Source organism: Ammodytes marinus, assembly GCF_949987685.1.
Source record: "Ammodytes marinus genome assembly, chromosome: 8".
NCBI lineage: Eukaryota > Metazoa > Chordata > Actinopteri > Uranoscopiformes > Ammodytidae > Ammodytes > Ammodytes marinus.
In genome coordinates this window covers 18838240-18962784 of record NC_137212.1, presented here as the reverse complement: position 1 = coordinate 18962784, position 124545 = coordinate 18838240, and the positions used below count along the sequence as shown (strand labels likewise).

The following is a 124545-nucleotide window of genomic DNA, read 5'->3' as shown; positions in this document are numbered from 1 at the left end:
AATGGAAACAGACACGTTGTGTAAGGTTAAGTACAGTATTTGATTGATTAAGAATGTAGGCTAGTCTATTTTATTAATTAGGCTATTCCAGCTGCGTTATGACGGGGACGGCATGTTTTTTTCACCTCTTAACCAGGCCCCCAGGATGCTGCCTTCTCCGAGCAGCCAGCATGGACATGTGGCCAACCCATTGGTATTGCATGGTAAGGGGTGGAGCTTATTTTCATGCGGCCCGTAGGCAGATGTCCCTGTCCACACAGTACAAGCGGCGAACAAGATTGTGTCTCTGCACATTTTTTCTGGATATCAATCATAGGCTCATACTTATCTTTAGACCATATACTATTAAAATGTAAGTTTTCTCATTTCAAAACGCCACCTCAAGCGTTTTATTAGCCCAACGGCTTTTAACGGCTTTCAGTTTGTTTTCGCCAGGCTAGATGCTACAGAACGAGACACCCGCCTCCAGTCCGCTACGCTTGCCGCCCTCTTTCTTGATAGGTCCATAATGCCGCTACGTCCATGCTACGTAATGCTTTGGGCCGCATGGAATTTCCGGATTGTACTTCCTTGTTGCTTCTCTGCGCCTATGAGCAGCTTTCATAGGAATGAATGGGCGCCATGTTTCAATACGGTGTCCATTTCTTTATATGTCCATGCTCTTAACCAAGACAATACCATGCATGGACATGGGCAATACTGAGGTTTAGGCTATTTTGTTGTGCTGTATCTGGTTTATCACAGTTTATGTTATATAATGGATCGGTTTTCAAATGTTTTTTGTTTGTAATATGCAGTTGTGTTGCCATTATCTTGCAATAGAATCTGTGTAGGCCTATAATCCGTGTATCTTCCGTTCAATCCATATCCGTTTGGAAATTAAAACACGAAAAACAGAAAATTTAAAAAATTTGCATTTTTATGCCAATATTTTGGATTTAAACCTAATGCTAGGGAATCTAAAAATGTAGGCTAAATGAGGAAGTCTGCTAACTGAGGTAACACTCACACACACACCCGTGCTCGTCCACAGAGGCAGGTTGTCTGTGTGCTGCTGCTCAGTTCGTAGGACAGCTTGTGGTCAAAAAACAATAAACAAATTTGAAAGTGTGGGGGACATGTCCTCCATGTCCCCAGTGGAATTTAGACTAGGGATGGGACGATCCACTTTTTTTAGTTCCGATCCGATTCCGATACCTGGGGTTTGGATATCGGCCGATACCGATACTGACCGATACGATATCATAATTGTTATACATTTTTTCGTTGGTGGTGATGTTATGTATTAGGCTAGGAAGGCTTAAGCAATTCTAATTTAAAAGAGCAATAAATATACACAAATGCATATAGGTTTATCTTAAAGGCAGAAATCCTTCTCAATGATCACTTCTGTCCCACTAGAATATGTGGTGGTCTGTTTGTCTAAACAGTCTTTCTCTCTCTGGCTGTATTTTACATAGTAGAATTTGTCACAAGCCTCTCCACTTCCTTGACTTGGATTAGCTTTGGTTAGCTCACTGGCTAACAAACTGATATGTACTGTATGTCAAATTTTAAAGTAATGTCCTCTCTCCCTCCACCGAACGTCGGCGCATGTTCGCTCTTATATAGTAAAAGAAAAAAAAAAAAAAAAAAAAAAATTATATAAAAAAAAAAAAAAAAAAAAATCGGATTTCAATATCGGAGCTGTCAGTCCGATATCCGATACGCAGATTTCGGCCATATCGGACCCGATACCGATACTGGATCGGATCGGCCCCATCCCTAATTTAGACCCCAAATATATCCTAGCTTCTCAAACATTGGAAGCTGAACATGTTTTGAGGCGGCTGTCAGCTGAGCCGGATGAGCCGTGTGGAACACAGTTCGGAGTGTTAACCATGGACGAACATACTACCATAGCCTATACTGATTTAAAAAAGATATAGAAAATATAGAAACAGTGGAGGAGATTAAGATTGTTTCCAGCAATTATTTTCTTCATGAATGTGTGGCAGTTCCATGCGCAACAGGGATGTCACTCGTGTCCGTTTTACGCATGGTGCTTTAATGGAAGGATATGTGGGGGTCTGTATCTCTGGCGATGCCACAGCGATCACAGGGACTTTCACTTGTGTCATTAAATTTACAAATATGACTGTATTTCATATCAAAGACACAGCGATGACTGTATTAAATATCAAACTGATAAAAACGATCCGACTACAGGCTATAGTGTATCACCTATAAAGTATTTTCATATTGACGGACATCGCATCCATTCGCATCCATGCAAGTCAGATAGATGACTAAAAAGTACTTGTTCATATAGTTTGAACACTTTGTGAATCAGAGTGAATGGTATTCTGCTAAAATATCAAATACCTACTTTAAATATACGTGATATACACTATATACAGTTGGATCATTTTAACAGTTTGTTATTAAATACAGTCATCGCTGTGTCCGTTTGATATGAAATACAGTCAGATTTATTAGCTAAATGACACAAGTGAGAGCTGAAACATCCCTACGGTAGAGCTAAGAAGGCTCTGAGGGCGCTCCAGACCAACCTTACCAACATGACGTACGAAAGAGATTCGTAGCAAAGAACGTTTCGGGAAACAGGCGAAATGTTAAAGGCCTACTTCACCGGTTTGAATATGAAGGTGTATTGAATTCTGAGATCCTATGTAGTATAAATGTGCAAAAAAAAAAAAAATCGGTTCATCCTAGCCTGAGAAAAGGCAGACAGAGTGTTTTTTTTAACCCTATATTTCTCTTTCTCGTGACATCACAGAAAGAGAAATATACGGTTAAAAAAAACGTACTTTGTAAATATTACTGTGATGTCACAGTAAAAGACATCACAGTAATATTTACAAAGTAAGTTTTTTTTTAACCCTATATTTCTCTTTCTGTGATGTCACGAGAAAGAGAAATATAGGGTTAAAAAAACACTCTTTCTGCCTTTTCTCAGGCTAGGATGAACCGATTTCAATTTTTTTCGCACATTTATACTACATAGGATCTCAGAATTCAATACACCTTCATATTCAAACCGGTGAAGTAGGCCTTTAAGTAGGAACTCTACGTAGGGGTTACGAATGACGTAGCGTTAAAGGTCTCATATTATACACTTTTCTGTCAATATTATATGGTCTTAGAGGTCCCTAATACGTTTTTCTTTAGTTGTTTGCTGAAAAAAAACTTTCAGATCATTTATTGTAGTATGCCTCTATACCCTGATTTTCAGCTAATCTCACGATGGCCTATTTTTGAAACCGAGCTGCAGCTCCCCTTGTAAATATACAATCTATGAGCTCCCCCCGCCCCTGTCTGGAAGCGAAGTCATTGGCGTCTGCCCATAGGTCCATAGCTTGCCGTGCCTGTACTGCATGTTACCAAGGTTAGGTTTACCCTGAGAAGAACCATGTCTAGTGCTAGTTTCGCAGGAGCTCACCCGCACTTTGAACAGTTTGACATGACCGATCCTTGTCTACATGAAAGACTATGTTCATACAGATGCACTGACAGCCACAAGCTAATGGAAACGGCATGTTCACAATAAAAATGCAGCAAAAGATGGAGGCTACTGCGAAGCTAGCTCGGAAGCTCTATTACCTTCCAATGCTTTGTCTTGCTAAAAACGAGGCATTTTCAGACTGCTGTGTGGAATATAAACAGCTTGTTATGAGCAATTATCAATGCTTTTCCCGACGCTAGCTCGGAAGCTAACCGCTAAAAATATCACTAAAATCAGTGAAAAAATGAGCTTCAAAGTTACACTTCGACTCTATTACCTTCCTATGCTTTGTCTTGCTAAAAACGAGGCATTTTCAGACTGCTGTGGGGAATATAAACAGCTTGTTATGAGCAAAAGCTGGTCCCAAAGCTAATAGCTATACACCAGTCAGGCAAAAATACCAATAAAAACTATTCTTTTAGTTTCACCGTTCAAAAAAAGCACAAGTAGCTTCCTATCTGTTGTGTTATTAAAAACGAGGCATTAATAGACTGCTGTGGTTAAGATAAATTAGTGGGGTATGAGCAAAAGCATTCTGTGTATGTAACATTCAGCATGCTTTGCTGTACTACGGGCATCTTGTCGCTTAGCGGGGAAAACAACATGGCTGTCGCTCGGAAAATTTTCCATCGGATCTCGGGGCCGTGGACCAATAAGAAATGGGGGGGGTGGGGTTATTATAGACTACTGCACGGTGAAAGTTTCTGGTTACTAATGTGGGGGGAAAGCATGGACATATAAAGAAAATATGGGGAAGTGGCTGTGCCGACTGTGACGTTACAGTCGACGAGAATTCTGACTGGAGTATATTGGAGAGGTTTTCAGAAAGGGGGAGGGTGAGGAAATTTTTTTTTTTTTTAACTTTGGCAGTCCCTAGGCACACCGTGGACCCATAGTTATGTTCACTTCCAACACATTTAAAAAGTGCGTTTTGCATAATATGTGACCTTTAAGAAGGCTCTAAGAAGGCTTCTGGAAACCGGCCCCAGAACATTAGCTGCATGAGCTGACTAAATACTACTACCACTAAATACTTACTACCAAATTCACAAGTATACCATGAAGTGAACATTTTATTTGAATTTTTTCTGAACGCATCTTTAGAAATGTTGGTAATGTATTTTTTTTTACTGCAGCGTTAACAGAGCCAGGCTATTGTTTCTACCTGCTTCCAGTCTATATGCTACGCATAAAATGAAACCCTCCTGGCTCAAGAACCATACCTAACGCACACACAAGACAATGATAATGATCTTCTAATTTAATTTCCAAGCATATTGTTAACCTGTTAGAGCAGGGGTGTCCAAACTTTTTTCACTGAGGGCCACATACAGAAAAATCTACGAAGGGCCGGGCCACTTTGCAAAAATAACACATTTATCAGGACATGTAGCTGCTCTGATGTTTAGTTTTATAGTGTTTTGGTAAATTGTAATCCTTCTTCACGGCAACACTTTACATTCCCCCTCTTCAAGATTCAAGATTCAAGGATTTTATTGTCATTGTAGCACAACGAAATTCAGTTTGGCACTCTCCAGCAACAATATCTAAAAATGACAAAACAAGACAATTGACAAATAAAACGATGACACAACAACAAAGACCAAATGACAAAAATGGTTTAAAAATAAATATATAAATAGTGATATGTAGATTTAAAAATTTAAAAATTATCCCTATACATATTGTGCCATATATGCAATTCATATGAAGATAAAAAAAAAATTATAATGATTAAAAATGTAGATGTGCGTGTTGTTCTTAATGCTTTGTTAGGGGGGTTGGGGAGGGGAGGGGGTGATGGAGGCTACAGCTCTTGGAAAAAAACTGTTCCTCATCCTGGTGGTGCGGGCCCCCAGTGTGCGGTACCTCTTCCCCGATGGTAGGGGAACAAACAAGGTGTGTCCTGGGTGGGTTATATCAGAACTTATTGACCTTGCCTTCCTCTTCAGTCGGTCACCCCACACAGAGTCCAGGTCTGGTAGCTCAGCTCCGATGATCTTTCTGGCCGACTTAACCACCCTGGCCAAGTCCCTCTTGCTCTCCGCTGTGCAGCCTGAATGCCACACACAGCAGCCCTGGCAGAGAATGCTCTCAATTGTACTCCTGTAAAAGTTAATGAGCAGGTGTGTGGCTAAACCAGCCTGTTTTAGCCTCCTTAGGAAGAAGAGCCTCTTCTGGGCCCTCTTCACGAGACTGGATATGTGAGTAGCCCATGTTAGGTCCTTAGTGATGTATGTCCCCAGGAATTTCACAGAGTCCACCCTCTCCACCTCTTCTCCATTTATGGTAATTGGGGTCTGCATGGTCCTCTTGTTAAATGCCATTGATACATCCAGTGTTTTCTGCTTTTGCGTCCAATGTCCAGCTGGGTGAAGATAGTAGCCAGCCGAGATCCCGCCCCTCCAAGGGGGGTCCGGGGGTATGCCCCCCCGGGAGATTTTTTAAAGTTTTTAAAGTGAAATGCATGAATCTGGTGCACTTTGAGAGGGAAATTAAGAGGCTAAAGCTGAAGAATTTTGTATGAAAAAAAATGGAGACACTGTGCCAGATGAATTAGAAGCTATTGGAGAAGGACACATGGATTTTCCATAAAATATTATCTCTGGGATGGGCTTGGTGCTCTTTTTCTTTTATGGGACATATTTCTCTGTAATATAATGAGTGCATTTAAATTACTTAAAAATTAAAAGGGCCATATTACATTATATTATATTTTTTAAATGTGCCACAGGCCAATCAATCAGTTTTGACAACCCTGTACTAGTGGGTTAACTAAAAAATGCAAAAAAAATATATATATTTTTTTTTTCTCAAAGGGCCATATTACATTATATCTTTAAAATCGGCCGCGGGCCAATAAAAAGCGGGCCGCGGGCCGTAGTTTGGACACCCCTGTGTTAGAGCAATCCCAACTTTGCCATAATAGAACCAAAAAGGTTCTGCCAACACCAAGAAACTAGAGAGAAGCATCAAGAAACTGGGAGATTTCACATGAGTGGGGTAACAAAGTGGGCCTGGGGTGGGTTTTTGAATGCACTCTCAACCTCTGGAAGCAAGACATTATGGAGCACTTACCCCGAGGCAAACAACTCATAATAAAATTTTCCAGGCACCTTGGGTGACCTGCAAGGATGTGCCCATTGCCTAATGTGCATTTGTGTATACATGTGTGTTCAGGTTTAACCAACATCGATTATACAATATGTCTATATAAGCAAATTGGGCCTCCTAGCAATATTTTGCCATAAAACTACACGTTATATTTTAATCACCATTATCTCTAAAACAGCATGTTTTATTTGCGTAACATGCATGCAATTATGCAAGTACCTGAAATTATACACGTGAGTGCACATTAAGGTGGACATATTTCATTGCTCATTTAATCTATTAAACAAGTAACTCACATCTCACGGCTGTCTCTACTTTGCCACCATCTTTGTATGTGTCCTCTGAGCTGCCAGCCCAAACCAACAATGGCACAATTTTAATTATGGACGGAGGGTAACCCGAGTCCTTAGTTGATCAATTGTGACACAGTGGATCTCTTTACTTTACGATTGCTGAATAATGAGCTCTGGATAATGTTTTCCCTGCCACAGAATATTGAGTGGTTTTGGGGGACAGAGGGTGCAGCTGTCATCTCTTCTGCAGCTCGCTGCAGCAAAGAGAGACACTGAGCCTTAAGCATTGTGCAAATTAACCCAGGTATACAGAGGCAGACACAGGAGCCAAAAAGTTGACTGAAACCTCGGGTGCAAAGATGTAATCCCTTAAAATCCTTCATCTACTCATACAGTCCAGTGGATTTCTCGTCAGTGTCAATACTTCAGTTTCATTACAATGTTTTTCATTAAAAGTGTTTCAATGATAATGTTTCCTTTTCCAGTTTAGGTTTTGTTTTCGGTGCCAAATTTTATTTTTCTATGCCAAAGGTTACTGCTATGGTCCTGGCTCCGTATAAACCTGGATCCCAAAATATTTAGTTCTGAAGTGCTGTTGTCTTTAAAAACAAATTACCTCTCAGTCCGGAGGGGGGATGAGATTAAAGGAGCATGACATCTGATTTCATCACTTAATGAGCTTTACTGTCGTCAAAAGACTGCAGTCGCTGCAGAGTTCGGGTCACCGGCCACTTTATTAGGTAAACCAGTTAAATTTCTTGTTAACACATATAACTTATCAGCCAATCACATGGCAGCAACTCAGTGCATTTAGACCTGTAGACCTGGACAGGACAACTTGTTGAAGTTCTAACCGAGCAGAGCGGGTCGGAGCGGAGCGGTTCGGTCCGGGTAGTTTGGCTATTCATTTGCCAAAAGTTGGTTAGGGTACGGTTTAAGCGCACCTAACTGCTCTGAGCCGCTCCTAATTTCGGTACTCCTCCGTTGGGGTACCAGCCGCCTGAAAGGGTGCCGAAAAGGCGGAGCTACACATGCCGTCCGTTTATTGGTCGAAAAAATAATTTCCGCCGTGTGTAGTCACCTCGGCAAGAGTGAAGAGAGTCTTGTGTTTTGGCGAAAATGTGAGCACAGCACTGTTGATTGTGTGGTGTTTTTCCTCGTCATTAAATTAATCAGTTGGTTACACTGTGTCTCACTGCTACGATGTCACGTAGCTGCCGGAGCCAGCACTGTTCGCTCACTGTCTGTATTAGTTGCACCGAGCCGTCTCTGTGCGTTTACGCTCACAATAACACGGGTGGAATAAATAAAGAAGCGGCTGGTTTGACCAAGCAAATACGAGAGACCGCTGGCTTGACCACAGATGTTCCACAGCGCGATAGTTTGACTGATATTCTGGCGGCGGGTATCGCAGTCCAGCCTAAACCCCGCCCTACCAGTAAGGGTAGGGTTCGCGGTGGAAACACTACGAGATTCGTAAAAGTGAGCTGTCCCGCTTTGAGCCGCTTCGACCCGACCCGCTCTACTCGGTGGAAACGAGGCATTAGTGACTTTGAACGTGACATGGTTGATGGTGCCAGAAAGGCTGGTCTGAGTATTTCAGAAACTGCCGATGTACTCTGTTAAAGGAATTCTTATATAAAAAAATTAAAAAAAGTGTTTTCAATAAAGAGAATCTGAGTCAGGCATCTTCAAAAGGCAGGTTGAGTTTTTACTTGCAAACAGCTACAAGGGTTCGATCAACATACGTCACACAAGTGTGGCACAGATGATTGAGACAAAGAACATGAACATTGTACAGAGATGATATGTAGTACAGAAGGTGTGTGCGAACACAAGAAGTTGTTTAAGAGACTTATGCAAAAAAAAGTTGAAAAAAATATTGATGTATGATGATTTAATAGCACTTTTTGTGAGCGTGGAGATTTTTGGCTCGAAGGTGGTGAGAGGGTAGTAAATTCGAAGGGGGCACAAGGGATAATCAAAAGAGTCATAACAATTCAAATACTGACCCTTTGTTGACTCAGATAAATTTTGAAAGCAGGAGATTGACACCAGAGCCCAGCAGAGCTGGTGCAGACAATGATACGCACCCTTTAATCCATGGGAGGAAGAAAGTTATGAGTCTCTAAGAATGAATAAAACGGGTAATAAAATTGGGGAATGAGGGAGTGATGAGGCTTTCCTTCCTTTCTTCTTCTCTCCCACCTTATCCAAAGCCCATCCACCCACTCCTCCTCCTCCCTCTCAAGACATGTCACTGACCGTCTGACTTATTCAGTCTAGTCGAGTGTAGCTTCCAATTATGCTGCTCTTTCATTTTACTTCTCCATCGTCTTTCCTTCAACCCTTGTCTCTTTCTACCTCTCTACTCCACCCTCCCTCCCCCCATCCACAAGTGTCAGTCTCAATCGCTCTCTGTCGTATCACACAGGCAGTGAAGCATGAGGAAGAGGTATTCAGTGATGAAAACAGCAGGAGAGTGCAGGCTGTCTGGGAAATTCTATATTCCGACATGTTGTAATAGAAAACTAAACTCACAGAGAATTTAAGAATTTAATTACATTTATAATAAGACAAAACAACAGAGGACAGAGTGTAAAGCTTCAGACCTACACGGTCAGTCCCCGATGGGACTGACAATATGTGATGGTCTAACAGAGCATAAAACAGTTCTAAAAAAGCACTTTAACTTTAAGAAAAAAGGCTTGTCCCTTTTTTCGTTAGTTAGTGTAGCACTGGTGAATCAACAAAAACGGATGACATTTTCTTCAGAAGCAGCTGTGAGAGCACAGATATGCTAATGTTGCCGTATATCATCTGGTTTAACCAGACACATGAACAAAGCAGATGCTGGCCATTCTTCAGGCTGTTCACCTAAAATTTCCTGAGTAACAGGTAACATTCAAACTACCCATAAAAAAACCCTCTCATTCATTATCTTGATCTCTCTCTTCCGGCGTCTCTATATGACACCTGTTCATTTGAAAGCTAATTCTCTTTGATTTTATGGAGGCGGCGTGATGATAAAGGGCTGGGATAATGCACTGAATCACGCTGCCGCCCTGATCTTTCCCTGTGTCTCTAATTAAGTTCTTGGTGCTGCAGCACTGATGTTAATTCACAGGTGTCTCCTGCCTGCCCGTCACCATGACAACCTCAAAGTATTCCGTCTAATCCGCAACAGACACACATTTATTTATTTTTCAGTACTAATCAGACCTGATTAATCTGGACAACAAACGATGTTCGCTGTGGCATGGGCAAGCTGATTTATCCTCCGCAGGAAATTGAGGCTGTGTGGTAAAAGTCAGATCTTAAAGCTCCCAAAATGCACTTTTTCGATGTTTTTGAAACATCACCAAAGTATCAAAAAAAGAAAACTCTCCTTTTCTCACTCTCCCCCTTTCTGAAACCTTCCACCCCTCCCCCAAATATACTGCAGTCAGAAATCTCCCTGTTTTTGACGTCAAAAACGGGAAAAGCCACCTCCCCCCACATTAGTAAACAGAAACTTCCACCGTGCAGTAGTCTATGATAACCCCACCCCCCTATTTCTTATTGGTCCACGGCCTCGAGATCCTCTGGAAAACTATTCCTTCACCTCCATCTTGTTTCCCCCGCTAAGCGACAAGATGCCTGAAGTACAGCAAAGCATGCTGAATGTTGCATAAACCAACACAGAATGCTTTTGCTCATAATCCACTACTTTATCTTAACCACAGCAGTCTATTAATGCCTCGTTTTAACACAACGGATAGGAAGCTACTTGTGCTTTTTTTCAAACGGTGAAACTAAAAGAAATGTTTTTATTGGTAGTTTTGCCTGACTGGTGTAGCTATTAGCTTTGGGACAAGCATCTGCTCATAATAACCCATTTAGATTCCCCACAGCAGTCTGGCAATGCCTCGTTTTTAGCAAGACAAAGCATTGGAAGGTAATAGAGTAGAAGTCTAACGTAAAAGCTATTTTTTTCACTGATTTTAGTGATATTTTTTACCGTTAGCCCCCGAGTAGCTTCGCAGTAGCCTCCATCTTTTGCTGCATTTTTATTGTGAACATGCCGTTTCCATTAGCTTGTGGCTGTCAGTTCATCTGTATGAACATAGTCTTTCATGTAGACAAGGATCGGTCATGTCAAACTGTTCAAAGTGCGGCTGAGCTCCTGCGTTACTAGCACTAGACATGGTTCTTCTCATGGGTAAACCTAACCGTGGTAACAGTACAGGCACGGCAAGCTATGGACTTATGGACAGACGCCAATGGCTTCGCTTCCGGACAGGGGCGGGGGGAGCTCATAGATTGTATATAAAACGAGGGGAGCTGCAGCTCGGTTTCAAAAATAGGCCATCGTGAGATTAGCGGAAAATCAGGGTATAGAGGCATACTACAATAAATGATCTGAACGTTTTTTTCAGCAAACAACTAAAGAAAAACGTATTAGGGACCTCTAAGACCATATAATATTGACAGAAAAGTGTATATTATGAGACCTTTAAAAGTGCACTCAGGATAGTAAACAAACCGTAAAGGCTTGTTCATGTAAGAGCACTATGCCCCTTTGCCGGCCAACATCCCTCAGTGTTTTCTTAGGCCGTGGAGCACGGATCTGAATAAATGCATGCATTAATGCTCAGCCTCAGGACTGGCAGGTCTTTAAATGGCTAAACAAACTTCACCTTGTTACATCAACTCTCTCACTACCATGGGAATTCAGTGTTGATTCACTACACATCGTAAGTTAAACTCGACAACAAACCATGTCTCTCTTTCATCACTCAGTGTGTCTTTATTAGCCTTTTTAATCTCTCTGAGAAAATGTTCAGTCATTCTTTGAAGGTAACAAAAAATGCCTGCCACTTGACCTTGTTTTTTTTTTTTTTTTTTATGTTGTACACATAGCCTATGTCAAGGTAACGATAAGCATTTTAAATAACCTTAACATACAGGCCAGCTATTTTCTCGCAGTTTCAGGCTTATGACAGAAATTCATTGGAGCTTTCCAAACTATTTTATGACAGTAAACTGAATATTTTTTTGGGGGATTAAAAATATATATATTATTATTATTTAAAAAAATGTTAGGCCTATAGTAAAATTAATGAATACCTAAAGAAGATAAACAGATTTATATCTTATAATTGGAATTCTTTTTCCAGCTTTTGTTTGAGAAAGCTGTTTCTGCATCAGCTGACCTCACAAGGCTTATTATACACACATTGTGTGCTTCAACTAGCTCTAAATGCTAAGAAAATGTATTTTCTGCAACACTGGCTACCTATTGTTTCCTTTGAAAAAAATATCAATCCCCCCTTCATTTCGCCCTCAATGTGGCAGATGTCCCCTGGGATGCTATGGTAACTGACATGGAGGGGTTTGACGGCATTGTTGGCTTTGGTTCTCAGTCAGCCGTAGCAAAGAATAGCACTAAAAAGTGTCTCCTTTGATCACAACAGTTGAACCGTGGCTTTGGTAGCTTAGGGCCGGCCATCTCACTGGTTAGTGACACTGTGAGCGCTGACAGGGGTCGCTGGAGGCCAGGCGGACAAAGGAGCATCCGCTAATCATTAGTGGAGCTGGCTGCCAGGTGATAATACAGCATGAATACTCCTCATGTATACCCTGCCTGATATCAGGTGTCTTTCATTTTCTTCCAGAGATCAAAATAAACCAGCTAACACTGCCAATAATCACGTAAATGGCAAGCATGCAACTGAAAAGTTGGTGTTGTCCTATGTTCCCCGTTTTTCCCAAAAGGTGTCCTATGTTCCCTGGTCGCAATACATAACGGTGAACATAGCAAAGAAATAATAACAGATTAAGAAAAAAAAGGGTCCTATGTTCCCCAGGTCTTATGTTTCCCGGTCACATACAAAGCGGGGAACATAGGACCCTTTTTGGGAAAAGCTTGGAACATGTTCCCCAGTCACATTCAAAGCGGGGAACATAGGACCCGGGTAACATGCTCCCGATTAAACTTTGATTTTGTACCGTTTAGGAAACACAGGCTTTTCCGGCCTGCCTGACGTAAATCCATTTGTCTGAGTTCCCGGAAAAATTCGGACCCTTGCAAATGCATTAATAATAATATGTGAAAAATAGCATTGTTTTCTCATGTGCTGTTACAGGTCATTTATAATAATCAGAGGAAAATTTTGACTGTTTCATTAACAATTAAAAGTTTCTTTTAGAGGTTCAATTAAAGGAGCTGCCCACTTCATCCATTCCTCGGAAGGGTGAACTTTCAAGGTGATCAGTGCAGTAATGTATTGATGATTAGAATAATTAAACGCTTATTGTAAAAGCTGAAAGTGTAGCACAGTTTCAAGTAAAATAATCACACCAGTCGAAGCAATAGAAGTTTCTCACAGTGGACTTTTACTGTAAAAAAAAGCCCAGGTTTAACCAATGAGATTAATTATGGTTTTGGTCTGTTTATCTGAAGCCATTATTAATGTTTATTAGTTACACCTGTGTGCAGCAAGTGCAAATGCTCACAATTCAACAGGTCTTTACAACTGCTACAACTGCTGTTTTAAATTGTAACGCTGCTGCATGAGTGGGGGTGCAAGTGTTTTTTTCCAGTTCCCCCCTATACCTCCCCTGACTTATGGAATAACAAACCTAAATAAATTAAATATCATTCAGTATTTGTGACCCAACACACACATGGCAAACATTGTGAGAGCAACATCGCATCAATATTCATCTTTTGTTGGAGGGTTAACGCTGAATTGAAAAACATTCAGCAGTAACATACATTCACCGGCCACTTTATTAGGTACAGCGGTTCATTTTCTTGTTAAAACATATAACTAATCAGCCAATCACATGTCAGCAACTCAATGCATTTAGGCATGTAGACCTGGACGTGACAACTTGTTGAGGTTGAAACCGAGCATCAGAATGGGTAAGAAAGGGGTTTTAAGTGACTTTGAACATGGCAATGTTGAGGGTGCCAGGAGGGCTGGTATGAGTATTTCAGAAACTGCTGATCTACTGGGATTTTCACTCTAAACCATCTCTAGGGTTTACAGAGAATGGTCCGAAAATTAAAAAGTTTCCAGGAAGCGGCATTTGTGTGGACGTAAAATGCCTTGTTGAAGTCAGAGGTCATTGGAGGATGGGCATACTGGTTCGAGATGATAGAAAGGCAAAAGTAACTCAAATAACCCCTCGTTACAACCAGGGTAGAATACCATCTCTGAGTGCAAAACACGACTAACCTTGAAGCAGATGGGCTACAGCAACAGAAGACCCCACCGGGTGCCACTCCTGTCAGCTAAAAACAGGAAAATGAGGCTACAATTTTCACAGGATCACCAATATTGGACAATAGAAGATTAAAAATCATGCCTGGTCTGATGAGTCTCGATTTCAGTTGCGACATTCAGATGGCAGGTTCAGAATTTGGCGTAAACAACATGAAAGTATGGATCCATCCTGCCGTGCACCATCAACCATGCCATGTTCAAAGTTACCTAAACCCCCTTTCTTCCCCATTCTGATGCTCGGTTTGACTTCAGTACATTGTCTTGACCACGTCTAAATGCCTAAATACATGCTGATTATTTTTTTGTTTTTATAAGCCATTGAACAGGTGTACCTAATAAAGTGGCCGGTGAGTGTATATCACAATTTAAACAGCAATACTCAACCCTCCACTAGACACAAACACACACACTCGTCTCATTCCTTCACTCAGAGAACACTCTGTTCTATGGTTGCCATAGTAATCCCGAAGCCAATAACAGCCTTAAACCTTTCCTCCCTGAAGTGAAGAAAGCCAGGGATGAAAATTGCCCCAATCAAATGTGCACAGCAGAGTATTGGTTTTCATTGCTGCCGACACACACCCAGAACCTGTAACCGTTCCCAGACCCAGCTGCCTCCCATTGTGTTTCACCCCATCCTTCACCCAACTCAGGAGACAGCATTAAAAATCAATTTACAACCTGAGAGAGGCAGCCAGCAGAGGGTTGAAATGAAAAATGGCAGATGAGGGATACTGGAAAACATTTTCTTGCAGCCGCTTCGAGTGAGTGTGAGCAGTCACATCGTCTCATGTGCAGCTGGCACAGGAAACCTAATAGTATTTATTTGTGTGTGTGTGTGTGTGTGTGTGTGTGTGTGTGTGTGTGTGTGTGTGTGTGTGTGTGTGTGTGTGTGTGTGTGTGTGTGTGTGTGTGTGTGTGTGTGTGTGTGTGTGTGTGTGTGTGTGTGTGTGTGTGTGTGTGTGTGTGTGAGGAAATAGGAAGAGTGTCTGTACAGCACGAGACTTTGGCTTATGTGGGATCCTGAATAATAAATGGTGGAAAAATGCAGTCCTAGGTAAGGTGACTCAGTCGTTGGAGGGGACAAAAAGTGCTTTCACTTCTTATAAACGAGCAGTCACAACTAAACAAGCTGTCATGAGTGCATGTGTGAGTGTGCTGTGCTGAGGGCTCTGTCGATCTATTGGGTTGACCAATTTGGAGATCATCGCATCATTTGACCACAAGACATTCGAACAATGAATGTATTCATTGGTGAGTGTAGGGTTTACAGCACCCGTCTATGTCATATGATGACACATGCAGTTACTATGTTGATAGGTTTTTTTATGCATTGAGTCCCAGGGATCCATTTATGGTCATGAGTCGGCCTCCAATAAAATGTGTCTTTTTTGACAAATTGTAGTGTCAAACTTGTCTTTGATGTTACTGTATATATTTGTAATTATGTGTTTAAAATGTATTTGAAACGCAGTAAATAAACATGCAGTTGAGGGTATCATTAGGGTTTAAGTTGGATGTCTTTACACTTTCACAACACGATCATAATGTTTCCACAACTCAATGATATTCCCTGGGTATTTAGAGAAACTTCCCTTTTTACAATGTTTGCTTTATTTAATCTGTTTACTGACCACTAGCATGCTAAGCTAATCAGCATCAGCAAATGTTAAAAATGCCAACAATTTTCTCCATACTAATAAGAAAACACACTCCATGAAGCTCAGTTTCTCACAACTCTTAACTCCATGAAAAGAATCAGCTGCTCAATGCTCCACCATTTTTTACCAGCTAGTTGCTAACATAGTGCACCTTTACAGTTATATATTTTTTTACAGACAAATAAAAAGCCTACAGAGCAATATGAATCTTGACATTGGCAGCATTTATTACCAGTGTTTCCCTGGTGTGTAACTGCTCCCGTATCCTTCCGTCTCCCACGCACTTCCTCTCCAAACAAGCAGCTCCGAGACTGAATTGTCCCTGAGGCTGATGGTGATCAGAGACAGCATGGCCCGGATGGGATGTTTCATATCTATGTTTGCATGTGCTGTTCATGCTTAGACAGCGGTTGAGAAGGACTGCAAGCCTGAATAACTATGATGTTTTTCTTACGGAGCATAAATGTAGAGAACTCCATAAGCCACACATCAAAGCAGGGAGCTATGCTATCTCCTTATTCCAAACCTTGATTGACAATGCTTTCGCACAAACTAAAAACTCTCTAGTTGTTGTGATTAGCCTAGAATGGTTGGATTGGGATGGAGGATGTGGCCATAGACATCTGAATAACAACAAAAGACGCTTGACCAGAAATTGTGGAGTCTGGGACAGAACCAAAACATATGAGCCGGGGTTCCATCAGAGTGCTTGCTCCTCATGCAAAGAGGGGGGGGGGGGGAGGAGGGATAGAATGAATGTAATTTGACACGTGAATAGTAGAACCGATGTACAACCTTATATTGAATGAATTGGTGCCTTGAGTTGATCGAGCAAGAATGTATGCTGCAAAGACACTTAGCATCTTCTGAAATTTCTACTCCTATTTCACTCTCCCAGGACTCCGTCAGATGCTGCATGGAAGGGGCAGTGTGATACGCAAACAAATTTACAAACCTAGAGACTAGTTTTTGGTATCAGGTTTAGTTATCAGTAAGGACTGGAGTTCAGCAGGGGGAATTTAAGTTGCAAAATGTAAAAGGTTACCTCTGACATAGTTCCTTAGAACCTAAGTTTAGGAACAAATACAGATGGTTATTGATTTAAAAAAATGTTTTTAGTAGTTGCAATACAATCACTTCATTTGCTCTCAATGAATGAATTTGCACCCTCTGTGGATGCCAGGAAGTCAGTCTTTGTTTGTCTAATAATTTTCTTGTTATAATTTCTCTTGCGATCACTTATCGTTTCTCTTTTATTGTGTGCTACCACAATTTTTTTTTCATGTTTAATAATGTGTGTCTGTATGCAGTTTCAAAATAAAAAAAATTCCAATTCCCTGCACAGTGTCTTGTTTTCCAGGGTAGTGATGCTTGCCAGTGGCAATCATCTGATGAGCTTCTCAGTGGCATTATACAAAAACATTGATTGATTGATTGATTTATATTTATTTCGTCCATGGATGTCTTCCAACAAAACTCATTTCAACATTCTCACATGTACAATCCATAAAACCATAAATCACTTGTTTATGTTATTTTTATTTCTCTTAATTAAAAAGGATAACATAATATTTTTTAAATAAAAAAACTAATGTCATATTGGAATTAATATCTCATCTAATTTTACATTGGATGTATTGGTCCCAGTAATATCATCCCAATATTTCCCGATTAGGATCATTCTTTTTTGTCGTATTTGTTAAACAGTTTCCAATAAAAGGGCCGAGGCCAATTGCTTTTGGCCTCAAACCATGTATTACCTATTGGTAAGCAGCCCAGACATTAATTTCAGAACCTCTCAGTCAGTGTAAACCACCAGTTATTATTTTATATTCTTGCTGGTGAGTTCCAGCTTAACTGAAAAAATATGTCACATTAGTGCACCAATGAATTGTAAGTCAATGACAACAGTAAGATAAATGTTTTATAACTTTAATTTAAGTATTTCACACCAGTCAATACAACATGAAACCGGAGAACAGCTGTCAGTGGTTGTAGCATCACAGCAAAAAGGCATGTATCTGCACAGGCCAGACACACAACAGCAACAGCCCATGGAAACAAGATTAAATCGTTGGTCTAAATCAAAAACAAATGAAAGATGTGAGTATCCAGTAAAATCTGGCTTTCCAGTTTCAGTTTTTTCAATGAGAACCTGTCAATACAGGAAGACTTTAAAGATTATTCAGCATATTTACAGTACTTAAAAATGGTACTTTAGTAATTTAAAATTGCTGTAAATGAAATACAACATCCAGCTGACAACCCTCACTCTCAGACTCTCACACACACAGGCCCTGACATTTTCAATTGCTTATCTGGAGTCAGGTCGCGGGTCAACAGCTCTAGCTGAAAAAAATCTAAATGATGTTACTATTTTCAAAATTGTGCAATCACTGCCAAAACTATATATATAAAAATATATAGAGTATATACTGTATACACACACACAAACACACACTTATCTCAGAAAGAAAGTGAAAAGCCACAATTTATTTTATATCGTGATATTACCTGCCATGGAGCTAAGAGCATAACAACATTTGAGTAACACTGTTTCTTTCAGGGAATAATTCATATTTCTTCAGATATGTTTCCTGATAAATTAGTTTGTTTTATCCAGGCACAACTTTTCACAATTATAGAATTGCAGAATATAAATCTGTGTCAAGGCCACAGTTGTCTGAATACATAACAGCCTGAACATCAGATGTGAGTTAGATGACTGTCTATTGTTTTTCTCTGTGTGTTTCAATTCTAATGAGAGATAAGCCACACAAAAACACTCAAAGCAATTAGTTATATAAAAAAAATAGGACGATCAAATCACCCAGATTTTGGGTGAACAATTATAAACATTTGTATCGTCAGCGTCTCCTCATCTAGAATCAGAGCACAAGGCCACCCATAACTAGACAATACGAAACCACTGAAATTTAGTACACTACTGAAGTACGTTAGTCTGACTCATGCGAGACGAAAACCTCCAGAAAGGGTTACAACAGGGTACAATTTAGGATGTTGGAGTAGAAGATATAATGACTCTACGAGGAGGCCATGTATGTTTGCACACAAGTATGTAACGGATTACAGCAGATCACTGACTTAAACACCATTACAACCAGCTGTGGCAATGTATTTTATAGAGCATAACAATAGTCATGCTACTAGTGAGCTACAAACACCATGGGTGGGAGTAATCCTCACAGAATTAAACTAAAGCTTTGGGGAAGTGTGTGAGACACCTCAGTAATGTGCCCCACTCTGATGTCTCTGACTCCTTTTTCTGTTTGTAGATGCTCTCCTCTCGCTGAGCACTCGAGGCTGCAATCACATGCAATTTCTTCTAATTCCTCAGATGGACAGCAGTGTACGCAGAAAGAAGAGAGGGGCTGCTGTTCATGTCAAAAAACTTAACATTGTCCCTTCCTCCATTGTGCTTCATTAAGGGTTAATCAAACAGTAATTCAAATGCCTCCCGTCAGTGTTTCTGACTTGCCAGTGCATAATTGGCATTTCATTGAGAATTGTAGAAACTAGTACATATGTTGTTATATACAGTAAAATCCAGCACATGTTTAGGGTCATCTCAAACCATTCAAGTGTATTTTACAAAATACTACATGTAGTACATAGAAAATTAACAACTTTGGACAAAATGTAATGCTAATCAAAACACCAACACTGTTTCTGTTTCTCTCATCCCTCTCTCTTTGTCTCTCTTACACGCACAAGCACACATGTAGTAAGGCTTTGGGGTTTAGTAAAACTTCACGCATATCATGCAATCAACAGTAGCCTATTTCACTTAATAAATATCCATGCAATGCAACTTGTACTCTGCATTGTGACACCAGTGCTCTGCTCTTCTCATACAAAACATGTGATTCAGTTACATGTAACAAGTACTGTATTCCCCCCTCCCCTCCAATACTGTGACTGGGGCACAAGCCTCGTTGCATAAATTGACAATGGTTAAATTCTGATAAATCAGACAGACGGGTTTTTTAAATTGGACTTTTAATAACCTTGGTTTCTTTTTTCTTTTCTTTTGTCCCACTGCTCTCAAAATAACCCGAAGATTGGCTAAATCAGTAGTTAGATGCTTTGTCGCTGCCACATTGTAGAATGCTTTCCTCCAAGACCTTTGTTTCCTGAGGGAATTATGCCTAAAGCAGAGTGGAAAGAAATTAGAAATCTCCAGAAGACCTTTCATGTTTCATGAGTCACCAACAAAAAGTCGTCTGTGCTCCTGTGTTCTTGGTATCGAGAACCTATACACAGAGGTATTCCCAGCAGCTCTGAATGAGAGGTTGTTGGTGAAGCTATTTGGCAAAAGACTGGTACCTAGTTACACAAGATGTAATAAAAAAGTTGCCCACACTAGATGAGGCATGTGTGACAGACTGCTGATTTTCTCTTAAATATCCTGCAAAAAGTTTGTCCATGTAGGTCCACATTCTCTAACTCAGTGAGATAGTTTTTATGGAGTTAAAGTGAAAAGAGACTTCAAAAACTAAGATACCTCCCACTGGATACATTTCTGTCTACTACAGGCTACATGAGTTTTAAAAGCACATATTCATAAAATAAGCAAAATAATCTGAGGGCACTAAACTGTTCCTACCTGTTTCCAATCAAGATGTTTCTAGTTTTAAAATTAATGTCTAAATGTTGCACCATAACACTTTTTAACTTTTAACTTTACTCTAAATAAGTAGCTACGGTGAGTGTTAGTGAAACTGGGCTCAGATTTTTTTGTGTACACATGCTGAAATTCACATCTTTATGCTGGTTACACACTAACCTTATAATTGACATCTGGTGGCTGTAACGCACCAACAAACATAGCAATGCTCTAACAGGGCAGCCACTAGCAGGTAAATGCTGAAATAAACTATTTAAAAAAATTTAAAAAGCAGTTTTGTGAAGAAATACACTTGTTCAATGTGTTATACCTCAAAGATTCAAACAATGCATTTTGGTAAAAAAACAAAACAAAAAAAATACTGGATTTAAACATTAAACTTTTGTTTGTTTACATGGAAACTCCACTGAGCAAATTTAATTTCAATGTCACTTTACCTTTACTAAACTACAGACAATTGTGCAGCACATCCACGTTACTGGGGTTTTAGTTTCTATGAATAACAACTTAATTACACTAACATGATCCGATTATGTAACCAAAGGACAGTGTTTTCTTGCATTGCTCACCCCATCATTATTCTATTATATTTTTGATGTGTATGTTAATGTGGCTATTGTGGCTGGTCTGTTTGTCCCCCGCCCTCCCCTGTAGGAAGTGGTCCATGGCAAGTGGGATCAAAGGGTCATTTGCACATGGATGTAGTGCTGCTTCAAAGCTCGCACTTATTGACAAAAGCATCTTTGTGCTGCTTTGTGCTGCTTTCACACACACAGGGAAGCAGATGTCCAATCACATCCTTTGCTGCTGTGGATTTGTATCACGTTACAATAATAAAAATGTAAAAAACATACACATGATGAACACAATGCAGGCAAGGACATAGAGACCGGTTGATACACAGCTGTTGTCCAACCTTTGGACCAGACCTGACTGTTGAAGTTGGCTCGGCCATACATCCAGAAAAAAAAAACTTTCATCTGTCAAATTAATCTGTTGCATTCAAGCCTGGCTTGGTTTAATGAGCATTCATTTGGGAGATGGCTCCAGTCAAGCCTTAACCACCATAAATCCTTTATCAGTTCACCTGAATCAAGAAATTCATTTTCTGAGCTTAATGTTTTTTTTTAAAGATCTCAGAAGAAAGCCTTTCTTTCCTTAATGGAAACCCATCCTTTCTCCTCCTCCTCCTCCTCCTCCTCTTCCCTTCATCCTTATGTTCTGTAATCATCTATTGGAATAGAAAGAGGCATTTGTACGGAAACAAGTGCAAACATCTAATTTAAGTTATGATAAGAATCCTTGTTCTTTTTGCCTCATTTGACCACCAGCTCCTTTGGCTTTTAAAGCCCTGGGATCAGCTTTGTTAGAGGAATCTCTCGCTGCCCCAGCAGTGTGTCCCTTTTGAGGCTGGTGCCTTTGTTCACCACCTTGATCTTCATCGACAGCTTCTTGGCCTGCACTGAACTTATCGCATCAAAGAAGAAGTCCTCGTTGAAGACCGGGTTGCGGCTGTTCTTGATGATGTTGCTCCTTTGCTTCTGCACCTTGCCCGGGTTCAGGTAGACCGATACGCAGCAGTTGATGCTCTTGATATCAAAGTGCTTGTCGTAAAGACTCTCGGCTGCCAGGACTCGAATGAGCAGACGGGAGGTGCCAGAGTCATAGTTAGCGCTGATCCTCACCGTTCCGCCATTGTGCAGGTTGATGGTGTGCTCCCGATGGAGCCCGTGGTCCGACGCTCCGGCACCGCAGTAGAAGGAGGGCACGTGGAGCCGCCGCTGGACATTGGGGCTGGGCTCAGCCGAGCTGCACTCGTCGGTGGAGAGGGAGCTGTGACGAGCGAACGTCCGCTTGGCCTTCACCACTTTGGCCTGCGTCTCGTGGGTGAAGATCTTGAGCAGGGAGGCAGAGCGGGTGAGTAGGGGAGAGCTGAAGGGAGAGGACTCGGCAGAGGAGCAAGTGTCACTTTCCCCACCACTGAAGTATCGATAGGGATTCATGTGAGAAGTGTTGCAGTCAGCTGGATTCAGGTGGTTTCCCGTGTCGCTGCCTTTTCCCTGGGTCTTCCTCTGAGTGTTTGGTGAGGTCATGGGACTGGTATGCTCGCAATGGAACAGCGACTCTTTGCGGCGAGTGTGGGGGCTTTCCTTCAACGTTGCAAACCCATAGGGCGTGTGAGTCTTGGGAACGTAAGGCAGGGACATTGCTGTCTGTGACTGGGGGTCTGCATTGGTGTCTCCGGCCACGATGTCATCAGCACTCTCGATCTGTATGATGTGACGGTTCGCTGCTCTCAGCAAGTTCTTGGTGTCTCCTGCGATCTTTGCGACCAGGCGAGGACTTCTCGGGCTGCTGATCTTCTTCCCACAGCCGATTGTTTGCTCTGAAATCAAGGGTTGCAATCCTCCTTCTTTGGGCTTTACATTAGGAATCTCCAGGTCCGGAGGGGTGCTGACCAGCTTCGGAGGAATGAAAAAGTCTGGGATCTTGTCGGGGGTGAGGACGTTGCTGTACGACGGGCCGCCTTTCTTGTCTCCGTTCTCCCCCTGTCGCAGCACGCCAGCCTCCACTGACCCGCGGATCTTATCCAGAACCCACATGATCCCACCAGACTGTGTGGGCGTGTGGAGATGATGCAGTCAGGTGTGTCTGCAATTAATAACACACAGGGGGAGATGTAAAATGATTAGAGGATGGTTCCTCCACAGGGAACAGAGATAAAAATAACACCTTGGTGTTAGAGCTCTGATTAGCAGTTTAAGTGTTTAAAGGATTATGACTAAAAAAGAAAAAATATTGCAGTTACAGCATATTGAATCCTAGCTTAACTTTGGGGTTGACTGACGCTATAGAAGAAGATCTCTCACAAAGATACTAATGCTTTCTTTGAAAAACTGCAGGTCATTTCAAATGTTTATGATTATAAAAAGGGGAAGTAATAGCCAGCATGTCTCAATAGGCAGTAAAGTGAAGTCCCTGAACAGACAATAATAATATAAAAGTAACCAGGATTCAACTATATTACAATATTTATAACAAATAAAAGTCATACTTGTTTTTAAACAGCAGAGAGGCTTCACTGATTGGTAGTGTAAATGTACAGTCATATACAAACACGTTAACAACAGGAAAGATACTGAATATCAATCTTGATATTTTGAAATAAAATTTTAAGTTGCATGTCTTATTTTACAAATTATGTCACTACATGTGACATGAAATGTGTGCCCTCTCTCCTCTTCTGCGATGAGTACAACCCGTATTTGTGCATTTAAAAATACTGATTTAATTATTTCCTTCATGGTTTTAGCAAGACACATGAGGTCGAGATGTAAAAAAATAAATAAAAATGTATACGGATTCAGCGGATATGAATGTTCATATCAAGATCAATATATCCTAACAAAAGATTGTCAACAAAAAAGAGTTGAAGAAAAATATTCTATGAAAGTTGCAAACGAATATGCAGTTCAACAGGTGCTAGAAGGCTTTCATTTGCGCACGGTCTATTCCCCCCACAACATCCAACATCTAATGTCTTAATGTTGTGAAGCTCAAGGGGAAAACATCAGCAGAGATGTATCAATAATATACTTACAGTACTGTAGGAAAGGACTCGCTGCTCTTTGTCCACTTGCTCTGTCGGTTTTCTCCTCGGGTAAACCTGCGCGCTTTGCGGCGCTGCGCTCCGGAGCTCCTGCCATGCGCTTTATAGACGGCACACTGCTGCAGCTGACCAATAAGATAAAACTGTGCGTTTCCCAGTAGAACACACTTGAAACCACACTGGTTATACATCACAACCCACCGGTAATATCATTATGGGTGTGATGTCTAACCAGGAAAAAAAACTGTAGGCTAAGTGTACTTTTTCTAATAAGCAGACTTTCAACCGAGGACACAACATCAAAAAAGTCGGAGACGTGACACTAAGCTGTTTTTTTTTTTTTTTTTTTTTTTTTTTTTACACCAGCAGAAAGCACAGGTTATTCATGCACCTGTCTTTTTGTGTGGGTTCATTCGATGTACAGCAACTTTCTAAAATATGTTTGTTTACTTTTTCTGAGCTCTTTTTTTTCTCTGTCCCTCTGAGTTTAAACCTCTTCTATATCAATTATGTGGTTTAAACTGACTGACTCTTTCCCGGGAACCTTTGCTATGGCAACAAATACATCTGTCTGTCTAAAATAAGAAAGGCCAGACTGACTTGATTGATCTGCAGGACAAAAGGCACATTATTTGTCCAGATTGCCTGGTTTTAATTCAAGTTCAGTGTAAGCCGTGGGGAGCAGCTACTGCTTATTGGAGATCAGTTGGATGGAGACAATAATGGCGCTGCATTGACTCAATAGGAAATTATTTATACATTTAGCAGTTAGTAGGCTACAGACGCTTTACAAACAGTCGAATAAAATACATTTTATGTGGAAAGATGCATCAGCTCTTCCTGTCTCTACCTCACTCGGATGGAAAATGATATGAGCTTGATTGTTCTGGATCAAGTTGCCTTTCTTGTCACCGCTAATTGGGAGCTGGCAGACTAAAGCAGGCAGGCAGAGCTTTATGGTAAATGAGCTGTTGGATTTAACTTGCATTTATGTATGGATACATGATGCATTATGTTACACTAATACTTTCTGTTTGTTTGACGCCTCTCTGGACCTTTCAAGACAATCGACAAAGGTGAATATCCATATAATATTTGCCCACGCATATGCAAATATATCCATGACTGTTTATACATGTGTATGTTATGTATAAGCATGTGAAACCGGATCCAGAGAGTAGGATAAACATGATACATGACGTCTTCCAACCAGTGGATGGAAGTGAACCTGGACATCCTGGTTCAACCTATAGCGTCGAGGACACGCTTCAGGACAGCCTCAGCCTGGTATGTCGACCATGTCAGCTATTCCACCTCAGAGTGGAGATAATTACACGTCTTGCCGTTGCCATTGTCTGATGTAATCAACCTGTGGAAAGAGCCACTTACCATATAGATTGCAGAGACACATTGGAACCCTCGCCCAGTCCTTTGTCTGCCATCTAAAGCCAGCACAGCTCACTCTGCACCCTAAAATCGCAACCTGTGACACTTGTCAAGCAAAAATATGTTTTAAAAGGTTTCAGTGCTGTAAAGATCTGAACCCGTAGTAGTTCTGTAATTGAGACTGCTCCGAACATGTCATTAGGGGTGATGACAATACTTTTATTATTGATTATTCCAAAAGTTTGTTTTGTGTCCAACATGGAAAAATCCATGATACAGAACAAAGTAAAACACACAGATGTGCACGGTGACTCTCTTTATCAGCACTTTAAAATCTCCTTATATGTCCCCATTTCTGAAATAAACTTTAATTTAACCTCAAAATAAGTTGTAAAGCGTGAATGTTTGAGCTCTCTTGCTAGTTGTTGGCCCATGACCATCCTCTAATCAATTAATCAATGTTTCGAGACTGCAGTTTGCTTCAGAAATTGAAGTGATTAGACAAGATGAATACTAACAGCTACGACATATAAACAGTAGATATAAAGTAGGTGTGAAAGTTATTATTTTTAATGAAAACTATTTCTGCTGCATAACATTTTGAATGTCATACCGCTCCGTGCTCACACTCTTAACAGATTCCCTTTTACAAAATAATGAGGCTGGTGCACAACCGAAAATCCACAGCGTTGAGACGAGGACAGATTACAGGCTGAGAAAAGCGTAATGCTTTTTTTCTGCTCTCATTTAGTGGGCCAGAACCTTTTTTTCTGCTCTCATTTAGTGGGCCAGAACCTGTATCTCTGTCTGTCGAACACTGAAACCCTTACCAACCCAAAAGTACAGAGTTGCACTACAGTGTGTTTCCTGACAGTTAGGTGTACCTACACATTGCCAGTGCTGTACAATTGTGTATGGGCAGTTGAAGTAGTCACTCCGATCCAGGACTGACGTCTTTCCTGCTGACGTCCAATTGACTTCCTGGTAGACGAGAGGAAAAAGGATTCGTGGCCAGGGACGTACAAACAAAGGCCTTCAGGCTGCACTAAAGCTCTGCGGGAAGTCCAGTGCGCCCCCAGGTTTGCTCACTTTTTTCCCCTTACAGTGTGTGTGTATGTGTCCGTCTGCATTGACTCACTGCAGTCATTATAGGTTGGCACGTCACAGGGTCCATTTTTACCCCTCTCTTATTGTTGCTATCCCTGCTTTCACCTTCCTGCCAAGCTGCTTCTGCTCAACGTCTGTTGCCTTGGAGACATCTCATATCCTGACATATGAATCACCCCCCCCCCCCCTCCCCCAACACACACACACACACACACATAAACCCACTCTTCCATATTTCACTGACCAACTCTCTCTTCTGGTCCTCTAATGGTCTCACATGTCTTCACCTCTCAATCTGTCGCAGTTCACCCGCTCTGCTCTTTCCACGGGACATCCTGTGCAGGTCATCAAAGGGCTCTGACGCAGTCCCTGTCATTGGGAGCTTGGAGATGCCAAACTGCCAGCTGGAGAAAAGAAAGATGGAGTTACGTGAGCAGTAACATCTTTCTCTTTATCCGGGTTCATACCCTGCAGTTTAAGCACAGTTGTTAGCCTGTGTTATCCACAGAACATAGGATGAAAGAAAACCACAGAGAGAGAGTGAGAGAGAGAGAGAAGCAATGGTGCAAATGCCAGGACCATTTGAGTGTTTTGGTCCGCTGAACAGGCATTTGGATTGGACACATGCAGGGGCAAAAGGTCATAGCGGTTGCCACGGGAGACAAATGTGATGGACTGCAATAAAGATACATATCTTTTGTTGGGAGGGGAGAGTGATGGGATGACAGAGGAGTTTAAGGGATTATCGGTTAAAAAAAAGCATTTATCGCAGAGAGGAAAGATAACATAGGCTACAGAGCTGGCCTTCTACACCAGCACACAGCATATTGATGTCCATACTGAAACTTCCTTCATGGCTTTTGACAGATTGATTATCTTCATCTTTCAAGTGCCAGATTGCAGGCAGCCACCGTTGGGTTAGCTTTATAGGAAGAGACAAGGAAGTGGACATTATAATAAACTATACACCTAAAGCTCATGTGCAAGAGATGCATGTCAGGGCAGTGTAGTGACAGAGCCACAGTGGGAGGTGACAAAAGGGGACACGACCAGAGGAAGCTATGGCACTTTGACATCAAGGTGAAATATATGGCCCATTATTACACTCTGTATATTTAAGGAATTGACAGCGCCCACAACTGGGTAACAGGCAGGGAAGCATTGAGGGCTTGTTTCTTGATGGCACAATCATGGAAATTTGAGCCGACAAAATAAGGGGAAACACACTTTAATAGTATATATTGGAAAAAAGTGGGCACTTGTTACAGACACACAGTCCAAAGGTTACAAGACACAAGATGTTGCTGCCCCCTAGAGGCCTGAAACAGTGATACCGTTTGGTGCAAGTATTCAGATAAGGGGAACACCAGGAAATCTTTTTAAGTATCCACCAGCCAGATCATGAGGGGGATTGTAGTGTATATATTTCTCATCACACTTGCTACTCACCAGTTACAGAGCAACAAATCATTTATACACCAAACAGAGAGCTGCACTTTGAACTAAAATGCATGGTTTTATCTATTAGGGCAGTGGAAAACCATACTAAAGGGTACTCCACTACAATTAGTTAATATAAGTTTAAATATAAGAGACTTTGTCTCCACTTTACGAAGTTATTGGAACCCGGTGTTTATTTGTTCAGGCAATAATGTCTAAGCTCAGGATCAGTTTTAGTGGTTAACGCATCTGTTAGAAAAGGCACAGTGACAGGAACCTTTATTACTTTCTTTTAAGCTGTGATGCCCGACAGCTTGGATTAACCAAAAACTACTAAAAAACAACATTCCTTTCTCTCTTGTGTGAGAAGACGCACAGAGATTTCCGACATTTCAGACAGAAAGCCTTCAGTGTCAAAAACTATTTTAAATGCTGTTGGATTAAAATCTGAGTACACAATTTATTTGTTTTTATTTGTTTCTACCCCCTTGAAACACAAGAAGACGCAACAAAATCATTGATGCAAACCTTATGCATTTTTACATTATAAACTAATTAAAGTAGGACCAATTGCATCTATAGAGTAGTTGTTAAATATTCAAAGTTCCCCCCCCTTCAAAAAGGCACAAAAAATAATCAGGAGGGTTAGCAACAATAAATATGTAATTATCAAGATTTAATCAATTAAAAGCAAACTGATATGAGGCAATTACATCAGGAACATACGTATGTGTTGGAAATCTTCTGTAGCATTAGATATAAAAAAAAATTGATGATTTAAAGTTTCTAATGTATGATTTGTGATTTAATAACATTTCATCGCATTTAGCTGATGCTCCTATCTTAAGCCACTTAAATTATCCAAACGAGTACAAGCCACCAAATCCTTCCTGTAAGGTCATACAAATCAAATAAGCAGAACTGCATCATTTATTTTATTGTTTGTTTCTAATTGTCGGTCATTTATGTTTGCTTATATAGTCTAGTTAAAATGTGCTGGGGTCATTCAAGCTACCTTCAGTTAGAACCTACTTCACAATGTGATCAGTCAATATAAAAAAAACATAATCAGTGGAGTCAGGAGACAATCAGATTAATTTTCTTTTTTAGAAATTGCACTCCTGTGTTTCCATATTTGAACACCAAATAATTCAGTCTCAGTGTGTCAATTAAGACCAATACAGTCAAATGTTTTATGTTTACCAAGACCATAACACACTGTCTGTCTGTTCATCAAGAGGGGTGCATGATTATCTGTAGCAAATTACATGGCAATCCATACAATAGTTGTCGAGATACTTCACCTAAAACCACATGCCACATCTGGATCACCAGAGTCAGTCGAATTCTTCTTCTGGACACAATGAATGTGTGAAACAAATGTATTGCCAACTCAACCAGTAGTAGATAGATTTCAGGCTGGACCAACGTTGTGGACCGGCAGACAGACAGCCATCCATAGGGCCACAAGATAATGGTGTGATCAGTAGGACAACCTCAAGATGGAAATATGGTCAAAAGAGCAAACTCTAGGCACGTAGAGGAATGGCATATTGTGGAGTATTAATAATCAGAGAATACTTGAATCTTAATCTCCTGAACCAATAAAAGGCTTTTCACATGATTCCTGCTCTTTCGGATGAGTGCATGAAGTTTGCGCTTTGTACATTCATCTTTTTTCTATATGTCTATAAAATAAATTGGCACAGAGAGAGGATTTGATTTCATGCCAAGCAGAGCCTAATTAACTTAAGTTAAATAGACAGACCTCACAGAACACACACAAATGTCTTACTGCATCTCCCAAGACTATATTCCGACAGAACATCAGACAAGGAAAAAGAAACCATGTAAATTAAGAAAATGTATTTCCAAATCCCACTTGTATTAGATGAGAGCATGGAAAGCTTCAGGGAAACCTTCTAATTCTCTACCAGCCTTTCTAGCCGGGTGACTCCTGTGTACACATGCACTTTCCTCCCAATGTAGTTCAAACATTAAGTGAAAGTGTAAAAAAAGGATGAGAGTCTTACCTCTCAGAGCTAGCCCTGAGTTTCTTTCTTTCAGTCATTCACTCACTACATTTCAGTGTCTAGAAGAGAGCACATGAGGGAGAAACCAAAGACCTTTACAACCCACAAACTCGACCATTTAAACACCAAAATTCAATAAAAATAAAACAATATCTAATAAAGATCTTTATTTCAGACTTTAAATAGATTTACAAACCATAAAAAAAAGAAATATAAACAAGAAAAAAAAAAAAAAACATCAAGTGATCGTCAAATATCCACATGTGCATATCAAGGTAGATTGTAAACAGTTCTCTGAAGCCGAAAAAGTGAGACTCCCCGGGGTCAGGTTGAACTCAGTGTTGTAAAAGGTTTTGTTGGTTGGATGTTAGTCATTTTTTTTTCTTCCTTTTTCCTGAGGTTCTTTCTGTAATTGACTGCTGGGTTTCGTCCCTCAGTGATGTTTCCACCAATCAGAGCTCAGAGAACTGAGGGGTGACGAGTGGGGAGGAAAGAGGATTAATAAAATAACAGTAGTTTGACAAAATTAAATCCCATTCACCCAAAAACATCAAAAGGGGGGGGGGGAGGGGTAGGATCATTCATGGACAACAGTCTATTAGTTTCTATAGGCTATGAGTACTGATAAGTCATTTCTGAGCATTCAGGGCTTAATGAAAAGGCTTGAATCGTTCCTGTGTGGTGTGCTCTGTCAGTATGGTCCTCCATTACTTTCCCGCTTTTTGATATGTGGGTATGAGAAGTTAGTTTGTACATTTACTCGTTCCTCCATGAACAATTCTGGGTTTCTAACAATCAGGTCGATATTCCTTAGCACTTAATACATATAAGATAGAAAACATTGCAGCTCACACCACAATTTATAAATCAAAGATTACATCAAAACAGTAAAAGAAGCCCCCCCCACCCAAAAAAAAAACAAGGAAAAAAAAACAGACAACCCTTAGCCCAATTCACAATGCAACAGTTTCAGATGAAAATTTAGTAGAGGACCTTTGTCCTTGGACACAATCGACCCTTATAGCAGATCCTAAATCCAATCACATTATTACAGCATGCTGGTGAAGAACCACCGTCTCCTTTTCATGCGCAAAAAGGTCAACCCTATACCCATGCCTTCCCCTTTCTGCACTTCTTCTCCACATCTTATAAACAATCAACAAATATTAACACACACGCGCGCGCGCACACACACACAACGGAAACATGGTTACAGCAATGTTTAAAGTTTCATCGAAAATACTGCTGGATGGTGATAATAGGTATCGAGTGTGCAACAGAGCACTCCTGGCAGTTTGGAGAGAAAAAAAATCTTGTCAGTCTACACACTCATCAGGTCTCTGAATCATTGTTTCAGGTGAGTCAAGATGGCTGCGGCCCAGTTGAGCGTTTCAGAAGGGGGAGGGAAGGAGGGGAGGCCTGCACACACAGTCACCAATAGGGGGCGAGCTCAGATGGCAGCTAGTGTGCAAGATCACTCTACTTGTGCTACTCTTGAGTTAGAATAACACACCACCAAACATAAAGACAGATATGACTACACAGGTCCATCCCTAACCGAGGACACAGTCAGTCTGAACCACTCACAGGGTCCAGGTCAGACTGCTGAAAGGCTCAGATCTACTGCCACGTTTAAAGCACTGCATATTAAGTAGGTTCAAGCACTGACTGCATAGGTGTTTTTTTGTTTGTTTAAATACAGTACATTGGATATCAAGAGGAGCAGCAGGCTCAGCTAGCTGTTTCTTAATGCATCCAGGCCACTAGTAGCACATGCTTGCAGGATAAAGGCTGCGTGGCAGTCGGTAGAGGACGTTTGTGGGATTCTGATCTACATTCCATGCTTTAGTTCAGCTGTTGGATCTCACCTTTCTCACTCACACCCCGGACAAAATCGGACAGGGGCCGCTATTAATAAGTTGAAACTTGTTCCATCAGGAGGACGCCGTTTGCACTGCATGCCCCCCCTCTCCCTATATCCCATATCATTCTTGGTAATATCGGGGAGCAAGGGAAGGCACAAGGGAGTGTGAACAAAGTTTTGAAACGGATAAACTTCCCTGTTTAGAGCAGCACAAGCCCTGAGGCTCAAAAGAAGAAAGAAAGAAAAAAGTTCAGGTCACACACATGGCTCAGCGGCTGGATGTGACTCAGCTGTACGCCAGTTTATTTTTTCTTTGCAAATTGCCCTCTGCTGGTTTGACTCTGATCTGACCTGTGACGTTCCATTCCAACCCAGCTGATGGTGATGTCCGGAGAAGGCGTCGCCATTCCTCGGACAGATTTTCTACAGGAAACTTGGCCATCAGATAGGATTTGTTCCAATCAAGGCCTGAGGAAGAAACAGATCTCGGAGCTAATGTGGACATTTTAAACCAGTTCTCAGTACTGTTACTGTAAGTTGTGCTGTTTATCATGTGTGTAACCCCTTACTCAAACAACATACGAAAAAGTAACAGAAACATGTTTGAAACCAAAAAAACAACAACTCTTTAGCTTTCTTTTTCTTCGATGCATCAGGTTTAGTGTGCATAATGTGACTGCACATGACAGAAGGTTGAGCGGGTGGTGATGAAGGGGTTTGGTGGGATTAAGGAAGAGGGGTGTGGGGGGGAGTGGGGTAATTAAAGTTCAATCCTTGACAAGACAGGGAGGGTGTGTGAGGACAAGGTGAGGGCAGTGACTGGTCAGGGGCATCACAGGAAGCCAGGGTCAGGTCAGGAGTCTTCGGTGCCCGAGTCGTCGTCGTCATAGCAACAGTCCTCGTTGTCCTCCTCGTCATCATCGTCCAGCTCTTCTTCATCGTCATAGTAATCATCGTAGAGCAGGTTAGAGCCGTCGTCAGTGGGGGGGACTTGGGTGCGGACGCAGTACTCGTCTAATGTGATGGGAACCTTGACACCGTCCCGCTCTGCCTCAGCTTTGGTAGACAGCACCTGCTTCCTGGGGAGGACAGAGACAGAGAGAAAATCAAGCTAGGCCACACAGCTTGTTCAGTACTGGTACCCCATGTACCCGCTTCTCTAGCATGGAACATATGTGCGTTTCTCCCTCTCCATTGGGTACCTGATGATCTCGATGTACTCTCGGTCCTTGCCCTTGCTGTCCCTCCACTTGCGGTACATGACGGACGCGTCCACGTTGGCCGGGGAGGAGGTGTTGGGCTCGTTCAGCAGAGAGATCACGCTGAGCAGGATGGTCCTGAGAGAGACATGAGACAAAGTGTGGAAAAGAGATTGAAATACAGGATTGAAATACAGGACAGAGGGACACAGGGTGAGGTGGGGAACGGTAGGGAAGGGAAGGTGGAGGTAAGACGAGACAAGGGACATTGAGAGGTCGGGACAAAGGGGTTTACGCAGAAAGAAAGAAAGAAAGAAAGAAAGAAAGAAAGAAAGAAAGAAAGAAAGAAAGAAAGAAAGAAAGAAAGAAAGAAAGAAAGAAAGAAAGAAAGAAAGAAAGAAAGAAAGAAAGAAAGAAAGAAAGAAAGAAAGGAAGAAAGAAAGAAAGAAAGAAAGAAAGAAAGAAAGAGGGATGAATGGGGCCTGCTAAACCCCTGAACATCCATTTCTATCGGTTGATTTCAGCTCTTAGCTATACAAAATATGGGACTGTTGTTGTGTTAGCTCAGGGGCAACATGAGGGTCAATTACTGAGGACCCACTTATATCCAGCTAGGGGCTAAGCTAAGCTTAGCTTAAAGCTAAGGAGAGAAAAAGAGAAAAAGAAAGCAGCAGGTGTTCCATAAATTAAATCTGTCAAGTTAATAGAAAAAATATATTATTTTATGTATATGAATAAAATAAAGTATGATAATTACTAAAGTAAGTGTGACTTTTTTATTATGTTGGGATGTTTATCGCATTTATATGGCAGCAAGTTAGTAAATAGTTGAGAGAAGTTCTCAAAAAACTTTTCAGCTGCTTCAGTGAACAATAACTAATAATGCTTGGACTAACCCATGAGGAAGGAAACTACAGAAATCATTTGCATGTTGACCATGTTGAAGAAAATGCATCAATCAAAATGCTGGAAATGATCGTCTCATTTTAATACCATGCTGATCTTTGACAAGAAATGCAGTATTGTGGACAGAGACACGATAAAAAGAAAAAAAAATCCATTTGACAATGGAGGGCAAAACAATGGTGAACAGTTTTTTTTGTCTCCTTAACAAAAACAAGCGAGAATGGAAACGATGTCACGTACCTGACGTTCTGTGTAGGGTTCCACCTTTCTGAAGGCAACTCCCCGCTCTGTGGGTCGTCTATTGGTGGGTGCAGGATTGAGATGCATACATCACCGTTCTAGGTAAAAAAAAAAAAAAAAGAGAATACACCAACATGTTAGGAGAAAAATTGAAGATCGAAATACTAGGATTGGACACAGTTGCGTTTTTCAATGTCTGAATATTTCAACATCCTTCAAACTCAGTCTTATGACTAATAAAACATATTTATATAACACTAGCTTAACTGGTCTATTATCAGAGGCGACTTCTGCGTGTTGTGTCCAAGCATTGATACTGCTCACTCTTACCTCATAAATGTTGGGGTGCCACATTTTGGTGAGGAAGCGGAAAGCAGGTGGACAGTACGGGTAGTCGACGGGGAACTTGATCCGAGCCTGACGGCAAGAGGAGACTCATGTTAGTAATGCAAAAGGCAGGCAGCTTCTAAAGAGAGACAAGTCAAGACTGCGTCCCTCCAGACTTTTACTGCCTGGGAGAACCAGCCTTAGCGACTCAAATGTACTAGGAAAGTAAAAGGGTGATTCCTTGGGCTATAGTTAGGACGCTGCACGTCATTTTAGCACATTAATAGTGTTGTTTGCTTAGAGAGAACCTAGCCAACATACATAACACAACTACTCTGCGGGTGGAAATTAATTCGGAATGCAAGTCTGTACAATGACACACCATGTGGCTCCTCGATGACAATCGATTGTGCTTCAACAGTGACAGAGAAACCTATATATAGTAGCTGTAGAGTCATGGCAAACCATACTGATGTGGCTGAGCATGGAGGAGCTATGGTGACAGTGTAATGTAATATGTAGTGGAGGCAGGGAGGGAGGGAGGCTTGCAGTGCATTCAGCTGCTGAGTGTGTGGGGCTTACAGAGACACCGTTGGATGGGTGAGGGGGTGGTGGTGCTGGTATAAAGACATTGTGAGGGTTTTTTCTTCTCCAGCTGTCACTGCAACCACAGACAATCCACTACTCACGCCGTGTTCTGCTCTTATATGTTCTCACGCTGAAACCCCCTCCCAGACAGACACACAATAAACCCTGCTAAGTGTGGAGGGCCCCTCCTCTCGTTCCATAAGGCGTGCCATGGGAGGGACGGGGGACACCGACTACACTGATTACACACACACACACACACACACACACACAAAACCTTCTGCTGATCCCTCCCTCCCCTCAAGTCATACACAAATACACACACATTTGCTGATTCGGCTTGGTCAGCTGCTTGTCCAATGAGCAGGAGGCTGGGGGATCTGCTGCATGTGAGCATGGAGGTGGTGCAGTGGTATTGGGAGGGAGGAAGCGGGGGATTTTACTTGGAATAAAGGGGGTTGTGCTGCTCTGTGTATAATACTTGTGCTTGAGTCTCTAAACTGTGTGTCAGTGTGTCCTGAACTACCGTTCATTTACAGAGCAATCAACATTTGTTACCTAAAAACTAGAGTGGAAAGGAAACATTGACACAGTCCGGAGAGAATGCTGGTTGTAGAAAAAAATAAAAATATCCCAGGGTTCGACTGACCCAGCCAGAAAGCTGGCGGCCTTTCAGAGTGCAGGGTTCAAGCCGACATTTCACACGTTACAAGCTGGCAACAGTGCAACACAAAGCAGCCAGTTAAAGGAGCTGAGGATGTGTTTGTGTGTGTGTGGGGGGAATTGGGGGGCAAAAAATAAAAAGTCTTATCTTGTATTTGTGGAAAAGCTCACCCTCCCTTCCTCCTCATTGTGTCCAACTGACTGTCAAATGTCTGTGTCAGTTTACAATACAGAGCCTGTTTTTTATTGACCCCAATACGATGAGCGGACAGCTACAGCGTTGGCCAGTGAGGGTGCTTTGAATAAACCCCCCTTATCAGCAGTCATCAAGCATTTGTTTCAGAAAACTTCCATTGGTCAGAGTTGTTTATGTTTCTGCGTATTTCAGATTGGATCTGTCTAACAAAACAGACTGTTAATGAGGTTTAAACTTGCAAACACCACCAATGTTGCCTCCCTTTGGCAAAGAACTGTCAATCCATCCAGTGTCCTCTGAACTTTTTCCACCTGTGCAAAGTAAACCAGAACAGTCCATCTTTGGTGAAACAAAGGGAAATGATACAGGCTACTCAGCATTGCTGCTTTCATTACAAAGGCTCTTTAAGCTCTTTACATATTTGAATAACAAAATGTTCCTATATCTCACTTTGTAGCCTCTTGCTGGGAGACCTAGCTAATAGCTAGCTATGCATCAATAATACTTTCCATAAAAAGGCTTTCTCCATCACAATCTTGTGGGCGCTGAAGCAAGTCATGAGTAAAGCAGGAAGTTGGGGAAATGCATTAAAGGTGAAGTAAGAGGTTTATTTATGTTAATATAAGTGTTAAATCACTCTTTATTAATACAGTGATCACTTACATAATGTGTGCGTTTCATAAAGCCAATCTCTCAGTCAGCTGCTTTGCATGTAATCGGCAAATAAACATATTGGAGTATCCCGAAATTTTTATCCAATCAGAAGAGAGAACGCTACAAACCGATACTCGTCTCAGTCATACATACTATATACACTCCACTCCCAATGTCTGTTTTGATGGTTTTTAATCATGTTTTATCACACTTATGGATCCGAGATGATGCTAGATAACTCACTGCTTGAAGACCGCAATGCATTAATGTGGAGACGTAGGGACAAGCGAGGGGACTGCTAACTGCAGTAACTGACAGGAAGTTAGCTAAAATAACCATTCCGCTTACAGCACCTTTAAGGACAAGTAGGAGCAGATCCCTATAAGAAGGTAATAGCATGATTTCTCAATGAAGCTTACACCGGGAGGCTTTCAAACCGTATTCATTTTAACACAATGCCACAAACTATGGAAAACAATACAATGCATGCGGTTACTACTGAGAATGCCAAGATGCAATATAAATAAATGGACTAAGTCAGAAGGCTGGTGCAGCAGGGAAAGAGGCATGTTGCTAGCGGTCTTACCGGCAACAAATATAGCTTTTAAACCTCTGTAATCAGACAACTTGTGCTATAGGCCTATCCAGGCAACATTGGCGTTAGCAGGCCATATTGTAGATCATGAACCCCACAAGAAGATTCCAGGTGACACTGGCAACAGGGGAAAGACTGAAACTCTTAACCTGCCAACCCTGGTGACACCAAACCCTGGATGATGGAGGGAGGATAGGACGAAGTGTGACAGAGCTGGGCAGAACAAAGACAGGCTGCTTGGTTTGGCTCATTTCCTCTGCAGGAGGGAGGAGCTTGTCTTCCAGCTCCTCGGAGAAGAGAGAGGAGCATCCAGAAGGCCCATATCAGCTTTCTCTTTGGATCACACCCATTTAAAACAAAATAAAAAAGGTACACATTTGAATAGATCTATATCATGGTTCCTGTACTTATTATTTACTCACTTATATTAATCTTTACTATACAATGCTCTCTGTGTTTTTCACTTCAGATTAGGGCCCATTTAATCGGCCAATTATAGCACATCTCCGAAAAATCGGCATCGGCAAAATGGCCGCCGATTTTTTGCCGATTTTTTTTTTTATTTTTTTTATTCCAGCAATCATGTTGAGTGAGATGCATTGCTGCCCTGGAGGTAGCCTTATAGCATATTAACAGCAGCAGCAGGGGTGTTGTAATACATTGGATTAATTCACACTTCAGAGTTCCACCAATAGCAGAGTCATTGGTCATCCCTCGATTGTTAATAGTAGTTGATATTACTATAGTTATTATATAGAATTTATATGGTGCTTTATTGGAGGTCATTCAAAAACACTTTACATCAAACATATAGAAAATCATACTTATAGAAAAAGAAGGTTTGGAGTGGAGTCTGGTGTAATTATGCTTTCTTAAAGAGGTGAGTGTTGAGTTGACTTTTGAATGAGTTTATTTAGTCTGAGATGCTGATGTTTGGAGGGAGGGAGTTCCAGAGGGTTGGGTGCAGTTACATAAAATGCTTAATGTCTGAGTTAAAAAATGCGTCATGTCACTTTAGACATATTTGTAACACTTTATTTTTTTTTTAGATAATGCATATTTCAATAAATAAAAAGTTCCTGTACCCCTATTGGCAGTAACAAGTATTTATATATATTTAAGGGTTCAAAAAAGTAGTTTTTTTCAATATATATTTATGGGATTAAAAAATAAAATAATCGGCCGATTTAATCGTTATCGCAATTTTTCTCAGAACATAATCGGCATCGGCATCCAAAAATCCATATCGGTCGGGCCCTACTTCAGATACAGCATTTCAAACAAGATCTAGGCTCTTCACAAAGTGCCAGCCTCAGCACAGTTGCTGCAGCAATGCTAGAGCTGACTTGCACGTCACCGCGCCTCATAGTTAGACCATACACATTATATAATTAACAGTATCTGGGGTCAGCAGGTGATTCTTTCTGGATGGCTCATTTCAGCAGTGGACAGGAAGTGCAGCCAGTTCCCTGCCTAAAAAAAGAGAAAAATCCTCTAGTATGTACAAATCTTTCTTGACTTCACGAATCGTACTTGAAGAGAGAACAGGAGTGAACAAAGTAAACCAGGTCAATGCGAAGACCCTGAACAGAACAAATCACTCCGTTCTCCCTGTGCACCTCTTTACCTTCTCTACAGACTTTTTTCTTCTACACACCCCACACTCGCACTAAATGACAAGAAAAAAGGAACAAATTCCATTGCCAACCCCCCCCCCCCCCTCCCCCACACATACACACACACACACACACGTCCCAGATTATCATGTGCATTCCCAACAGACCCCTGCCTCATTAACTAAACCCGGGAGGAGGGCGTTGAGAAGAAGGAAACGGATCAAAAGCTGAAGTTATGTTACAAACTGAATATTAGCGTGGTTTCAGAGATAGAACTGCATCACTGGTGGTGACCCATACACAGGAAGAGAGAAAAATAACACATGCCCCCACAGCTTCAGGGGACAGTTTTAACTGTCTGCAAGGGCCTCACGCTCACCTCTATTAACGGCAGGCTCTCCTTTCAAAAAAGGGGCACCACCGCAAGGACCGGCTCCTCTGCCTGCTCTTGATCTGCCCTCACCGTATTCCTTCTTCTTTCCTCATCCCTGCTCTGCTCTGGTTTCTCTGCAACACAGCCAGGGGGGAGACGGACATGACTCCGGCCCCTGCCAAGCCCTCTGCACCGCGGTTTCAGGTCGTCTTGTCCGTATCCTCCCTTCCACTGCAAGGCTAACATGGAGCTGGTACCAATGATGTAGCATGCAACCAAGGAAGAAGGGAGGAAAAGAGGAGGGCAGCCACAAACACAGAGTCAGCATCTAAGAACAGAACTGAGTGTCTGTGGACAGCTTGTCAGGAGACAGGCAGGCCCAGCCCAAAACCAAAGGGCAACACCCCTCTTTATCATGCTCGCTGTTGAGGAAGTGGTCTCTGTCAGTGTTAACTAAGCCACGCAGGAAAACGGATCCACTCAGATATGAAAGATGGTCTGTTTTATATTTTGGAAGGTGAAGTGACCACATTGGCATCGTAATTACACAAAACAAAAATTACAATAAGAAGTAGCCATTTGCTGACACAGCACACACACACACACACACACACGCACACACACACACACACACACACACACACACACACACACACACACACACACACACACACACACAAACAAAAATTGGAAACTTTTAAAGTAAAATGTATCAATCTGGTGCATTTTGAGAAGAATACTAAGGCTAAATCAGCTGCGTCCTATGTGAGCTATTTAGTACTATTTTCTGGAATAATTTGGGGACACAGAATTACCAAAAAGCAGAAAGAATTTTTTTTACACGTTTAAAAAATCTCTCCGTGAAGTATTTTTATTTAATTTTTTAATACAGTATACCTCAATATAGGCCCCTGCTCTTCGTAGCCACGAACAATGTAATTTAAAAAATATCAAATTTACTGGTGCCAGATCTCTGTATGCCCCCCCCTACCTACTAAGGTTAGGGGCCTATAATGAGCCAGTCAATTGTTTATTTTTTTAAATAAAGTTGTTCAGGGTCTTCAAAGATTAGGAGCCTATATTGAGCCAGTAAGTTTTTTTTTTTTTTTTTTTTTTTTTTTAAGAATGCCTTCGCGATCTACCCACAATGCGATCGACGTAATGGGCACCCCTGCTTTAGGTTCTGCCACAGCAGCATAGTGCAGCGCTGTCACTGAACACACTAACAGCACAGTTTCTGTTGTGCAACAGACAACAACAAGGTGACCACACCACAGTTGTGTATAAACCTTTTCCTGCTATTCTAGTGCTGTGTGACACAAAAGAGAGCATGAAGAGGTCAAATCTACAAATGTAAACTGACAGAGTCTGGTGTCACAGGAAAAAAAGAGCAATGTTGTAGTTCTAAGGTGGAGTTTATGGACCTGCACAAGTCTTAAAGGCCGTCCGTGTTGTTGACAGAATGCCCGTTAAGGGCCTCAGGGAAAGCCCAATGATTACATTTAGTTTGTTGAGTACAGAGTCCATTGGAACAAAGATGAAAATAATATGGATTATTTCACCATATGCAGAAAAGTGCAGTGATCCGCCACATTTACTACTATTTCTCTTACAGAAAAAAAAAATTACTTTTCATTGACATTAAAACATTTCGAGATGCACCTGTACAAAGTACAAAGTGAGAAAATAAATGTGGAACTGTTCGGACCCACAAACTACCAATTCTTAAAATACACTTACCCTGTACGAATGAAAGTGACATACACTGCTGCAAACAAGACGTTTTCTTTGAATATTTATTACAAATTCTACATTTTCAAAGTAACAGACAAAACCATTTCAAGAAAATATATTTTCCTGAGACTAAACAAACCTAATTGGCTACAGATCTATAATTAATTGTATAAACATAGCCTGCATATTTCATATATGTGTATTTCTCAAACCTATAACTTCAATTCACAGACAAAGAAGAAAAGTAGGACTATTTGACTAAATGACACTGTAGTCCTTTATATGCAGGCTAATAAAAATTAAGCAATAAACAGATCATGGAATAACTGTTGAACACCTCGATTTACGATCGAAGTGACAGCTGACTGAACAAATAAGGCGACAGGATAAGTTAAACCTCCATGGTAACTTATGTCCCTCTGCTTTTGTGCAAAAGAATCATGACTAAAGGAGGCCAGGATAACCAAAATATCCTGGCTTAATCCCTTATCTTGGTTTTGTGCAATTGGCCCAGGACAGTTGTTTAATGTAATATTGCCACAGTCATAATGCTATGCATTCATCATGTTGTGACACTTTAAGAGAAACTCCCATGTGAAATAAATACCTGACTCAGCCAAGTTTTGCGTGACATCATTGCCCATGCCCTGTTTCGGCTGAGCACGCAGTGGCAGCATGTCATAACAGCTTGTTTGTTTGGGTAACCTGCTCAGAACAGCCCCCCCCCCCGCCTTTCTCTTCTTTTCTTTTTGTTAAAATATGGCAAACTGGTTGGATAGGCTCCCAGCACGGAACAATGAGTCACAACCATGCGGTGGATTTCACAGTGATACTGTGGATTCCTGTCCCGACAAAGGAATCCTGTGCAAAGCAGCAGCAGCACCCACACACTGACACACTGAATGCTGTCTACGGTAGTCTGGCCCGGCCGGGGCCCTGCACTGGTGAAAAAGACCAGAGGCAAAACTAACAGGAGGCTTGCTCAAGAAGTGGAAAACATTGTGCAAGCTCAAGTGCTGGTTTACAAATAGAAAGCTGTTGCAATATGCTCGAAAATCTAAACACAGTGGGAGCCTTAGCCCATGACAAAAAGCCCCATTAAAAAAAAAAGAGAGACTGACACAAAATTTGAGTATGTTGTTGACAACTTTTGTTTGCTACGCAGGATCCAGGCCTATATCATTCTTGTATTTTTCTCAGAAAGACAGGAACATTATCCCATCTTAATAAAAGCTCATTATTGAATTTTTTTTCGTCTGTCCAATAAAGTAATAATCTTCTAGGGCAAATTGGAAGCCACCCTAAAAACTTTTTTTACTTTGTCAGACAAAGACATGAATCTAAACAAATGCAATGCTATTATGTTTACAATGCTTTAGAGAAGGACTTAAAGTGAGTCTAAAATTAGCTAGCCTACTGTAGCTCCAACTCCGACACAAGAAACACTAAATACAAACAGCCAGTAGTAAACTGGTCAAGGGTCAAAGTGAAGGGGCCAGGAAAATAAATGTATAGCTGACATACTTGTCAATCTTAAAATAAAAAAAAACTTAAAAACAAGCCTTTACGTGTTAGCATTTTTTGTTTTATTTTTTAACCAGGACAAATAAGAAGTGTATAACTTGATGGAGGCATGGTAAACCAGTGTCAACTCTCTTCGTCAACAATCCAAAATACCCCAAAAACAGGAACAACCAACACTTCTTCTCTCTCAGTGGAGGAAGTATGCTTGAAAACAAATCAAACAGCCTGACGTGTGAGCTACCATAAGTTTACAAGCATACAAGACTGGGGCTGTCCACATTTAAAAAAAGCAAGGTCACCATGCTTTATTGATTGGCTCTTTTCAGTTCATTAGACTAAACGAACAGAAGAAAAACCTACTCAACCCAGGGCCTGTTGATTGGCAAGTGACACAAACACAAAGAGGGGAAATGATTGAATTAGCTTGATGATGAGTTTGGGCTTTTCACAGTGCTGTTACAGCTCGAGGCGGTTATGCAAACAAACCTTTGTGTTACACGCTAACACACCAAAAACTAACTCTGCCAAACGTTTGATCATGTGTCCACTCACTGTCAACGAGGGGGGACCTCCATTAATCTGAATTGTAGGGGGGGACATAGGCCTTAGGAGAGAGAGTAAGTTTGAATGTCTAAAAGCTGGCAACACAACACTTGAGTAATCTTGATTACGGGAGTTGGTTTAAAGTTGAACAAAGAAGTGTTTTATCGCAGACACCAGGAACAACATCAACGTTATTAACTGTTACCTGCTGCTGTCAGAATGGGTAACTTGGAGGCAAAGGTTAACCGTTGGGCTTTAAAATAAATGTAGGCTAATACAGAACAATAGGAGCACTGCTAGCTAACATTAGCTACTCACCTTAAAATAACCACCCTCGTAGTGTGTATTTGGTGGTCCGAATATCGCTACTTCCCAGTTGTACATGTCCGACTCGTCCACCAAAGTTATCTTGAACCCTTCGACCGGCTCATCTTGCAGACTTTTCATCTCCAGCATTAATGCTTTCTGGGAACTGGCTACATGGTGTCCATGCTGAGCCATGTTCCACAACGACCTGTGTAGAAATATATATATATCTATATATATAGATATATATATATCTATATAAATATATATATCAGCAACCCACCACAGCTGTGACTGACTGCGAGTAAGGACAAAGCTAGCTCGTTAGAAACAATAGCTCTCCGTAGTGGGAGCGAAGCCTTTTCCGCACAGGAACGCGTTAACGTTTGTTTCCGTTAGTACAGTTCCAAAACAGGATCTAAAAAAATCGCGGCTGTGCTTTATTTGGTCAGAGCTGGTGCGGCTTCCTCTGTTGTTGTGAACAAACCCGGGGAGCCCCAGGTACCATCTGAAACTACTCTTATCAAGTCACTCACACGGACCACTCCATTTCCGTCTCCAGCTTTCGAAATAAGAGCTAATTTTTTCACTATTTTGAACACGTTCTATTCAGCTCAATGTTATTCTTAATATTATGAAAAGGAATGGATGTTTTATGTATTGCAGTTCATTAGTCCACAGTGAATAAATAAAACACATGCGAGTGTGGGCTCATACATGCCTATTTAAAATTATTCAACACAGCAAGGCAGTTGGGAACATTAACAGTCACACACATATGACTTGCACTTGTTTTGAGCAATATTCTGAACTCACACATTATATTTTTAACCTGTTACCAAAATATAGGCTATTATAAAGCTATACAAGTTTCATTGTCTAACAGGTCAGCAGACACACGTTTAAAATGTCGAGTAACCTTTTGCAGAAGATAGTGAACACTTCGTTGTGGTTTTATTTAGCAAGTTAATACAGGAAGCGTATCTCGCATAATTTGCTTAACAGTGATGCTAACGAAAGCTAGCTCGCCTCCTCTTTCGGGTGTTGCCATTACACTTAAAATAAGTTAGGCTGAGCGACCCTTTGCGCTCAAAGTAACTACTTGCACATAATACAATAAAGTCCAAACCTGCGGCTTTTTCTGTTGAACTTTACTCAACTCAGCTGCTCCCTGTCAGTCAGTAAAGACTCTGAGGTGTTGGTTATTTCTGCTGTCGCGCAAGGCCTTCTGGGAATTGAGGTTCTAGCGGTACATGTTATATTTATTTATATATTTATCAAACATTCAAGTGTGCAAATAATAGTCCGTGTAATTATACAAAAAAATTAGAAACACAGACTACATTTTACTTCTATCATTGTGAAAGTCCTTGTTGGAAATGCTGCATTCCCTAGCCTCCTTTCCATGGGCCTAGAAAGAAAGCTCCTTACCCTAACCTTAACCATCAAAACTATGCCCACCAACCCAGACTGACTAATCGAAGGCTACATTCTGGGCAATATATCCTTACTTTACAAAACTGTCCTCACTCCCAAGGATAAAAACTCATCTTGGTCCTCACAAAGGTGGATTTAGGCTACAACTACACAAAAACACACATTTCTGTAACAATTTGTTGATTTCTCAAACAAAATGTATTTTTACAATAAATGTTTAGCACATTCATGTGCGCCTGCGTTCTCTCTCTCTCTCACACACACACACACACACACACACACACACACACACACACACACACACACACACACACATTTCTGTAACAATTTGTTGATTTCTCAAACAAAATGTATTTTTACAATAAATGTTTAGCACATTCATGTGCGCCTGCGTTCTCTCTCTCTCACACACACACACACACACACACACACACACACACACACACACACACACACACACACACACACACACACACACACACACACACACACACACACACACACACACACACACACACACACACACACAAGTAGCTTCTTATAGCCTTTATTTTTTATTTGGGTGGACTTTCTTTTTAAAGGGAATGTAGATAATTTATGTTGTCCCCTTTTTTAAAACATTTTACATTGTACAGCTTGATAATTGAATATGGAGAAATAAAAAGACACAACCTTCAAAAATCAGAGTCATACGAGAGTATATTTCAATGACACAAGCCAAACTCACTACAACTGAACCATTAGAGAATTAAGACAGAGTGGGTTGTCCTTCAGTACACTGTTTCCACATGGCCTGTACTACTCCAGCCTTTATCCAACCCCGATGCCCTCAGTGTCATGACACCAAATAGAACCCCCTTCCTTCCCCTGTTTAATAATTTAAAACATTCAACGATCTCACTTGTTTTTTTTTAAATTGTCTGAACTTAGAATAGATAAAAACACAATACAATCAAGAAGAGAGAATGGTCAAGTAAACTTTTTTTTAAAAGCTATGAAGAAAAAGAACAAAATGGAATGGGTTTTGTTTATGTAAGCATGTCGAAGGAACAGAAAAAAGGGAAATAAAAAAAAGTATACATTCCTAATCATGCAATATACAAATTTGAATCAAATATGCACAGAAAAAAAAATTAGGACAGTATGATTAGAGTTGTTTTCAGTTTCACTTATATCAGTAATTTTCAGGAACAGGGAACACATACATACATACTTATTTTCTATAGACATTCCTGAAGTACAGCTGATCACCTCTGTAATCGGACTCTACTACAGGAGAGATGACCTCATGGAATGGCTGACCCGACCTTCAGGTCAGACATCATAGTTATCTACAATTGCAGACTGATGTAAGGAGGGCCTTACCAAGTAAATATGATCAGAGACGCTACCGAGTCAGTTTCTTTTTTTTTTTTTAAATCTTGCTACTACTAGGTTAAGTTGTGCTGGATGCCAGGTAGTGACTTCAGACATGAATGACACAATCTAAAAACTTCAAAGTACCTCTGAGTGAGTTGTAAGAGGCCATTTCTTTTCAAATGGCCTTGAATGTTCACCATAACATGTCAATGCACCAAAAAAAAAAAAAAAAAAATGGCAAGGCAGTTTCTGAGGGGAACATTGGGGTTTTTCTAGGTGTCAGCCACCTCAGGTGCAGCAACTGTGATGCAGCCGTCAAAGTGACACAGGAGTAGACGTTTCACATGACTTGAGGTGAAGACGGACATTACTGCATTCTGCCGTTAACACCGTGGATGCTTCCTGATATTGGAAACCACGTCGCCTAATACTGATTGAAAGGGACCCTAAAACCACTGACCAACTTTACTCTAATATCAGAGAACTTCAGCAACGAGATATGCAGGCCATACCATTGGTTTAAAAAAATGAAAGACGGGTTGATTGTGTAACTGTGTCTTCCCTTAGCCAGTTATAGTTTGACTTTTTAACAAAACTAAACTAAAAAAGTGGAGGCAGGACACTGATGTAACATCTCTCTTTATGCCAAAATATTCTGTCACAGACTTGATCATGTGGTGACACAAATGAGGGCCCTCAGCACCATAGCGGATAGAATTAACATCATCTTTCTCTGTATAACAATATATCATCTTCTGTACAACTGACCAGACCATCTGAGACTCAAACAGTCTCTTGTCCCCATCATTCTCTTTGATTCATGGACGTCATGATATGTAGGAAGTTCTTTGGGGGGGTGGGGGGGTCAAACTGCAGCTTAGCACAGTTGATTAGGGAGAAGATATATTGAAGGAGGGAGGTGGGGCTCTACCAGACTCATGATGCATTGGAGTAGGTCAGGCTGCACGGCTAAAGGCACAGAGCAAAAACCCCTGATCTACTGTACAAATCCACTCTTAGTGCCACACAAGGATTTTGTTAAACTAAAACTAGCAGATCTCCTCTGAGGCTTGCCAAAAGGCAAGTAGGGCAATGGCTCTTAAAGACATCTAAAACTGCCCCCATGCCTGTGTAGCTTTGGTTATGGTCTCTGCACTGTTCTCCCTGCAGCTGCTCAGTGTCCGGTCCGGTGTTGTGCGAGCAAGTTAGAATCCCCATTCTTTCAGCATGGAACAGTCTGAGAAAGAGTCAGATAAGTGATTTCTTTCCAGGCCGACACAGACGAGCAGCACACTGATGTTTAGTGAGTGGAAAGGAAGGGGCGAGACAAAAGGCGCAGACAGGCTTCAGACAAAAAAGAAAAAGAGACAAAACAACAAAGAAAACAAACCAAAGACAACAACAAAAAACTTCAAACAGTAAAAACACAATTCAACCATTAACAGCAAAAGTCCAGTTGTCCACATTACATTACATGACTGTCACAGACCGAATTGCCGACAGAGTGGAGGGTGGTGAGGCGCACAGGAAAGAGCAGAGGACACAGTGCCTCCAGAAACAGGAGCTCAGTATAGAGTCAAAGTCAGGGAGGAACAGGGAGGCTCTTTTTTGACAAAGTAAAAGTAAAATTGCAGGCGGCGCATGTACACGGTGAGTCTGTAAAACAACATCGAGTGTCAGGAGTGACCACAGAGCTCATAGTGCAGAGAAAGAACAGAGTGTGGGGACACCGAAGAAGAAGAAAGAGTTGGTAAGAGGAAAGGAAATCTTGCGAATCTGAGGACTAATAAATAGGGCAATACTGTAAGTGCCAGCCGCAGTGTTTCGTAACATGATTATGGTGTGTTTCAGCAGGGAGGAGGGGGTGGCATGGTCGAGGGGGTGGGGACTGTCGGACACAATCAGCACTGAGAGAAGGTCTGCTTGATCTCATCCAGCACATTCCCCAGCAGCGTCGGCTCGTCACATTTGGCGTCAATGGAAACCGTCTCACCAGACTGGGAGGGTGTGAGAAGGAGAGTGAGAAAATCAAGGTCAAGATCTAAAAGTTGGCTTTAAAAAACAAAAAAAACAGTAATAATACTTGGTTCTGAAAATCACAGTGGATAAGAGAAGAGTTTTAATTGGTTCACTCACAACTTTGACCAGCAGACAAACATGGTGACCCTGGATAGACCTGCTGTACATGGAGGCACAGGAGTCGATCCTCTCCACAACTAATCCAACGAGACAAAAAGTACATGGCTTGTCAGCAACACTCACAACAACTGCATGCAATTACACGCTCACTATTCAGTTTATTTATGCTCAGCCTTTCTTGTACACTGCATGGATGGTTCCGACACTAATCACAAAAGTTAACATTACCGTCACAGAGATGTGCTTAATTGTCAAGAAATGTATAACCATCATAAGAAAGGATTTGAAAGGCAAATCCTGTATTGCTGAATTATGTGTGGAACGCTCTACCCAACTTGTACCTTGATGTATTAGGACAAATGTCTGGCACTTGACACATATGGGCTGGTTGCGTATTTACCAGAGAAATGGTGGTGGAAGCAGATCCTGGCCAGTAGATGGTGGAAGGGCATGCTGACTCCCTCCAGTTTAATAGAGCTGCACTTCAGGTCGCCTGACTCCAGCAGCTTTGCAAACGCATCACTGGCCAAACAAAAACAAAAGAAACTCAGTTTTTGTTCAACCAAAGCATTGCAAAGAGCTAAGTTAACTCAGAAACGAATAGCCAAATGTTTGATCAAATTTAGCGCAGATATTCATTTTCCCTCTGTGTTTGTTTTTATGAAACTCTAGTGCCACCATCAATCAAATTTAACACAGCAAATATTTAGAAAAAAAACTTCCTTCGTGGTCACAAGGGGGGAAACGTTTGTATTTAAATGCTGTTCTTTATGAGCCTTTGTAATGTGGGTTGAAAGGTTTTTCCAGAGAGAAACTTATAAAATGCACGGACCTGTAGCAAGGAGTAGTGATAAGGTAGGAGGAGCAGGTAAAGTGCAGTTTGAAGTCCAGTTTCTCATGAGTGGAGGAGTCCTCATTCTGTGGCAACAACAAATACAAATCATCAATAACAAAGTAACATGTGCTTTAATTCCGTTTAGGCCACCAGACATGTACAGAGATGAGTGTGAAAGGTTACATACTAAAATGAACCCTGAAACTGGTTAGTCTTAACCCATTGATGACGGCTGCTGCGCGATGCCACATTGGCTCTCCTGCCTGATGCTGCGTCGCGCAGCATTATTACTTTATCTAATTTTCATGGCATTCCCAGCATAGAATGCACTGTCATTGGTTCAAATACACATGAGGTGGGTTTTGTTGATTTTTTTAAGACCACGTGACCACCCAAAAGTTGTGTGGTTTGCCGAAAATCATGTCAATCAAAAAAATAAAAAATTTAAAAATAAAACAAAATAATAAAAAAAATACGCCAGCTATGTCGGCGACAGAACAGTTAGTGGCGTTTGGTGCACAGAATCAAGGTCTACTATAGACTACTGACGAAAATCACACAACACATTGCATCTATTTATTAACAATATTTAATAATTTTCTAATTCATCTAATTTTGACGATTTTTAGAAAAATTTGTTGGTTTGTAAGCGCTAAGGGAGCATGTTTAAATAAAACATGTGAACCTTAACTTTTAAATGTATTTTATATCATGTCTCTATGTGCTACACAGGCTTAGATATTAAGGTTTTGGTAGACTTGACAATTCGTACTATTTTTTCAGAAAACCCTCAGGCATTAAGGACATGCATCCTAGATTGCCATAGTCATCAATGGGTTAAGTGAAATTAAAAAAAAAATGGAAACAATTCAATTTACAAATCAAACTCCACAGCCATTTTTATTTAGGTTTGGCATATTTGGGATGATATTGAAGAAGTAAAGATTATAAGAGCAGTTTGACAACACATAATGGAAGCTATGAGTGGTTTCAAATATGAAACGTAAGTACCCACAAAGAAACTGGCAATTCATTATGTTATAAGGTCATTATGTTTTTATGTGTGTGTGTTTATTCCTACCGACCTTTACTATGAAAGTCACGGTTCCCTTCAGTTTCTGTGACATTACGATGCTCTGCACAGTGAAGACAAATCGCGCCTCATTAGACACCCCTGAAGAAGAAGAAGAAGAAGAAGAGTTCACGGTTCAATAATCACGCTGCCCAAAGTGAGATTTAAAACATCAAATATTGGTGCCCCTTAACTGACATAATTAGCACATTCCACAGCCTGTCGTGAGCTATTGCTTAAATAATCTGTATGTTAGAAAAATAACCACTGACCAGGTGGAAGTTGGAAAGGGACGGTGAGGCCATCATGTGGACCCGAGCCTTCTGGCCTCTGCAGCTTGGAGTTGAGGGAGTCCAGGACATTGAACTCCATGGATTTCAAGAAGGAGTCACACTTATTTTCAAATATTACAGACACCACCACCTGACTGCCATCCTGCAGGTTTCCCTGGATGTCGTACACCTAAGACGGAAAACATGTTTAACTATTAAAAATATCTATTTACATGGCAAATTCTTTTTCAAACTCCTTGTCTTTTAAAATAAGTTGAGCATAGATCTTTTAGATACAGCAAACACAGCAAATCTGATTCATTAGCCCGACACCAAAGCACACATCACTGTTTTTCTGAGAAACCATCTAAGGACAGTTATGAAAATCACAAGGACAGAAACCCTCTTAGAAAGCAGTATAGAATCAACAACTTAGTCTGCCTCGGAGGCCAGTCTGTGAAGAGCAACAAGATCAGAGAGAAACACATCTAGAAAAGAGCTTTTAATAATATTCTGTCACTGACAGAACTTTAACCAGTACCTGATCAGCATCCTCTATTATCTTTAAAGAGAGGGAGAGAAAAGGAAAGCTCTGCATACATTGTTTTTTTTATTCACTAATGTCTCACATAAAGCTCTCACATTCACACATTTCAGGGTTTAACATGAATCTTATGAATAGTTTTACTTATGGGTATGCAGTGACACAGCAACACGGCAAAACAAATTAACAATCAGTTGATCAAATAGGTTTTCCTTTTTCATGAAGTGTGTGTGTGTGTATCCCTCTACATTGTGATGTGACAGGATTAAATCAAGTATCAAGTAGATAAAGGATGGCCGACACTATTCATGCGCTGCACCGTTGTTGTTTAAAAGCCCTGTCAGGGGCTCTTTACACGGTGAAAACGTGACAGTTTTCCCGTTTTTGGTTTCTAAAGTTAACCCGTTCAGACGCAATTTATTTTACATTTTCACTCGTACACATGTTTTCAGAGGAAACGGGCCGAAATCGCTGTAGTAGGCATGCCAAGCCAATAGTCAGTGGTGACACTTTCTGTCCTCTTATTCCACCGCATTGAACTCGTGAAAACAAAAAGACATGCTGATAGTGAAGGGGCCTTGTGAGCGGCTACCTTCCTGTTAGGCGTACTTCAAAATAAAAGTCAACTCACGTTTGTCTAGTGAAATGCTATTAATGTTTAGCCAGTGAAATGCTTTTACTGTGAAGCCGTAGCCTTAATGCTCCTTTTATTAGTAACTTAACGCGCTGATCTATAGATAGTGTTTTTTAATGTAGAGAGAGCCGTGCCCCAGGCATTACAGGTGGTGACACACGTTTATTTTGCTATAAAAAACCGGCAAAGCCAGCCAAAGTGGTGGGTGGTCTCTTTACTAATTTACAATTTACTAATCGCTTAGACTAAATTGGCGAGTGTTATAGGCTATTTGAGACCTGCACGACACTCTCCGCTGATCACAGTGATGGTGCCGCGGAGACACCGTGCATGTTGTCTTCTAACTTTATAACTCGCGTGTGGGTATTTTGACAGCAAATGTTATAGACTACGCATGTGTGAAGTGGAGCCGTGACGTCAGCGTTACCAGGGAAAATGGTTTCGGTGTTTACAAGAAACCAAAAACTGGGAGTTGATCTCAAAAACTTGCGGTTTCATGCCTGCGTTTGCTGTTTTCATGTAAATGACCGTTTCGTGTTTCCGTATAAACAGCACCTCAGAGAGGCATGAATAAGGCTTGCGGATATCAGAAATTTAACAAACCCAGGCCAAATCATTTTAAGTGGTTAACTGTATCTTCCAAGCCTAGCGGTTGGAATTAGCAGCATCACAGGCGCCATCACTCACCATCTTGATGTAGGAGTTCTCGGCCAGCAGGCAGTAATTGGACATGGGCTGAAAGGAGAGAAGAGTCAGATCAGGCACTCTGTATGCTAACTAGGCAACAGGAGCTGGTTCTACCTAGTTGATGCATAACAAACCAGACAGTAAGAGTGTGCGTGTGCGTGTGCGTGTGCGTGAGAGTGTGTGTGTGTGGGGGTGTGTGTGTGAATGAATTATTCCAGCTCATCCGAGTGGAAATGAACGACATTGGCCTTGTCATACATATTTTTTTTTCTTGAACAATGCATGTGTGCCGATTGTTTTAATGTACACTTCTACTTGACGCTGGGCTGTTAACACTGACCGGCAGAGGCTCTTCTTCCTCCTCCACAGTGCCGTTCTGCACCGACTTGTCTTCTCCTCCGTCGCTGTGGTGGTGATGGTGGTGATGCTTCTTCTTCTTTTTCTTCTCCTTCTCTTCCTTCTCCTTTTTCTGCTTCTTCTTCTTGTGTTTTGAGGATTTCTTATCAATCAATAAAACCACAAGTAAAAACGAAGAGAAAAAGTTATTAGAAAAGCAACGATTCAGAACTGAATTGGTGATAAGAAATGTTCCACCGGAGAGAGCACATAAGAAACTGTCTGCTCTTTGGTACATCATTTACACGATCGTATGAGTACAAGAGCCATCCATGTGCTGCATCTTGTCAGGTCGCTGTGAACTGGAATCTCTGGCACAGCAGCCAAACCTTCTATTTTGTAATTATCGCATCATCAGCGAGGACTCACAGTCTCCTCCATCTCGGGGTCTTTGGGCTCATCAGGCTCAGAGTCTGGCGCGGTGCCAGAGGCCGCCTCAGGCACAGGGGCTGCTTCTGCTTCTACTGTTGCCGTTTCCTGTTCAGACACAACCTAAACAGACAACACCAAAGAAAAAACATGGAGGTATTAGCAGTGATACATCACAACATGTAACAAATGCAGCAGTGTTTGCCACTGCTGTGTCGATAGAGGTAGGTTTGTTAGTGAGTTTAATCATTCATTCAGATTTTTTTTTTAAATTTGTGATCAGCTGCAACCTAATGACATCTGTAATACCACAAATAAACATGATTTGCTCAATTCAGAGCTTTACTACTATCTAGCCAAATGGGCTGAACCACAAATGAGCCTGTCTGAGAAATAAACAGGTAGCTATCTGAACATGTGCAGCACAGCAGGATGAACTTTACTAACCAGCCAAACTAGCTGCTGCTAACAGATCAAATAGCCTGATTGACATGATCATAATTACAGCCATATGTAGGCTGTAATTATGATCCTGTCAATCAGGCTGTCATGCTATTGTAGACGCCATATACCGGTAGGAGTCGTTTTGATCTGTTGTCTTGGAGTGACAGCCAATACAAAAACAAGTCTTCCACATAGGCATGTTGGGGCATGCCTTTAAAAAAGGTCATATAGTTCTAGGTCAAAGTGCCATAAACCTTGGGGCCAACAGCTAAAATAAGTAAAAACATAGATCCTCAAAACCAAAGTTAAAATGCTTGACAGACAAGTGCACACTCAATATCTACAGATAAGATGGCAGTGCAAAACAAAGTCAGTGCTTACATCTGTTAACTGTCAAAAGCTAACTTGTATGGTAAAAAGGAACAATGCCTCATTTTGGGAAATGCCCTTATTCACTTTATTGCTGACTGAGAAGATTAATACCACGTGTGTCGGTGTTCATTCAGTATGAAGGGGGAATTATGTAAGATAATCTTAGCATAAAGACTGTAAACCGGGGTAAACTGCTGGCCTGAAATCAAATCCTTCATCTTAAAACATATAAGAAGCCATTTTCTATAACAATGAATGGAATACTCTATTGTGAAAATATGGTTGTCATTATTAAAAAAAAAAAGGTAAATAACGACAATAATTTACATTGAGGTTTCCTAGCTAGTGGTGTGGTTGGCTTTGTTGTCACATATTTCCATATGTTACCACAACAAACTGTTGATCAGTTGAATAGCTTGAAATCTGCAGTATGTCTGGGCATTGTGCCGCTTGTGTATGCAAGCATGTGTATACAAAATAAATGGGTACCACCCACAAAAACATTCCTCTAACACTACTAGTGGCCACAAATTCCACGGGGTACACTCAAATCTTCCTGTGCTTCCAGCCAAACTCAAAAGATCAAACAGAAACAAATGCGAGCACGACCACGTGATCATGGAGGAAGCAGTCACATGTGGTGTCAACGACGAAAATGATCCAGGGAGCCTCAGACTGATTGCACTCACTTGTCACCACCACCCACAGAACAATCATACAAACAATAACAACATCAACGACACCTGCTTTGACCTCATGATCTACACGACACCCAGCAAGCAAAACTGCACACACACTGTGAGACAATTACACATATCGTGTACACACTCACACACACACATGCTAGAAAACAGAGAGTAAAGTGTCATGTGACCTGTGAAAGAGAGGAAGTTGTGAAGTGTGGAAAAATGTGAAATGGACCCAAATCAGAGAGAAGGGGGAGAACGTATGGGGGCAAAAAATAAATTAATAATGTATGAGGTAGATCAATAAAACATGGAGTTATGAAAGAAAAATATACATTGGAGAGCAGGAGAGAGAGCGAGCGCGAGAGGGAAAGAGAGAGGACTCAACCTGGGCTTTAGAGGGCACTGGAGCGTTTGAGAGCCAGAAGTCCAGATCCGAAACCTAGAATAGGAAGGGAGGAAGGGAGGGAGAGGAGTGCGAGGAGGTGAGAGGGGTGAGGGCCAGACAGCTTCTGTATCTTTACACTGTTCTGTTTCATGAATAAATCAAGTATTTGGCAGGAGACTGCGCAGTCAGCTACGAGGAAACTGAAACTTGATCGCTACAGCTGGTTGAAAGACAGGCTGGGAAGAAGCAATGAAAGCGCTGAGTCAATGAAAAGGGCCAAAGATATCGGTTTGTACGTTTCCTTTTGGCAAAAATCTTAACACTACATTCGATGGCATTCTTAAACCATCTTTCATGGTGAACTCAAAAGATTTTATTATTTAAATTTCAGGAATTCTGGATCAGATCAGATCTTAGACATAAACTGTGTTGCTAGGTAGAAATGAGCCTCGCTCTGCCGTTCAGTAAGGACATACCTCAGCACTGGTGGAGGTGGGCGGTGCAGCCACTTCACTGGCTTCTTCTGATTGGACCACAGGCTCGTCCTCCTGACCCCCGAGGAGATCCTCCCCCTTGTCTTCATGTTTGTGTTTTTTCTTCTTCTTCTCTTCTTTGTTCTTCTGAAAAAAACAAAAAAATAAAAATCAGCTCTGTGACACAACAAGGTTGAAAACCATAACTGCTGACACATCACGTCATAATGGTCAACAGGTCTCTGTTGGTTTTTTTTCCCTCCTCGCTCAAAACCCTCCATAAATCTGACTTATTGGCTTTAAGAAACAGATTCACTAGCTGGACAGAATCAGGTGAGTTTGGTTTCCCAGGGGGAGTGGAGCATAATCCTCAGAGACATACTATCCTCACCTTCCTATCCCTCTCTTTATCCTTCTTCTTCTCTTTCTTTTCTTTGACACTCTTCTTCTTGGGCTCCTGTGGAGTGGTGCTCTCTGCGTCTCCGTCTTCTGCGGGGCTTTTTGGAGCCTCTGCTGCACGGTGTGACCTGACCGGCAGCTTCTCACTGTCGGCAAGGGGCCTGCGCAAACAAAGATACACATTTTTACTTTGTTTGGACGAGGACTTATCGGGTGATTTTGGTCCATGTGGAGTGTGGGAGAAAAATATATATAACTTCCATTATTTCTTTAGTACATGTTTATAATTCAGAAAAGGTGAACATGGGGGTAGCAGGGTGCAGCAATCCACCGTATGCAGGAACATATTCCGCACTGCACAACAGCCAGGTCTCATTCAAAGCATTGAGGTTAGCCATTTCTCTGTCAGAGCTAGAAGGACTGGACATTCCCGGACCGAAACAGCCCCAATAATATACTCTATTTTGAACTGATAGGAACTGTCAAGTTAATTTCCCTGAGCCAAACCCTTTAAAGCAGCAATTACATGCACTGTAGCCCCCTGCTGGTCACTCTCCATAAAGACATGCTGATATCCGTCATTAGATCCGACCTGGATTAAAACGCTTGCCCATTGCTATCCGTCTTTATTTACAATTTAGCTTCATGTAGTATTCATAATGCATTTGTCCTTATTTGGACCTTTTCTTTTGACATCAATTGGTTTAGTACTTTGCATTGTCATAACCCTTTCTAAAAAGGTAGGACTAAGCTCAAAAAAATTGTTTTGTTTTTTACAGATAGTTTCCTCAAAATGTTTACAACGCCACACAAATTTCAACTCTTCTTAATTTCTTAGTCTAAAATATCAGCTAAACTTCATAGTACTTAAATAATTTTGATTGATTTTAACATGTGGTTGTGATTTCCATAAAAGGGCAGGGATATATTCACTTAAAAACAGCTTGGGAAAATGTGGAGTCTAACAACCCAACTGAGGAGGATCTGGGGAAATGTGAGCAAAGAAGTCTAGTACCTGACCCCTGAGATAAGTTTCCTAAAAGCATATTGTAGCCGACTAAGTGCAATGCTTTTGCAAACCTATTCCATGAGGACAGGTGGTGAAGGATTAAGTCTTGGGAACATCAGCAGCATTAAGTTTGAAATTATCTTATTTCTACGAAGCCATGAAACTCTAGCAACAAAGATATGTTCTTTTAATACAATTGTCCTTTGTTTAAAGAACATGGAACGGTTTTCTTTTTTAAACAAATTTATGTGCTGCTGATATTGTCAAGCTTATAGAAGTTAAAAAGGGGAGCAGGCGAAAAGAGCGAATGGGTGCTGGATAATATACAACATTAACAACTGATTTTGAAGATACAGGGGAAAGAAGAGCAAACAGAGGAAGCAGGTACTGCAACATCCAAACGATGAAGAGAAAGGACAGCTATGTTATTGAGGCAGCTACTAGAGAGAAATAGAAAGACAAAGAGAAGCAATCCATGTACAGTCGGAGCCCAGGTCCTGTGGCTGGGATGTTACTCACCTAGGCCCAGCCGCTTGCACCAAGCTGCCCACACAAAGAGTCAGTGATGGGTGTGTGTGTGTGTGTGTAGGCATGGAAAGGAGGAAGCAGAAAGCAAATCGCCATGAGAAGGAGTGAAAGGTGGGAAAGGACCGAGTCACATCAGTGCTGTGACACCGTGGCCACGAAGGTCAGGTACAAATGCAGTAATACTCAGGCTGAGAAAGTAAAATAATGCAAGATTAACCTTAAAAAGAAAATCAGAGTGTCATTGATTGGTTGATTAGATCTGTCAGATGTGTTAATTATTACATTGTATGTGTAGTGTATGAAGGTTAAGTGGCTCAAAACCTCAGAGTTAAGATTTACATGCGGTTGTGTGCAGGTCTAGCATGAGGATCTACACAGTGAGGACTCACTTGTCCAGGTCGATGTCCAGGGCTTTATGAGGGTCATTGGGGTCCTTGTCATCATCATCACTGGGTAAGGCATTCTGAAGCAATGAGGGAAATCAATGAATCAAGAGTTGATGACAATAAATAAATCAATGTTTACAACAGGGAGAGATCTGTTGAGGTACTGACTTCCAGTCTCAAGTTGTCTCATAGCTGGAGCTAGAGATAGATTGAGAAACGTGCACATTTATGGTTTCTCAGTTTAAATGACAATATTGTGACTCTGACCTTATAAGAGATTAAAACTCTCATAGATTTTAAAGCAAATTCCAGTGTTAAGTAGAGTAAAATGACTAACACGGCTGTGGGATAGATACTTAAAATGAAGTATCCAAGCATATCCACCAGCCCCGTCATACCTCTGGCATCTCCTCGGTAACAATGTCGACCATGTGAGCAGGCGTGATGTCCTCCTCGCTCTCCGGGCCCGAATCGTGTCTCTTCCCCCGTCCACTGCGCTTCTCTTTCCTCTTCTTCTTGTCCTTCTTCTTCTTATCTGCTCTGTCTTTCTGCCGACGCGCCTCCTCCAGTTTTACGTACTGGTCAGACATAGGCAGACCTGTGACGAACGGAGGATACCAGTATGTTTTTACTATGCGATATCTCAATAATCTTATAAAAAAAAAAAATAAGAAAAAAAAAAGTATTAACAGTGTTTAACCTAAGCGAGAAAAGGTATATCTTAGCATGTCCAGCAAGATGGCAGCACTGAAGGACATTTTGACTGGTAGGATTTTGAAAAGTTAAAACAGCGTAACCCCACCTGGAACTTTGAGAGGCACACTGAGGTCAATCTGCACCACTGGGATGTGTTCCACTCCATGGGCTTCCTGGTACACCTACACAGAGGAAACATTCAGCATAAAACATGACTCGCGCTCTACACACGTTTGTTTCTCTACACATTTCATACAAAACTCCCAACTACATATTTTCAATATACCACAATAATTACTTATAAAAGTCAGGTACTAAACAGACGGGATAAAACGGATATGTAAAAAAAAAACGGTGAAGACTTTGGTTAGCTCACCTTCTGAGAGGATGGAGAGGCCTTGATGTAGAAGGGGTTGTTTGCTTGCTCCTGCTTCCTTACTTCTCTCCTCTGAGAGTGGGGTAAAAAAGTTACATGAACGAATCAATGAAGGCACAGCCTAACTCAATTACAGAATGAGAGGGGAAGAACATTGGAAGCCATTGGAAGATAACGTCAATACTATCTATTGAAGTAACAGACTACAAAGCACCTTTATATGTATATATTTTGCATCTTCTATGAATGTATTGACAATGTCTAGTTACAAAAGCAAAAACTGACTGAGCATTTCAGGTCATTCACAAAATAATGAAAACATTAAAAAAGTTATGATTCTACAATAATCAACCAGCTGACCTTTGCCAACTCCTTCTCGTCCACCTCTGTGTGACGGGGCCGGGAGTGTTTGGTCTCCTCCTTAGCAAAGATAGCCCTGGGCTGCTCCTCCTCAGACTCACTCTCAGATGGAGGTTCGTTGATCCAAGCGTCCAAGTCCAGGCTACAGAGACAAACTCAGTGTCACTTCATTGGTCAAAACTCAAAGCGACATACATGGGCACTAAAGTGTTAGCTTAACTTGCTGGTAAACTGCTTTGGTGTGAACAAGTGAAATATATATAAATATATCAGTGATTATTGGGAAGTGGGACAAAACAGGTTGCAATGTTGAAAAAATACAAACCCTATGTTTCGGTAAATTAAATTACATGTATGTATCCAACATATACTAAGCTACTGAGCTAAGCTTTGAAACAACCTCCCAGCTTTAGTTTTTTTTACCGTCATTTGCCTATCACCACCGTCAGATGTCAACTCCGTCAGATTTCCTGTCTGACGGTGTTGACATATCTAATGTTTCTTAAACATAACAAATTGTTAGATTACGGTGGCCTGCTGTTCATAAACGCCCCTGACCAGTACCTCAAGAAATTGGATACCGTCTACCACTGTGCTCTGCGATTTTTAACTGGCTGTGGAAATCGTGTCTACCTTTGTACCCTGTATGCCACTGCAAAATGTCCATCGCTATCTGTATGCAGACTCTCACATTGGTTGCTTTTTGTTTACAAGTGTCTTATTGGGCTGGTCCCTTCATATCTATGTGTTTACATGTCCACAAACAAATGTAGCTATGGTTTGTGTTTGTACAGATGTTGGTACCCAGAGCTAGAACTGAGTTAGGGAAAAAGGCCATTAAACATGCTGCGCCTTCTGCCTGGAACACTGTGCAAAAGCAGCTGAAGCTGCCGGAGCTGGTCACCTTGGGAGAATTCAAAGGAATCCTGAAGGACAGAGAAGATAGTTCTCTTGGTCAATGCAATTGTTTGTAAAGCTATTTTCTGATAACGGCCGGGTTTATTCATTCATCTGTCACCAGTTTATTTATTTCATTTTTAACTGTACTCATTTCAATCTTCATATAGTCTTGTCCCTGATCTTGTATTGTACTTTACCTGACGTTGAATGTGGTGTATGAGAATTGTGGTTGATTGTTCTTATTGTATCATGGTGCTGCCTTCTTGGCCAGGTCATTCTTGAAAAAGAGATTTTAATCTCAATGAATTTTACTTGGTTAAATAAAGGATTTGATTGATTGATTGATTGAAATGGAATTTATCTAGTAGCCATTTGGTTTTTCTGTTGATGTTAGGTGCTAGTATGAACTACTTCAGGAAAATGAAATTATCAAAATTTCAAATAACTTCTTCAGAAATTGTAAGTCGGTGTTGACATATCATGGTTGTGACACAGGACTTTCAAGATTCGGAATGTAAAATATTCTAAAACTACAACACTTATCAGAGCCTGCCTGACTCTAATGTACTCTACAGAGGTAGAATTTGACAAGAGGTCCTTCAAAGTGACAGCTGCCCCTTATTTCGCCTGATTTTATTACATTTTACATAATGAAATGTCTGACGGTGTTGACTTACAATAAAGTGGTCATTTTTAATAGGTTTTATTGCATATGAAAGACTGAAACCTTCTCTGAGGACACACTGTTTTGGACGTCGTGAGAAGATAACAAGTGTCATATATTTGACATAATAATGATAAATTATTAATCACATGACATAATTAAATTTAAGGGGATAATTGTTCTCCAGATATTCTATTCTTAATCCCTTATAACATCTACAATTTTAAATATTTTTAGTTTTAAACATAACAGCAGTTACATATGGAAGACGGCCTTTTGTCCAGATTCTCAAGAATCACCGATATACGTTTGTATGTCGAACAAAGTCATATGTGGTTTTAAAGTGTATGTGTTCCTCCTGTACTGAGCTAACTCACCCGTCAGGAACAGGCACTTTCTTCTGGGCCTTGGGGGCTACAGGGTTCAGTTCTCCAGCAAACAGAGCAGTGACTTCCTCCGATACTTCTACGTCCTTCTGTTGCAGTTTCTGAATGTACTTGACCAGCTGAAGGATGCAAGACGCCTGAGGACATGACAGAAGGTGAGGCAGACATTGGAGCTTAGCGGACGTATTTTTATGAAAAAGATTGAGATGTCTACATATGAATTTTATTTATAATGTTTCTATCTTACCCTCTCCTGCACCTCCAGGTTGGCGCTCTGGACAAAGAGCGGCAGCCTGTCTATCATCAGCTGGCTGGTCTCCTGTGCTGCTGTGCGGTCCGTGTTCCCCTCCTGGCTCTTCAGCACAGTGGCAAACAGCTTGGCTGCGTTCTGCACATACACTGCCTGGATGTGGCCCGGTAAGGTGGCCACCTTAGGCCGCAGCATGGCCTCCAGCGTCTGCATCGGGTTCTCCAGGTGTCTAAGAAGAGGAAGTGGATTAAGAGAAAGGACTGACTAAGAATGACATCAAAACAAGATACTGATGCAATTCACAGCATGGCACTGATGAATATTTCATCCTTATTTCATGAAAAATAGAAAATTATTTCATGCAAAGTTACTTAGGAAACCTCCCTAGGTGTGTCAAAGAGGTTTGAAAATGTCTCAAATACAGTTTTGAAAATACTGTTAAATGCCAGACATTTTATCACCATGGGAACCCCATTTCTCATGTAAAATTTGACAATGGAAGATGTTAGTAACATTTAACCAACATAAAAAGATAACACAGGTGTAGCCAAGTCTAATTTAGAGCCGCAAATTATCATTGCTGTGTGTAAAGAAAGTGAAAGATTTGTCATCCGCCAACAAGGTTAAGCCCAACCTGATTGACAGGTCGCATAGCCTGGGCAGGACAGGTGGTTACTTTGATTAAAAAAGAAGAAATGGAAACACTGAGGTGGGGAGCACAGTATCCGAACCAAGCAGTCAGTCAATTCCACTACGGAATTGACTGACTGTTCCAGAGGGTTCATGGGATATCTTACCACCATAATGCAGTCATGAATTGTTTATGTACTGCATGTTGGCTAAATGACTTCAGGTTTACCTTCCCTTTTTGTGTACCACACTCCCTTCATTTGCCCATATATTCTTCACTTCTGCCAGCTTACACACTGTGTGTTAAGCGTGAATCCCAATGAGAAAACAAAATCAACTTACTCAGAGAATTCACCGCAGATCCAGGCTGCGGCGTACAACACTTCACAGATGCCCTTCCGCTGCACGTTGCCCGTCATCAGGTGGGCGTTGTCCAGCAGAGTAGCCATCTGGGCCACGGCGAAGACCCGGATGGCTTTGACCCGGATAGCCACATCCAGCATCTGAGAGGCAATGAGGTGGCCATGCCGTGTGCCCTCCAATCGGGTCAGCTCCACCAGGATGCTGATGTACCTGGTCCAGGGAATTACCAAAAGAGTTGCGGTTGAAAAAAATTGTGTCACACAGAGCGGAAAATAACATCAAAAACCAAAAGCAAAGTGTAGAAGTAGTATGAGTACAGGTCCGATGCTGGCTGCGAGACTAACCATTCAAAGTTGGTGATGTACTGGTAGTTGCTCTGGCTGCAGATGTCAATGATCTTGGTGAGCAGCTCGTCTCTGTACGTTGTTCCTTCCGCTTTGTCCACGTGCAGCATCAGCTTCTTTACAATCTCCATCAAGTTCTTTTTGGATACCTTATGGGGAGAGCAGACACCAGGTTCAACAACGCTAAAATGACCATGTGTACGTTTATTACACGATATTAATCACATTTCTACCACTACTAGTGTGCGTCTCTGGTTTATTTAGAATGTGCTGATTGACATGTAAACCGGATATAGTATCTCACAAAAGTGAGTACACCCCTCACATTTCTTCCAATATTTCATTATATCTTTCCATGGGACAACACTGAAGAAATGACACTTTGATACAATGCAAAGTAGTCAGTGTACAGCTTGTATAAGAGTGTAAATTTACTAACTCAAAATAACTCGACACACAGCCATTAATGTCTAAACTGCAGGCAGCAAAAGTGAGTACACCCCTTAGTGAAAATGTCCAAATTGGGCCTTTGTGTAAGTGTAAATATTTTGTGCGGCCACTATTATTTTCCAGCACTGCCTTAACCCTATTGGGCTTGGAGTTCACCAGAGCGTCACGGGTTGCCACTGGAATCCTCTTCCACCCATTCATGACAGCATCACGGAGCTGGTGGACATTAGAGACCTTGTTTGATCCTGTTTGAGGATGCCCCACAGATGCTCAATAGGGTTTAGGTCTGGAGACATGCTTGGCCAGTCCATCACCTTTACCCTCAGCTTCTGTAGCAAGGCAGTGGTCATCTTGGAGGTATGTTTGGGGTCGTTATCATGTTGCAATACTGCCCTGTAGCCCAGTTTACGACGGTTGAGTGCACTTGCTCAGGGTCATATCCAGAGGTTGGCTTTGGAAAATAGACCTATGAATACTGCCAGCATTGCTGCAGGTCTTGAAGGGGTGGGGGGGGTCAACCGGTCAGTGCTCAGACCATACGCTAGACTCTGCATCATACTGGTCTGCATGGCTGTCGTCCCATAAGGCTGTCGTCTAAAGATGATGCAAAAGAAAGCCCACAAACAGTTTGCTGAAGACAAGCAGACTACGGACATGGATTACTGCAACCATGTCCTGTGGTCTGATGAGACCAAGATACATTTATTTGGTTCAGATGGTGTTAAGAGTGTGGGGCGGCAACCAGGTGAGGAGTACAAACAAAAGTGTGTCTTGCCTATAGTCAAGCATGGTGGTTGGAGTGTCATGGTCTGGGGCTAAATGAGTGCTGCCAGCACTGTGTACTATGTACTGTGCCATACTGAAGCAGAGCATGATCCCCTCCCTTCGTAAACCGGGCCGCAGGGCAGTATTGCAACATGATAACGACCCCAAACACATCTCCAAACGACCACTGCCTTGCTAAAAAAGCTGAGGGTAAAGGTGATGGACTGGCCAAGCATGTCTCCAGACCCAAACCCTATTGAACATCTTTGGGGCATCCTCAAACGGAAGGTGGAGGAGAGTAAGGTCTCGAATATCCCCCAGCTCCTTGATGTCGTCATGAATGAGTGGAAGAGGATTCCAGTGGCAACCTGGGAAGCTCTGGTGAACTCCATGTCCAAGAGGGTTAAGGCAGTGCTGGAAAAATATAGTGGCCACACAAAATATTAACACTTTGGGCCCAATTTGGACATTTTCACTAAGGGGTGTACTCACTTTTGTTGCCAGTAGTTTAGACATTAATGGCTGTGTGTCAAGTTATTTTGAGGGGACAGTTATACAAGCTGTACACTGACTACTTTACATTGTATCAAAGTGTCATTTCTTCAGTGTTGTCCCACGAAAAGATATAATGAAATATTTGAAGAAATGTGAGGGGTGTACTCACTTTTGTGAGATACTGTATATCCGTAGCTGCTGCACATGTTAGCACCTTATTTGGAATGCTGTCTTAATGGGAATATGGACCTTTAATCTGAATATGCTGTAGCAGGTAAACGTAGTCAGTGACAGAGCATCCTCAGAAAAAGAAGCTGAAAGAATTCTGATTTCAAGTAATACATTGAGGTGTACAAAACTTCTTTGCTTCATACCATGCCATAGAGCAGGTCCAGAGCTCTCAGGCGGATGGACTCGTCCTTGTCATCCAGACACTGGAGGATGAGGTCCTTGTGAGACTGCACTGACTTGGGGTGAGTCTTCAGGATCTTTGACATGGCCAGCAGGCCCAGGTACTTCACTAAAAACAAATAAATACACAAGGCCTTAGGGTATTTAAAACAGACTTAGCCCTAACGAGTAAAGCTACATATATTTACTTCTATCTTGGTCCAACTGGGATTAAGCTCCCTGTCCTATCATTTAAAAACCTGACAACTGATAGCGACTGGAGTTAAACAACAAGTATAACATATTCTTTTTAGGTAAGGAATCTATGTTTTCCAGAGGACAGAGAACCGTTTCCAAACTGGCCTACAAAAGGTTCAGTTTATACTACACCTACTTTTAAAATCTCTCTCGGGCTTAGCTGGCAGTATATAGAGTATATGCAAATACCATATGAACACATTATTACTGTTGTGTTATCCTGCATTGAATATTAAAGTAGACTCATATGGAAATGACAAAAACTTAAGTATTACAAAAGGGAAGGAACACAAAACATAGAGGACAATGGAAAGGACACACAAACACACAGTACACCACACACACTGGACACTGTAGTTTTGTTTTGCTTTATCCCCCGTCGTATCCACCGCAGCTTTTTCCCCGCCAAACAGATTGTTATTAAGTCAGAAATCTGCTGAATCATGGCCTTCTGTCGATGATTTAATCTGGCAGAGACAAAGGTTCTTGGATCGATAAGGTTGTGCATGTGTTGGCGACCTTGTGGGTGTGAGGCGGGTTTCGATGAAACCCGGTCACTGCGGTGAATAAAATGCAGCAATGACCAGAGAACGCGGCCTCAGTGCAATTGCAGTAGCCTCGGGATTTACCCCTGCTACGGAAACGTGTCACCTGCAGTTCAGGGCGATGAAACTCTCTCTCTCTATGTGTGAGGAGGGCGTAATAAGAGTGATGAAATGAGAGACAGACTGAGCTAACTTTTCAATGAGTTTTCACTACGCTGCTGCTGCTTTCGAAGTCAAAGTATGTCAAGGGTTAAACTGGTTTGCAGGAGTTAAATAAATCAAGTGCAGCTGATGTTAGCATCAGCCCACAATGCAATAGTGTCTTGAAGATAACCGTCTTTTATATTTCAGTAGACTGAATCTAATGCCTAAAGCATGACTTTTAAAAAATGTATAACAACTGAGTTTTGTTCCAATATCTCAATTAAACCTCTTCCTTCTTTACTCAAATGACTCTGACATACTCATTGTTTGTTACTTTACCTCACAGATTTCATCAGCAAAGTATCCTCACAATCCAGGTGAGGACTGATCTCTTACCTACTTCTCAATGTTACTGGAAGTGTTATTAATTACGATAGGCATGACAATGAGAGCTAACAAGGCATGGTGAAAAGATAAACACAACCTAAAACCACAGGTTCACAGTCTGCTCTATTTACACCAGAGGTCTATAGTCTACTACACACAACTATCTATTTATGGGCGTCCAGATAACTCGAATGGCTAGATGCAGTATTCTCTGCTCCAACTGGAAGTGAAATTATTCATATAGAGCCATGCCCTATGTTTGACAACAGCAAACGTGTAGCCTTTCAGACTTTTTGGGTGGGAGAAACCCACTAAGGGCTGTTCACCTTCTGTGTCACACACAGGCTTTGTGGGCGAAAGGGGTTGGATGTGACTCAAGCTAAATAGTATTCTAAGCAGGCAACCCTAATGGTAGCTTGGGAAAAGTAATGATGTTCAAGTTATCCAGAGTCGGGGGAAGTTCGACGTTATTGTCGTCTAACAGGGATGGACTGTTCCACAGTCAGAAACACACAGACAATGATAAAATGACACACTGCAGGCATTGACAGAGGGCTCACAGTTCTGGTCCGAGTCTTCTATCAGGATTCGCAGTTTCTGCACACAGAGCTGAAAAAGAGAGAGAGAGACAACAAGAGACAGCAAGGGAAAAGGGAGAGTCATTAATATCACTGTAAACCTTTCTACACCAGCACACTTCAAAAAGGACATAAATGAGACAAATTAAAGCGGGGGAAACGGGGTCTTAAGTCAATTGTGCAAAAGGATTGTTTCATGCATTCCTGAAAAAAGCACTACGAGTCGTGCTAACCTGTCTGATAGCTGCTGTGTCTTTACTTTATATAGGTTTGAAAAAGAAAAGATTTTTAAACAGGAAGAAACTGGTGAAAGCATGCACTGTGGTTCAGACCACATGAAAAATGCTGATGGAGGAGTGCACCTCAAGAGGCTTACCTGGATACTAGCACTGTGGTTAGGCATCCCAGAGGACAAAGAAATCAACACTGCAATGTGGAACGATAGGAGCAATTAGATCTGACTGTGAACTCCACATTGTTGAGAGAATAAACAATTTTGTATATGACGAGGCAACAGCTTGACAAACTTATTATTATTTTTATTTTTTTAATAGATTGAAGACTGAAATAGATACTTCTGTATATGATACTGTATAATTAACACTGATAGTTCCCACAGAATACTAGTACTGACCTGCAATCACAGTGTTGACACATTCATATAGCAGAGACATGGCAGAGGTACTGTGGGAGAAGAGGGTTGGGTAAGAAACAGAGTTCGGATCATTATTGACACATCCGTCAGATCAAACTGCTTTTACTATCTGTGAAAACGTTTAGAACAGAAGGATTTCAACTAACCTGTGGATTAAATTGGTCAGCGGTTCAATCAACTTTTTCCCCAACCGTGGCTCCAGCGGAGTGAGCGCACCAAACTGGAAAAACAAACACAATGACACACGTCAGAGTCTCTCTCACATCAGAATTTACACTTCAAAACATTAAATAAAACTACCGTTCCAAAAAGAGGTGGCTAAACAACTTACTACGAAACACAACCTGCCATGTGACTTCATTGCATTTTGGCCAAATTAGGCCAATGCTGTTGTAGGAACAAGTATCAATTCCTCTTTTGTGATAGATGTATCCCTGTGGGACTGTTGCAACATTATATAATTATATTATACAATGCTGGTAGATAGAGCAATATAAGACCTTAAACCTTCACCAATCCAGAAACTCTTATGGATTTCCCCCGTATCCACTTACCAACTTGATGATCTTAATAAGGACCCAGTTATTAGTAGAAGAGGTCATGAGTTTGAAGAAGAGTGGAGCCAGGGACAGGTAGTTCTTGGGATTTCTTCGGGCCAGCTCACAGATAACATTAACTGCTGCGGACTGGACACCTTGAAGAGGACAATATACATTAGACTTGACCAAAGATCAGAAAAAAGAGGACAAAACATAATTTATTGAATATAACTCAAACATAAAAACTATAATTTGTGTGAGTTTATTTGGTCACGGGTGAAGAAAGGAAAGGATACAAAATCAATACTGTCTTATTAAATAGAAGAATTTTAAAGTGACAAAATGTTTTATTAGATTACTTTTTTTCTCCTGGACGTGCTCAAGCATTTCTTGAGCTATCACAAATGGTGAACATTTTAAGAAGTGAGAGAGTAGATAAGGCAGATTTCTTTCCACCTCACGTCACATTTGAAATATCCCCTTGACACACAGTTCAAAGTAGGTTTTTACAACAAAGCCCTTTTAGAATCTCAGACCAGTAAATATTGGCTCACTGAGGTACAGTGACTAAGGGCCACACTGCTGGCACGGCCCTGGTTACGCGCCATGAAGCCAGATAAATATCCTGTAAGATGCTTTTATCTGAGCAACTGAAACAGTCCTGTGAGTGGTTGGATATTCCCAGGCACTCCAGGCAGGATCACAAATGAGCCTTCCTTAATCTCATATTCTTAGTTGCTGAATAATTCACAGGGTTCAGGTGACAGAGAACGCCTGTCCACAGGAGTGCAATTGGATAGCACTACAACCAATCAGAGCAAAGAACAAGGTGACGTATAAAGCCCCGTTCGTTAAGCGAGGTTAACTGTTAAATTAAACTTTTGCTGTGGTCGGTCGGCAAAACAGAACATTCCTCTTACTTACTAATGAAAGATTTGAGTGCCATCTTCCAAATCTTAAAGGGTCAAAGCCAAAGCCGTCTCAAACTCAAACAACATATCCGAAGTCATCTTTGATGTTTACTATCACGGCAACAGTGGCGCACTGTCGTCATCCGGTTACGTCCGCCCCTGGGCACGCCTGAGCACTATACATAGGGCTCTGGCCCGCCCATATCAAAAAAGATTTGATTGGTAGCTCAGGATTTCTTGACATATTTAATGAGCTTCAATGGAGAGTGTCCAGGCCAACAGGCGCAGCAAATTTAATTTGCCAGCGCCTAGCGGCAGGTCTAGATTTCCAGGCTAGCTACAACCAAGATTCACACAAAAAACTAGAGAACTATTTTTCTCTTCATCGTCTTTGCTGATTACCTGGGTCTGGGTCCTCCAGTTTCTCCTTGAGCCTGGGGAAAGCGGGGCGCAGGGACTCTGGGTACTTCAGAAACACCTTGTACATGATCAACACCGCCTTCTTCCTGATGTAGGGTTTAGTGTGGGACATCTAGGGTGGAAAAGAGGGTAAAAAAAAAAAAAAAAACAGCAGAAAAAAGTTGTGGTCAAACTGTTTAATAAAAAAAAAAAAAAAAAAGTTGTGATGTAAAGAATGACAAAGGATGAGTTAAAAAAGGAAAATGGACTGTAGCCAGGAGAAAAACCAAAGAGCCAAAGTCTCAGACATTTTCTGCATGACTCACCAGTGTCATGATGTCGTTGGCCAGGTCCCGAGCCAGGTCAGGGGTCACAAAACAAGAGAGGCCAGTGAGGGCAACACCTGTGTCATACTGGTTGGGACTGCTGAGATCCTGCAAAAGAAAAACAAAAAGGTTAAGAATAGAAAGGGCTAGTCAATTAAACAATGTAAGAAAACCTTAAACAAGAACATGTCTGACCTTTCGGATCTGATTGGTTGTCAGCATGATGACATCAGTGCTCTCGTGAAAGCACTGCGAGGCCGCTAGGTAGCCAATCCTCTGTAGGGAGAGAAGGAGGCAGAAATAATTACATACTGTGCTGCCTTTTGACGATTTAACTACATTGATTATATTTCAGTACAGTGCTATTATTACAAAAATTAACAAACTACACAGTTTGATGGAGATTTACTTATACAGGAAAAAGAGACCTGCAGTGGCTATTCCTTGAGCATTGAGTATCTAATAGTACAGTGCATGTTCGGGATGTGCCTGTAACGGCGCTTGGATTTTGATGCGCACGTATTTGCACCATTACGGTGGCGGTAAGTCCTTCTTTGCCACTCTAAGCACCGGTAGCATAACAGCAAAGATAGACACACCCAAATCCAGCAGGCATGAAGAGGTTTTCATAGTTTTCTACAGAACCACTGATCAAAACCCCTTCACACTCTGCACTACACTCTCTTGGGTCCTCAGAAGTACACTCAAAGGACAAACACACACATACACACAGACGTATGAGACGGTTTTCTGAATAATTAGATGTGGAAGGTAAATACGTAAAAAAAGGACAGTCTGTGAGCCTGTATTTCTCTCTGCTATATATGCTGGAAAATATACACTTTGGCACCGCGCTCACCCCATCATACCCGCTCATCCAGAAAAAAGAGCAGGTTGAATTGAATATAAGATTTGTACTTTCTCATTATTCACCAAACGTACCTTGTATGTAAACTTGGAGGAGCTCATGACTTCAACGATGTTGAAAGCGGCCCAGCTGACATCATAGCCCAGCATCTGGAGCTGGAACGCAGGAAAGAAGAGAGACGGAGAGAAGTGTGGGTGACAAACGGGACGAAAGGGACTCTAAACCGTCCCAGGTGTAAACAGAGAGGATACATTATTTGAGCCGAAAGCTTTCAAAGGTGCGCACGGATGCCAATTGCATCAAGCCATTTACACTGAATAATGGGCATAGAGGCAAGAGTGCTTTCATTTAAAAAGAAAATGTATTTCTCAGTAAGTGCCGGCTGCTGGCTATTAGGCTGTGCTGTGACAAATATTAAGCTTTAAAACGCAACACGTACGCAGCTTTGTACCTGTTTTGTAAGTATGTATTCAAGTGGTTTCTGACCTGCCACTTTTATTTGATTACCCTGATAAAGCCTTGAGCCGAAACAGGCTTTGAATCAGCATGATGCTTTTTCAATAGAAAATAAAATACAATACAAATACAAATGTTCCGACATAGTTAATGAGCTCCAATGTTTTATGCCCATCGTAGCTTAAATTTAAATTTGCTAGCGGCGAGACTGGATTTCCAGGGTAATAGGAATAAGGAGTCTCTGGCAAATGTTTTTGAGAGTCGTTTCCCAAAGGAGCCACATTTTATGCTTGTGCGTGCCTTGTTATACATTGATCAGTGTCTATGTATGTAGCAGAGAACAACAGACAGAAAGAGTCAGTGAATGTGTGGAGGGTGCTGAGAGATCTTACATAGGTGAGCTTGCACACGGCATTGGCTTTGACAGCGATGTTGTCCTGCTTGAGCTCCTGTTTGATCTCATCGATGCAGGTGGAGATGTACTTAGCCTGAGGGCAGACATAGGAGAGGACAAACAGACACCAGATCAAATTAGGTGGAGCATTATCCAGACATGGACGCTGCTACCAAGCATCAGGAACACGCTGCAAAAAAAGCCTAGTTTGTTTGTTATTGCCATCCAAGACACCAGCCAAGCCAGCAGAGGTGGAGCTAAACGAGACCCAAATCAAGTCAGGTCAGGCAAGTCCTAAACTTTATCTTGGATGTTATAGAGTCATAATGCAGCCTTCATCTCTTAATATGCTTCTGGCATCGGCCAAAATTATTTCACCCTTGGCTTTAAGCCATGAGTCAAATTTAAGTCCAAAATCATTGGGGTTGAATTCAAAGTTATGCCAAGTCCAAAGTCCATCAGTAATCATTTTGAAGCCCTGTTCCAAATTGCAGGTGAAATATGAAAATATGGTCTACAAGGCAAAGACAGAGGCTTTTTTACCAAGACCAATTGCTTCCCTGATGGGAACATATGAAACATAATTAAAATATTAAACCGTATATCATATCAATCTAATCAAAGAGCTCCTAAAACACTGCTTGTTTTATGAAAGAATTGGGCAATGGGTGACACAAGGCATGTTTCAAGAAGCCTCATGATTCAATCAATGAGTAAAAAAAAACTGCTGCTTTGAACGGCTGCTATATTACACTAGATTTCTTGAAAGAGAGAGAAAGCAGCGCGTACATTTCATTCACAAGCTTGGCTAGGCCTCTATAGCGAAATCAGTCAGCCATTGTTGAGAGGAGCAACCTTGCTAAACAAACACACTATATAGCTCTGTGGAGTTTGAGTGTGTGCTGGTCATGTGTGTGCAGTCATGAGACAGCACAGTGACAGGGGGAGGTAAGGGGGGACTGCTGCTGCTCCTGTGGCAAGCAGGGAGGGATTCAACTCATGATCTCTCCACACACACACACACACACACACACACACACACACACACACACACACACACACACACACACACACACACACACACACACACACACACACACACACACACACACACACACACACACACACACACACACACACACACACACACACACACACACACACACACACACACACACACACACACACACACACACACACACACACACACACACACACACACACACACACACACACACACACACACAATGATTGAAATATTTGTCAAAGGGCCAACAAACAATCTTTCACCCACATTTGCCGACAACGCTGGAGATAAACTCGAAGGCCTGTACTCTCCAAGCAAAAAAAGTGTAGGCTCAGTGAGACAGACAGCAAATAGACCTAAACTTTCCACGGCTAATCTCACACAGTTACACTTAACTTAAGACTCAACACACGTGAGAAACTGTTAGCTGGCAAGGAAAGAGTTGACGCGCGCGCGCACATGCAATCACACACACGCCTATCAATATTTCAGCAGTGTCTAATGTTGACTGGGCAACCACCTATGATCTAGGCTGCCCAGGTTGGGTTACACCTGGCAGACATCTTAGCACACTATACATTGAATCAAGAGATCAAGCCCTGAACTGATGGCCCCGAATGACATAGCAGCTTGATTTTCATTCCCCAGAACTTTAAGACACGATTATAGAGATGACATGACATATCAAACAAAATGGGTGTCTAGCTGATCAGATTTGCCGATTAAGCTTCCGCTTGTACATTTTTTTTGTCACTTTTTCTGGTGAGAAAGTTAGCAGGACAAGACATCCATGTTAAAAAAAAAATGAGACGAAAAGCTGTCTTCAGACACTCTCCCTCTACATTTCACACCAGACCTACAGCTCGAGACAGGTGCACCACATCTCCGTGCAACCCAGGGATCCTTCCTCATCTCCCGCCCCATCAAACTACCTGACATAGCCCTTATTTTGTAAAGCAGAGACTCAGGTTGCGTTCCGAATCGCATACTCTTTCTTTTTTCTATTCTACATACTACATCCAACGATAAAAAGAATCTAGTTAGGATGCAGTAGACATACTATTGGGACATACTTTTCTCTCTTATTTCATCATAACATTGCGCCTTGATCTTGCCTCTTGCTTTTATATCCGTCGCATCCCCGTTTGTTTTCATAACATGGACCTATAGGCTTCGTCGATGTTACGTCACTTCACGTGCGCACTGGATTGTGGGTCAGAATCGCCCAAATAGGATGCACTTTTCAACACTAACAATCTTGGCCGCATGAAGTAGACCATCCGGGTATTCTAACCATCCTAAATCTGGCCACAAGAATCGGGACATCCTAAATCTTTTTTCTACATACTATATAGTAGAAAGTATGCGATTCGGAACGCAACCTCAGTTAGACACAGCCAACATACAGCTACGAATGGATGGAAACATGGCTGCCCCCTAAACATAGCCCTCTAATGGCCCATCCCACCATACTCCCACCCAGGTCTGGTGCTGTGTTGATGAGCCTGTCATCACAATAGACTGTCACCCAAGGGAGCTGTGACAGGGATGACGTCACCTTCAATCAAAAACGACCTGCTGACTCATTTTACATTATTTACAAGTTCACATAAGATGTCAGAGATGTCAGATAGTTTTTAAGCTAATCAGATCGACTAGTTAGGCCTCTCTCACACGCTGTTCAGGTCATGACAGCATCACATTAGGCTATCCACTCAGCGGTCTTATCACACTGTTGACGTTCCCAACTAAAATAACTAGGCTACATTTAAGACCTAATGATACTTCCTCCTCAAAATGAAACGGTAACTACCGTAAATGCTAATCATTGTTGATACAGTTATCAGTAGCGCGGCTGGGTCCTGATAATGGTTAAGAATAACTGGATGGTGAGATTATGAGAAATCTCCTGGTAAAATTGTGACAAACTATCGAGCTTCTTCCACTAACTGGGTGTCACTTAACTATGTAGACGTCCTGTTTACAACCTGACAGGTAACGCTATAACAAAGTTAGCACCAGCAGGATGCAGACCATGACCGAGCAGCATTAAATTAGCATAGTGTCAGCTGCACTAGCCTTTGGTAACTGTTTTGACTGAGTGTTAGCTAGCGGCTGCAATGACTGACGCTTACAGTAGCCATTAACATTTAGCTAGCTAGCTGGTCAATGATAACGGTAAAGGCAAGATGTAGTGTTGACATTAAAAATACATCAATGAATGCGAGGTTAAAGGTGTACCAGGTGGCGGTGTTCGCTCGGTGGTCGTTTTACCTCATCTTCCTTGTGATTCCTTATGCCACGTACTAAATCCTGGAGGTTTTTATCGAACATCCGATCGATGCTCCCTTTGACAATCTTCAAAGCCATGTCTTGTCCGTGGCTCGTACCGCTACTGTCCCGCGGGGCCAAGCGCCTTCCAGAGGTATAGTGGGTGCCAAGCGACCCTCTTGACTGTCTCTCATCCACCCGAGGGACCTTGTGTGTGCAGGTTCCGCCGCTGTTTATAGCAAGACCCGTGCAGACGAAGCTGAGGCCGGACGGTGCGTCCTGTGCCGTGCAGAGACGCTGGCAATGGATAAGTGTAGGAAATGGCTGACAAAATGGCGTCTAAAGTCAGCTGACTCTAAGCATTATTGGAGATTCTCATATGGGAATGCGAGGAATTAAAGGTCTAGTCCCCACCGGCCAGGATACACCATAAACTAAACTCAACTGTTTAAATGCACTGTCAATTTCAAAATAGTAACAAACTTTATTGCATTAAAAAAACAGTCTGTTTAAGAGTGCATGCCATTATTCCATGTATTATGGCAGGTCACCAAGCCGACAAGTGTATGATTGAGCAGGGGCCACTCACGGTAACTGTAGGAGCCCATTGCCTCGGGCCCCAAGCTACTAAGGGCAAGGGCCCCTATAAACCTATGGTTCAGATTTTGTATTTCGTTATGTAGGCCTATTTTACTTTTTTGCTTATTATGTCTTTATAAAATCCATTATGCTAAAAAAAAATTCATGAGCATCTCAGCGCCATGGTTAGTGTTGAATTTTAAGAAATGATGTGTCTTTCTTTTTCAGATTACTGAAAGGGGGATAATAAAGGATGTTGGAAAGACCCGTACCTGTTTACCTTAGGCCCCAAAATGAGGCTATCACAATGTCTTGTTGGCTGTTAATTTGGCAACAAAAACCTACAAATAACCAACTCCATGGTGATGTTAAACATATGTGGTAGGCTACAGCAGGTGAATTAAAATATTGTTTTGCACACATTCAAAAAAGGAGATGGGGACAAAATCATGCTGAGATTTTTATTCAAGTCTCAACTTAGTGAAAGAAACGCTTTACCAATTTACATAGCACTAAAAACATCTGTTGTATGCATATGACAGGAGAATGGCAAAATAGGCTGCAGCTACATGAGATCTCTATAGCTTTTAAGGGCAGTTGTCAATCTGTACAGTTATTTATTATGCGAGTTACTGAAAGCGAACACTATGGGGAGACAAGAGTGCAAGGTGTTTATACACAGCAATTATTATTTTAGACAAAAAACGTAGATGCAAATATATGCAAACAAGGCTATAAAAAAGTCAGTGGATCTCACTTGGAAAACATTTCATGTGACTCAATTATTGGCTTTACATTTCAGACTGGATTACCTAGATCAGGACCAGATAGTTAAAAATACTTAACATAAAAGACAAATAGTACTTCACCAGTCTCACAATGCCATACACACAGATAAGAGGCCTTTGTGATTGTTTGTAGGCTTTATATTAAAAAACAAAACAAACAATGAAGCCAACATATGAAAGGGCTGCACAAAATCTTCAAAAGCAAAAACAATTATGTCATGGCTCCATTTCTACCCAGTTTCCCCACAAGAATCAACGTATCAGCTCATACTACCCCAGCATAAATTCTGGTTAGAAGGGCTAAAAATGTGATCATTCAATATACATACGGTATGAACGTAAGAGTTTATGTGATAGAAAGAAGAAAGTAGACAGGAGCGTGGGTACATGGTGAGGATCCAGGACGGGCTGAGTGTTTGTATTAAATGAAAAGCACATTTCAGAAACAAAAAGGGATTCACGCAGCGCCACAAACTATCACACTTATAAGTTTTTCCTTTTTGCTGTGATAAATAATGAACCAAACGGTTTGAGCAAAGGAGCCTTCTGAGTTTGGAATCATATTACAAAATGTCCACATAACATCAACAGGGACGTAACAGATACTGTAGGAAACTCTGGGTGTGTGATGCAATGCTGTCAGGGTCGGGATCACTGTATGACGTTAGACAAAGAGGCCACCATCTTTAGCACTTGGTCCACTACAGTGGTGGTTAAGGCTCTTTCAGCTTTCTATAGCAGGTGGTTCCAGCTCTGCAGAGATGGAGTTGTCTGCTTCTTCATATGTGTGAGTCTGTTGTTCAGCAGGACTGTCTTGGCTCCGTCTAAAGAGAGGGTACATAGGCATCAGGCACCACCAATGCTCTACTTTCATTTGTACCACAAACAGGGAGGATTATCACATGTGCTTCATCACCACCATTAGCAAATGGGTCCCACTTTTACAAAAGTGCATTTAGCACTATGCTAATTCTGCTTAAACCTAAATGTGGCCTTTTTCCCATTTTTTTTATTGTCCGTGTTAGCCCAGATCTTCTTTCACATCCTGTCAGTTGCATGTGCCAATCGCAATGAGAGCAAAGATTTACCTGTTTGGACTTGAAGCAGTATCGTCATTGTTCTCCTCATGGGCAGGTGATTTTGGTTTCTCTTCCACCTCCACATCTTCCTTTTTCTGTCCTGATTCCCCGTTGACTGGAGTGGAATCTAGAAAATGCAAATATAAAATTAATAAAGAAAAAGTAAAACGCATACAAAAAGAGGCCACCATCTTTAGCACTTGGTCTCAAGAACCCAAATGGAGGCAAGATCCAATGTGGTGCTTATTACCAATGTGTTCAGCATCCTTCTCATCATCTTCCGGTTCCTTGTCCTCCGTTTTAGGTTTAGCTGGCACCTCAGGTTTAGCCACAAAGCGAAGTTTTAACTTGTTGTAAACTTCACAAGCTTTTTCCATGACTGCAGCGCTGGCTTTATACCGCCGAATCTATAGTGTACATAACAAAAAAAAAACACGTAGTATGTTTTATAAGATGCTCTCTAATCAAAACCAGGCGGGCTGGTATACAATATTCAATATCTTGTAAATGCACACTTTAACTAGAGGACTAAAATTATTATGTGGGTTATTCTTGTCTTAATTCTGGATGAGTTTGCAAACATAACAAATGGTGAACATGAAATAAAATGCACCTTTTTCAGTGTGGCAATAACTTCCGCGTTCTTATGTAGGATCTGGCTGGTGACAGGCACAGCCTCAAGTTCTTCCAGGGCTTGTAGACACCGCTCTATGTCCTAAAAAGCAACACAAATACAGAACAATTCAGTTTTCATGCTGCCATAAAAACACATAAGATAGGAAAAACAAAATCATAGATGTCACTTACAGGGTTGTCCACTTTGAGTGCAAACTTTATATCCGAGTGGAGTTTCTGTAGCTTTTCTTCTGGTGATGGCTCTGCACATGGACACACAAAGTAACAGTCAATATGCAGTCCAGAAATACAAGCAATGATTGCAAAACAGCTTCAATGGACCAGGACAGCCCTTGTGAAACAGAGTGTGACTGACATGGACACTGACCCTTTTTCTTTTCCACTTTCTTCTCAGGCTGCCTCTCTGGTTTGCGTCTGGGTTTTTCAGGCTTAGACCTGAAAGAGAGAGAGAAAGAGGGAACTCTGTGATCTGTGTACATAACATTTTAATGCAGTTCTTTTAATGAGGTGCGAATAACAACGTAACTGCTCGCCATTGTGTACTCACCTCGCTCTAGACTTCTCTTCTGAATGCCGGGATTTCTTCTCTTTCAGCTCCTTCTCCTTTCTTTCTTTTCTCTCCTTCTCTTTCTTTACTCTTGCCTTCTTCTGGTTGTCAGACTTCTTGGATGACTTCTTTACCTTTTCATTGGAAAATAACACCAAGATTGCACATTTTCAAAAAAACACATGATATAGGCGATTAAAAATGTAGATGATTTTTTTTTGTCACTGGGACACTACCTCGGCTGCTGAATCAGAGTCTGAGGGCGCAGGGATCGGGGCTGGAGGGGGTTTCTTGGACTTCTTCAGTGGGTGCTCATCTACGCCTTCGTCTGAGCTACTGCCACCGTCACTGTCGCTTCCTTTTTTGCCCTTATCCTTATCCTTTTTCCTTTTCTCGTCTTCCTCCTTCTCTCTCTCCCGTAGCCTGCGCAGCTCCTCGGCCTCCTCCTTTTTCCGGCGCTCCTCCAGCTCTCGTCTGCGTTCCTCGTCTCGTTTCTTCCACTCACTAACGCAGTCCGGTGAACTGTCGCTGTGGAAGTACAGAGCTGTTTTTAACAACAAGCTAGAAGGTACCTCCGATGTCACTTATTAACCGTATTTAATATGTGGCGCATAAACAGGAAAAACACATTCTTAGAGCAGCCTGACCTGTCGCTGTCGGAGGATGATGAAGGGGCTCGTTTTGCCGGGGCTGGTTTGGGTTTGGGTTTCCGTGCACGAGGCTTTGGTGCAGGCTTGTCTGTAGGTGGGGAAAAAAATAAGCACTGAGCACATTTTACAAGAGCAAAAATAAGTATATATGAAACTAAAAAACTAATTGGATGATAGGGTTCCCACATATTTAAAAAACTTTTCCATAACATTTTACTTCCATAAGGTTATTAAGGCCTGTTTCGCAATCATATGGCACAATGATGAAGCTCCTACTGCATTTCTTTTGAGCCATGTGTTATATTTGTCATTTAAAAGCAATGAATTATTAAACACGCGCTTCCCAGGCATTCATGTGGATAATTAAACCAGCAAGTTTTCAAACAATAGTAACTCAAGGAACTATGTTGCATAATGTAAGTTTGTGTTCCCGCCTAATAGTCCGCTTCTTTGTTGCGCACCAATTGAGAGCAGATGCATTGTTTCTTTTTTTAGATGGTTCGGTTCGCATTCACAAAGGCAAAACTCAAATGGACTATACATTGTAAACAAAAGTCACGTTCACGGAAATGCTGACAGTATGGCGAGTAAAAATTCAATTTCTACCATCGCCTACATCACAGAGCATCAGCCGGTTATTTGTGGAGTGCATATTCTAACAGCCGGAATCTATAAAATGTAGTGCTACTTTCTTCTGTCAGCCCTCTTTACAATAGCAGCAGACTGTAGCGGGATGAGACCACCTCTTTCAAGCGGAGCAGGGTCCGGTTGTTTAATGCACACCAGAGTCTCTTTAATGTTTTCAAACCAACCCAAATGAACCGCACCAAGGGCTTAAACGCTCCAGGGTTTGTTTCAATTGCACTAAACAAAGCTTGCGTGAACACGTCCTCAGACATGTTTGGGAAACATGTTTTAAACATTAGCGAAAATGTGTGTATTTCTTAACATTCAGTTATTTCCAAACCATTCCTGGAAAAATTCCTGGTCACGTCTGTGGGAACCCTGAGATAAAGATGGAACGAATCAATCCGATCTTAAACAAGACCACACCTTTCTTGCGTGCCTGTGGGCCCTTGCGGGGAGGTGGATCTGAGTCGGATTCAGACTTTGAGCCTGACTGGGATTCAGAGCCAGACACAGCTGGTTTAGGTTTCTCGTCCTCTGAGTCGCTGTCCACTGCTTTCTTCTCTGACCCTGATCCCGACTCTGAGTCCGAGTTAGATGAAGCCTTCTGCAACATCACAGAGAAAAGGGGAATCAGTCTTGGAGATTGGAGAAGAAGACAACACAACCCAATGAAATGGTGTGCGGTGGTGAGGCTAACTGTTCACCTTTTTCTTGCCCCTGCCTACGGCTTTCTTTCCACCTCGTCCACCAGCTTTCTTTTCTGGAGTAAAATCCTGATGGAAGAAGTCAGGACTTCATATTTACGTGCTGTTTATAGTTTCCGAACAATCATATCACGGTGTGTGTGTTTGTGTGTAATAACCTGGTCGCTGTTCTTGTCGGACCCAGAGTCTGACGGCGTGGCTTCTGATTCAGAAGGGGAACCACTCCCCGCTTTGTTCCCGTCACTGGACGAGCCCCGTGCCTTTTTTGGAGGCGGGGGCCGCTAGAACGAGAAAACACAACTTTACTCAACAAATTATCAACTTTATAACTGGAACTCTTTTTTTATACTCAGCCGTTGTTCTCAGCAAAACAATCTAAAACAGTAAGTCAAACATGTACTGAAGCCATACAGATGAGTTTCATTAGTCAGGCTCATTATTGCTTATGTAATTATTATGACAACTTCCGTTTACATTCTTTTATAAGCAGACACTTCAGTAAATATCGAAGCATTGCGAATTGTTATGGTTACCTTGGTGATGCTGATAGGACTCAGTTGTATATTGTGCTAAGTGCAGCTCTTTTGTACCCAATTGTGTTATTTTCTGTTCTGCTCAATAACCTAGTTATAGTCATAGTGTGATCTATTGAGTAAATGATGTAAGCCAAAGCACTGATCAGCAATGTAATTCCACTGACAATTTCTCATCACTTACCTTAACAGGTTGTGGCTTCCGCTTCCTGCCTCCTCCCTTTCCTTGGTCTTCACTTCCAGAATCGGAGTCCACCTCACTTGCCGACTCTGCTTTCTGAGGCACCGTGGCTTCTTCCTCATCCTCTTCCTCATCACTTCCCCCTCCAGCATTGTTTTCCTCACTGTCAGATGAGCTAGCTGGCTGCAGACCAACCGCGAAAATGGATAATGGATCAATACAAATGTTTTGCTTAAAATGCACTGCTGTCTACATCTCAGTTGTTTCTGCAGCATTCAAAGAAAAGGCAACATTAATTTGCATAGCACATTTCACCACCAGACGATTCTAAGTGTTTCAAAAGGGTCTAGCTGAGACCCTAACGTGGCTGCTAAAACAATGGACATGACAGATCACAGAATTTAGGATTATAAGCGAAAAAGAATGAATGATCAGGTAAGTAACTTGTAAATGGGCATAGTATACGGTAATGTTGAATAATGGATCCTTCAGGATTTAGTAGACTTACTGCAGGTGGAGCGCTGTAGGAGGCGTGTGGATTGTTCTGGATCTCCCATAAGCCTTCATTAAATCCCTTCCTTTTGTTAGGCTTTCCATAGCGTTCGCTGCATTTTTCATAAGCAAAAAGGTCCTTTGGTGCAAGGAATGCTCTGAGAAACCAACACATAAAGAAATGTGAACTTTTTAACCACTCAACTTAAATTACCCTAATGTTGTTATTGAACAACAGGTTGACTGCACGGACAGATGCTTTACCCAGATTTGAGACTTTCAAATAGCAGATTGTGCCACCTAGTGATTTATTACTATATTGCAGGTGCCTTCTTGTTAAAGATGGTGTCTGTTGCCAGATCAGACATATCAACATATCCCTTCAAAAACATACTGCACAGTCAAACTGGCACAAGTTAATGGTTAACCTCCAGGAATAAATAAGCCTCAGGAGAGGAGACCGACAAGCAGTGGTGTAAGATGAAAAAGTAGAGATTTGTGTTTTTCTCTCACACCACTGCTCTCAATGATGGTATCACACTAACAAACCTGACCAATGGCCTACATTTAAAATTGGCACAGCCTATTCAACCCATGGACATATAAAGAACCGTGCTACAGAAAAAAAAAAACTGTACTTCAGACAAAATTATCATCCAATTTATTTGATTTTATTTCCTCCTTTGAAATCTAACAAAAATAATAATAATTTGCAGTAATTTAATTTTTAAAAGGTCTGTGCACACCAGTACTTTCTAACAACTGATAACAATGTACTCTGTAGGCTACTCACGTTTCATGTGTCCCAAAGAAGAAAATTGGTATTTTATTAGGAGGTGGTTTCACTGCCCCATCAGCCACGTCTTCAATCTGTAAACAAGTTAGACTTTAAGGTGGCAAGTCAACATTTCAAACATGATCGTATCACGTATTGGTGTTAATAATAGCTGGAAACAAACCACTGTATATCTATTTGTAACTTTTTTAATTTGAATGGATGTGTGGTGCACGGTATACTGTTTTCATAATAGTAATAGTGATTTTTATGTAGAGAAAAAATTAAAAGTTATTTCAAACGTAATTTAAAAAAATAACAATGTTAGCTCCGCTGCTGTACGTCTCCATGCATGCAGATTAACGTAGGCCAACATCATCTCATGCAAAGTATGCTGCTCAGACTGTTTTGACTGTGGCCCTGAAGGACAGTCTCTCAGCCCGACAAAATTAACAAGTTATGTGTATGAGTGTGATAGGTATTCATGTACAGAGCTGAGGATACACAGAGAAGCTTCTCCAGCGTCCCATGCAGAGCAGCTCATCCCCTCCGCCCCTCCGGCTGCTGCTAACGTTATTTGCTTACCCTGGCTGGCCAGTGGGGGTACCCCTTCATTTTAGCGAAGACCAGGTCTCCGGGCTGGAAGTTGTGTGGCATTATCCCGCTCCTCTATGCAGCCCTGGGTTTAAAAAGTACTCGGCCGCGTAGCCTTTCCGTGTCTCTCTTCGTTGGCGTTTTTCAGGTCGACACGAAACCTGGAAACGATGGGGTTAGCTAGCAAGCTAACAGTATACCAACGTTACCGCGAGAAGAGACCGCGGAGTGAAGTTAGCCACGAGACACTCAACACTTCCGGTGAGACATCGGCCCTACACTTCAAAACAAAATAATGTTCTAAGGACAAACTTTGTCATATGCTGTACAGATTGTAAAGCCCCTTTAGGCAAATAGATTTTTTCGAAAGGCCTTCTTGGCTATATAAATGATAGAAACTAAACTAAAAATCAATCTCAACAAATATATAAATTAGATTTTAATGTTCTACAAATATATGTAGGCATGGCAGCATGGGCAAACTGTCTCCAGATGGTTCCATGTAGGCTACAGACTGCAGGGGGGAAATTAGTAAACTGATAATCTCGCTATTATCAAGTATTTATTTACATTTGTCTCATTAGACAAATATTGCCATATAGGCCTACGGTAGACTATAGACCACATTTTGTTTCTCAAATACTTTTGCTTTTTTATGAAAAAATAAATAAAGAATTACATAGCCTTTAGAACATTTGTAGGAATATATGTCCTTAAATGTTCCTGTGCTAGTATCCCAAAATCTAAATGTGTCAGAAATGTTAAATCTATGTTCAAAAGTTGGTATGTAGGATAAATTAAACGTATACATTTTAAATTACTAAAACGTATATATTTATATGACTAAATGATGGAAAGTTAGCCTACTGACTTTTATTCTACCAAGTAAATTATACTTCGTTTTCAAAACGGAAATAGCACCTTGTAATGTTGTGAAAAGCTTCACTGATATGGATGGGCATCCAGATGATACGCCAACCACACAGGATGTCCCGCCTCCTTTGCCTCGTTATTGGCCGATGTGCGATCAATTTCCCATGCGCCCAATGACAGTTTACATGTAGAAGGCAGCACTGACCTCCCCTCGGATTCACCTCTAATGAGAAGCCATGTTTCGTTCTTTGAGAACCGTCCGGCAGTTTAACTGCAACCCCCTAACTTTGCAAAGATTTTGCGTCAACCCTAAGGTCCTCGTCTGCACGTCCAGGATGGCCAGTTCGGAGTACAGGCTCGAGCGGGACACTTTCGGTGAGCTCAAGGTCCCGGCTGACAAGTACTACGGGGCCCAGACCGTCAGATCCACTATGAACTTCAAGATTGGGGGACCCAGTGAGAGAATGCCCATCCAAGTGATCAAGGCCTTTGGCATCCTGAAGAGAGCTGCCGCTGAAGTCAACAAGGATTACGGCCTGGACCCAAAGATAGCAGACGCTATCGTCCAGGCAGCAGATGAGGTGTCAGCCGGCAAACTGGACGATCATTTCCCTCTGGTGGTGTGGCAGACTGGATCTGGGACTCAAAGCAACATGAACGTCAACGAGGTAATCAGCAACAGAGCCATCGAGATCCTTGGAGGAAAACTAGGCTCCAAGGACCCTGTGCACCCCAACGACCACGTCAACAAGAGCCAGAGCTCCAATGACACTTTCCCCACTGCCATGCACATTGCTGTAGCCACAGAGGTCCACCACGTCCTGCTGCCTGGCCTGCAGACGCTGCACGACGCACTGGCTGCAAAGACAGAGGAGTTCAAAGATATCATCAAGATCGGACGCACGCACACTCAGGACGCTGTGCCTCTCTCCCTCGGTCAGGAGTTCAGCGCCTATACCCAGCAGGTGAAGTACAGCATAGCGAGAGTGCATGCAGCCATGCCCAGGGTGTATGAGCTGGCAGCAGGAGGCACAGCAGTGGGCACAGGACTCAACACCCGCATTGGCTTTGCTGAGAAGGTGGCTTCCACTGTGTCCTCTCTCACAGGCCTGCCATTTGTGACAGCCCCTAATAAGTTCGAAGCCCTGGCAGCCCACGACGCCCTGGTGGAGCTGAGCGGAGCGTTGAACACGGTGGCAGTGAGCATGATGAAGATCGCCAACGACATCCGATTCCTGGGTTCAGGGCCCCGCTCCGGCCTCGGGGAGCTCATCTTACCAGAGAACGAGCCAGGGAGCAGCATCATGCCCGGAAAGGTCAACCCCACCCAGTGCGAGGCCATGACCATGGTGGCGGCCCAGGTGATGGGCAACCACGTGGCGGTCACCATCGGCGGCAGCAACGGACACTTTGAGCTCAACGTCTTCAAGCCCATGATGGTGAAGAACGTGCTCAACTCGGCCCAGCTGCTGGGCGACGCGTCCGTCTCCTTCACCAACAACTGCGTGGTGGGCATCCAGGCCAACGTGGAGAGGATCAACAAGCTGATGAACGAGTCGCTGATGCTGGTGACCGCACTCAACGAACACATCGGCTACGACAAGGCGGCCACCATCGCCAAGACGGCCCACAAGAAGGGATCCACGCTGAAGGCCGTGGCCGTGGAGCTGGGCTACCTGACCGAGGAGCAGTTTGACCAGTGGGTGAAGCCTAGTGAGATGCTGGGGCCAAAGTAAAACTCTCGACAGCACAAAGAAACGCTACAAAACAAAGACACTTTTCTTATTCTAGAAAAGGGTATCTCCAATAAATGTAATGAACAAAACCTTCTCTGAATCCTGAACATCTCATCTCCTAGTAAATGTTTTGAGAATCCTCTGCTGTTCCATGCAGCATCTTTTCTCAGTGTTTTTCAGACTGGTATTGGTTAACCTGCACTGCTGCACACTTAAATGTTAGCAGTGTTTGAAAAGTAAATCTGCACTTTCGACTGACCGAAACAACAATTACATATTTGAGGTTGCTACTTGACCCTGGTTTGTCACACATACACTCTAATCACAAGTATTTTTTATCAATACAACTTTTTTCTATGAGTAAAATGTGTGTATTTGTAAAACCACTTGTTTATCAAAAGTCTTAAAATCATTTTTCATTAAGGGTTGGTTCCTTTCAGATGTTCAGTGCCATCCAAAACATGCATGCAAACAGTCAACATGCACTACTGTACCTGTTTGTTTACAGTATAATGTGCCATTTGTGCAGCATTTCAGTTGAATTAAAAATGTATTCATTAAAAGCATTATATATATATATATATATTCTGTTTCTGATCTTTTCTTACTGAGTATAGTCTTTACACACTCGCTCTTTTTAAATGTATGCAATATCAGCTGATTTGCTTTGGTCAAAACAAGAATGAATGCAATGAAAATCATAGAAACAGACAGAAGATATAAGTTTACTCAAAGCGTTTAATGTGTACACCAGGTAACCACAACAAAATGACTGAATGTCAATTAAAGAAATTTTAATAGCACATAAAACCAGCAAATACATTTCAAGAACTTGGTGTGCAGGGGGTTTTGTACAAGCAGTAAAGAAAACAATAAAAGGAACATTTGCTCCACTTCTATTTGGTCCAGCTGACCTTGGGAATATCATAATGCTCCGTCAGGTTGTCCAGATGCCGATTGAAATCCTGGAACAGACAGAAGATCATATATAGGTTCATATTTGCTGTTATGTCTGCTCATAAATATGAAAAAAATCCAAATGCAATGTGTATTTGGCAAATTAAAATAATATTAAGTTATATGTTAATTATCAACCATTATAAAATATGAACATGCCGTTTGACAAGTTGGACTGAAGGGTGTCAGACCACAACTTACCTCGACTCTGAGTTTGTGTGTCTTTGATGCTTTGTTCAAAATCCTCTCCATTTGCTTTAAGAAAAAAGAGAAAGATACAGAAAAACTTTTCAAAAAATTACATTATCACTGTCAGTTTAGGCACACTGAAAAACACATCACTAGGAGTATATTACTAAATATAAACAGCCCAAACTAAAGGAAACAGTACTGGACATAATATTTTTGTGTCTGGGACAGCAGCTGAGAATGACATTATCACCTGTTGGCAATAAATCATATGATCAAACTGCCTTCATACTACCAGAACTCTAAAATTGCACACTGTGGCTGGAAATATTCAAACACCTAATGTTATTTCCCATTTATATCGTCCACATGTTGATCAGTTTACCCAAAAGTTCATGTAATGGTGCGTCACTATGTTTACACTCCGCCTACATCATGTCGCAACATTTACCATTTCAGGGAATGAACTTAGCCCTTAGAGTAGAAAGTGGCATGCAAATGGTGTCATCATAGGATCTACACAGCTGAGCCAATGGCGTCTATTTCGATTGACATAAGGTGTCATTAAACTTTAAATAAAGTTGGTCAAAGTTAATAATCTACCACCCACATATGAATAACTTGGCGTTTTCTATTCCACTGCAGCATTGCTGGTTCTGAACTGAAGCCAAGTGTTAAAAAACAATATATGTGTCACTGCATGCCTACTGCATTCTGTATGCAATCGCGGCAGCTCATCTTATATGCCAGATAAATATAACTTACCCTCTTTTCTTGCGTCTTGTCAAAAGCAACCTGTGCTGGGGTCCTTTTGTCGACATAGGCTTTGCTGGTGTTCCCCTCCTCATCGTTTTGACTGGTTTGGAGCTGCTCCAAACGACGCTTACTCTCTTTATCCTTCTTCTTCTTCCTGAAAGAAAACAAATATGAAATGGTTGATCAGTCGCTTGTCTTACCAGAAACTCCGGTCAACGGGCAAGGAAAGAGAAAGAAAATATGCTCACACTCGTACAGACACATAAGGAAATTAAACACGGGTCTCGCTGGTCACTGAAATGCCAAACTGGTGATTATCTAACATGTGATCATATCATATGTTGTATTTTTATTCTATGATTAAAATCTATATTTTCAGTCTCTTTTATTATTGAGATATATAATAAGGGATCTTAAGTCTTAAGCTATATAGCTAATGTGTTTAGCCACATCTGTGGCACTACATCCATCCAAAACAGTGTCGAAGACACACGCAACAGCTGTGGTTTTACACCGTGCCATGTTATTTTAACAATGCATTTATCCAAATATTATTTAATTGTAGGCCTAATCACATAATATCAGTAAATGTTAACAAACGATGTGTTTTTCTGTTAGCAAACAGGCTAACATTAGCTTTGACTGAGTACCAGGCGCTTTTCTCAGTCTTCTTGAGTATTCTTTGTCAACTTAAACACGTCGTCTCTAACACAAAAAAAAACATACTTCCAAATTCCACAAGCCTTACTTTTTTCCAGCTGAAATGTCCCCCACACCTTTTAACTTCAGGGCACTCTTCTGCACCTTAGCGTAGTCAGACATTTTCCAGAAGCTCTTCTTCTTCGTGCCTGTTGTTGCGTTGTGCTTTGTTGTTATAGAACCCGACACAGCTGCAGAAGTGTTGCCCCCTGTCGGATAGAAGTAAAACTACCACAGCGCGCTACTAGTTGTTTCAGTCGTGTTGCAGTTGTGTCTTCCCGTCCAGAGAGGGGCAGTAGTTCATTTTTCAAAGAGACAAATAAAGCAGAAAACGGAAGTGGAAGGCACTATGAATGTCAAACTGTAGCATGGTGAAGCTCTCTCATAATAGGTAACATACAGTACCAAATATGTCGGGGTACAGTTTATTTAGGATAGTCACCTCGGTAAATTGCATCAGAACCAACGCTGGTTCGTCGCTCTACAGGACAACCATATTAAACAGGGCACAGACACGGGGATATGCAAAGAAAGTTGGTGAGTAAAGAGGACATTTACAGTGCCCAGTCTGCCTTTCGTATAACTAAATGGTCTAATATCGTACATTTGTTATGTAACATCTATGTAGTTTAGCGTCTGTACTGACACTTTTGTCTTCATCAACTGTGTGTGCTTGTGACTTGAAAACAAATGGTGTATTAATGTTCATAATAATACATAGGCTACATGGTGTTGTGCAGTAATACACAAAATCATAATATACAAAGTCACAGTTCGTCCTCCCACCTATATTTATATTTTATACCTTATGTCTACATATAAAATTATATTTGCACTATTGTCTTTACACAATGTTTTTGGTTATTTAGATCTCATGTGCCTCTTTTCACTTGTGTGTTCCTCTTTATACATTGAAGGGAGCCTGGAAATAAATAATTTAATTGCCAACGGCTGCGTCTGTTAATTTGTGCATAATTAATCTTGAACCACAATCAACATGTCACTGTAATGATGCATAGTTGCAAATATCTCTCTCTCTTTCCATTCTCTGCAGCGGCTAAGGGGAAAGGCAAAGGCATGGCGAAAGAAGAGCTGAAAGGTCCGGAGGTGTGTAGAGACCCTGTCAGACTCACTACTTACGCTGTAGGGGCCAACATCTTTAAACAAGGGGAAGACCCCCAGCTGAAGCCTCCTGAGGAATACCCAGAATGGTGAGGGGAGCACATAGTTTCTTTGATTTCTGTATTTTCTCAAATTTCGTCTTGACTTTCTGTGTTTTTATGTGTGTATGTGCAACAAATAATCTATATATAAAGTATTTAAAGAAAAAAACTCTTCTTGACAGGTTGTTCAAGTTGAACCTAGGAGAGCCCCAGAAGCTGCACGAGCTGGAGCCGGAAACGTGGGAATACTGGAAGCGTCTGAGGAAGGAAGACATTTGGCGTTTCAACAGACTCCATAAAGGGAAGAAGTTTTAGGCCTTTATTGTGCTACTGGATGGCTACGCGTTCATGCAGACTCTGTGGACTGAATCGCCTGACATGTTTTAGGTTCAGAGCTGGAGTTTGGCTTCCTGAATGAAGTATTTCATTAGAACAACTTTTTCCCACTTCCAGTGTGTTATTTGAGATCATGCAGCATTTTCTGGTGACGACACCTGAAATACTGTAAATGTAAGACCCAAAACAGTCTGAAAGTCAAACTGAGAATTCTCTCTTGACCCTGGAAACAGTAGCTGGGAGAACAGCCCTGGAGCTTTCACATGTATCACATTATTTTTCAATAGATGGTATTTCCCAGATTGTCATGAAAATGCAGACGTTAGGTTGTGTTATATGATCGAAAGCTCCTGAAGAGCCACTTAACAGGTCTTGTGTTGAGATTGTTTTGTCAATTTAAAGAGGTAGTGTTATAAAGCATTTGTTTTTGAGGATATTGTGTTGCATTGAATTAATTTTTACATGTTCCTATTTTGTTTTTGTCCATATCTGATTAAAGATCATCTACAGATATTTCCACCACCATCTCCACATTTTCTTTTCAAATATAGATACATTTGGGGGGAAAACTGATTCTGCCCTTTATTCTTCCAGATTAACACCTCGCTCTTGACAAATGGTTTATAAACGTATTTATTATTGATGCACAAACGATGTATTGTTACTGTAGGACTAATAGATGTTGGTAAAGTAGGCTAAGCAAAGAATAACATCAACTTTATTTTATTTTATTTAGTTCAACTTCTTCCAGTGTGATGTATTTGGTGGTTGCTAAGATAAATTAATGCTTTCAGAGTCGCTCAAATAAAGCGACGTTGAGCTAATTTACTTTCAATTAATAAGATAAACTTAATTTTCTCATCTTAACCTATTGGTCACAGACAATGACGGTGCTATGACAACGCTTCATGCAAATGATCGAGCCTACCAGAGATGGCAGAAATGAGGAACCGAAAAGAGGTGCCGATCAACTGGGGAACAAAATCACACAGGATAGGAAGAACGTTCAGGTGTAAAATACACCAGACGTCACTATTCGTGTGAAAAAAGTTCCTCTTTCTCTAAAACTGGAATCAGCCACGAGTGTATCATCGTGTATACCTACTTAGCCTACTGTAAATCCGGTGAGTCCAAACTTTTCATTTCTCTCTCTTCGTCGATGGCGGAAGTTGCAAATTGTGGTGCGTTCGGAGTTTTTAATATGTAGTGTTTTTAGGTTGGTATGAATAAGTAGTTTCGTTGTTCTAGCTTCACTGCTACCCTTCTTATTTCTTTATGGTTTGAGTCACCTTGCTATTTTTCTCCGCACTCTCATCAAGTTGACGACGGGAAAAACCCAAAACTGTGTCGAATCAATCTATCGGGTGCAGAATATAAAGTTCCAGTTTAATATCCCTGGGTCTGTCGGCGGCGTGTTCGGTGATGGAGGCGAGCAGAATGAGCATCGGCGCTCTGAGTGAGGACGTCGTGAAGAGGCTGTCAAAGATGTTGGACAACTCCACCTGCGGGTGGAGGCAGCTCGCCAGTGCGGTGTCCGAGCAGCCGAAATTCTTCTGCAGGTGAGACAGTGAAGGCATCACACGAAAGGGGGTCAACAGGGAGTTTGGGAACAACTTTTTCAGAACCATTTGACCTCATTTAGAAATGTACTATTGATAAAGGATGTGTGAAATAAATGTATGATGATAAACACGTGCCCCTCATGTTAACCCTCTGGGGTCTATTCGCGAGTCTTTATTAATATCTTCCTGAAGATATGGCTGATAAATAAAATGAAAACATCATCTCAAACTAGAGGTCCTCCTGTTTCCAGGGAATGTTCTTGTGATACTGTCAGTCCCTAGAGGCTTAGAAAACACTGTGAGAAGTAAGACCCAGAAGCTCCCCAGCTACCACTTAGCTTGTAAATAGTGCATAGAGTATATAGTGTGAAAGTAGTTTGTTATTATTGTTTTTATATTTACTTAACCCTTAGGGCCTGTTATAATATTAGGCACACTTGTACCGCTAAGGTCCGTAAAATGGACATTTCATTGAGGTAGCTATAAAAAATATTATACATTATTTTTTTTCTACTTTTTTTTTGCCAATTCTTTTCCCCCACATCTGCCCTAACTATTAATATAAAATAGTCATGAATTTTAAAAGATGTTAACCCTTTAAATGCCAGGTTTTGGTCATGATGCCATCGTATTTTAGATGAAAAAAACTGAAAAACTGAAATATTTTCAATATACTACATGCAAACTAATTTTTTTTGTGTTGAATTATTAGGCCTGTGATGTGTCAATGATGAGCAGCAAAACTGATTTTCAGGCATTATTATTTTTTGTGCAGTGTCAAATACTCACACTCGTACCGCTAAGGTCCGTAAAATGGACATGTCATTGAGGTAGCTATAAAAAATATTATACATTAATTTTTTTCTACTTTTTTTTTGCCAATTCTTTTCCCCTACATCTGCCCTAACTATTAATATAAAATATTCATGAATTTTAAAAGATGTTAACCCTTTAAATGCCAGGTTTTGGTCATGATGCCATCGTATTTTAGATGAAAAAAACTGAAAAACTGAAATATTTTCAATATACTACATGCAAACTAATTTTTTTTTGTGTTGAATTATTAGGCCTGTGATGTGTCAATGATGAGCAGCAAAACTGATTTTCAGGCATTATTATTTTTTGTGCAGTGTCAAATACTCACACTCGTACCGCTAAGGTCCGTAAAATGGACATGTCATTGAGGTAGCTATAAAAAATATTATACATTAATTTTTTTCTACTTTTTTTTTGCCAATTCTTTTCCCCCACATCTGCCCTAACTATTAATATAAAATATTCATGAATTTTAAAAGATGTTAACCCTTTAAATGCCAGGTTTTGGTCATGATGCCATCGTATTTTAGATGAAAAAAACTGAAAAACTGAAATATTTTCAATATACTACATGCAAACTAATTTTTTTTGTGTTGAATTATTAGGCCTGTGATGTGTCAATGATGAGCAGCAAAACTGATTTTCAGGCATTATTATTTTTTGTGCAGTGTCAAATACTCACACTCGTACCGCTAAGGTCCGTAAAATGGACATTTCATTGAGGTAGCTATAAAAAATGTTATACAATCTTTTTTTTAACTTTTTTTTGCCAATTCTTTTCCCCTACATCTGCCCTAACTATTAATATAAAATAGTCATGAATTTTAAAAGATGTTAACCCTTTAATTGCCAGGTTTTGGTCATGATGACATCGTATTTTGGAGGAAAAAACTGAAAATGTTTATTATTTTCAATATACTACATGCAAACTAATTTTTTTTGTATTGAATTATTAGGCCTGGGATATGTCAATGCTGAGCAGCAACACAGATATTTAGGCATTATTATTTTTTGTACAGTGTAATAAACTGACACTCATACCGCTAAGGTACGTAAAATGGACTTTTGAAAAAGGTAGCTATAAAAAATATTATACATCGATATTTTTCCAACTTTTTTAGGCTTGAATTTTAAACCAACATCAGTACTAATCATAAATTGAATTTTTGTGTTAGGAAAAGAACCTCACCTGCAGTCCATGCACATTTTCCACTCTTTTTGTTATTATCCAGAAGTGAACAGTGAACAGTGAACGGGCCAAGAACAGTGTAACAGGGACATCATTGGCTAAATAAAGTTGTGTGTATGAGAGAGACTGTGTGTGTGTGTGTTTGTGTGTGTGTGTGTGTGTGTGTGTGTGTGTGTATCCCCATGACCTAGACATTATGAGCAAAAGGCTAGCGGTTTTCAAGTGGCACTGTTTTCATTCACTCTGTTCCATGTGTAGTTTTTCATGCAGAGGTTCAAAATCCCTAAAGATGACTTTGTATAAATGCACAGCACACACACCTACCTGAGGTCCATACACACAAGCATGTGCAGTGCACTGCTTCAAATAAGTTAAAACATGGGCCATCTTCAGTCACATCAAAGGTGCAGCCGTCAGAGACACATAACAAGTCGTTGAGCTGTTTACACAGCTGCCATTGAAACCAGAGTTTATACAAAGCAAACTGTGGAACTAGTTATTTCTTACCTGGCAATATGGAGGGAGCCTTTACACAAGAAGTACATAAAGCTTTGGAAACAGTGATGGAGTCTGATTCTGATAGCGAGTAATAGGAATCAGACACAGACAATGGTTGCGTTCCGAATCGCATACTTTCTCCTATATAGTATGTAGAAAAAAGATTTAGGATGTCCCGATTCTTATGGCCAGATTTAGGATGGTTAGAAGTACCCGGATGTCCTACTTCATGCGGCCAAGATTGTTAGTGTTGAAAAGTGCATCCTATTTGGGCGATTCTGACCCACAATCCAGTGCGCACGTGAAGTAACGTAACATCGACGAAGCCTTCATATGAAAACAAACGGGGATTGCGACGGATATAAAAGCAAGAGGCAAGATCAAGGCGCAATGTTATGATGAAATAAGAGAGTAAAGTATGTCCCAATAGTATGCCTACTTCATCCTAACTAGATTATTTTTATCGTCGGATGTAGTATGTAGAATAGAAAAAAGAAAGAGTATGAGATTCGGAACGCAACCACTGTGTCTGAAACCTCCATTAACGCGTAACAGGTGGGTCCCTGTACCATTCCAGTGGCTGCAGGAGTATATCTCTGTGTATGGGTGTTGGTGGGGCCAACTGAATTCTCCACTACTGAAAGTCAGAGGAAACATCCCAGCTCTGGAGGATTCAGAGTAAATGAAAACAGTGCCACTTGAAAACCACTAGCCTTTTGCTCATAATGTCATAGGTCATGGATACACACACACACACACACACACACACACACACACACACACACACACACATACACACACGTGCACACACACCCACATACACACACACACACACACTCCTCAGGGTTAAAGCTAAAGGGAGAGGAAGGGGGGATTGTGACAGTGCTATCTAGTGGAAATAGCCTGTTTTTTCTCCATATGCCAAATATGGTCATAATGACGTAACATGGTGGAGAGTAGTAAAAATGATCAATTCCAAGGTAGAAGCCCAGATTGACACCCAGATATAAAAAAATGCATCAATTATGCTTTAATGGCAGTGTGTTGAAAAAATGGTGTTTGAATGGGTGTTAATGGACGTTTTATGGACCTTAGCAGTCTGAATGTAACTCTTGTTTGTATACAGTGTATTTTAGCCTTACTGTAGGAGCTGAGCTGGAAATAACATTATCATATAAAAATACACTTCCTTACCAGTTTTCATGCCATATGCATGAACACAGCCAAAATTATCCAAAAAAAGAAAAATGAAATGTCCGTAAAATGGACCAACGGGCCCTAAGGGTTAATGGTTTGTTTGAAAAAAATGTTGTGATGCTTCCTCTTTGTGTACATCCCATGAATCATCATATGTGGTTCAAAGTCTTCATTCAGTCTAATTTCCTAACATTTTTTGAAAGTAGAGACAACATTTCTACCAAAAAGCGTCTGGACCAAATTTCATATTAGTCATGTTTTGTGCACTCCCCTACTGTGTTTTGGAAAATTTCCACTGCATTTTTGAAGCTAAGGCTAGGAGAAGCAATTTCAAGAGCCAAAACAACTCAACAGGATGACTAAAGGTTCTTCTTTCACACACATTTCCAGGTTTTTCAAAAATCGCAATACATTTTTCAGCATTTAAGCCAATTATTTATATACACAATGGTCTAGTACATAAGTATACCTCAGAAAACAAAGGTCTAATGTGTTCTGAACATTTCCATATAAAACACTTTGCTATAATTTATCTTCTTGCACATTTGAAATAGGTATTTATAGAAGTATGTAAAATCGGAGAAAATACCCCTAGACCTCAGAGGGTTAAATACTGTACGTTCCCACAAGTGTAAGCTACTTGTTGAGCCTTTTCCTGCACTGGTACCGTACCCTCTATAACCGGAATTATGTCCATGTTCCTCTCTACAGTGAGAGAGAGCTGACAAGCTGCTCACTCCAGGTGTTGAGCGCTACAGGCAGCCCCGGGCGCACCCTGCTGGCTTGCCTGGCTGATCGCTCCTGCTCCCTGGACTTCCTGCTCTACTGTCTTAGGAAGATGGACCACAGGGAAGCGCTGCAGTACATCAGCACCACAGGTGAGGCAGAAGTGACGTAAGCAAACATGACATATAGTCCCAAATCAGGGAGTAACTTTTCAACTCTTAAAAACCCAGCCCAGGGTTTCTACCTATCTTTGACCTGACAGTGCAGTTTGTTTATTTGTGTATGTGTGTGTGTGTGTGTGTGTGTGTGTGTGTGTGTGTGTGTGTGTGTGTGTGTGTGTGTGTGTGTGTGTGTGTGTGTGTGTGTGTGTGTGTGTGTGTGTGTGTGTGTGTGTGTGTGGTAGTGGCAGAGCTGATCCAGATCACAGTGCAGCCACAGTCCCAGCAGTCCAGAGTGGGGGGTAGGGTGGTATTGACCTGCAGAGCTTCTGGTCCCCCTGGACTCAGCTACCAGTGGTTCAGAGGCAAAGAGGAGGTCAGTACTACATTTTAAAGCTTTAGTGCGTAACTTTTTCATATAAAAGAATGACGGTTCAATTCAAGCCATTGCCAAACGATTTGACACAACGTTGATTAAGACTATCAGCTCCACAAAACTCAGTATGAATTTTTCAGTATGGCAGCTATTAGAAACTGGTGCAGGAGCTCCAGAAGCGCCCACGAAAGTAATGACTCAGAATTTTTCATGGGGGCAAAAGAAGTTACGCACCATAGCTTTAAGACTGTGTGATTATAAAGAACAATTGTAACACACCAAGTCAACCCCTGGATTGGGTATTTGTCATCTCTTGATATCTGAATCTGCCTGATTGATTAATATTGCCTTGTTTTAGATTTCGGATGAGACGGGAAGCACACCAGAGCTTGTTCTGTGTCCTCTAGCCTTGGTCCACCAGGGTCACTATATCTGTCGGGTGAACCATGGAGAAAACGTTATTTTCTCCCATTGGGCTCATGTTCAATTCGTCCACTCTGCAGGTATCTCTCCTTTCCTTTTGTTTTATTTCATCTCATGGCCTGTGATGTCACTTCCTGAAGTAATCCCTTGTCATCATCTCAGGCTGCAGCAGCACTCTCTTTCCGGGGTCGGTGAGTGGACTTCTTGTCACTCATCAGCCTCGTTCCCAAGCAGTGTCTGAGGGCGACACTCTGCTCCTGGAGTGCAATGCAGAGGCCAACCCTCCGGCGCAGTACGAGTGGTACCACAACATGGTGCCCATGAAACAACACAAGACACGAACGCTCAAGGTAAGTGTATTCAAGCACTCTGCTGTAAACTGCTCGGCGACTGTGTATAGCAGTGATTTACGAAAACCCTTGAATGATTAAAACTTTAAAAGAAATGTAAAATATACTATTCCATCATCAGATGAGGGGCATCATAAACAACAATACGTTCATCACATAAAAGCAAGTAATATTTGAAAGAGAATTTGCTCAGAATGAGCTCAATTGTTTGTAATCTGTATTTTTGAAATTAAATTTTAAAAAGAAAATGTGTTGAAATTTGATTGGGAGTAAAACTGATGACATCAGGATATTTTGTCTCGCAATAGATCAAGTAAAAAAAGCTTGTAGTTCCAAACAACAATTTTATGGCTGGATCATGAGAGTTCGTCATGGGTTGGATTCAAATGTTCAGATTTAGGCCAAAACATGTTGCTGCTGTTAAAAGTTTTTTATTTTATAATCAAAATGCAGTTGATAATAAGTTCATGTTATATAAATATATATTTATGTATGTGTTCCATGTAGATCCCGTGTGTGACCACAGCAAACAGAGGACAGTACAGATGCAAGGTGTTCAATCTGTATCATGAGGAGTGGAGTGAGACAGTAACAGTCACCATTGGTGAGACCCAGGCACATATATTTTTCCTATATTCTTAAATTGGAAATTACAAAAGAGGAAGATGTACGAGGTTTTAAAAAGTTAAAATGCTCTAGAGGAATTTGTAAACATAAATGGACAAGCATCAAGTAAGACATTCCACATTAAAAATGAGTGATTGAGCAAGAGTTCAGCAGTGTGCAGTGAGTAACCTACTCTTTTGCCCTTTTATGCAGGCCCCAGTTCCATCGTTGATGCCTCCTGGGTAGAACTTGATCGTGGTCCAGGTATTCTTTAGATAATGATGACATTTATAACATTGAATAGAGGAACTAGAGTAGAGGTTTTGTTCCTTTGTCCTTTTATTCCCTTTGTTTTGTTACATCTCAGCTATATTAATTTAATTCCTGTTTTTGCATGTACATGCATCGGTGAAAAAATAAAGGGTTTCATGTAGGCTTTTACTTTGTGTGTGTCAAAATCTTGAAATCTTCAAACTGGGTTCATCTTATCAAAAGAAAGCAGTGTGTACAATGTGTGTGGTTACCAAGATCTGCAGAAATGAAAATGAAACATTAAACAAACCATTTGATATAAGATCAAACATGGTAGGGGATTTTTCTTTTATATTTATCTTTTAATATTGGCTTTGACAGACTCGCAGGAAGTCCACAGGTCAACCTGCGGACCAGGAATACATCCACTACAAGTACAACAGATGGCCAATCCACCCCCACCAGCCAAGAATTTCTACGGTGAGTTATTTTCAAACAAATACAGCAGTCACAATAAACAGTATATGTGGATCAAAATACAAAACGTTATTAGGCACGTTGGAAGATCGGCTTTAAGTTCATAATTCTTCCGGCCCTTACAGCAACAGACAAAGTGGCTCTCCTGATCGGCAACATGAACTACCTTCACTACACTCCGCTGGGTGCTCCCATCGCTGACGTCCACGAGTTGACCAACCAACTCAGACAAATGGACTTCAAGGTGGTTTCCCTGCTCGACCTCAACTGGCAGGAGATGCACAGCGCTGTCACGGAGTTCCTCTTGCTGCTCGACAAGGGAGTCTACGGTTGGCCCTTTTGTCCATCTTGATACTGTATATGATATGTGTGAACTTTTAAAGACTGTATCACAGGCCATGCCATACACCGCTCTACCCTTACAAAAATACAAAAGGATGTACTACATAAAAGACAGATTTTTATGTGTTAGATATTATGCATGTGTCACAGTTCATTAAATTCGACCTTTGACCTTGTCCTACCTTCCACAGGCTTGCTATACTTTGCTGGTCATGGTTATGAGAATTACGGAAACAGTTTCATGGTTCCCATCGATGCTCCGGCCTCCTGCACATCAGAGCACTGTCTGTGTGTACAGAACATACTTACCAGGATGCAGGAAAAAAAGACTGGACTTAATGTATTCCTTATGGACATGTGCCGCAAACGGTGGGAATGTTTTTCTATTTTTTTTATGTGCCTTTTAGTGTAACGTTGAAGTAAGATGATCTACTGTGCCATATTAATGCTCCTAATGATTTATTTTTCTAGCAACCTAAATGACGATATCATTGTACAACCAGGACTGCTCAAGGTGACAGCGAACATAGTGTTTGGATATGCCACGTAAGTTCCTGATTAATGATCAAACATTGCCGATGCCTTAATTCCCCTGCCCGACTTTTTCCCCCGCTTTGTATTAATCCAGTGTTGAAGACCATCGAATAAAGCAACATGTCTGACCCAATCTCCCTGCTCTAGGCTGAAGAGGCATCACTTATGTGTAGCTTGTGGTGTTTCAGATGCGTTGACGCTGAGGCGTTTGAAGTGAAGAGGGAGGAGGTGTCCAACGGCATCTTCATCAGCTTCCTCAAACGACGAGTGTGTGAAGATGAGAAGGTCACAGTCATGCTAGACAGAGTGGCTGAAGGTATGTATGTTAGACACACATGTGGACTATGAGTTTGTCTTGACTACAATACTGTAGATTTGCACCAACTTGGCATGCAGTAAGCTTTTTAGTTTGCATGATGACATCTGATGTTCAATAATATGTTCATATGTATCCAAAGTCATTTGGTTCAAATTACTCTGCATCCACATGTGGCCTTAAGGTGAGAAACGGCAAGCAAAAACTTGTTACATGTTTGTTCTGGTGCACCAGAATGTGCAAAATGTTTTCAGTTTAAATGAACCCATGGTGTTAATATTTTTGTGCTGTATGACGTATAATGGAGTAAACAAATGTTGCTGTTCCTCTTTTAGAGCATTAACAGATTACGAAACACACCGGCTGCTGCTACAACACTCTTTGGCTTCTGGCCAGATGTAAAACTCTTTGACAACACTAACTACAAGTGTCTGGATCTCCTTTTACCAGACATGGGCCGGTGTGCGATCACACGAGGGAGGCAGGCTCTGGAGCTACGCAGTAATCTGTCCGAACGACGTTCCCTCACTGACCAGATACAGACACAAGAATGCTCCGCGTCTTATTCGGCTCGAAACCTGCAGTGGGCGGTCGCTCACGGTACTTATCCCCCCCCAATAAATAAATGTGATGTGTGACTTTATTTGACATTCTTATCTTAAGACTAAACCTTATTGAAATGTCTTTCTTCATAGTCCTACCACAGAGCCTTTGCCTGCAGTTTGACTGTGGAGTGAAGGTCCAGCTTGGGTTTGCTGCAGAGTTCTCTAACGTCATGGTCATCTACACTCGGATACTTGAGAAGCCCAATGAAATTGTTTCCTGCTGTGCTCAGCTTACTGACTTCCCTGAGGTATACCAGCTGATATTAAGAAGAATTGAAGATTTTTATGAGAATTTTAAAGACACACAAAGACTAAAGGATTTCCATTAGTTGTACCCTAAAGCACAGCTAGTCTTCCTGCGGCCCTATGGCCCGTAATGACTCAATATCCCTGTGCATCCTTCAGTTTCTTAAGCAGGAGCTCATTTATCATGAATACAATACTCATATTAAAGCACTGTACTTACCTTTACACTGTATTCTATGTTACTATGCTAGGATGTGGACATTGATCTGAAGAAAAGTAACCAGGAGTCTCTGCTTGAAGCCGGCTGTTTATTGTTGATCACAGAAAACCCTTCATCGCCGGAGGTCCCTAGTCTCTACACCCGCATACGAGGCCTGCAGAGACTCAGGGTCAGACTCTTGTCATTGTTTTCATCATTAGTTATCCTATTTGTGTCCCAGTGGAGAAACCTCTAGAGACAAAATGCGTAGTGTATATGGCACAGTCAAGAATAACGCTTATGCCACTATTTGAAATATGTTTGTTGAAATTTACAGTATGTTGAGAAACTATTCAATGCCGTCTGCAGTCACTTATAATTATTTGCCTATTTTAAGTAATATGTCAGTCAGAGGTCAGAAATCCTTTTACATTTGTACAGGACTAGGTGGAGAGATTATATCTCCACACTGGCCTGGGAACGCCTCGGGATCCCCCAGTCAGAGCTGGTTGATGTGGCCCGGGAAAGAGAAGTTTGGGGTTCCCTGCTCAAGCTGCTGCCCCCGCGACCCGATTTCGGATAAGCGGTTGAAGATGTATGTATGTATGTATTTGTTTTTCTTAAACACTATGCTCTTCACTGTCTTTATAGAAAGAGCTCACTTTCACCACCTGCCTTCATTACACATATTCCAACATGGATGAGGAAGTACTGGAAAGGCAACCAGTCACAGTTGGTAAACCACTGGTCTCCAAACTCAACCTGCATGAACCCAGACCCCCTCGCGCCTTCTCTGCCTCCTCGTCCTTCAGCCTCGACTCCTTCAACGTTCCGGAGTGCTCTGACTTTACTGAGACCTTTGCCTCTGGGGGTTCAGCCACAAGTGCATGGTCGTGTTACGAGCAAACTGACAGAGAATCCTACACCACTGACCAACTTCCAACTTCATCCAGAAGTGCCAATATACCAGAGGAGACGGAGAGTCCTGAATTGTTTGATGCTCCTCAACCTCTTGTTACCAGCAAGAGCTTGCCCTGTGGCCAAGATAATGACACAAACTACAAATTCAGTGACATGGACAATTTTAATTCTTACTGAGCATTATGAAACCTTGGTGACCATTACAGACTGATAAATCAGTCACACATACACAAGAAATGTAAAACAGATGCCGATAAGCAGACCCTGCATTTGCTGGATCAGTAAAGCTAATGTTCTACTCAAGTTGGCAATGTGTTATTGTAGGCCTATGTGTTTGCATCTACCTTATCTGCGTCTTATCTATGCATTACGTTTTTCTGATGTTTTATAAATATTTTAATAATAATCCCACCAAGTTTTGATGTGTTTGCTTTGTACGAAGCAAGAAATAAAAAAACAACCCTTTGGTATGAATTATTCAATCTTTTATTGCAGTGGTTCTCAACGGGGGGCGCGGACACTCTACGGTGGAGGGGGGGGGGGGGGGGGGGCGCGAGGAGGCTACGCTACGGGATGGGAAAAAAACATCTTAAAAAAAAACTTTAAAAAAGAAATCTTAAAAATGAAAAAGAAAAAAATCTTTGAAAAAATAAATAATTGTCAGCGGCTGCTGCAGTCAGAGCAGAGAGGAGACACGCACAACTCCGCGTCCAGGCTGCACAGCACATTAATCGCAGGTAGCACTCTGTCTGCGACAAAAACTTGACCTCTGGCATAGCCACATCAGTCGAGGGAACATGTTCCCCAGCCTTGCAGACTTTATCGCTGATGCAGGCACGTTACATGATTTCTCCTCTTTATTTCAATCAGCATCTGAGCACTTGTCAGAAATGAGAAAACAATTAGCAGCTTATTTCAAAGAGGATTATCGCTCTTTTGCGTGGGTTCGAGATCCCTTTGTGTGCACATCAAATGAGCTGTCGATTGATATGCAGGAGCAGCTTATTGAGCTGAAGAGTGACAGTAGGCTGAAGGAACTTTTTACCTCCTGCCCTCTCTCGTCATTCTGGGCAGCATGATGCAGGAATACCCTCAACTTGGTGACATAGCCTTGAAGATTCTCCTCCCTTTCGCGTCGACATCTGTGTGAGGCAGGATTCTCAAAAATGACTGCACTCAAAACAAAATACCACAATCGTGCACAAATCGAGGATGATTTGAGGCTATGTTTATCAAACATTGCGCCAAGAATTGAGCCTGCTTTGCAAGGCAAAGCAGGCTCAGATCTCACATTAAAATCGCCTACCTACCTGCAAGCTTCTGTCCAAAATGCAGATGATTACTATTGCAGGGGTTGAAGTGGGACGGCTCCTCAGATAAATTAATAAATAAATAGTAGTCCTGTCAAACGATTAAAATATTTAATCGCGATTAATCACCTAAATGTCATAGTTAAGTCGCAATTAATCACACATTTGTATCTATTCTAAATGTTTCTATTTAGGCTATTTTCTTCTCTTCTAAGGAGATTGTCAGGGGCGGTGGGGGGCCCAACTGCAATGACCCAGCTTTGGGGGGGGCGAGGGGGGGGCAGCAGCTTGCAGAAGGTTGAGAACCCCTGTTTTATTGCATTCAACTGGCATCTGTACAAGTACAACCTTTGAAAAATGTTTTAGTAGCCATCACTGCACATTCCTTGTTCTGCCTGTTTTAACCATTGACCTATTATAAAAGGTTTTAACCTATGGTTTCAATGTAGGCCTACTGTATGTAGATTAATGCAGCCTTCTCCTGTGCTTGGCACCTACCTACCTATGAAAGTGCAGCCTCCTACTGTAGCTACATGCTAGTCCTTGGAAATGCGCTATAACTGTGTTGCGCATGCGCCCCGACGCCAACTGGCTCACCGTCGCCTCCATTTTGCAGTAGCTTCGCTAGCCAGCTGCCTCCATTTGTGGGTGCATCATCAGTAAATAACGTGCTTAAAAAGATTCACCTCGAGGTCTACAGATATTTTCGAGGAAGAAATTATGGCTGACCCAGCGGCAATTGTGGAGGATGTGGAGGGCGCAGGGGTCCGCAAACTAACTGAACTGAGAGTCATCGACCTGAAGGCCGAGCTGAAGAAACGAAACCTGGACACCACGGGCGTCAAGAGTGTGCTGTCGGAGCGTCTGAAAAAGGTCTCTTAGCTGCTCACTGGTTACACAACTAGGCGCTTATGAATACCAGTGCTTCACACGAATGTGTTCCCTAGCTTCACAAAGGCACAGTCAAACAAATAAAGCTGTTAAGCTAAGCTAGCTCGTGGGGTCCATTGACTTAAAATGTTTACTAGCCGCCGCTAGCTAGCGTTAGTGCCAATCAGCTAAACGCTCTAATTTTCGTGGATTTTTCTTTATACATCTAGCATTACTTTTAAAACTCTTCCTTGTATAATGTCTACTCAACTATTCGTTGTTTTGCTGCATTCTACTTCAACAGGCTATCGAGGAAGAGGGTGGAAATCCTGATGAGATTATTGTCGCCCCGGAGTCAGTGCCGAAGAAATCTACTCCTAAACGTTCTACCAAAGGTAAATGTTGCATATTGTGTGAAGAAACCTATACTGTAAATTATTGTACCATCTGACTCACTCTCAACTGTTAAAGGCCTACTTCACCGGTTTGAATATGAAGGTGTATTGAATTCTGAGATCCCATGTAGTATAAATGTGCAAAAAAAATTAAAATCGGTTCATCCTAGCCTGAGAAAAGGCAGAAAGAGTGTTTTTTTTAACCCTATATTTCTCTTTCTCGTGACATCACAGAAAGAGAAATATAGGGTTAAAAAAAACTTACTTTGTAAATATTACTGTGATGTCACAGTAAAAGACATCACAGTAATATTTACAAAGTAATTTTTTTTTTAACCCTATATTTCTCTTTCTGTGATGTCATGCGAAATATAGGGTTCCTGCCTTTTCTCAGGCTAGGATGAACCGATTTCAATTTTTTTCGCACATTTATACTACATAGGATCTCAGAATTCAATACACCTTCATATTCAAACCGGTGAAGTAGGCCTTTAAGAGCTTCTGCTGCTTGCAAAATGACACATGATACTCGGATCTAGTCTCGTGGTACTTGTGCTCGTGCACGTTCACTTGAACAACGCTGTTACATTACAACACAACAGGATTCAGGAACTAGTATAGTGTTGGAGACTGCAGATGTTGACCCATAAGCTGCGGTTGAATTCACAACACAGGCCACTGCAACTTCTGTAGCTCAAATGTATGTATGGCATCTGTAAGTAACCAATACAATTCAACAGCACCAACACCAACCACAGCTTTTAAGATGACCATAATGACATACTGATCATTCTAACCTTTAAGAAGGTAAGATTTCTAGTAGGGTTTTTGTATTGGACCCTTACACATGGTTCATGAAGATGCCATTTGACACATCCTCCCTCTTTTCTTTGTGCACCTCGGTGTCAACTCATCTTGACATGGCAAGCTACACATAACAGGAGTGACACCTTTTAGACAATATCAGGGATGTTAGGTCAGATAGGTGTTGTATTTGTTTGTGCTGGGTGTGTAACCCGGGGGAAATAGTGGACTTTTTGGATTTACTTTATTGATCCCCAATGGGGAAACTGGTTTGCCACCGTAGTCTGTACAACATACAATACAACACAGGAATACAGTAACAACATAAAACAAGCATAGTCACAGGGGGAGTGTGGTCCACTACCATAGTAAAAATAGAAGGTTAAAAAAAAGGAATAAATAACAATATTATGATGTGCAAATGAGCAATGTGCAGAAATAAAATAAAATCGGCAGTCATGATTAAAAAGCCTAGCTGCTGCAGGAACAAAAGACCTTCTGAATCTCTCTGTAGAGCATCTCGGTAGCAGGAGACGTTTACTCCTGCCACGTCTTACAAAAGTGCAGTGCGGGGGTGGTCATCACGTAATGGATAATAATCATAATGGATCCTGCCCTTTTTATCAGTTTGTTGACCCTGTTCCTGTCCTCTACTGGTCAAGCTGCCACCCCAACAGACAACAGCTTAAAAAAGGACACTTGCAACAATACTGTGATAAAAAACATTAAGAAGTGATCTGCTGATTTCTAATGACCTAAGTTTCCTTTAAAAAGAAACAGTCTGGACTGGGCCTTTTTAAAAATGACACTGGTGTTCACTTTTCAGTCAAGCGTACCGTCCAAATGCACACCAAGATATTTGTACCTGGGGACCACCTCAACTGACTGTCCCCTAATGAGGATGGGGGTTGCCTGTGCTTTTTTCTTTCTAAAATCAATAATGAGCTCCTTCGTCTTATCAATATTAAGAATCAGGTGGGCTTCCTCACACGAACACATGTTGTCATGTTGTCCCACATTAAAGATTTTTGTTGTGTTATGGAGAAAAAAAAATTAAGTCAAGATAATTTTTCTATATTGATGATATTTTACACAATATATAATTTGAGAATATTATATTCTAATATAATGCTTAAGGTTGAAGAAACCAGAGCGTTCATTAAACTATATTATACATATTTTGTGATTTATAGAATCACATTTAAAGGTCACATATTATGCTAAATGCACTTTTTAAATGTGTTCTAACATATCCATGGGTGCCTAGAGACTGCCAAAATATTTAAAAAAATAACACTCTCCTTTTCTCACTCTCCCCCTTTCTGAAACCACCACCCCTCCCCCACCCAATATACTCCAGTCAGAATTCTCCCCTTTTCTGACTTCACAAACTGGAAAGCCAGAAGCTTCCACTGTGGCATTGCGCAGCAGCCGTCATCAATGGGTTAACAAAACAATACAAGTTAGCTTGCCTTGTAATTCCCTGAGAATAATTTAAATAAAACTAAAAGCTGTGACTACTACGTGGTTTGGATATCTGAAATATGATGAAGCACATGCCGTCTGCAACTATGCCGTCAGTCTGTGCCAACAGGGACAGTCAACACAACTAATCTTTTTCATTATCTGAAAAGATAGTAAGATGGCATCCCAGCGACATACAGAAAGTGTGAAACTATGTGCAATAACAGGTTTTGTTCAGTGTCCTCCCGCAGCTGTTAGCAGTGTACGAGCAGGGCTGTTGTGCTGTTTTGAAACAGCCTCGCTCGCGCTGCCAACAGCTGCTTGTTGGCACTGACCATTGACCAACAGCGTAGTTGGCACAGTCTTAATCAGTGCTTCATCAATTTTCAGATTTCCAAACCGCTTTCATACAATGGACATTGTGTAACCCGTTTTTATCAACAACTTCCTCACCTTTTTGGAGGACAATTTGAGTGCACTTTCAACATCATCGCTCATTTCGTGGCCCCCTGTTGTTCCAATCAGCTGTTTCTTATTCGCTAAAGTTGCAAACAAGTGGTTCGCAGTAGGAAATGGCTGTGTTCTTTTGACATAAAAGGCAAAAACTGATTTTATTGTGATCCACTATCGAGATTGTTTTATCACTCTGCCCTACCTTGAACTTTGAATCTCTTGCCTATATATCCGTCATAGTCAATAATTGTGCTCTCTTTTCACACATACACACTAGTTACCTCCTATGCTCACATGCCTTTTTCTTCATTTCCCTTCGGCCATACCAATGGCAACTGGGGTAATCACTTCCTTTTTAAGAATACTCTTGGCAGGCAATGTGCAGATTCAAAGTGCCTAAATAAACAATATTGATTCAAATAAACCTGGTATGGACTGCCTCATCATTCAATATAGACTGGACATCGTAAATATTTTTTTCCTTTTTTTTTAAAGATGCAAGTAAAGAGCATGATGAACCAGAGGACAGCACTATCGATGAGGATTCCCGTGACGGCAATGTGAGTTTCATCTTCATGTGTATAACCACTGCTCTGACGAGATGACTTTACAAAATTGGAAGCCCTCCGGGGGAAAAAGTGTATCGCTGATTGTAGCAAATCTGCCCTTTTCTTTTCTTTTTAGGAGGAGCTTAACGATGATCATGAAAACATGCAGGAAATGGACATCCTCGACATGAACGTTCTGGATGATACTGAGAATGACAATGGAATACCGGCAATGGACGATGAGGATGACCCAGAGAATTTCCCCTCTGACGAAGACGCAGTGCTGAATGAAGAACATGAAGACAAGGCCTTAGAGTCAGGAGAGGAAGCAAGGGATCCAGAGGTGAGAAACAAGATAAAAACCTTTCTTCCAAGTTTGATCTTCTATCCTTCTGTCTGTTTCTGTATGTAACTGCGCTTGTATCTATTTTCTAACAGATCAATGATTCCGAGATGTTAGACAAGGATGCATTTACGACATGCTCATCGACCATTATGGTATGTTCACTCAAAAATACTGAAATTTATGTAAAGCTACGGTAAAACCTTAATGTCACAAACGGTCTCATTCATGAAATAAAATAATATTTTGTTGTTGTTGTTGTAGGCTGAGGATCTAGCAGATGCTGTGAATGAAGAAGCAGGTACAGTAGAAAATGGTGTGTACAAAGGTGGAGGCATCTTTTTCCAGCTTGGAATGCGAACACTGTATTTAGTTTAAACAAGAGAGACTGGAAGCCCAAAGGGAATTGCTGGCATTGTGTTGAGATTTGGTTAACCATTATTAATAATGTATCAGGTGAATATTGATTCAAGTCACCAATTATGTGCTTACAGTAGTAAATAAAACAGCACTGGTTAACAATTTGACACACACTGACAGCAATTACATTCCAAGATCAGGGAGGTGTGAGCCGTTGCAGGTGAATACAGTGTTTCCAGGTTGCCACATGAAGACCAGGATCAAGAAAACCAATCAAGACCCATCTGCTTATTACAACTTTTTAAAAGACACTGACTCAGAAAACAACTGGATATGAAATTGCTGGACTTGAGCTAAAGTTCTTGTCATCACAAATGGACATTGGAAAAGTCAAAGGCTGAAAGAAGATGGACCACAGCGGGAATCTGCTGATCTTGTGGCTCTCTTCAGCACTGAACTCTTTGTCTGCTTTGGATCAGGTGAACAGAGTGGTGTGGATCAACTTGAGGAAAAATGAGCCAAAGTGTTACTCGCACTAGTTGCTGCTTGGTTGTCCTCCAGCCTTTTGGGTTCACTTCCAGTCTCTCGATAGGGCCTGCTTCTTTCGTTTTAATACATAGTTCTAAGAGCACAGGCCAGTGGTCATGACGTACCTAATCCAGGCCTTGCCAGTTCCTCGTTAACCATTGCTGTGTTTCAGAAGTGATTAAACTCTGTGCCATTCTATTCCTGTTAAATCCGTAGAAAATGACAAAGTAGCCGGGTCTTGTTTATCTGAGCCGCTTAACGAAGATCACCAGCAGAGCACCGAGACGAGCCCTGAAGAAGAGCAAGCCGCCACCGCCAACAACACCGGAGGGGAAGAAAATGTGTCCGACACCGGCCCCAAGCCTGACGAGGTGGCCCCTGGAGACGCGGTGCAGCCTGTCGCCACTGATGTGGTGGAGACCGACGCCGGGGACATTGTTGAGACTGAGCAAAAAGAGGTCGGGGATGCACCGAATGTCCAAGAAGAGACAATTGACATTGAGAACAAAAGCTCGCAAGCTGTTAGTGTAAGCGAACAGGGCGCTGTGGGTGAAACTGTTGATTCAGAAATGGGGTCTAAGGAGGGTGAGGCGGATGAGAAGACAGAAGAGAACGCTGCTGCGGATTCAGCCTCGACTGTGAAAGAGTCCTCTTCTGTAGAGGGCGATGATCAGAAAAAGAGGTTTGTTGCTTTCTGTCTATTAGAACAACCAAAATGGCTATCTCTGTTGCATTGGCTCCTTTGTGCTAGCAAAATTTGGATGCTCTTTTGGAGGTAAATTCGTTCTGTGCCTTTTGTCTGTGTTCATTTTTCATTCCTTTACACTCGCCTATCTAGTATGGTTTCCTGTAACGAGTAATGTATTGGGATCGCCATGGGGTATAGTCACATTTATTCACTGTTAAATCACTGCACTATGGTACATGATGGGCTGATCATTGTCAGTTATGTATTATACCATAAAACACAAGTGTATATACATCCGTTTGGGGGGGGGGAACCCTGATGTCCTCACTGCTGTAAGTTTATGGCTTTTTCTTTCTTTGTCTCTAGCTCTGAGGAAAAAGATGACAAAAGAGATACGGAGTCAAAAGATGAAAAGGGTGAGTGACTGACTGAAGTGGTTCTTGTTCTGGTCATTCAAAGTTAATGCGTGTTTGATATATTGTGTATTTGTGTGTTGCAGCTGGAAGCGGTGCTGCTGCAAGCAGTAGCAGAAATCTGTGGGTCAGTGGTCTCTCTTCCACAACCAGAGCGACTGATCTGAAGGCGCTCTTTAGCAAATATGGCAAGGTCAGTCTACGAAGCTATCCCTCACCATTGTCACCATGCCTAGAACAAATCTGTTAGATTTGATCTTAAATTGAGGATTTAATGTTTTATCCCATTCCCTGATCCCCTCTTCCTCCTTGTCGCTTTCCCAACTCTGTTTCCCGCAGGTTGTTGGAGCTAAGGTGGTGACTAATGCCAAGAGCCCCGGGGCTCGTTGCTATGGCTTTGTCACCATGTCAACTACGGAGGAGGCCACCAAGTGCATCAGCCACCTTCACAGAACTGAGCTGCACGGCAGGATGATCTCTGTGGAGCGGGTGAGTGTCAGAGGAAAATATATGCATTCGCTCACCAATAACCGTGACCCAGCCCAGATAAACCCATTAAAGATCTGAGAGAATCTTTAATTAAAAAAGCCTTTTAAGCAGTTTTGCTCATCTGATGGACACGATACAAACTAGAATTGAGCACGGGTTGAAAATTGTTCATTGAGTCGTCACATTGTATAAATCCGTACGCTTAGGTCATTAAAATAAGACCAGATGACGAAAATAGTATAAAGCTTATATGTTTATTTAAGTAACAATTGTACGGTTGAGGGTAACGTAACTTCAGTGAATAAGTACAGTTACCGCAAGTAATCTTGATACCTACAATACCTTCATTTTCAATGTGTTGTGTATCAGTGTGAAATTGATTCTGTATGTTCAGTTTTTGTGAATAAATATGTTCATGTCTACACATTATAGGCTAAAAATGAGCCTGCAGGGAAGAAGCCAGCTGACAAGAATGACCCCAAGAAGTCTGGTGAGAGGGGACATTCGACTGACTCCAAGTAAGACCGCTTAGAAGTTTCTGCATGTTTGACCAAAGTCCATAAACTTTAAAAAGCCCCACCAGCTTGATCTTTTGAGCCACTGAGCTTTGTAACTGAGTAAATATGCTCACGGTAGAAAAGTAAACTAGTCATTGAACTGTTGTTTCCTATAGATCTGATGAAAAGACTGAGGGAGACGGAAAAGATGGCAAAGGTGAGGAATGTGGAATCATTTCCAGTTTGTGTCAAGTTAAAGGCTTACAAATGGCCAACCCAACATATTTATTTTTCCATGTGCTTGACAATTTCTGTTGTTTGTTTGACAGGACGAAATGAGAGGACTGTAGTTATGGACAAGTCCAAAGGAGAGCCAGTCATCAGCGTCAAGACCAAAAGCAAGGAGCGAGTAAGTGAACATTATACCCTATAGCGACTTACCCGACCCCTGTTTACCATCAATTACTCCTCCAATTCTGAATTGTGTGGTTGACTATTTATATACAATGTATATGTAAGATATTTACAATAATATGAGGAGAATACACTTCTAAGAGTTGCTTGTTTTCTGATGAATAGCTCTTTGTGTTGGGTCAAACCATGTTTACACCTCTCTGCCATTAATGCAAGAGAGTTGCAAGGTTCTGAGATGCTATTCATTTTGAGATGATGTAGATTTTCATACCCATTTCATTCAAATCTGCAGGCCACGTTTTTGTTATGACCTCCAGATACTCTTTCCTAACATTTAATTTCTTACATTTTCTCTCCTTTCCCCAGAGCTCAAAGAGTCGGGACCGTAAGTCCCTCAGTAAGGAGAAGAAGGAAATCTTGTCATTTGACCAGATCAAGGAGCAGAGAGAGCGGGAGAGGCAGCGACAGCGAGAGAGGGAGGTCAGAGAGGTGGAGAGACGCAGAACCACGTAAGGCTCATATAAAGGAGCTAGAAATCATAAACTCAACCCACAACAGGGCTTAACAAAGCATAATAAAGTTGTATGTAATTGTGCAGGGATATATCTTTGCACCATACGCTGTTTTTCTTGAATGGATTTATTTTTTATTGTTTCCTGAAATTGTTCTTTGCCATCTTGTAGTAGTGACAGGGGAAGCCGGGACAGTGATACCCGTCCTGACCGTGAGCGTGAACGTATCCGTCTGTTCCGGGAAAAAGAAGAGAGGAAACACTTGCTCCGCAAGAGACACTGGGTGGAGGTAACCTCAGAGTATTTATTCTCTCACGTGGGATTTCTCTGTCTTTCTCACTGCATTGCCATCAGTGTTTCTGCCCAGCTTTCCTGCATTATATTTTCTCTGCTGTAAATCTGTTTAATACATATAGTATTTTCAGCTAAAGTAATAAAGCAGAAGAAATGAATATCCCACCAGTCAATTTGTCAAATTTCTCATCGTCAGCCTCAGACTCGTGTTGATAATCGCACTGAAGCAGCGGGTGCTTTAAATTCCCAGGCTGAGAAGCAGCGACTTGATGCGGACCGTATGGAGCGTCAATTCTTGGAGAGGGAAAGGCAGCGTATAGAGTACGAGAGGCGGCGTGAGCAGGAGAGGATCCTCAGGGAGCGAGAGGAGCTGCGACGGCAGCAGGAGCAGCTGCGTTTCGAACAGGACCGACGCCCTTTTAAGAGGCCTTATGATATGGATGGCAGGTAAATAATTGTAACGGATGTAGTGAAGTGATGCTGAACAGAAATATTAGATCCCAAAGTAGTGGATGATGACAAATGAATCATAAATCATACCATGTCTGTAACAATCTTATGCTATATTGTGTCATTTCTGACACTTTATATCTAAAGTATTGTATAAAAGGTTGCCAGCCAAATGTAATCCATAACATCACAAAGTGGGAATGCTTAAGTACGTCTCTGTGTTTATATCAACTGTAAACAGAGCAGTGCAGTTGATAAACTTTATTCTGGATGTTTTTTTATTTTTTTCTCCTAGGAAAGATGACTGGCCTGATAAGCGCATGGCTTTGGATGACCGTTATGGCCGCTCAGATTTCGGTCGACAGGATCGCTATCAGGACATCGACCACAGGGACCGGGGCCGTTACCAAGATGACGCGATCCTGGACAGGCGCGACAACGCCCGTGGTGTCGGTGCAGACAGAGATAGTCAGGTAATGCCTACCACACACTAGAGGACAAAAGACTGACACCCTCTCACATCTTAAGGACAATTTACTCACACCTGAAGACAACTAGTCATTAGTTATTGGTCACAGACAACATTTTGCAAAGACGGGGAATCTTATATTGCAAAAATACAACTAGATTCCTTTTGAGATTATGATTATTTCCAATCCTGCTACCGGGGATAAAGTGATTTCAGTCAAATAAAAAGTTATTTTTTAGCAGGTAAAATAGACTTGATGGACTATTATCTTAACCAAGTAAATATAAACAAGTATATGCCCTTATCGCGTAAATGTCATGCCCGATCACGTTAAAAATTTCAAATTTGCGTTGTGTTTGGTGCTGGAGAAAGCACACCCATTGGTTGTTTACAGTGTTCACGTCATTTAACTTCACTGTTTGCATGAGCCAGCCCTAAGGACTCACGATAATATCAAACATCTTTGAGTTGGTCAAGACGGGAAGAAAGCTGACTGAAACCGGGTCGGATGACTACCTTACACCAAACGACTAAGATTATAGGCGCGCGCCACAACTTGAGCAAGATTCTAGAGATTTCATTTCGACACTGGAAATTTGTCTGCGACTGTCAAATCGCGTTAGAAGTCGTTTGGTATGAGGTCGGCATAAGAGGCACTGACCCTTCACCCTTAACTTAGACTCAAAACTTAAAAAAACTTTAGGTTCATTGTAGGGCATAGACAATATGTGACACAGTCCAGTCCACATGTAAACAGATGATCACAAGGCTGTAAAACCTCACATTTGTAGCAACTTTAACAGGAAAATGGTGTTCAAGTTTTAACTGTCTTACGTTTCCTCCCTCAGCATTTTTCAGACAGGTCGGACCGACATGGCAGAGACAGCCGAGACTCTTGGAGTGGAGGTTATGACAAACGTGCTAACACCAGGTGAGCACCGACTTCAGCTCATACTGCCTTCAGTTAGGGTCACATTTAAAAAAAAATATATATATATAAATATTTTTTGTTTTTTAGGGAAGGAGGTCGAGACTGGGACTCAAGTCGGAAGATGGATGGAGACAGAACATGGCAAAGTATGTATATGTGTTCTTTATAATGTGTGTACTGTAATGCTTGTTACACCAACTGCTTTCGTGAGATTTCACAAATACAGCAACAGGAAAATGGTGTTGCATGTCCTGAAACTAGTTCATACCTGACTATATGACAATAGATAGCAACAGCTACTGCGGGCCTTGTCTGTGTGTCTGATATTTGGTTCTTTTTTTTCTTCTTTTTAGGTAGAGACGGTGCCATCCCAGGCCAGAGCCACTTGGCACGTGGAGGACTGGCAGGGTGAGTGTCAGAGTGAATATCAGATGACATTTTTACCTTAAAGAGCACCTATTATGCTTTTCAACTTTAAAGACCTATAAACGTTGTTATAATGATTTTATAGTCATGTTTAACCATACAATAAGTGTCTGGGGTGGCTGTGCATAGCGCTTAACACTAGGGAGGCCGGTCGCGATTCACTTGTTCAAATTTCCGGGATTTATCTACGTAGAACAATCTGGATTTTCCATGTATGGTAATGCTGCAATGTGCTCGGGCACCAGAGATGGAAATTAACTTTTTTGCCTACCAGCCACTGTGGCAGGTAGATTTAAAAATCTACCAGCCACTCATCTTTTTTACCAGACACTTTTTATACGCAATATCTTTTTTAATATAGGCGTTAATGTTATACAATAGTAAGAATAGCTAATAAGTGTTTTTTCATACAAATGTTTTCCATCAGAAGTGATTTCTACTGTAAGTAGGTGCTACCAAGGAACTGAGTTGCAAATACTCTTACTATATATGATACACAATACACGCCATCTTTATTTCAAAACATTTTATAATTGAACTCCATATATACTCTGGGTTCAATGCAACTTTTTTTCCCAACTGGTCCGCTTAGCCTTAGCCAATAGATCCGAGTTTTACTGGCCCCTTGTATATTTTCACTGGCCCTGCAGACACCTTTTTTCATCATTTAGTCAATAATTATAATACAGTATTGAAGTTACCTTTTAGATTTATTTTTTTATTTTTAGTTAATGATATGAAATGTTGATATTGTGCACAATATCAACATTTCATATCATTAACTAATGAGAGATGAAGGTCTGATCAGTCTTTGTGGTGTCGTAGTGTTTATCACTTTCTCCATATGCAATAGGGGTGTGAATGTGTCAAACCAATGACCGGTTTTCCACTTGCGCTCAAGTCGAATTTAAAAATAGAAATCTGAAAATCAGGGGTTATGCCGTTTTATTAATGGGAGATGTCACCGTGTATGCGAGTTCAGGACTGGTCGTGAGCGCGCTGCAGGAGCGTCAATTCTGCAAGGTGCGTGCATGAAGTAATCAGCTACACACAAGAGTCCGGTGTGGGACCATTTTTTCACTGTTGATAAAAAACAGTGCAGTGCAAAAGATGCAGCATAATGTTAAACGCTCGTCTGAGGCTATGGTGTTAAATCATCTAGAAACACACAATGCCTTCGTCCGAGCAAAGCAGCGTTTCGTGAGATCTCACCAGTGAGTGAGTGAGCCGCCGCGCACGGAAGAACTCTGTGGTTTGAGGCTCAAATAATAACCGGGGATATTCTCCCCGTTAGCGATGTCGATGGGAAAGGCATCCCTGTTTGTATACGATCTGATTGTATGTCTCGAGCCTTAAAACACAAAGCCATGTCGGCAAACTGACTGCGCGACTCAAGGGACTGTACAGTGAGGAGTCCCTCCGTTAGTTTCTGTTTTCAGCCGACACAATTACAATCACCTCCTAAGCACGGACAGCGTTTAAATAAAGCATCTCATTTGTATTACCATTAGGGCTTTGATGCAAATACTGTATCATAACGGCGGCAGCTCTGCTGCTTAAAGGAAAAGCGCAGTTTTCACTTTATTTTCAGCACCTCAACCTCTGCTGTGGGAAGAAAAAAAGGGGCAAAGTAAGTCGATTGATTTGTCGACTCATGCCTCCACACGTCTCGCAGATAGTATTTCCTCGCGGAGCGGATCGCGCCGTAGTTCAGTTCGACTAGAAAGGCAAAAACAAACTGTGGGACTGTGCAGCGCCCTGGCATCATGTTTATGACGAATGTATTAAATATGCAAATTCGATCGGACCTGACTGGAAAGTATTACCCGACACAGAATTTACACGCCAGCACGCAAATCTACCCGCATTTGGCGTGTGGCGGGTGTTAATTTCCATCCCTGTCGGGCACGCTCCTGCCATGCCCCCACCTGCCTGCTCAAATCTGCCCGCACGCTGCTAAAAGTCTTACGGAAGGTAACCAATTACAAAGGAGTGGGGTTGGCAGGAGGGGGCGGAGAAGGCAGGCATGCAAACTAGTCACCTTTCGGCGAAATTCGCCGTTTTGGAAACAAAATTGGCCACTTATGTGATTCGTGGAGATCCGCTGAGAAAATATTTTGGGGGGTGGTGGGTCTGATGGCCAGCACTGTGTGTGTGTGTGTGTGTGTGTGTGTGTGTAGGGAGCGGAGCATTGACCTATTAAGGAAGTGGAGTGACCATAGTGACTAACTATGATTGACGGATGGTAACTCCTATCATGTGAGCTTTGACGGTCATTTGGCCAATCAGATCCAGTATTTGTCATTGAGGGGCGGTGTCAGTCAGCCAGAGCCTCTGCAGGGAAGTTTACTTTTATTGCTCTCCGAGTTATCGGAGCGTCTAAGTCATGGTTCAAGTAGCCGCAGTATTATTATTGTACCGTGTTAATGTGCCCACTCAGTATATGTGAATCACTTTTAGAAATAAATTCACGGAGTTTGCCAACCGTTGTTTTACGGCCGTTTGCATTGATGTATGCGCGCGGTGATTAATGGCCGCGATTTGTGGATTGTCACTGCAGATTAACGTGTCACCTCAAGTTAATAATGTGCTTTTGGCTATTGCTGTTTTCACGGTTTTTGAATGGTGCATGGTGTTCTAACCGGCACACTTGAGGTGAATGTACAGTAGTGCTCATAGCAGATCAGCGCTGAAACAACACACTCACCTGTTTCCTCCGCCATCGTCATATTTTGCACCGTTATGTTCCAGCCTTCCGCGACGTGTGTGTGTGCGTGCGCGTCTGTGAGCTTGAACACGAGAGAGTGTATTTGTATGCGTTTGTTTTGATGGTTGTGTAGCAAAGATAATGCAAATCCTGTTTGCCACAATAAAAATAGTTTATTGTAGGCAAGGCAAGTTTATTTATATAGCACAATTCAAACACAAGGCCACTCAAAGTGCTTTACAGGGGCAAGATTAAAATACATAAAACACATTAGAAGACATTTAAAAGCGAATGAAAAGAAGTAAAACATTTAAAAAGTACAGGTTAAAATGGAAACAGAAAAGTCTTCAGACTCGATTTAAAAGAACTGAGGGTTGCAGCAGACCTCAAGTTTTCTGGGAGTTTGTTCCAGATATTTGGTGCATAAAAACTAAAAGCTGCTTCTCCTCGTTTAGTCCTAACTCTTGGGACTGTAATTAAACCTGTCCCAGACGACTTAAGGGCTCTGGACGGTTCATAACGTATCAGCAGATCAGTAATAGCCTGGCATTCCCAGACCTGCCACTAGGCGCTGGCAAATTAAATTTGCTGCGCGTGTTGGTCTGGACACGCTCCGTTGAAGCTTTATCAAGAAAGCCAGAAATCTGGCTGGTGGTTTCAATTGGTTCTATCTAATATGGGCGCGCCAGAGCCCTTTATATGGTGCTCTGGGGAGGACGTAACCGGATGACGACAGTGACGTGCATGCGACGTCGAAGCCGTGATAGTAAACATCAAATATGGCTGCGGTTATGTTGTGTGAGTTTGAGACTGCTTTGGCCTCGACCCTTAACGATTTGGAAGACGGCACTCAAATCTTTCATTAGCAAGTAAGTGGAATGTTCTATTTTGCCGACCGACAACGGCAAACGTTTAATTTAACAGTTTAACAGCTGTTCGCTAAACGAAAGGGGCTTACGTCGCCTTGTGCATCGCTCTGATTGGTTGTAGTGCTATCCAACTGCGTGCAGTGGCATTTGAAATGCACGAGTAGGAGCCGCCCCTTGAGTTGGAAATTACTAATGATCGTGGCCAGACCCTCTATCGTTCAAGATATCAGGGTCTGGATTTCCAGGCTAGATCAGTAATGTATTTTGGCGCTAAACCATTTAGTGCTTTATAAACCAACATCAGTTTTTTGAAATCAATTCTTTGAGTGACAGGAAGTCAGTGTAAAGACCTCAGAACTGGGGTAATGTGATCCACTTTTTTGGTCCTAGTGAGGACTCGAGCAGCAGCGTTCTGAATTAGCTGAAGCTGTCTGATAGATTTTTTTGGAAGGCCTGCAAGGACACTGTTACAGTAGTCAAGTCTACTAAAGATAAATGCATGGACAAGTTTTTCTAAATCTTGCTGAGACATAAGTCCTTTAATTCTTGATATGTTTTTAAGGTGGTAGTATGCTGACTTATTAATTGATTTAATGTGTTTCTTGAAATTCAAGTCGGAGTCTATGACAACACCAAGATTTCTGGCTTGGTGTGTGGTTTCTAGCATAACAGATGTAAGCTGTGCGCTGACTTTTAATTGTTCATCTTTGGCACCAAAGACAATTACTTCAGTTTTGTCGTTGTTTAATTGAAGGAAATTTTGGCACATCCAATCATTGATTTGTTCAATGCACTTACTCAGTGCTTGTATTGGACTGTAGTCTCCTGGTGATATGGTTATGTAAATTTGTGTGTCGTCTGCATAATTATGGTAGCATAATTTGTTCTTATTCATAATCTGAGCTAGTGGGAGCATGTAGATGTTGAACAGAAGAGGCCCAAGAATGGAACCTTGGGGGACCCCGCATTCAATATTGTAAGGGAACAGTGGGATTGATTTGAGGCTCCATGTTATTTTCTGTCTTATTTATTGCTGGTTTTTGCTTGCATTTTTAACCGTTTTTCTAAGCTGTTTTTAACGTTTTTCTTGATAAATACACACTTTGAATGGGAAAAGTCAAGAAGGTTGGCTGACTAACTTGTTTTGCTCATTTTACTCATCTGATTTATACATCTGATAAAATAAAAGTTTTCTTTATCCTTAATTCTCTTCACCAGAATACACCAAATTGCTTCTCTTACATGTTCAAATCACAAAAAAATCTTCTGGGGGGATGCCCCCAGACCCCACTAACGTGGTTTGTTTTCGGACATCTCACCTTTTTCATGGCTTATGAGTTTGCATGCCTGAGAAGGACAAAGCCGAGTGTTGACAGAGAATGCTGACAGCGCCAAGATGAAAAATTCCCGAAAATCAACATAGTTTTTTGTGCTTAATGAGAAATTAAGACCAGAAAAATAGAATAATAGGAGATCTTTAAACCCTTTTTGAAAACAAACCACAGCTCACAAGATCACCAAGAACTAATTATTTGGCCATTGTGTGTTTGTCAACAGCCGTGGAAGCTACATGAACACAGGAACATCTCAGTCCCTCTCTGGAGCTCTCAACAGACAGAACCAGCTCATGCAGGGCACCGGGCTGCAGGGTGCAGCCTTTGGCCGACGCTACTGATGACAGTCTGTCTTTCTGTGAGAAGACGAGTAGGACTGTTTCAGGAGGTTGTGTCACAAATGATGTGACCATCTTGGTTTTGTACATGTTTTAAATCTTTTTTTTTTTTTTTCTTTTTTTTATTATTATTATTTTTGTTGACCCAATTCCAAACTAGTTTTGAAGGGAGCTTTATTTTTTCTGGTCCCTTCCCAAATATGTGTGATGTTGTGATCTCCTGCCTTGTATTTGTCATTCAATCCAACTTACCTGTTCACAAAAATGTTTTGTATATGTAGGTTGGCCTGTGGTGGAGAGTCATGACGGAGCTCTGTGTTATAGATTCCGATGTTTTCTAGACACACTGGTGGATGGACCTAACCTCACCAGTCTTTTGCCTGTATCCAACTCTGAAGCATTTTGAGGTTTTTCATCGATGTTAAATGAGCCGCAATTAATTTCTTCAGAGCCTGAGTCTCCTTTTTAATTTTGGATGTTTTTCTTTAAGACAGACGGTTGATGAAGTTTTTCTCCTGAAGAAAAGGTTTTAAACTAAATGTCACATTCAGATTATCCATGCTTCTTAGACTTTTTTTTTTTTATATTTCAATCACTTTTTTTTCTTTGTATATAGTATTGGATTTGTGTGATTGTTGGATAACTGTAATAAATGCCCATGAAGCGTGTATATTTTTATTATCTATTGACTGAAAAATATAAAAGATAAATTGGGGTTAGACATTGTTTCAGCCTAAGTAATTCAATTATGCTTTTAGTTTATTGCTTACAAGTGTTATGTTTCATTTCCTGGTCCTTTTGACAGTGTAGTTAGTAGTTGGTTCACTTTGATGCCATTGTGGCAAATATCTGCTGCTTGTGTCTTGTGCAGCTTGGTGTTTAAAATTCACTTGGTGAAATTGAATCAAACGTAAACAACTTTTTTTTTTCTTTTTTTTTTTAAAGCAGTGATTCTAGTCCAACAAATACTCTCACTCATATTTTAAAAGTCATTTTAATTGCCCTGCATTGAAAACACACACTTGCACACAATTAAAACAATGCAACATTAAAACAACCATTTCATTGTATCAAAGGTTACATTGAGATTTGGGAAAGTTTTACCAACATTGAATAGTTCCATATTAAAAAGGTTGTTGCATCTGAGATGTAATTGGATTTAAAATGAGGCCAATTCCCACATTGATGGCCATAGTTGTAACTTTAGAACTTTAGAGTGGATAGAGCAATGTAGACAAATTAAAATGTCACTCAAAACCCGAGTGTTGCTTAACGTGACCTCCAAAGTGGATGGGTATATTTCAAAAGGCTTGCAGACTTCCAGCGTGGATTTAAGAAATGAGGTGAAAAAACAAGCGGCTGCGATAGCAAAACCTCAGTGGAAGGCCTGGTGACTATGCCCGACTCGCTTAGTGTGTCAGTGAGAGGGTGGTACATTATCCAGCTTCACGAAGTACGTTTTATTAAACAGGAAATTATTTTGAATGCAATGTTAACCTTTGTAGCCTACTTCACACTCAAAGCTCATGGCCTGGATGTGATTTCCAGATATTGCTCCTTCTAACTTCCGTGATCCTAAATTAATCTGTTACTGCTGTCACAAAGTTCCTTCTCTATATTCTTTTAATAGTTGCGCTGTATCAACAGATACTTTACTCCTTCCACCCACTACACCTTGTGTCCTAAAGTGCAAGTGATGACTCATGTTGGGGCCTATGCGTATCATGAGGAATTACTCAACACCAGGCCTAAATCATTTGAGTTTATTACCTTTTGAGATTTAACTTTCTACTAGTGTAGACTTGAAATTGTGTAAAAATAATTATTTAAAACCTCACCGCTGAATGCTATTGCTGTAGTCCAAGAGTGTGTCGGAAGGCAGGAGAAACGTGGCCTACTACTTCTTATTGCAAATAGGCTATTGGCAAGCTAAATTTTACATGCACAAAATGGTTATATGTTAGCTAGAAACCAGACGAAACTCCACAATCAACAACAGCAGCAACATGGCAACAAGTGAAGGCCTACAGCAAGAATTGAGGTAAGGGCGTCAATAATGGAACACCAACCTAGCTCGAAGGCCTACAGCAAGAATTGAGGTAAGGGCGTCAATAATGGAACACCAACCTAGCTCGAAGGCCTACAGCAATAATTGAGGTAAGGGCGTCAATAATAGAACACCACCCTAGCTCTTAGTGCTATGCCAATTATTCACTATAGAGTTATTTTAAATGTTAATGCCAACACAGGTGACATGTCTTTATATCATGTCTTTGCAGGTAATGCAACAGTGTCAACATCACATGCACGCACCTTCACCCGAGTGTCTACCCCACAGAAACTACACAAGGAGAGCTACTTAGTCTAATACTGAGTACCTTTCCTTTGTAATTTTATTTCTGTCCACTAGAGTGTGTCATGTAACCATTAATAGTAGCCAGAACTGGTCATGTCTATTTCTGTTTTAAGAGGCCTAGATGTTAATAGACGGTGAACTCAGCTGAAATACCATCATTAATTTGTGTTGTTCTTTGTGGTCTGTGGGGTGCATGCACTGCAATGCACAAAAGGGGACAGATGAAAGGGGCCCAGGCCAGGGGATGGGTGAAAGGATACCTGGGATCATGTGGGATGAAATCAGGACCGGTATTGATGACACTGCGGCTGTTGCACCCTTTTCTCTCCTCTCACCCCAATTGACCGTTCAACCACTACAAATAGTCCACCAGATGTACAACAAGCAGCTTAAATCAACATGGCTAGAGGAGCTAGAGAAGGTTACAGACACGCACCCTTACTGGCATAGACATGCATAGGCAAGCACCCACACCGAGGTCAGTATAAAAGGAATGCACACACGTACACACACACACCACTGAGCCCTGATGTCACCCCCATGCTGTGCAACATTACTCACCCCAAATTCCTGCACTTTGGAAGGCAACTTTGTTTATTTTCTCTCATGTCTGTTCCTGATGAATTGTGGAATTTTCCTCCCACGTTTCTGTGTTTCTTTTTTGGAGCAACTGTCAAACCCAAATTGCATCTAATATTTGGGTCGTATCTATCTTGAGAAAGTGTACTACATTTAGCGCTGCTTTTTAAAAATAATTTCTGGTTAAAGGTTTTTCTCTCCCTTTGTGATGACATGTGCAGTCGCAGAAGGTAAAGCGTGACTACGGCAGGTGCCTGAGCTGCACCAAGCGAGAATTCACATCATATGCCGCACCATTTTATCAGTATGAAATTAGTTGCAGTGTTTCATAGCTTTGTTTTTGGTTCATGCCCGTGGGTCAGGGGCATTGCACATGAACGTGAGACACTGCAGCAGGGGAGCTGAGGCTGGGCCTAAAGTTTGTGTTGCACGTTTGCATTTGATGGCAAGCTTGACTCCTCTGTATTTAAGCCTCCTGGAGATTTCTTAGTCAGCTGAAGGAAAACAAAGCTGAGAAATCATCCTTATTATGCTTTTCAGAGCATCAGTGCTGTAGTTCAAAGAAAATGCAAAGGTCAATATAACATTGCACCCCTACAGCACTGTCAGAGTCATGAAACCTACGTAAAAAAGATTTTATTACATTGATGCAGAATAACCAGAGGTATCCTCTTTTCTATTCAACGTGTTTGTCTTCAATAATTCAAGCAATTTAAAGAGGAAAGTCAATAGGAATTGAGAAGAACTTTGCGCTGCTTGACTCCATGTGCAACCCCTGATCCTGCTGCTGGAACAGAGGCTGGCGTCTTTTGGAACATTTGTAATCAAGTCGTTATGAAATGTCTTCTTTGACCTGATTTGACATCGTCAAGTTGAGACAGTCCGGTCTTACCAGACTGGTGCTGACGTGCTGCATGTGCACCAACCCAAGACTGCATTTACATTAGCATGAACAGCTGCCCTAATGGACTGGACAACGGACTCATTCATGCTTCAGGTCTTCTGCATTCCTCTAATAACATACAGATGGATCCAGCAACACACATGTGCAAAAGGGCTTGTGTAATTTACAGGCATGTAATTGTGGAAGAAAACAAAATTCTACAGTGTGCAGATGGTGCTGCTGCATGTGTGCAGGACTCCGTGTTCCCTTGCATGAATCCATGACAAATGTGTGTACACGTGTGCGGGACACGGTGAAAGATAGTGAGGCTCTGTAAGACCAGATCTTTGGAGGAAATCAGTACCAGATCAGTCTCTATCCTGTGTGTGTGTGTAATCTGATCTTGACCACAGTTACTGTAGGTGCATTTACATGCACACGTCCTTACAGTGCCGTCTTGGGGTTTGGCATATAACTGAACAGGGTTTCAAATAGATCTAAATCTATTTTTAAATATGTCACACCATACATATTGGAAAGTTTGATGTTCTTGAAAGAACTGCATCTGTTAAGCATTTCACTCCTAGAACATTTTCAGGCTCACAATAAACAGTTTGAAAAGAGTAAAAAGATACAAATTGCATAGAACTAGAGACATCTTCTCCTTGATTCCATGCATTCTTCTTCCTTGTCACAACCTGGCGCATATACCCAATGGTTTATTTTACTGGTAGGCTGAAACGTCAGTATGTTATGTACTAGTTCTTTCTTGGGGTTTGGTGTCTCTACATGGACTCAGGTTTCATATACATCTAAATATATGTTGATATATGTCAAACATGATATAAGAGAAGGCTGATGTTCCTGGCTTCCTACCCATCTCCTGCTATGATCCATGCACACCACATTAATCAAAAATAAAGGTTATAGTGGACTGTAAACGTTGCCTTTTGCGCACATCAGCCTTTGCTGCTGTATTTCTACGGAACTTTGTTTCCCAGGAGAAGAAGTGTTGATTATCCTCTTCCTGTGTGGATCAGTGTTTGTTGTCTTGCTGGTTCACTTACCGGAAACTTCCACACACAGTTTATAGTGACAAGTGGAAACAAACACGTGAGACGTGCACTATGTTCAATACAAACACCCAAACGTCCTGCGCGTGCACACCCAAATGCACACAGAAGCACATACTCACAAGCAATCCATGCATTACTCGTTAAACTGCCGGCACGAGTGCATAACACAACTTCTTCATGTCACCCTTTGAATAATGGCCTCCTCTCTCTCTCTTGCGCGCACATGCACACACACACACACACCTCTTCCTCATGTCTTTCTGTGGCTCTTTTATGACCTTGCTATGTCTCTAGTAGGAAACTCATAAAAGACTGAACTCCCACTGAGCAGCCTTTCTTTCTTACGGTCCTGCCAAGCAAATCTTTTTCCTAGTCTAATGGATTTCTGAATGGGCAATTA

General features: G+C 41.4%; 9 protein-coding genes across 17 annotated transcripts; 4 read left to right on the top strand and 5 right to left on the bottom strand.

Moving 5' to 3' along the window:
• Positions 1-21838: 21838 nt before the first annotated feature.
• Positions 21839-24195, bottom strand: LOC307254249 (C2 calcium-dependent domain-containing protein 4C; the record flags this gene model as incomplete). The annotated part of the gene is made up of 2 exons (XM_080032548.1): positions 24097-24195; positions 21839-23147 (listed from the first exon to the last, which is right to left on the bottom strand). Exon 2 carries the CDS (start codon positions 23096-23098, stop codon positions 21839-21841), a length of 1260 nt encoding a protein of 419 aa, XP_079888674.1. The 5' UTR covers positions 23099-23147; positions 24097-24195.
• Positions 24196-30223: 6028 nt separating this feature from the next.
• Positions 30224-44625, bottom strand: cdc34a (cell division cycle 34 homolog a). 2 transcript variants are annotated; one of them, XM_080032743.1, is made up of 6 exons: positions 44529-44625; positions 43412-43607; positions 34611-34697; positions 34281-34378; positions 33138-33272; positions 30224-33014 (listed from the first exon to the last, which is right to left on the bottom strand). In XM_080032743.1, exons 2-6 carry the CDS (start codon positions 43592-43594, stop codon positions 32789-32791), a joined length of 729 nt encoding a protein of 242 aa, XP_079888869.1. In that variant the 5' UTR covers positions 43595-43607; positions 44529-44625; the 3' UTR covers positions 30224-32788. The 2 variants fall into 2 exon arrangements, with proteins under 2 accessions (XP_079888869.1, XP_079888868.1); XM_080032742.1 differs by lacking the exon at positions 44529-44625 and having other exon boundaries at positions 43412-43861.
• A 757-nt stretch (positions 44626-45382) lies between these two features.
• ap3d1 (adaptor related protein complex 3 subunit delta 1) lies at positions 45383-74931 on the bottom strand. Of its 4 annotated transcripts, none has more exons than XM_080032603.1 (34): positions 74659-74931; positions 71356-71451; positions 70582-70662; positions 69835-69915; positions 69640-69747; positions 69317-69446; positions 68019-68158; positions 67611-67684; positions 67444-67493; positions 67186-67235; positions 66792-66840; positions 64882-65027; positions 62798-62946; positions 62433-62663; positions 61458-61689; positions 61202-61347; positions 59261-59402; positions 58901-58972; positions 58631-58706; positions 58227-58426; positions 57832-57905; positions 55898-56066; positions 55510-55653; positions 55034-55087; positions 53144-53266; positions 52719-52877; positions 52379-52426; positions 51055-51075; positions 50514-50703; positions 50255-50343; positions 49167-49252; positions 48735-48856; positions 48332-48411; positions 45383-48192 (listed from the first exon to the last, which is right to left on the bottom strand). In XM_080032603.1, the coding sequence occupies exons 1-34, from the start codon at positions 74752-74754 to the stop codon at positions 48097-48099; spliced, it is 3804 nt and encodes a 1267-aa protein (XP_079888729.1). In that variant the 5' UTR covers positions 74755-74931; the 3' UTR covers positions 45383-48096. The 4 variants fall into 4 exon arrangements, with proteins under 4 accessions (XP_079888729.1, XP_079888730.1, XP_079888731.1 ...); XM_080032604.1 differs by having other exon boundaries at positions 55510-55650; XM_080032605.1 differs by lacking the exon at positions 51055-51075.
• Positions 74932-75707: 776 nt separating this feature from the next.
• hdgfl2 (HDGF like 2) lies at positions 75708-83049 on the bottom strand. Its single transcript, XM_080031970.1, has 16 exons — positions 82835-83049; positions 82268-82344; positions 81491-81632; positions 80986-81165; positions 80427-80549; positions 80269-80337; positions 79988-80168; positions 78932-79022; positions 78521-78812; positions 78285-78418; positions 78105-78172; positions 77909-77979; positions 77715-77816; positions 77352-77508; positions 77111-77228; positions 75708-76846 (listed from the first exon to the last, which is right to left on the bottom strand). The coding sequence occupies exons 1-16, from the start codon at positions 82904-82906 to the stop codon at positions 76747-76749; spliced, it is 1977 nt and encodes a 658-aa protein (XP_079888096.1). The 5' UTR covers positions 82907-83049; the 3' UTR covers positions 75708-76746.
• Positions 83050-83909: 860 nt separating this feature from the next.
• Positions 83910-86021, top strand: fh (fumarate hydratase). Its single transcript, XM_080033348.1, has one exon. The coding sequence runs from the start codon at positions 83953-83955 to the stop codon at positions 85450-85452; it is 1500 nt and encodes a 499-aa protein (XP_079889474.1). The 5' UTR covers positions 83910-83952; the 3' UTR covers positions 85453-86021.
• A 151-nt stretch (positions 86022-86172) lies between these two features.
• fam32a (family with sequence similarity 32 member A) lies at positions 86173-88223 on the bottom strand. Its single transcript, XM_080033319.1, has 4 exons — positions 88103-88223; positions 87364-87508; positions 86611-86664; positions 86173-86417 (listed from the first exon to the last, which is right to left on the bottom strand). The coding sequence occupies exons 1-4, from the start codon at positions 88174-88176 to the stop codon at positions 86349-86351; spliced, it is 342 nt and encodes a 113-aa protein (XP_079889445.1). The 5' UTR covers positions 88177-88223; the 3' UTR covers positions 86173-86348.
• A 185-nt stretch (positions 88224-88408) lies between these two features.
• Positions 88409-90057, top strand: mrpl54 (mitochondrial ribosomal protein L54). The gene is made up of 3 exons (XM_080033437.1): positions 88409-88590; positions 89108-89264; positions 89399-90057. Exons 1-3 carry the CDS (start codon positions 88464-88466, stop codon positions 89529-89531), a joined length of 417 nt encoding a protein of 138 aa, XP_079889563.1. The 5' UTR covers positions 88409-88463; the 3' UTR covers positions 89532-90057.
• Positions 90058-90502: 445 nt separating this feature from the next.
• malt2 (MALT paracaspase 2) lies at positions 90503-101751 on the top strand. 3 transcript variants are annotated; one of them, XM_080033299.1, is made up of 17 exons: positions 90503-90676; positions 90872-91111; positions 95526-95692; positions 95944-96074; positions 96433-96577; positions 96660-96847; positions 97355-97451; positions 97667-97717; positions 98087-98185; positions 98308-98511; positions 98716-98893; positions 98996-99070; positions 99247-99374; positions 99825-99974; positions 100070-100227; positions 100477-100614; positions 101076-101751. In XM_080033299.1, exons 2-17 carry the CDS (start codon positions 90975-90977, stop codon positions 101520-101522), a joined length of 2493 nt encoding a protein of 830 aa, XP_079889425.1. In that variant the 5' UTR covers positions 90503-90676; positions 90872-90974; the 3' UTR covers positions 101523-101751. The 3 variants fall into 3 exon arrangements, with proteins under 3 accessions (XP_079889425.1, XP_079889424.1, XP_079889426.1); XM_080033298.1 differs by having other exon boundaries at positions 99232-99374; XM_080033300.1 differs by having other exon boundaries at positions 99232-99374; positions 100866-101124.
• A 1515-nt stretch (positions 101752-103266) lies between these two features.
• Positions 103267-120253, top strand: safb (scaffold attachment factor B). 3 transcript variants are annotated; one of them, XM_080032326.1, is made up of 21 exons: positions 103267-103528; positions 103830-103920; positions 107137-107201; positions 107326-107532; positions 107628-107687; positions 107797-107833; positions 108637-109102; positions 109475-109524; positions 109608-109714; positions 109861-110010; positions 110443-110528; positions 110684-110724; positions 110837-110916; positions 111288-111430; positions 111605-111722; positions 111924-112174; positions 112473-112650; positions 113495-113577; positions 113665-113723; positions 113931-113985; positions 119137-120253. In XM_080032326.1, exons 1-21 carry the CDS (start codon positions 103376-103378, stop codon positions 119252-119254), a joined length of 2598 nt encoding a protein of 865 aa, XP_079888452.1. In that variant the 5' UTR covers positions 103267-103375; the 3' UTR covers positions 119255-120253. The 3 variants fall into 3 exon arrangements, with proteins under 3 accessions (XP_079888452.1, XP_079888453.1, XP_079888451.1); XM_080032327.1 differs by having other exon boundaries at positions 107797-107848; positions 111978-112174; positions 119137-120252; XM_080032325.1 differs by having other exon boundaries at positions 107797-107848; positions 119137-120252.
• The last annotated feature ends 4292 nt before the right edge of the window (positions 120254-124545 follow it).

What these genes read in the sequence shown, in the direction of transcription:
- fh (XM_080033348.1), top strand. Translation starts at nt 83,953, where the DNA reads ATGTTTCGTTCTTTGAGAACCGTCCGGCAGTTTAACTGCAACCCCCTA.
- hdgfl2 (XM_080031970.1), bottom strand. Translation starts at nt 82,906, where the DNA reads ATGCCACACAACTTCCAGCCCGGAGACCTGGTCTTCGCTAAAATGAAG. An exon ending in CCCACAGGCACGCAAGAAAG is followed by an intron (nt 79,023 to 79,987) that starts GTGTGGTCTTGT and finishes CCCCACCTACAG; the next exon opens with ACAAGCCTGCACCAAAGCCT. An exon ending in ACTCTGATTCAGCAGCCGAG is followed by an intron (nt 78,419 to 78,520) that starts GTAGTGTCCCAG and finishes TCCAATGAAAAG; the next exon opens with GTAAAGAAGTCATCCAAGAA.
- cdc34a (XM_080032743.1), bottom strand. Translation starts at nt 43,594, where the DNA reads ATGGCTCAGCATGGACACCATGTAGCCAGTTCCCAGAAAGCATTAATG. An exon ending in ACGAGGGTGGTTATTTTAAG is followed by an intron (nt 34,698 to 43,411) that starts GTGAGTAGCTAA and finishes TCTTGCCGTCAG; the next exon opens with GCTCGGATCAAGTTCCCCGT. An exon ending in GAGTACATCGAGATCATCAG is followed by an intron (nt 33,015 to 33,137) that starts GTACCCAATGGA and finishes TGTCCTCCCCAG; the next exon opens with GAAGCAGGTGCTGTCTACCA.
- fam32a (XM_080033319.1), bottom strand. Translation starts at nt 88,176, where the DNA reads ATGTCTGACTACGCTAAGGTGCAGAAGAGTGCCCTGAAGTTAAAAGGT. An exon ending in GACATTTCAGCTGGAAAAAA is followed by an intron (nt 87,509 to 88,102) that starts GTAAGGCTTGTG and finishes GTTTTCTTTCAG; the next exon opens with GAAGAAGAAGAAGGATAAAG. An exon ending in CACACAAACTCAGAGTCGAG is followed by an intron (nt 86,418 to 86,610) that starts GTAAGTTGTGGT and finishes TGTCTGTTCCAG; the next exon opens with GATTTCAATCGGCATCTGGA.
- ap3d1 (XM_080032603.1), bottom strand. Translation starts at nt 74,754, where the DNA reads ATGGCTTTGAAGATTGTCAAAGGGAGCATCGATCGGATGTTCGATAAA. An exon ending in TACATCACCAACTTTGAATG is followed by an intron (nt 62,664 to 62,797) that starts GTTAGTCTCGCA and finishes TCCCTGGACCAG; the next exon opens with GTACATCAGCATCCTGGTGG. An exon ending in CCGTGACTTTCATAGTAAAG is followed by an intron (nt 49,253 to 50,254) that starts GTCGGTAGGAAT and finishes TTGTTGCCACAG; the next exon opens with AATGAGGACTCCTCCACTCA.
- malt2 (XM_080033298.1), top strand. Translation starts at nt 90,975, where the DNA reads ATGGAGGCGAGCAGAATGAGCATCGGCGCTCTGAGTGAGGACGTCGTG. An exon ending in CAGCCGAAATTCTTCTGCAG is followed by an intron (nt 91,112 to 95,525) that starts GTGAGACAGTGA and finishes TCCTCTCTACAG; the next exon opens with TGAGAGAGAGCTGACAAGCT. An exon ending in GCTAGACAGAGTGGCTGAAG is followed by an intron (nt 99,375 to 99,824) that starts GTATGTATGTTA and finishes TCCTTTTACCAG; the next exon opens with ACATGGGCCGGTGTGCGATC.
- mrpl54 (XM_080033437.1), top strand. Translation starts at nt 88,464, where the DNA reads ATGTCGGGGTACAGTTTATTTAGGATAGTCACCTCGGTAAATTGCATC. An exon ending in GGGATATGCAAAGAAAGTTG is followed by an intron (nt 88,591 to 89,107) that starts GTGAGTAAAGAG and finishes CATTCTCTGCAG; the next exon opens with CGGCTAAGGGGAAAGGCAAA. An exon ending in CCTGAGGAATACCCAGAATG is followed by an intron (nt 89,265 to 89,398) that starts GTGAGGGGAGCA and finishes TCTTCTTGACAG; the next exon opens with GTTGTTCAAGTTGAACCTAG.
- safb (XM_080032325.1), top strand. Translation starts at nt 103,376, where the DNA reads ATGGCTGACCCAGCGGCAATTGTGGAGGATGTGGAGGGCGCAGGGGTC. An exon ending in GGCGATGATCAGAAAAAGAG is followed by an intron (nt 109,103 to 109,474) that starts GTTTGTTGCTTT and finishes CTTTGTCTCTAG; the next exon opens with CTCTGAGGAAAAAGATGACA. An exon ending in GACAAACGTGCTAACACCAG is followed by an intron (nt 113,578 to 113,664) that starts GTGAGCACCGAC and finishes TTTGTTTTTTAG; the next exon opens with GGAAGGAGGTCGAGACTGGG.